This window comes from Cetorhinus maximus, chromosome 7 (genome assembly GCF_964194155.1).
Source record: "Cetorhinus maximus chromosome 7, sCetMax3.hap1.1, whole genome shotgun sequence".
Lineage (NCBI taxonomy): Eukaryota > Metazoa > Chordata > Chondrichthyes > Lamniformes > Cetorhinidae > Cetorhinus > Cetorhinus maximus.
This window is the reverse complement of record NC_135885.1, coordinates 67,213,754-67,357,932: the sequence shown is the minus strand read 5'-3', so window position 1 is coordinate 67,357,932 and position 144,179 is coordinate 67,213,754. Positions and strand designations below refer to the sequence as shown.

General features: G+C 43.3%; 1 protein-coding gene across 1 annotated transcript; it reads right to left on the bottom strand.

The window, feature by feature from the left end:
• Positions 1–40,472: 40,472 nt before the first annotated feature.
• LOC144682859 (ubiquitin carboxyl-terminal hydrolase 35-like) lies at positions 40,473–143,013 on the bottom strand. The gene is made up of 12 exons (XM_078545670.1): positions 142,772–143,013; positions 139,561–139,715; positions 127,235–127,924; positions 111,198–111,333; positions 102,619–102,748; positions 98,707–98,808; positions 90,534–90,692; positions 87,132–87,325; positions 77,270–77,363; positions 69,549–69,655; positions 59,264–60,521; positions 40,473–44,082 (listed from the first exon to the last, which is right to left on the bottom strand). The coding sequence occupies exons 3-12, from the start codon at positions 127,911–127,913 to the stop codon at positions 43,915–43,917; spliced, it is 3,027 nt and encodes a 1,008-aa protein (XP_078401796.1). The 5' UTR covers positions 127,914–127,924; positions 139,561–139,715; positions 142,772–143,013; the 3' UTR covers positions 40,473–43,914.
• Between the last annotated feature and the right edge of the window lie 1,166 nt (positions 143,014–144,179).

Below are 144,179 nucleotides of genomic sequence, written 5' to 3'. Positions count from 1 at the left end.
TGTAGTCTCCGCTGGAGGCACCTCCTCTGAGGAGGAACAGAGGGGGAGAAGGGAGAGGAGGCCAGGTGTCCCAGTGCAGCTTCCAGGGGAGGGGCCTGTGGGAGGAGAAGCAAAGGCACAAGTGGTGCAGGGCCAGCAGAAAGCCCAAGGCAGAAGGGGCCGCAGAAGATGCCACTATCCTGCTGCCAGGGTTTACAGGTGGTGATGTAGCAACCTCAATATGTCTGAGGTGCAATGCCGAAGGAGGCTCCGCCTCTCAAGGGATACAGTGACCTCCATTTGTCGGATGACTGGGCCTGAGATCAGCTCCAACTGTGCGGGTGGAAACCCCATGCCAATGGCTCTGAAGGTCACATTGACCCTCAACGTTTATGCCTCCAGCTCTTTCCAGGGGTCAGTGAGGGATCTGTGTGGAGTCTCCCAATCAGCTGTCCACAGTTGCATCAAGCTGGTGACAAAAGCTCTGTTCAGATGGGTGCTGACCTTTATTCTTTACCATACAGATGAGGCCAGCCAGGTTGAGTGAGCCAGAGGCTTTGCAGCGATTGCTGGGTTCCCCAACATCCAGGGTGCAATAGGCTGTACACATGTGGCCATCAAGGAGTCAGCAGGTGAGCCCGGTGCCTTTGTCAACAGGAAGGGCTTCCACTCCATGAACGTGCAGATAGTGTGTGATCACAGGATGCTGATTCTACAAGTCTGTGCAAGGTACCCCGGCAGCTCCCGTGATGCTTACATCCTGAGACACTCCCAGGTGCCGAGGCTCTCAGTGCACCAACCCGGCTAGATGGATGGCTGCTGGCTGACAAGGGCTATCCGTTGAAGGGGTGGCTCATGATGCTTCTCCGCCATCCAAGAACAGAGGTAGAGAAGCGTTACAATGTGAGTCATGCCTCCACAAGGGTAGTGGTAGAGAGGCACATTGGTCTTCTCAAGATGGGCTTCTGATGCCTGAACCATTCAGAGGCTGCATTACAATACCCCCAGAGCGGGTGTCACTGATAGCGGTAGCATGCCGCGCTCTCCACAATCTGGCACCGGCAAGGGGGGACCCACTGAAGGAAGAGGATGTTGACGCAACCACAGGCCACAGAGGATGGGTCCAGTAGTGAGTCCAAAGAGGAGCACGATGAGGAGAACACTAAGGGCATGGAGCCAGATCTAAGTAACCTCCAGGGAGGCAGGGACACCAGCGTCGCCCTGCTCCAATGCTCCTTCAGCTAGGCTACCGAAGATCAGCTTCAACCTCATGCCAGGGCTACTGCCTCCATCCCAGATGTCTGAAAAGACCCTTTCAATTGAACACAAAGAACACTCGGTGCCTGTGCAAGAAAGTTCAGAGCCACTTACATCCAGCATTACATACTGGCACACCATGCACCAACAAAATAAAAAGGTGAAGCATACTCAGGCCATGATGACAAAAACAAAATTTATCTCACCTTGACAATTCCAAACTATTTACACAAACTTCTCTGCTCTTCATTATCTATATAGTATAGATAAAGTAAACATAAATAAACATAAAATCAACTGTGACCTGTCTCTCTTGGGCTCATGGTGCCTTTAACTTACATTTTGGAGTTCTATGTCTTAGTGCCCCTGCCAGCCACCCCCCTGCCCCCACCCCCTTCGCTGGCACTGGCATTGGAGCTAGCCTGCTGACTCTGCTGTCTTGCTGGCCTTGACGACCTTGGCAGTCGTCCTCTGGCCAGTGGAGCCTGTGCTGGCCCTGCCTGGGAGGGAATGGCCAGAGCCACAACTGGCCTCTCCCCAGTCATCGCAGCCTCATCAGATGCAACGGTCATTGGCAGAGAGGTGCAGGAGCTGCTGCCATCATCCAGAGCGCCCTGAGAGGAGCCCGCAGGGACAACAAGCAGTACGTGCGCCAACATGAGGTCACTCTGAACCTCCCTGCTCACTATTGATGGACAGGCACCTAGCTGGGATACTGGGTGCCTCATCCATCTCCCACTCTGGCACTGACCACCTGAGGTCAGTGCTTGTGTGAGGGCTTGCAGGTCCGAGCGCAGCCCTAGGAACCCCTGATTCTATCCCTGGAGCTGCCTCTCAGTGAGAGTCACCACTCTCTCACTGGCACTGTGCTTGGCCATGAGGGTCAACACAGTGTTGATGCTCCACATGGACCCCTCCATAACGGAGACCATGGCACACAGACCCTCATGGATCTCCGCTAGATCCTCCCACACATCTCACTGGCCATCCAGTATCTGCCGCCAAATGGACGGCTCCAGAGGCTCTTCATCAGACTTCGACTGAGCATCATCCTAGTCCCCAGCAGCCCTCCAACTGCTGGCGCCCTGGGCACTCTCTGCCTCTGCCTTCACTTCAAGTGAGTATTAAGTGCCCTCACCAATGTGCACCGAGATATTAGCCGCTGATCTAATGCCCACTGAGGTGCTGGTATCTGTGCTGGTGCCTGCTTCAGAGAGCGGATGTGATGCAGGTGAACCATAAGCTCGGTGGACCTCCGGTGTCAGGGGTGGCCCTTTGGGGTCTGTAGAGCACACGCCTCTGGTGAACCTAAAAGGGAGAACTAGGACATGTCATTAATTAAAGTCATCACACGGTCACTGTGCATGCCAGGCACCCTGATGAGACCATGGAGATTGTTATGGCATAGCTGATGGTAAATGCTGAATTGTTCTTTTTCTTTTTCTGCTGCCTCTCGTACCATTTTCTTCATTTGCAACTGGATTTGAGACCATTCCAATGAACCACCCCTTGTAGAACTCGGTCTCTAAGGTATTCCTTCCACTTTCAGATTCTGTGCTTTATCTTCAATTATGTCTGATTTTGTCACCCCTGCAGGTAATCTTAATTGTAACTTATCTGCCAATTCCATTCACTTAGCTTTACTAACTTTTTGTAAACCAACCAAAGTTATAACTTCAACTCCCAGACAGGACTTAGCAATTGCCAAAGCCAAGTTGCAGTCTCACCACTACAAAAAAAAACTCACACCACTCCTGAATTCAAAGTGCTTCTTGTGCTCGTAACCTTAAGATTCACCAACTCCAAACCAATCAAGGAATTTATCCCGCAAAGAGCCCCAATTTTGTCATGACACAGCCAATGGTAAATGCTGAGTTGTTCAAATCCCAAAAGGACACTCGAAACAACTGCCACAACTTGTTTTGCAGTTTGTATAAATTTCGAGATGCGTGCCTTGAATTCAATAGTAATAAGGCCACCAAGTCTTATAAGGTTTTACAAAACTAGATTAAACATGTATTAATAAGAGAAATGATTTTAAATACATACATAGATCTACAAATTACTATTATGATAACTTCTAAATCCCCTAATCAATTTAACTCTCAGTTACTCAATATAAATTTGCCTAGGCTATTTTCTCATCTTCCTGAATTTCTGCCTGTATACTTCAGGAACCAACTCATATGCACTCAAAATAGCCTTTTTTACCACATCACAATTCACTGACATTTCTTCTGACATTGAAGCATAAACCTCGTGTGTTCTACCCACCAACCTGGATTGTAACAACAATGTCCAGTTTTCCTGTGGCCATTTCATTTGTTTAGCTATCTTCTCAAATGAAATAAAGAATGCTTCAATATCTCTTTCCTCAAACTTTGGAAGAGGTTGTACAAATTTAAACATCTCCCCACTGGCTTCTGATCTAGAAATAAGTCCTTCCTCAACTACAGGAGAACAACGAGGCACTCATCAGAAAAGCAGGGAGCTGAGTGCCCACTCGACCTGCTCTCCTGCCTGCCGTGTCCAGCTGCACTCAACTCCTTTGCAAATGCTGAAACACCCATCCTTCCATGGCAGCCTTCCAGGGCTCCCTGGGCTGGTTTAAACCGGCCACCGGGTCACCATTGAACCCAGCAGCCCACAAGCCCCCGGCCCCACTCGGCCCTTCCTGGCCTGTGCGGAACCACGTTTCATGCTGGGCGGGCCTTAACTGGCCCACAAGCGTGAAACCGCTGTCAGGGCCCGATTGCAGGCGGCGGACGGCTTCGTGGCCGCTCCCAGACCCACCCACTGTGCCCATCCAATGACCTCAAAATCCTGCCAACAGAGTTGGTGCTCACTAAATAGCCTTGCCATAAACCTTGGGGCTTTGGTACTTTCAATCCTGTGAAAATTAAAATATTTTACTACCTACAAGGGATAATTGCTTTTATTTAACTTGGCATCATTTACCAATGTAAGATATCTGTTGAATCTAACCATTTTAAAATAAGATTAGGTAAGAGCAGTACAGTAGATTTGCTTTCATCAAAGGCACCTGGATTTAAATCCAGCCCAGGCTGATCAGACGTGAAGGAGTTTTTACATTATTCTGCGGGCCTGTGAGCACAGCACTCAGACCCATGGCTTCTAAGAGCCTTGTTCTGTCACTTTTTTCTTCACTAGCATGTCACTGAGCCTGATTGGACCCTTTGGAGATTCCAAATGAAAAAGCATTACATCTTGACAGCTGATGGTCACTCTCAGAACCGAGGAAAGGGAAGTCCTTGATGTCATCTGAGATGCAGAGTTCACCTCCTCTATTCCAATATTGACTGTTTTTGTTCATTTAGTATTTAATGAGAGCCAATTTGTGATTTTGCACATAAATGAGGGAAAAGTCACACTGGCACAATAGGAAGTGTTCTTCTGAGGAAAGAGTATCCCTGTGATAGTCAGGTGAAATCTGGATCAGCTGTGGTACTCTCTGCCTCTGACGGGATTTTTTACTTCAACACACCTGACACACACACGAGGCATTTATTGGGAAATTGTGAACCCTCAACCTGTGACTTCACAACTATTTTATTCCTATTCAGTGAATCACAGGCTGAGGCTGCTGAACTATTCTTTCCTATTGTGGGCCAGCAGTGGTGAAATGGAAAATCCTAGCCAAAATGTCAAACTATCAGAGGAGAATGTCCACTTTGGGTGTAATATTGGAACAATTGTCTGCGAGTATGAATCAGAGTGTTAAGGACAGGAAGAAAGAAAATAATTGATTTGGTACAAACCTATAACAAGCATGGTTTCACAGTTCTGCTGCACCTTCTTATAATGGGATTCTACACATTCATTTAGCTCTGCCCAGTCGTCATTGGAAAGATAAATAGCAAATGTGGCGAGATTGTGATGTAGTGGTAATGTCACTGGGCTAATAATCCAGAGACCCAGGCTAATGCTCTGGGGATGTGCATTCAAATCCCACCATGGCAGCTGGTTAAGTTTAAATATTTTTTATTTAAAAAGCTGGAATATAAAGTTCATCTCAGTGATAGTGACTAGAAAACTAGCAACAATTGTTATTAAAAAAAAGACATCTGGTTCAGTAATGTCCTTTAGGGAAGGAAATCTGCCATCCTTACCTTGTCTGGCCTACATGTGACTCCAGATCCACAGCAATGTAGTTGATTGTTAACTGCCCTCTGAAATGGCCTAGCAAGACACTCAATTCAAGAGCAATTAAGTATGGGCAACAATTGCTGGCCTTGCCAGTGTCGCCCAGATCCCATGAAATAATTTTTTTAGATCCTTTAAGCTTCCCTAGGACCTGGAGATATAACATTAATGTAATTTCTGACAAATTTAGGCATTAAATCTGTAATCTTCACAAACTCGCACTCCATTAATGCAAGATTTTCTGCATTGTCTGATATGCCAATCTTTAAAAGGTTATCCTCCACATCACTTGATGGGTCAACACTGCCAGCAATTGGAACCCATCAACATCGTGGCATCATGATGTTGAAAGATCTTGAAAGAAAGTTGTCTTACAACATCTATTGCTATCAGTGTTGATGCTAACCTGATCCAGGGGATGTCTGGAAAGGTAAAAGATGCATGACAACAACTCGCCTAGGTTCTTTTGATAGCGCCATGCAAATCCGCAACCTCTGCCATCTAGAAGAGCAACAGCAGTCAGCGTTTGGGAACACCACCACCTGAAAATTCCTCTTCAAGTTGCACAGGATCCTGCTTTGGAGCATCATCACTGTATCAGAAATAAATTGGCAATTTTCAAAAAATATGAAATACATTTTAAAAGGTAGGTTTGTAGTGGAGTCCCCAGGGATCAATGTTGGGGCCCTCGGTCCTCCTGATATCTTTGAATGATCTAGGCCTTGGTGTACAGGGCACAATTTCAAAATTCGAGGACGATATGAAACTTGGAACTGTGAGGACGACATTGTAAAACATCAGAAAGACATAGACAGGTTGGTGGAATGGGTGGACAAAGGGCAGATGAAGTTAAATGCAGAGAAACATGAAATGATGCACTTTGGTACAAAGAACATGGAGAGACAATATAAAACAAAGGGAACAACTCTAATGGGAGCGCAGGAGCATGGGTGTATATGTGCATAAGTCATTGAAGGTGGCAGGTCAGGCTGAGAGACCAATTAATAACACGTACAGTATCCTAGGCTTTATTGATAGGGGCATAGAATACAAGAACAAGGAGGTTATGTTCAACTTGTATAAGACATTAGTTTGGTCTCAGCTGGAGTATTGCACCCAGTTCTGGGCACCTCATTTTAGGAAAAATGTGAAGGCATTGGAGAGAGTGCAGAAAAGATTCACAAAAATGGTTCCAGGGATCAGGAACTTCCGTTATGAAGATAGATTGGAGATGTTGAGACTGGTTTCCTTGGAAAAGAAAAGGCTGAGAGGAGATTTAACAGAGGTATTCAAAATCATGAGGGGCCAGGACAGAGTAGATAAGGAAAAACTGTCCCCACTTGTGAAAGGATTGAGAACAAAAGGGCACAAATTTGAAGTAATTGGCAACAGAAGCAAATGTTGCAAGGAAAAACTTTTTCACACAGCAAGTGGTTGGGGCCTGAAATGCACTGCCTGAGAATATGGTGAGTCAAGTTCAACAGAGGCATCCAAAGGGAATAAGACTGTTATCTGAAAAGGATGAACATGCAGGATTACAGGCAGAAGGTGGGGGAATGGCACCAAGTGAATTGCTTATTCGGAGAACCAAGAAGACACGATGGGCTAAATGACCTCCTTCGGCGCAGGAACAATTCTGTGATTCTGAATTGAATTTCTTTATACAACTCAAAATACAATGTATGTACTTCTTTTAAATCCTTACAATACAAAACTATTCCAAACTAATTGTATTTTAAAAATCATGTAAAGTTATGAACTGGATTTTTCTTTTTCTTGCTTTACCAAATTTAACTTTTCCATATAATTTATGATGTTTTACCACAAGCTATTTCAAGAAAATGTCCATTTAGTTTATGATTAGCAATTTAATCAAATGATATGGAGTTGTTTTTTTTTTTGCTCGATTTTTTTTCTGACACTTTGAAGGCATTTCTCTGGGCTCTTTGGGTTTTAATTCTGGCTGTAACTCTCCTAATTTTTTTTCCTTCAGTTCCAATCCTTCACCATTTGATGTAAAAGTTTGACATTAATTTAGAGTGTTCTTCTTCCTCCCGCCCACCATATAAATGTCCCCGCCTTGCCTCACCCCCTCTCGCAATCTGCTGTTTTCTGCTGTTCACTCCACGACACTGCCTCTATTTTTAGCACCGACTCCCACTGCTGGACCTTCGAAGGGATTCTCCACCAATCAGAGTGTTTCCGCTGCTGGTTGGGCAGGGGCATGAACATCAGCATGAGGAGAGGGAGTGCCTCATGTGCCAGGCAGGCAAAGCATGAGGGCTTTGAAAAAAAAGGTGCCAAAACCCAAATTAGTCACTCATGGGGAGGGAGGGAAGAAGGGAACATGAGGACTCAATGGGAAATTTGCATCTGGCTCAACCCACTACCCACTGTAGAGAAACCTACCTGGCCATCTACTCCACTGAACAATGATGCGCAACACCAGGTACCATATTTAAAATAAAATACCATATCATGGAGCATCTTTGTGCAATTATTCTAAATGTAATTATTGTGGAAATGTGCACTTTCAGTTCCATTTTACAGAGAACGACTGAGTAATGATCTACAAAAGACATAACAGAATTCCCCCATGGACCTAAAGAGCTAGCTGAAGGTTGAAATAAACATATCCAAAAAAGCAGTTAGAACTGAAAGTTTTTATTATTCTCCAGAATATGACACACACATGTAGATGGCCTTACAGGATGACTGCAAAAGCTCTAAACTTTAAGGTCCCAGCTTCAGACTGCACCACCGCAGCATGGCTGCTGTGTGTGCTAAGGGGCATTAGCAGGGGCACTGGCAGAGTGGCAGTGGTGGGAGCATGAGTGCTGTCCTCCTGAGTATAGCAGGTTCTTGTACAATGGAGCCACTTCCCCTAGGTGGCACAGGCACCTGGAGGACAGATGCTGGATTATTATAAGAGCCTGCATGTCCCTTTTAGCACTGGTACATCAGATGCTAGATGCTGCTTCACAGCTGGGTCCACATGTACTCTAATGGAGTTGTCCACCATTTCCACACTGGAAAGGATTGGCTAAAAGCTCATCGTGAAATCTGTGCCAAGTTGGTGCTGGACACCTCCATGATCCTTGACATTGACAACAGGTTCTGTGGGAGGCTTGCCAATGAAACAAGCATCTTTGTGTGCAGAGCCATCACTCTGACTCTTTACCTATTGGAGTCCTATGCAGCAGAGCTTGTCTGCAGCCTCACCTAGCAGGGTGCTGGGACACATGTCATCCTTTCCAAGTAACACATTCACAGTGAGAAGAATGAGAAATCATAGAATCATAGGACTGTACAGAAGGTCATTCACCCCACTGAGTCTGAAACAGTTCCTTCAAAGAGTAATTCAACTTTTTCCGTATATCCCTGTAATTTCTTTCTCCTTCGGGTATTTATCTAATTCCCTTTTGAAAGCTACTCTTATTACTGGGTATTTGAAATGGATGGTAGACCTGGAGGCTGTGCCCATAGATAGCAGATGATACGGCTTGTCACAGAGTCGTCATTTTCTGGAACAGACATCCTTAACGTGTTGAGTGTTGGGTCAGTATAGTCCCTTAAAAAGAACTTGAAGAGTTCCTGAGAAAACCTTGCCAATTACAGAGTTAGTAGTCAGTTTAGATTGTCATGTGACTCCACTGGAACCTCAGGAATAGGGGTGGAATTGCCGAGAGTTTTCTTGAAGTGGCCACCTTCCTTTGCTCATTCCAAGCGACAGTATTTCTACGTGGTGGAACAGCAGTGGGCGAGTTGATATTTTTTACTGGATGGGACAAGTTTAATGGGCTTTATGGTCTTTACATTCCTATTTTTTGTACGTTTATAATGTTCACCCAGTCGGTAGTTGATCCCAGCGACAATCCCTAGTTTGCAACCGCACCCCCCTCCCCCGTCAGTGAACTCATCTCTTCCTCCATCTGTTCGCTACTATGATGAATGCACAAATTATACCACACACAGTTAACTATCCTTCTACGTTTATGTCCAGATGTTAAACTTCTTGCATTTAAGCCACTGAAGTGAAACATTGGGCAGAAATTTTCACTGAGCGGGCAAGCACAAGGCTGACCCGCTCGAGAATAAAATAGTGCATAATGACGCTCAGCAGGCGCTCCGACGTCATCGCACTCACATGATATTTCAGTCAGCGGGCGCATGCAGGAGTTGGAGCTATGCTCGCCGCCAATTACAAGGCCAGTTAAGGCCATTAAAAGGTAATTAAAAACGGGCATGCGGCCAACATTTTGCAAAACCTCATCTAAGGGTGGGGTTAAAAGGGTCAGCAGCATTGCCAGTGTGAGTAGTGAGCAGTTTGGAAGATAGTTTGCTGCTGGTTGCTTATTGGTGCTTGGCAGCTTCATCTCTGTTCAGCTTCACTGTTAGCATTTCCAGGCTTCATTTCAGGACTTATTGGTGTCTCCAAGGCCCCCAGAGGATTAAGACAGTGTGGTCACTTCTAGGTATCAGACAGCCTTCTGTTACCCTGGTAATGGGGATTGTGGTCTCCGCTGGTGGCACCTCCTCTGAGGAGGAAGAGAGGGGCAGAAGGGAGAGAAGGCAGGTGTCCCAAAGCAGCTTCCAGTAGAGGGACTTGTGGGAGGAGAGGCAGAGGCACAGGGCCAGCAGGAAGTCCAAGGCGGAAGGGGCCGCAGAAGATGCCATTATCCTGCTGCCAGGGTTTACAGATGACAACGCAGCTACCTCAATATGTCTGAGGTGTAATGCTGTAGGAGGCTGTCTCTCAAGGGAGACAGTGACCTCCATTTGTCAGATGATCGGCCCTGAGATCAGTTCCTACTGTATGGGTGGACATCCTATGCCAGTGGCTCTGAAGGTCACAGTTGTCCTCAACTTCTATGCCTTCGGCTTTTTCCAGGTGTCAGTGGGGGATCTGTGTGGAGTCCCACAATCAGCTGTCCTCAATACGTCAAGTGGTACAGAAGCTCTGTTCAGGCGGGTACTAACCTTTATTCTTTACCGTACGGAAAGGGCCAGCTAGTCTGAGCGAGCCAGAGGCTTTGCAGTGATTGCTGGGTTCTTCTGTGTCCAGGGTGCCATCGACTGTACACCAGTTGATGTGGCCATCAAGGCACCAGCAGGTCAACCAAGTGCCTGTGTCAACAGGAAGGGATTCTACCCCATAAACGTGCAGATAGTGTGTGATCACTGGATGCATATTCTGCAAGTCTGTGCAAGGTGCCCTGGCATCTACCATGGTGCTTATATCCTGAGATGCTCCCAGATGCCAAGACTCTTCAGTGCTCCAGCCCCACTGGATGGGTGCTGCTGGATGACAAGGGCTATCCATTGAAAAGGTAGCTTATGACATCTCTCTGCCACCCAAGAACAGAGGCAGAGAAGCGTTACAATATGAGCCATGCCTCCACAAGGGCAGTGGTAGAGAGGATCATAAGTCTCCTCAAGATGCGCATCCGATGCCTGGACCATTCAGGGGGTGCACTACAATATCCCCAGGGTGGGTGTCACCGATAGTGGTTGCATGCTGCGTTTTCCACAATCTGGCACTGGCAAGAGTGGACCCACTGGAGGAAAAGGGTCTTGAAGCAGCTCCACAGGCTACAGATGATGAATCTAGTAGTGAGTCAGAAGAGGAGCACAGTGAGGAGAACATTGAGGGTGTGGAGGCAGACCTCGGTAGCCTTCAGGGAGGCAGGGACACCAGGGAAGCCTTGATCCAACGCTCCTTCAGCTCGGCTACCAAAGATCTGCTTCCACCTTATGCCAGGGCTGCCGTCTCCATCCCGGATGTCTGAAATGACTCATTTGTACCCAAAGTCTACTTAATGCCTGTGCAATAAAGTATCCGGCCACTCATGTCCAGCATTACATACTGGCGTGCCCTGCACCAGAGAGAAAAATGGTGAAGCATACTCAGACCATCAGAACCAAACAAATTTAATGTTATTTTCACGTTGAAGGCATAATGACAATGTTGACAATGATGACCACACCACCGGACATATAAACGAAACATAAATGAACAGAAAATCACCTGTGAACCACCCCTCTTGTGCTCATGGTGCCTTTACCTTATGTTTCTGAGTGCCTTGCCTTGGTACCACCCCCCACCCCCCGCCCGCTCCCCTCGCTGGCACCGGCAATGCAGACAGTCTGTTGACTCTACTGTCTTGTTGGTCTTGATGACCTTGGCGGTTGTTGTCTGGACAGTGCAGCCTGTGCTGGCCACGCCTGGGACGGAGCAGCCAGTGCCATGGCTGGCATCTCCTCAGTCATCACAGCCTCATCAGATGCGATGGTCACTGGCAGAGGGGCGGAGGAGCTGCTGCCGTCATCCAGAGCGTCCTTAGAGGGGCCTGCAGAGATGACAAGCACCTCGTGCGCCAACATGAGGTCGTTCTGGACCTCCCTGCTCACCATTGATAGACGGGCACCTAGCTGGGATACTAGGTGCCTCATCCATCTCCCACACTGAGATCAATGCCTATGTGAGGGCTTGCAGGTCCGAGCACAACCCCAGGAACCCCTGATTCTGTCCCTGGAGCTGCCTGTCCATGAGAGTCACCACTCTCTCAATGGAAGAGGCAGTGTGCTTGCCCATGATGGTCAACACAGTGCTCATGCTCCACATGGATTCCTCCACAAAGGGTATCACGACACGCAGACCCTCATGGATCTCCGCCAGATCCTCCCACACATCCCGCTGGACATCCAGCATCTGCTGCTTAATAGACGGCTCCAGAGGCACATCATCTGCCTTCCACTGAGCATCATCCTGGTCCCCAGCAGTCCTCCAACTGCCAGCGCCCTGGGCACTCTCTGCCTCCGCCTGCACCTCAAGCGCTTGTGAAGTGCCCTCACCAATGTGCACCAACATTCTTGCCGCCGATCTGATGCCCACCGAGGTGCTGGTATCTGCACTGGTGTGTACTTCAGAGAGCGGGTGTGACACTGGTGTAAAAGAAGCCTGGTGGTCCTCTGGCGTCAGGGGTGGCCCTTCAGGGCCCAGAGAACAAGTGCGCGCCTGGAAGTCTAAGGGAGAACAAGGACATGTCACTAGTTAAAGTCACACTCGCACTGTGCATGCCAGGCACCTTGGTGAGACAATGCAGATCTGCATCATGGTGCCTTGTCTTTCAATAATCAATGGGGACTCCAGGTTTGAGGCTCCCATCAATGAAAAGAATACACTAGGATGGTTGCACAATCTGAAACTCTCACCTCTGTGCACTGCACTCTTACCTTTGTCTGGCACCCCTGACTCTCCACGCCCAGTTGCACGTGGAGCATGGCAGCTCTCCAGGGCAAGAACGTCCTGCTCGAACTTGGTCAGCAGCAGCAGGTTGGCTGGGCTTCCACCTGTAGGGCAACCTCTCTGATTGGTTATGGCTCATCTTCTCCTGAAAGAACAGAGGAGCATTGATTAATCCACTCTCTACCTGCAGCACCATTGCAGCCTGGCCAACCCCAGCTGAGGAACACCTCACAGGGCACATCCGAGTTGTGGCCCTGAAGCCGCAAGGTACTCAGTCCAAGCAGCCAGGGTTCACCCCCTTGGCCAGCTCCAGCATCATTGACAGTTGGCACTCAGTCTCAAGCACCCCTGAGGTCCATGGGGGACGGCCACACCTTAGCACTTCTGCGCACTGTCCCATGCCAACATGGTATTCACCCTTCCTGAGCAAATAAAGTCATTGAACCTCTTCTGGCACTGCACCCATGTGCGTCACACCACGTCATGGCTGCTAACCAGCATTGCAACTTTCTCCCATACCCTCTTTGTGAGGCACGGTGGCCTCCTCCTCCCATCTCTGGGGACAAGGGTGTCCCTCCTGGCAGCCACCTCCTCCAGGAGGACTGCAAGGCACTAATCCGAAAAGCCAGTGGGCGGAATGCCCACCCAACCTGCCCTCCTGCCTGGCATCTCCAGCAGCACTCGACTCCATCACTTGAGTTTGCTAACACAGAACTATTTTTTGTCCGTGGCAGCCTTCCAGGGGCTGCCTGTGCTGTTTTTAAACCAGCCGTCGGGTCGCCATTGGACCCAGCGGCCAACAGGCCCCCGCCCCCGCTCGGCCCTTCCCGATCAGTGGGGAGCCACATTTCATGCTAGGCGGGCCTTAATTGGATTTGAACCTTTCTGTGTTCCTGAGTTCTCAGTGTCTTCTCTGCATAATTTCCAGGATTCAATAATCTATTTTTTCTTCACTTCCTGCCACCATGTTTCATGTATAAGGACAACAGTCTTCATCAGTGTCTATCTTTGTGTGTCGCTTTATTGAACAGCAGTAAGATGTCTGCCTCCAGAGGCAGCCTTATGGCATAGTCACATGACTAAGCCTGATGTGACAATCAGACTGGTTACATTTCAAAGCCCAAACACACTCTGAATGGTCTAGCAAGCCCCGCAGTTGTATCAAAACCCCTGCAAAAAAGTACAATAGTAATAATATTGGCAGGAACACTCGACATAGACCAAGGCATTGGATTTGGAAAACAACAAAAGCACGTCAATCCAGTTGACCCTACAAAGTCCTCCTCACAAATATGTGGGGACTTGTACCAAATTTGGGGGAGAGCTGTTCCATGGACTAGTCATGCAACAGCCTGATGTAGACATTACAGAATCTTGCCTATCATCCAGAAATCCTTCACCACCATCTGGGTATGTCTTGAGGGGGCAACATGGTGGTACACAGAAAGGAGACAATGATCCTGCAATACTTCAACATTGACTTCAGACTCCATAACATCTCATGGCATCAGGTCACACAAGGTCTTCATTTGCCTAAGCTCTGAAATTCCATCTAAAACTCTCTGTCTCTGCTTCTTTACCAACCTCAGCTGATGTAACAGTACTCCCCTATGTCACACATCACTTGGAAGAAGCACTGAGCAAGGAAACATAATGCAGTCTGGAGACAGGGACTTCAATGCCCACTAGTAGCACCACTACTGACTGAGCTGGCTGTAAATCCTGAAGGACACAGTTACCAGGCTGCAGGTGGCAGGCGATGAGAGAACCAACAAGAGGGAAAAACTTACTTGACCTCATCCCCACCAATCTATTTGTTGCAGATTTGTGACAGTATTGGTCGGAGGGACAATCATTCAGTTATTGTGGAGACAAAATCCCTTCTTAAATTCTGGGCATCCATGAGGTGCTGTGGGCCACTAGCAGCAGAATTTTATTTCACCACATCTCCAACTTCATCACCAGTCATATTCCTCTTTTTTTTATTCATTCACGGGATGTGCGCTTCGCTGGCTAGGCCAGCATTTATTGCTCATCCCTAATTTCCCTTGAGAAGGTGGTGGTGAACTGCCTTCTTGAACCGCTGCAGTCCATGTGATGTAGGTATACCCACAGTGCTGTTAGGGAGTTCCAGGATTTTAACTCAGTGACAATGAAGGAACAGTGATATATCCCCAAGTCAAGATGGTGTGTGACTTGGAGGGGAACTTCTAGGTGGTGGTGTTCCCATTTGTCACCTGCCCTTGTCCTTTTAGATGGTAGTGGTCATGGGTTTGGAAGGTGCTGTCAAAGGAGCATTGGTGAATGTCATTACCATTAAGTCAAGTGACCAATCCTGGTTCAATTATGTTAATGGAGGGCATGGCAGAATCAGCACCAGGTCTATCTGAATTAAAACATGTGTACCTGAAATGAAGGTGTCATCTTGATGAAGCAACAAAACGGGACCATATGCATGCTAAACAGTGGAAAGAGCATGGTTTGGATAGAGCTAAGCAATCCTGCAGCCAACAGTTAAATTCAAAAAAACAGGAGACAAATAGTGGCTAAAAAATGCTTTTAGTTGAGGAATGAACAGGAGTGGAACAGTTTGCAAAGTAGCTGACTGACATTCACTCAGGCAGTCACCACAGATTACTGCCAGGCTATCAGTCAGACACTGGCAAGATCCAGATTCCAGAATTCAGCTTAACTGTTTGGATCTAGTACCAGTGAATAACACACCATTGATCTATTTGGCTACAGCCCTTGTCACCTGAATACAAATTGTACAGTGTTGGGGAAAAAAGAAGTTTCCCAAATAGAAGGATCATCATCTTTACTCTTCAAATGACATGGGGCAGAATTTTCTGGATGGTGGGGTGGGGGGGGTGTGGAGCAGGAGCGGGCGCGGACAGGTCTGTGCCACCATTTTATGCGGGCAGGCCAATTAAGGCCCACCCAGCGTACATCACGACTCCTGTGCATAGCGGGAGTGGGCACCTAGCGGCCTAAATAAAGGAAGACCTGGCAGCCTTGTAAAGTGTAGGCCATCGGGGCAGGCCAGACCAGAGGGTAGGGCGGGGGTCCAGTGTGCCCCTAGTTTTTCCAATGACTGCCTTGCTGTCCTCTTTGAGGAGGTGGCAGCACGGCGGGAGGTGCTGGTTCCCCTGGACAGGAAGAGGAGGGGCCCCTCCACCACATGACGAAACGTGCCTGGGAGGAGGTAGCAGAGGTGGTGAGCTCCCGCGGCGTGGTGCGGTGCACCTGGATCCAGTGTCGCAAGGGCTTCAATTAATTGTTGCGCTCTGGAAGGGTGAGGACAATGTTGGCATTGGACACTCAACCCAGCAGGTAGGCTTACCCCCCCTGCTGCCCCCCACCCCCCCCGCCCCGCAAAGTCTGAGTGTAGTAACTGCATTGAATCATTGGTGGCATGTGTCCTTCGCTGGATGGGCCAGCAGATATTGCCAAGCCAAGGTCACCCTGAGAGGGTGGTGAAGAGATGGGTTCTGCGCCCGCAGCATGTGGTACACTGAGACCCACATGACTGTTTTAGGGGCAACCTGGAGGAGCTGCACCTAGGTGCAGTGCTGGAACTGCAGGACATGTCCAAGTCAGGGTGATTACATGCTGCAGAGCGTGTGAGGACTGGCACCTTTTAAGGCGCTCCGGATGAGGGTGGCAGCTCCTTCACCCCTCTCCCAGTGACTGTAGCATCAGATGAGGCTGGGGAGATGCCAGCTGTGGAACTGGGAGATCCCTCCCAGGCGGGGCCAGCACTGGCTCCATGGGCCAGAGGACAACCGCCAAGGTCATTGGGGCCAACAGGACGGCAGAGTCAACAGGCTGTCTCAGATGCCACTCCCAGCAAGACGTAGAACCTGGAAATATAAACATAAGGCACCTTAGGCACACCACAGGTTTATCACTGGTGCTTCTGTGTTGGCCTGAGATGAGATCTTTATGATTTGCTTTTGAATTTTGACCCTTGTCATTTTGTTTCATTAAGTTTCTTTGCTTGTGATATTAAATTCAGACATGTGACCATGGCTGAGGGTGCCTCTTTTCTTCTGCATGTGTAAGGTTTCCAAAAATGTGAGGAGTGTTTTGTGGGACATTCAGCTTTATTAACAAGGCCCTTAGTTACTGTTCCTAACCTGGAAGATTTGGCACTTAGGTGTTGCGTATGGAGCCTACAGCCCAGGCTTGTCCTGGAGGTCCATCTGTGGTGTGCTAGCGGAGTGTTCATTGGGTTAAAGCCTCCCGGGTGTCCCTGCCTCCCTGCAGTATGCCCAGGTCAGCGTTCACCCCCTCAGCATTTCCCTGTGCATGCTCATCCTCGGACTCACTGCTGGACTCATCATGTGCAGCTGCAGCCACTGTGTTGACGTTTTCATTGTTCACTGCGTCCCCCCCTTTTCCAGCGCAAGATTGTGGAGAGTGCAGCACACAGCCACTATCACCGAGACACGATCTGGGGGGTACTGGAGCGCGCCCCCTCACCCCGAGTGATCCAGGCATCGGAAGTGCATCTTGAGAAGATCGATGTTTCTCTCCACCGCCGCCCTTGTGGAGGCGTGGTTCCTATTGTAGCGCTGCTCAGCTTCTGTTTTTGGATGGCGGAGAGGCGTCATGAGCCACCTTCTGAGGGGATAGGCCTTGTCACCCAGCAGCCAACCATCCAGCCAGGCTGGAGCACTGAAGAGCCCCAGCACCTGGGAGTGTCTGAGGATGTAGGCATCGTGGGAGCTGCCTGGGTACCTTGCACAGACTTGTAGAATCAGCATCCTGTGATCACACACTATCTGCACATTCATGGAGTGGAAGACCTTCCTGTTGACGCAGGCACCCGGCTCACCCGCTGGCACCTTTGATGGCCACATGTGTACAGTCTATTGCACCCTGGATGCGGGGGAAGCCAGCAATTGCCACAAAACCTCTGACTTGCTGTGTCTGGCTTGCCTGGTCCCAACAGAAGTGGATGAAGGTCAGTGCATGCCTAAATAGAGCGTCTGTCACCTGCTTGACACAAGTGTGGACAGCTGATTGGGAGACACCCCAAAGATCACTCACCGAGCCATGGAAGGAGCCAGAGACATAGAAGTTGAGGGCAGCTCTGACCTTTAGAGCAACCGGCATGGGGTCTCCACCTACACAGTTAGCGGTGATCTCAGACCCAATCATCTGACTGTCTACCTTGAGAGATGGAGATTCCTTCAGCACTGCACCTCAGACATATTGAGGTAGCTGCTTTGCCATCTGTATACCCTGGCAGCAGGATAGTGGTGTCTTCTGCGGCCCCTTCCGCCTTGGTCTATCTCTTGGCCCTGCGCCCCTTGTGCCTGTGCCTGTCCTCCCAAAGGTGGTTCCCCTGGAGGCTGAATGTGCACTTCTGGCCTCCTCACCCTTCTAGCCCTCCCTTCCTCCTCAGAGGAGGTGCCTTCAGTAGAGAGTTCAGCTCCCATTTCCAGTCTATGGGAAAGCTTCCAGTAACGTGCAGGCCCAAAAAAGATTCCTCATTGTAGAGTGCTGACCTGAGGGTTAAGAGTAAAGACCAAACAGCTGGTATGTGTTTTGAAGTATTGCTGATCACACAGGCGAGTTTCAAAAACTTTGAAAAATCAATACTTGAGAGAGCACACTCGTGACCCCAGTGAGCCTTCTTCTCCCACCCATGGATGAGATTTATACAAATGTGTCCTACCCGCCTGCCTGTTGCGCCCGTGCGCCGACCCAAAGATTGCACAGGCGCTGAAAAATCAGCGTCGATTGGTGAGTCAAGGGCCTTAAGTGGCCGTTAATTAATGACGGGCGCGCAGTGGATAATCATCGCGCGCCCGCCCAACGAAATATCATGATGGTGCGCGGTGATGTCAGGACTGTCGCCCGATGTCACCGTGCGTCATTTTACGCACGGATGTGCGGGGCCCGCTCCCCCACGCCAACTGGAAAATTCTGCCCTTGGTGTTCTCCTGAGGCACTTGAGGTCAGACTGATAGTGTTCAACAGCATGGGTATCTGAGAAGCACTAATTGTGAGGCCAGTAAATGATTAACTACCTCCTGCTGCAATATTCTGTAGCATCTGGACTACCTCAGTGTGGATCGTCCACTGGTCAGGGTGGATTACAGAGAACCTGATTGTCCTGACTGTTGTATTTCCAATCCAACTAAATGTGGCACCAGGAATCTCATTTCATGATTCAAGAATTAGTGGGAAGGAAAGGGTGGAATGTTATCCTAAGGGACGTGCACACATTGTGGGGGTTGGTAGTGGGTTGGGAACTTTAACTCAGCCATGGCATTGGCATCTGGTTTCCACATTTGCCGGCTAAGAAGCACGCAGGTGGGATGATGCACTGAATCTGTCAAACTAAGGATTAATCAGGAGACTCAGGCTTTCATGACAGGTCGTTGCTGACATCTGCAGCATCTAGACAACATCTGACCCTAGTAGGGGTTGGAATGTTTGAACTGTATGTTGATTCCTGCGTCTTCAGCAACCACACGAATGGAGAGGAGAACTGCCAAAGGCTGCTCCCAGGATCCTAGACACTTAGCTGGAGAGTTTGCTACAGGATTTGAGGGACTGAAACAGAGGTGATATTTGATAAGAGGAATGGTAGAGGCCAGCTGATCAAAGCAAGCAGGCATGGGTGGAAGAGGCTGAAGCACTGGAGCAACATGAGAGTAGCCCCTCAAATGGATTGTATGGAAAGGAGGGAAGGCCAACATTTGTGGAGCGAGTGTGGAGTTTGGCACCTAAACAAGTTGTCACTGACCTTTCCTGCTGGTTTGAAATCCTTGAACACCTTGCAGCTATGTCTCCAGGTTTCTCACACTGAAAATTCTCTGATTTTATCCCTTACAACAGAAGAGATGTGCAGAACTCCAGGGAGAGGCAGAAAATTGTGGGCTGACCATACAGTGACGTTAACCTTGATGACTACTGGCAATGTGTGCCTACTGTGAAGTGGATGTTATTATTTTAATGTTTTGGGAATATGGTGGTATCTGTAAAGAAGGCTGAGTGTGTGTGTGGCCATGAATAATTAAACTGGGGCAAGGTTAGTGAAGACAGCTTGTCTGTGGGAACTGAGAGATGAAAGGTAAAGGTGTTAGATGCATGCATTTGTAATGAGAGGCTATGGTGAAATTAGATTTCAAGTAAATAGGTTGGGTATGAAATTTTCATTAGAAGATAAGTAAGGACTTGACTTTTCAGCTTTAAAAAATTTCAAAGGGGAGTTTAGAAGTGATAAGGGACTTATACAGCTTATAAAGGTTTCATAAGTAAACAACGGAAAGTTATTAAATTTTATTTGACCTGAAAGTGGAGGTAATAGGAAAACATGAAATATTTTTATATTTTGGAAAAGTTGAGTTCAAAGAGGTGCTTGGGACAATGGAATCTAAGGAGAAAGGGGGAATGGATATTTAAGGAAAGATATTAAGCTGAGTTGTGTGGCTGAGTGGGAGAGATGTCCTGAGACCAGCTTTGTGCTGAGAAAAGGTATGAAATTTGAAACAGCCATCTAGTGAGACCAAAAAGTCTTTGTTTTAAGAAAGCAGTCTGTTTCTGAACCTTTCTTTGGGATTTCCACAGCAGAGTGGAGGAGAGTGAGGAGCCATGTGGTATACTGTTAGGAGGAAATTAAAAATGCTAAAAGAGAATACAGTAAGAATTTACTGCAAAACCCCTAATATCTATAGGCAGACATGGCTGCTAAACATATTAAGAGTTGAAGATTACCAGATGAACATTGCACAGCATTGAGAGTCAGACTGGAGACAAAAGTATGACATAAATTAGGTTAAGAGTACTTCTCTCTCAGATAGGGAAGGGGGCAGATGGTTTTAGCTTAGATATGGGAAGATGAACAATGGACAAAGAGGGGGCTTTGATGAAACACAATCTTGAGTTGTAAAAACCAAGATCATTGTGTACATGTTTTAATTCTGATTGGATAATATAATTATGTATACATCATTTAGAATAATTGGTTAGCAAAATCACATGTTTATGTACTCAATGGGATAGAGTTAGTATGGAACTGGTGTGTCGGTTACTGATTGGATGTATTCAAATGTACTCAAATGTGTTATGATAAGAAAAAGTACAAAAGTAATGAAAAGTAATCAATCAGGGAGCTGGGTCTTAATTCTTAGGAATGATTGTGTCTCCCTTGCATATGCTTGAATAAAACCAGTTAAAAAGAAGCCTGAGTCTCTGTGGCCATTGCAGGATCGGAGAGTGTAACTTCTCTTCATATACCTTACTAAAGTTACAGCTGTTTTTGCCTTTGATAATATTACTGGATTTTTATGGTTAAAAATCTGTAAGGGAGCTGTTGCCAAGTAGTTTGCTTGCATGTTCTGACCAAGTAGGCTTTTTTGGTGATGTTTTGTAAAAGTGTTAACTGTGTAACTTTAATCTTGTGTGCTTAAGTTTTATTTTCTTCTTGTTAATAAATCTTTTAATTTTAAAACCCTAAAAATGTTACTGGAATTCTGTGCTTCTGGGGTCAGTAGTTTTCCCCTAATTTCCAAAATACAAAAAAAAAAGGTTATGATCAGCAAGACAAGTTTCCCTCTGGGATATGACTTTCTCAGCAAAAGACATCAGCTGTGGTGATAACACTACCTAGTGCACTGGCATGGAGGTCTTTATCCCAGAGGCTGCAGATGTCAGCAATGACCTGCCTTGAAAGACTGAGCCTCCTGATTAAGCTTAATTGCTTGAATCCGGTGCTCAGACATGTTGAAAGAGCTGACTATGCTTGTAGACCCTATTTTCAGGGTCTCTCCTCCACATAGCAGGATCTCTGTGCCCATCATTTTTGTGCTGTGGAGTGCCATATAGCTGAGAAGGCAGCTGCTGCTGCTGCTGGTGCTGCTCCTCTTGTTCCTCAACAGAGGTTCAAGATGGAGCTGCACTTAAGCTGCTCCCACGCTGTGGGGAAAACTGACAGTTGGGAAGTCCAGATCAAGGTGCCTGAAGTCCCAGACAGGGAAAATGACTTCCAAGGAGATAGAAATCACCTGACAAGCAGTGAAAGTACACTTTCACAAGAAGTGCTATGAGCATTCACTCTTCACAGGGCAGCAATTCTTAATGGAACAGAATGTAGTTCTTATTATTGGGATCAATCAGCACAATTTATTGCGGGAAAATCTCTGAAGGTATGACCACAGTTTCAAAGACTTTTTTTCTAGATGCTCTAACTCTGGAGAACATACTCACATGTTTTCCTCAACCTGAATGGCTTCCATTCACTGTTAGCTTTTACTTGTGCATTGTTAGCTTTTCCATGTGATCATGTCCCATAGAAGGGAACATGGACAATGGTCACCAATGGGATTCTTTGTCTCCTACCAATCATGTTAAGTACATTAGAACACATGTTCTAATATACTTAGCATGATTGGCAGGTTGTAAAACAAAGTATGTTTTGCTTAAACTGATTATGCAGGCTCCTGCCTCAAATATATCTTGTTTTTGAATCTATTGTGATGTCTGATCTCACTGTGATGCTCAGTGTGAGGGTGAGGCTTGCTCTGTGATGTCACAGTTCGACTCAACCAGCTAAGGGTCTCACCTTGGTGAAAGTGATGGGCAAACGCCCTTGGGTTTCATTTAGGTCACAATAACAAATTGAGTTAATTGTTAAAAAAAGGTTTCCATGTGGTTATAACCCAGTAAACATGACAGGTAGATAATGGTGGTGGGATTGTTTGCCTTCTCTGTTTCTCCTTTTCCTGATGAAGGATGGTTCCAATGTGCTTTGAAACATTGCTTGTGTTTTTTGGGTTTGGAGCACCACAGAGCTGGACATTCCAGATCATTGGTGGTGCTGGATACCAATGAACAGTTGGTGCCAGAGACAGGGGAGCCAAACAGTGCAGCTGGGAACCTTAGTTGGAGCTGAACCAAATTCTTGCTGGGTTATGTGCGTTGTTGCCGCTGAGACATTTCAACAAATCCTTGCTGAGAGAAAGGGGAGATAATCCAGCTCAATTAAGCTCTATTCTGTACTGCAGGTAGCGGGAGCTAAATGTCTACCTGGGATTGAGTGCACCTAGCAAACATTGATAAATTTTGCCCAATCTCTGGAATATCTCAAACAATGCCAATGATCATAACTGGTTGAATATAGTTACTGAACAGGTCATGAGCACTAAGCTCACAGAATGACAATGAGATGGTCAGTCAGGGTCTCCAAGGAGGGACCTGAGAGTGGGACTGATTAGCCATCAGAGAACAGGCTCCAGGCACCTGGCTATCTATGAGCAATGACATGGAAGATTTTTTTGTGGCAAAAAATACAACTTCCTACTGTGCATCAGTATTAACTGAGTTTGTAATGTCCTTCATAAATTACAAGATAACCATGTTGACACAAACGTTTCAATGCCCGCAGCCTTCCAATGAATCCACCAGTTGATGACGTTGCCATTGTTCACGCTGCTTTACAAAGTAAAATTTGTTCTGGTCTTCTAGCCAATCACATTCAACCCTAGAAAAATAAGCTGGGTAGTAAGTCTGTGCAGACCCTTTTCCTTCGTTTAAAGTAATTGTGCAACCTCCTGCCTCAAACTTACTCAGTTTGCAAACCTATTGTGATGTTTGATTTCACTGTGGAATGCATTGAGAGAGTGAGGTTTGCTCTGTAGTGTCATGGTTTGACCCCTCAGTTAAAGGGGTCTTGATCTTGAAATAGTGTTTGGCAAACAGCCTTGGACTTAATTTAGGGTACTGTGTATAGCAAAATTTGGAGATAATTATGGATCATGAAGGCCGTTTGGTCAAACATCATTCATTCATCCAGAAAGATTACAGTACCCCCTCAGACTCCTCATTGCTACATCTCATTGTTTCTCAGTACACATCTTCACTATCTGTTGGATATTGGTTATGGTGGTAATAGACAAGTATACTGTTTAGTAATCATGCTAATCTGTTTGAGTCTCACAAAAGTCAGTGCCATTTTCAGTTGCACATGAGCAGAACCACAAGTTTACAGCAATTGAATGAAGGTAATGAAAAGCTTTGTCTGTAAAAGACAAGATGCTGATATTCCCCATAATTGGGGTCATTTGATTACAATTATTGAAAGTTGCATGCTATTTATATAATTTCAAAATTATCAAATGTTCAGGGATCATAGATGTTCTTACTTCATGACGAATTAGCGCCAATTTCTGGGCAATAGAGGCCATTGCACCTCTCCTGCCAGTCTGCCATGCTGCATTGCTCCGGAAATGACCTGCCTACCAAGGCCATCTGTCATTACATGAGCCTTCCCAATAAGTTGTTCCTGCCCTGAGGAAATGGAGAGGTTACTTCACACCTACATAAGTAACTGTCATCATAAAGTTCTCTTTCTTCAGTGTAAACTTCTGTCTCTCTATTTCCCAAAACATATTTTCTACTTTCAGTTCTATGGTTGTTTCTTCATTTGCCAACCACAAAATCTTTCCAGTACAAACAATTTGGAATACACCAAGAAGATCAGTTTTATTCCATACAAAGTTTGTTCTTGGTTCAAAAATAGATGCTAAAAGTATTTAGATAATTCTTTCAAGGTGTTACATTAATCTGGCTTGAATGATTATTGTAGAGCTCACATTATGAACATGGAGCATCTCTTCCGCATCGAAAAAAGCCTCAATTATTCTAAACTGAAATACAATTTATGAGCTGAATTTACCTTTTACAATTCAGAATAAAATCTAATGATATTTTAAAATTCTCACAATACAAAATTATTCCAAGCTAATTTTCCTCTTTTAAAAATCAGGAATACCAATTATGAACTGGACTTTTCTTTCCTGATCAATTCACCAAATTTACATTTCCAATACAAATTATGAAGTTTTACTTTAAATTATTTCATCAATACACTCCTTTAATTTAAGACTAGCACTTTAATTCAGGGGTGAGCGGCCAAAAACAAAAAAGTCTGCAAATTAACAGCTGAAGGCAAATAGGTCTGTGCAATGGGTGAAGACCACACATTTTGTATTTTTATAAAAATAGATATCCCCATGGATATCTAAAACTTCTAGAAAAAAAACTGGACAAAGACATTAAAATGACTGAAGCCATGTCTGGCTGTGACTATCAAACAAAAGGAGCTTTCTGGCAGTATCAAAGAAGCTGACATCTCATTATCTCTGAAGAGACGCTAACAACCCTGTGGGCTGCAGAGACCAAATTCAAAGGGGATTATACAAAGGTCATCTACATTTCATAGGCCAGGCCTAGCCACTGGAGCTGAGTCGTCTGCTAGGACAAAGGACCCTGCAACCTCCTTTCAAATTCTTAATGGTTGGAACATTAACAACCTCTGGAACCCAAACAAAGGACTACACCCTTTGTCAAAGCCAAAGTAGGGGGGTGGGAATCATATGACATGACCCCCTAGCCTGAGAACCAATAATACTGTCTTGCTGGACTGCAAGGCAGTCTGCTATCTTCTATCTACTAAGCACAGCACAGAAAAAGTGCCCTGTACAGGTTTAAATGCCTGATCCTGATCTACACTGTTTCTATTGGGACTTCTGAACTTCTATACCATTGCCTAAAAGACTAATTCATCTCTGTGTGCCTATCTCATTGTGGAGGTCATCTCTACTGGAAAAATAAATTATCCAGCATGCGTTTTCAACCTGCCGACTTCTGTGAAGGAATACACCATTAGGCTTTGATTCTGGACTCACATGAAACAAAAGTTCTTTATTCTGTGGTCTTTGACCTGTAAATCTTCCATGCTCTATCCCCCTCTTTTATTCTAAGAGTGACAAGGAAGCTACATCACAACTCCCCTCTCACATTTGAGTGTGCAAATATACTAACCCTCTTAGTTTACCCTATCTCGAGTTTGCTGTGGGGTTATTAATAGAAATTGGATCACACCAAAACCGAGGGGCTGGGAAATATGCCACCGCTTGTAAAGGGGGAAATCAAAAATCAAGAATACCTTTCTGTTTATGAACAGGTAGTGAGAGGAGAAATCAGGGCTGTTTAAATTAAACCCTCTCTTGTCTGTAACAGTCAGAAAATATTTTATGTCAAGTAATCATGTAATCAAAGTACTTTTTATGATCTGAGGTTAAATGCAAATGCTTCTAGACCACTTCAAATTGATGGAATTATTAGACTTCAAGTGGGTAGAAACATTAGTTTTCCCTTTGTTTGCATTCTATAATTGTGAAGGCTGCAGGCCAAAGCATTTCTACCAAATCACCAAAGTGACTTTAGCATTTCAGCATTCAATGCAATTAGTGCACAGATGAAGTCCATACTAATAACAGAACATGATCTTGCTGGATTATGTACATGTGAAACAAAGTAAAGGACTACTTCAATGCTTCACAAATGATACCCACATCCCATGAATGAATATGTATATGAAAAAATCTTTTGGAAATTAACGTGAGCCCAGATGTCAGCAAAAACAAAACAGCAATAAAGCAGCATAGTAACATTCCAAATGTTATTATTAAAGTTTGTGTATTACAGATCAACATATGATAACACGTCACATAAATAGGAACATCCATGTTTCTAAAGTACTTTGTAAAAATGTTATTATTTTATGCACTCGTAGGTTTCAGCCAAGCTCGCCATATTTCCCAGTGACAGAAGACTCAGTGAAGCCCCTTTACCCCCACTCACACACATAAACCCTTCTTCCCGACTCCCTCCCCAACACACTCACTCAGTAGTCTCTTGTCAAAACCCCCCAACCAATCATTCCCTCAGTAGCCCCTCTTCCAAAGCCCCTTCTCCCTCACTCATCTCCTCGGTCTCCACTCGCCCCGACTAACTCAGCCCTTCCTCTTTTCCCACCCATCCAACTCACAAACCTTCCCTCCCTCTACACCCACTCAGCTTATCTCTCTCCCTCTCCATCCACACACATTCACTCAGCCCTTCCCACGGTCTCCACCCACCACCCCACTCACCTTCCCTCCCTCTGTGTCACACAGATTCACAACTCTTCCTTCTCTCCCTGCCCACCCGGACCCACTTATTCCCTTCTCCACCCTCCTCCTACCTGGATTTCTTCACCTTGCCCAGACTCGGCTCCTCGTTGCTACCCATTGATGGACAGCTGCAGCTCCTCCTTGGCCAGTGGCAGTTGGATCTGCATTGCTATGGAAGGGTGAGCTGCTGTCCTGGGGGATTGGAGCTCAGGACCCGGGGACTCAGACTCTGGTGGGCTAGGTGCACTGCCATCACTGGGTGCTCAGGACTGTCGGGGTCCTGAGTAGGCTGAGCCAGAGGGTGTGGAAAGCAGTGACTGCTGACAAGGGCAAGATGTGGCCTAGAGTCTCCATCACGGGGACAAGGCTGGAGCCGAGGGGCAGGCTGCAGCTGGGTCAGGACAAGTCGCTACATTAGGAATGGGGCATCAGATAGAGGCGGATTAAAGAGAGAGGGTCTGAGTGGTGGCTCCTCCCAGTCCAGGCAGAGATTGGAAAAAAAATTAAAAGTTGGAATTCCCTGATCCAAATTCTGGAATTCTACCAAAATGATGGAAATTTCTCAACTCTGTACATGTGGTGAGCAGTACTTGCTGAACAATCCTGAGTGCATTAATAACTACACTAACAACCAATTTAAGATAATCAGTTGAGCTCATACTGTAGCTCATTAACACTTGCTACATTCATATGCAGGGACCCGTTCCCTGCAAACAAAAGGAGCCTTGTTCAAGCATTGTGCCTTTTTGAACTAGCTGGAAGCTTGGGGGCGGGGGCCATCATTCCCCGTTGATTTCTCCATGGCAACACTTCGGCCTATCAGAATCAACTTCCAACTAATCAAGTCAAGGGTTGTGGGGGGCAGACAAGAAAGTGGAGTTGAGACCACATCCAGGTCAGCCATAATCTTATTGAATGATGGAGCAGGCTTGAAGGGCCAAATGGCCTATTCCTGATCCTAAGTCCTATGTTCCTAAAATCAGCATCCTTTTCTCCTGTAGTGAAAATGTTTCTGATCATTTGAAATATGGCATTCTTGCATTTGTCTTGACGAATGCAAGACAAAAGGTTTTGGCAACATGTTGTTCTTTTCCGCAATAGTAAAGTTCTGTGATAGCAAGTAGCAATTATCATAGAATGGTTACAGCATAGGAGGAGGCCATTTACCTATCATGACCATGCCAATTCTCTGCAAGAGCAAATTGTCTAGTCCCACACACCTGCCTTTTTCCCATAGCCCTGCAATTTTTCTCTCCCAAGATAATTATCCAATTTTCTTTTGAAGGCTTTGATTGAATCCATCTCCATGACAGACAGAGCATTATGGATTCTGGCCACTTTCTGCATAAAAAAAGTTTTTACTCATGTCATCATTTTTTCGGTGTCCTCTAGTCCTATTCTTCCTACCAAAATGAATCACTTCACACTTCTCATTAAATTTCACCTGCCATTTGTTCACCTATTTCACCAAACTTTGTCGTCTTTATCACTGTCCTCCTCACAGTTCATAATACTTCCCCTTCTGCAAATTTTGACCTAGGCCTAGATCATTAATACATATCAAGAAAAGCAGGGGTCCTAACACAAAGCCTGGGGAACCTCAATATACACCTTCCTCCAGTCCAAAAAATAACCATTCACCACTCCTCTGTTTCCTGTATCTCAGCCAATTTTGTATCCATGCTGCTACTGTCCCTTTTATTCCATCAGCTCCAACTTTGCTCACAAGTCTGTTATGTGGCACTTTATCAAATGCCTTTTGAATGTACATGTTCACCACATCAACAGCATTACCCTCATCAACCCTCTGTTGACTCAAGCTAGTTAAACATAATTTGACCTTAAGAAATATGTGCTGGTTTTCTTTAATTAATCCATATTTGTCTAAGTGGCTGTTAATTTTGTCTTAAGTTTCCCACCATTGATGTTTTTTTAACAAAGCTGTAACATTTGCAATTCTCCACTTCTCTGGCACCACCTTACATCCAAGGAGGTTTGGAAGAGTATTGCCGGTGGCTCCATAATTTCCACCCTTGTTTCCCTCATTCTTGGATGCATCTCATCCAGTCCTTTAAGTACAGCCAAGCTACCTAATGCTTCTTTATCAATTTTTAGCCCATCCAGTGTCTAATTACTTCCTCCTTCACTATGACTTTAGCAGCATTTTCTTCCTTGTCAAAGTCAGATGCAAAGTACACATTTAGTACCTCAATAATGCTCCTATTTTTATGTGTAAATGCCCTTTTTGGTCCCTAATCGGCCACACTCCTCCTTTAACCGCCCTTTTACTATGTATATGCCTATAGAATATTTTTGGATTCCCTTTTGTGTTAGCTCCCAGCTTCTTCTCATATTCTGTTCCTCATTTCTTTTTCCACTACCCCTCTGAAATGTCTATCATCAGCCTGGTTCTGAACTGTTTAATCCACTAGTTGGTGGCCTTTAGAATATACCTAGTAATGTATTAGTACATGTATTGTTTCTTAGTGCTAGAACATCCTTTCTCTTCTGCATTACAATGTTCTTCTTAATCAGTACTTCCACCTGAACTCCTTTCTTTCCTTTCCTATTTTTCCTTGAATTCCCTGTATCCAGGAATATTTAGTACTCAGCCCTGCCCTTTTTTGTGCCAGGTGTTCATTGTCACCACAACAACAAATTTCCACGGCACCAACCTTATTTACCAGACTCTGCACATTCACAGACATGCACAGTAAACCTAATTCACATTTTATTACATTCCCTCTTACTTTGACGTCACCCAATATAATAGTTTTCTACTCAAGTGCTATTTTTCTCTCCCAATTCTCTGCATCTTGTTTTGCCTTGCTAATATTACCACCTGTTATCCACACTCCTACCAAATTATTTTAACCTATCCCAATAGCATAAGCATAAAGGCAAAAAAGCCCCAAAAACATCAGCCTCTCTTTGCTAATTCTGCAATAATTGCACCATTTTTGTTCATTCTCCAATCCTCTCATCAACGTCATCAATAGAGGGTAAAGCTTGAGTTAAAGGATAAATCTGGCTCATTACAAAACTTAATGACAATAAGAGAGGCAAGGGAAGAAAGGGGAAAGGACAATGATTCAACTTCTTTTTCCTCCTGTAATGAGTTGAGTAGCATAAGGCAACACTAAACTAATTGCACCTGCTATATTTTTTTATTTGGGATGTGGGCATCACTGGCTAGGCCAGCATTTATTGCCCCTCCCTAACTGTCCTTGAGAAGGTGGTGGTGAGCTGCTGCAGTCCCTGTAGTGCAGGTACACCCACAGTGCTGTTAGAGAGTTCCAAGAGTTTGACACAGTGACAGTGAAGGAACAGTGATGTAGTTCCAAGTCAGGATGGTATGTGGCTTGGAAGGAAACTTGCAGACACTGGTGTACCCATGCATCTGCTGCCCTTGTGCTTCTAGGTGGTAGAGGTCACAGGTTTGGAAGGTGCTGTCAAAGGAGCCTTGGTGAGTTGCGATAGTGCATCTTGTAGATGGAAAACACTGCTCCCACTGGGCATTGGTGGTAGAGGGAGCACTAAATCAAGCAGGCTGCTTTGTCAGAGATGGTGTTGAGCTTCTTGAGTATTGTTGGAGTTGCACCCCTGACTTGTACCTTGTCGATGGTGCTCAGGCTTTTGGGAGTCAGGAGGTGAGTTCTTCTCCACAGAATTCCCAACCTCTGACCAGCTCTTGTAGCCACAGTATTTATATGGCTGGTCCAGTTCAGTTTCTGGTCAATAGTAACCCACCAGGACATTGATAGTGGGGTATTCAGCCATTGAATGTCATGGGAAGATGGTTGGATTCCCTCATGTTGAAAATGGTCATTGCTGGTACTTGTGCGGCAAAAATGTTACTTGTCAGCACAAGCCTGAATGTTGTCCAGATCTTGCTGCACATGGACAGGGATAACTTTCAGTATCTGAGGAGTCATGAATGGTACTGAACTGTGCAATCATCAGCAAATATCCCCACTTCTAACCTTATGATGGAAGGAAAGTCATTGATGAAGCAGATGAAGATGGTTGGACCTCTGAGGAATCCTGCAGTGATATCCTCGGACTGAGATGATTGCTCTCCAATAACCACAACCATCTTCCTTTGTGCTAGGTATGACTCCAATCAATGGAGTTTTCCCCTTATTCCTATTGGCTCCAGTTTTTCCGGGGCTCCTTGATGCCACACTGTCAAATGCTGCCTTGATGTCAAGGGCAGTCACTCCCACCTCATTTCTTGAGTTCAGATCTTTAGTCTATGTTTGGACCAAGGCTGTAATGAGGTCAGGAGGTGAGCAGACCTGGCAGAAACCAAACTGTCAGTGAGCAGGTTATTGCTCAGAGTCATTTGATAGCACTGTTGACGACACCTTCCATCACTGCTGATGATCGAGAGTAGACTGATAGGAAGCAGCTGGCCAGGTTGGATTTGTCCAGTTTTTCATGGATAGGACATGCCTGGGCAATCTTCCGCATTGCCAAGTGGATGCCAATTTTGTAGCTGTGCTGGGACAGCTCAGCTAGGGGAGTGGCTAATTCTGGAGCACAAGTCTTCAGAACTATTGGTGAAATGTTGTCAGGGCCCATAGCCTTTGCAGTATCTAGTGCCTTCAGCCATTTCTTGACATCACATGGAGTGAATCGAATTGGCCGAAGGCTAGCATCTGCGATGCTGGGGACCTCAGGAAGAGGCCGAGATGAATCATTCACTCAGCACTTTTGGCTGAAGGTGATTCAAAATCTTTTGCACTGATGCGCTGGGCTCCCTGATCATTGTGTATGGGCATATTTGTGGAGCCTCCTCCTCCAGTTAGTTGTTTATTTGTCCACCACCATTCATGACTGATGTGGCAGGACTGCAGAGTTTAGATCTGAACCTTTGGTTGCGAGATCGCTTAGCTCTGTCTTTCACATGCTGCTTCCGCTATTTGTCATGCAAGTAGTCCTGAGTAGTAGCTTCACTGGGTTGACACCTCATTTTTAGGTATGCCTGATGCTGCTCCTGCCATGCCCTTCTGCATTCTTTATTGAACCAAGGTTGATCCCTGGCTTGATGGTGTTAGAGTGGGCAAGGTGTTTGTCATTTATTAACAAAGATAAAAGTAGATGGCAGTAGCAGTTTTAGCCATGAAAAAACATCAGGAAGGAGCCTGTAAAGCAAAGGCTGCTGGGATACTTGACATATGTTAGCTTAGACAATGGACACAGCAAAAACTAGCCCAGATTAGCCTGAAGCAGGTGTGAATCCAGTGATTATAGATAGATAAGTGTCAGTCACTAGAATGCTAAGATATGCAGACAAGTTGGTCTACAACACTTAGTATTTATTGTGATAGATTGTGACAGCAATTACAGATAACGAGATGGAACGTTAAGATACACAGCAAAATGGGACAACTGATCTTTGCCCAATTGTGAAAGACTGTGAGCTTATGGGCAGAATTTTCCAGTTGGCATGCAGGGGCGGGCCCCGCACGCCGACACGTAAAATGGCGCATGGTGAACTTGAGCTGCGTCCTGATGTCACCACATGCCATCATGATATTTGGGAAAGCGGGCAAGCTATAAGTTTGGATGCGTGCCCGCCATCAATTAACGGGCCAGTGAAGGCCCTTGAGGCAGCAATTGGATACGATTTTTCGCAGACCTTGTGATCTTCAGGACGTGGCATGGGCGCAATGGGCAGGAGACATTTATATAAACCTCATCCACGGGCAGGATAAGAGGGGTGAATGGGGTTGTGAATGTGATCTTTCAGGTATTTAAGCGTGAAAGTTACTTATACTTGCCTGTGTGAGCAGGAATACTTCAAAACTCATACCAGCTGCTTGGACAGGAGTAAAAGCCTTTGTCAGGACTCTACAGTAAAGATCATTTTTGGGGCCTGCAGCTTTCAGGAAGCCTTCCCTTAGCCTGGGAATGGGAGTTGTGCTCTCGACTGGAGGAGGAAGGGAGGACCAGAAAGGGGAGGAGGCCAGGAGTGCACATTCAGCCTCCAGGGGAGCCACCTTTGGGAGGAAAGGCGCAGGGCCGAAGATGGAAGTGGCCACAGAAGATGCCAATATCCTGCCGTCAGGGTATACAGGCAGCGAAGCAGCTACCTCAATATGTCTGAGGTCCAGTGCCAATAAAGGCTCTGTCTCTCAAGGGAGACCATCACCTCCATCTGTCACATGATAGGCCCTGAAATCTCCACAAACTGTGTGGGTGGGCACCCCATGCCAGTGGCTCTAAAGGTCACAGCTGCCCTCAACTTCTTTGCTTCTGGCTCTTTCCAGGGGTCGGTGGGTGATCTCTGCAGAGTCTCCCAGTCAGCTGTCCACCTTTGTCAAGCAGGTGACAGACACTCTGTTCAGGCGTGCATTGACTTTCATCCACTGCCACTAGGATGAGGCCAGCCAGACAGAGCGAGCCAGAGGCTTCGTAGCGATTACTGGCTTCCCCGCGTCCAGGGTGCTATAAACTGCACACGTCACCATCAAGGTGAACCCGGTGCCTTCGTCAACAGGAAGGGCTTCCACTCCATGAACATGCAGATAGTTATGTGATCACAAGCTGCAGAATCTGCAAGTCTGTGCAAGGCACCCAGGCAGCTCCCATGACGCTTACATACTCAGACACTCCCAGATGCTGAGGCTCTTCAGTGCTCGAGCCCGGCTGGATGGATGGCTGCTGGGTGACAAGGGCTATCCCCTCAAAAAGTGGCTCATGATGCTTCTCCGCCATCCAAGAACAGAGGCTGAGCAGCGGTACTATAGGAGCTACGCCTCCACAAGGGCTGTGTTGGAGAGAACCATCGGTCTTCTCAAGATACGCTTCCGATGCCTGGACCGCTCAGGGGGCGCACTCCAATACCCCCCAGATCGTGTGCTGCTGATAGTGGTTGCATGCTGCACACTCCACAATCTGGCTCTGGAAAGGGGTGAACACAATGGACAAGGAAGACGTAGATGCAGTTGCTCCACATGCACACGGTAAGTCGAGCAATGAGACCGAGGAGGAGCATGCACAGGAGAACGCTGAGGGGTAGATGCTGACCTGGGCATACTCCAGAGAGGCAGGGACACCCAGGAGGCTTTAATCCAAAGAACCTTCAGCTAGCCCACCACAAATGAACCTTCAAACACACACCAGAGCTGCAGGCTCCACACTCAATACCTGAGTGGAAATCAGCCTGGATACTAACATTAACTAAGGCCCTTGTCAATAAAGCTCAATGTCGAACAACTCACTCGTAACATCATGGCTTCCCATACACATGCAGAAGTGAGGAATCCCCCTGAGGCATGACAACATGTCAAAATTTATTGAGGGAACAAATGTAACTTCATAAAGCAATAAAAGTGTTGGACATCACACCAAGTCTTCCAGAAACTACAATGGGCCAACATAAAAGCACCAGTGAGAAACCCATGGTGTGCTTAAGATGCCTTAAATGTACGCTTACGGGTGCTACATCTAGGTGCTGTTCCCTCACTGGCACTGGCATCTGAGACAGCCTGCTCACTGTGCTGTCCTGTTGGCCTCGATGGCCTTGGCAGACATCCTCTGGCCCGTAGAGCATTTGATGGCCCCGCCTTGGAGGGAGCAGCCAGCTCCACAGCAGGCTTCTCCCCAGTCGCTGCAGCCTCATTGGATGCCATGGTCACTGGCAGAGGGGTGGAGGAGCTGCCGCCCTCATCCGGAGTGCCCTGAGAGGAGCCCATATAGATGATAGGCAGCTGCTGCGCCGACGTGAGGTCGCTTCGGACCTCCCTGCTCACCGTAGATGGATGGGCACCGAGCTGGGATACTTGGTGCCCAAACCACCTCCCACACTGGCATTGACCAGCTGAGGCAAATGCCGCTATGAAGGCTTGCAGGTCCGAGCGCAACCCCAGGAGGTCCTGATTGGTCTGCTGGAGCAGCCTTTTCACGAGAGTCGCCACTCTCTCCATGGAGGAGGCATGGTACTCAGCCATGAGGCTCATTGCATCGGTGATGCTCCACGTGGTCTCCTCAAGCACAGGCACCATGCCACGCATAGCCTCATGTATCTCTGTCAGATCCTCCCGCATCACCTGCTACACTTCCAGTGTTCGCTGCCTCACGGAACACTCCAGAGGCACAACATCAGCCACCAACCGAGCATGTACCTGGCCCCAGCAGTCCTCCGACTACCGGCGCCCTGGGCACTCTCTGTCTCTGCCCACATCTCAAGTGAGCGTGAAGTGCCCTCACCGCAGAGCCCCGGGACACCAGCCGAATGTCTAATTCCCGAGTTGCTCGTATCTGCGCTGGTGCCTGCCTGGCTGAGAGGGTGTGACGCTGGTGAGTGGATTTGCTCTGGGGCGTCAGGGGTGAGAGGTGGGCCCTCTGCCTCCTCCTCCTGGCACTGCCAGGGTGATGCTGAAAGGAAGAAAAATGACATTTGATTAGCTGCAGTGCAGACAATGTCAACTTGCATGCTGCTCCTCCGGATCATTATGCGCTCATCCTTCCATAATCAATGGTCAACCCATGTTGCTAACTTCAATCGCTGAGCATTCAGCAGTACCATGGCTTCTGGGACACACATGGTGACCTGAGTGCTCGCCAAACATACCTCCCCATGGCACCCCAGCCTCACCACCTCCGGTGGACGTGGGGGGCTTGGTGCCTCTCCAGATCCATGGCCTGCTGCTCGTAAGCTGATAGGATGGCCAATTGGGACTGGCCTCCCTCAATCCGCATTCGTTCAGCGGCATTGTGCACAGTCTTCTCCTGAAAAGGACAGAAGAGCATTGATTAGTCCAGCCTTAACCTGAATTCCCATCACATCCCTGCCAACCCAGCCAGGGTGGCACATTGCAGGGCTCCAGTTCTTTGTCACCCCGCAGCTGCCACACACTCACCCAAAAAAGCCAGGGCTGGCCACCCACCCCATTGCCCAAATGTTGCCTCCTTCACAAGTGACACCAGAAGGTGTCACTTTGCTAAGCAAGGAGGCACAGGCATGTGGAGCGCAAAGACCAGCAGGTGGATTGGTGCCCCGCCAACCGGAAGCTCCCCTCCCAGCATGACTTTGTCATGTTTCGCAGTTCCAGTATTCTGCCTAGGTGCAGACCCTTGACTTTCAGCCCCATTCTATGCTCCGGATTTCAGTGTCACACATGCTGCGGATGCAGAACACATCCTAAGTCAACCCTCTCAGGGTGAACTGGACATGGGCAATATCTGCTGGCACACCCAGCGAGGGATACATGCCATGAAGGATTCAATGCCGTTACTGTACTCAGAGTTGCCGGGGTGGTGGGGGGAGCTGGGGGGGGGAGCGGGGGGTTGGGGGGGGCGGTGGCGGTGGCTGCATTAAGTGCCTGGAGGCAACATGGTACTCACCCTTTCCGAGTGCAGGAGATCGTTGAATCTTTTGCAGCACTGGACCCATGTGCGCTGCACCACATCATGGGAACTAACACTCTCAGCCACCTCCTACCACGCATGTTTGGTCAGGTGGGGAGGCCTCCGCCTTCCATCCATCGGAAGAAGGATCTCCCGCCGCACTGCCACCTCCTCCAGAAGGGCAGCTAGGCACTCGTCAGAAAAACGAGGGGCACGCTGCCCCGCTGGCCTACCCTCCGGCCTGGCCTGATGGTCTATCCTCCGGCCTGGCCTGGCCCGATGGTCTGCCCGCCAGACTTACTACAGGCACATTGCCCCTCTGATGTGCTCTTCTTCCAGCCACTGTGAGCAGCCTTGCAAAGGCTGCCAGGCCTTCAATTGTTTTTAAAAATTCATTCGCAGGATGTGGGCTTCACTGGCTGGGCCAGCATTTATTGCCCATCCCTAGTTGTCCTTGAGAAGGTGGTGGTGAGCTGTCTTCTTGAACCGCTGCAGTCCATGTGGTGTGGGTACACCCACAGTGCTGTTAGGAAGGGAGTTCAAGGATTTTGACCCAGCGACAGCGAAGGAACGGCGATATATTTTCAAGTCAGGATGGTGAGTGACTTGGAGGGGAACTTCCAGGTGGTGGTGTTCCCATCTATCTGCTGCCCTTATCCCTCTAGGTGGTAGTGGCCGTGGATTTGGAAGGTGCTGTCTAAGGAGCCTTGCTAAATTCCTGCAGTGCATCTTGTAGATGGTACACACTGCTGCTACTGTGCGTCGGTGGAGGAGGGAGTGAATGTTTGTGGATGTGATACCAATCAAGCGGACTGCTTTGTCCTGGACGGTGTCCAGCTTCTTCAGTGTTGTAGGAGCTGCACTTATCCAGGCAAGTGGGGAGTATTCCATCACATTCCTGACTTGTGCCTTGTAGATGGTGGATAGGCTTTGGGGAGTCAGGAGGCGAGTTACTAGTCACATGATTCCTAGCCTCTGACCTGTTCTTGTAGCCACAGTATTTATATGGCTAGTCCAGCACAGTTTCTGGCAAATGGTAGCCCCCAGGATGTTGATAGTGGGGGATTCAGTGATGGTAATGCCATTGAACATCAAGGGGCGATGGTTGGGTTCTCTCTTGTTGGAGATGGTCAATGCCTGACACTTGTGTGGCGCGAATGTTCCTTGCCATTTGTCAGCCCAAGCCTGGATATTGTCCAGGTCTTGCTACATTTGGATATGGACTGCTTCAGTATCTGAGTCGCCGTGAATGGTGCTGAACTTTGTGCAATCATCAGCGCACATCCCAACTTCTGACCTTATGATGCAAGGAAGGTCATTGATGAAGCAGCTAAAGATGGTTGGGCCTAGGATACTAGCCTGAGGAACTCCTGCAGTGATCTCCTGGAGCTGAGATGACTGACCTCCAATAACCACACCATCTTCCTTTGTGCTAGATATGACTCCACCCAACAGAGAGTTTTTCCCCTGATTCCCATTGACTCCAGTTTTGCTAGGGCTCCTTGATGCCACACTTGGTCAAATGCTGCCTTGATGTCAAGGGCAGTCACTCTCACCTCACTTCGGGAGTTCAGCTCTTTTGTCCATGTTTGAACCAAGGCTGTAACGAGGTCAGGAGCTGAGTGGCCCTGGCGGAACCCAAACTGGGCATCAGTGAGCAGATTATTGCTAAGCAAGTGCCGCTTGATAGCACTGTTGATGACCCCTTCCATCACGTCACTGATGATGGAGTAGACTGATGGGGTGGTAATTGGCTGGGTTGGATTTGTCCTGCAATTTGCGTACAGGACATACCTGGGCAATTTTCCACATAGCTGGGTAGTTGCCAGTCTTGTAGCTGTACTGGAACAGCTTAGCTAGGGGCACAGCAAGTTCTGGAGCACAAGTCCTCAGTACTATTGCCGAATGTTGTCAGGGACCATAGCCTTTGCAGTATTCAGTGCCTTCAGCCGTTTCTTGATATCACATGGAGTGAATCGAATTGGCTGAAGACTGGCATCTGTGATGCTGGGGACCTCTGGAGGAGGCCGAGATGGATCATCCACTTGGCACTTCTGGCTGAAGATTGTTGTGAATGCTTCAGCTGTATCTTTTGCACTGCTGTGCTGGGCTCCTCCATCATTGAGGGGAGATATTTGTGCAGCAACCTCCTCCAGTGAGTTGTTTAATTGTCCACTACCATTCACAACTGGATGTGGCAGGACTGCAGAGCTTAGATTTGATCCGTTGGTTGTGAGATCACTTCACTCTGTCTATCACTTGCTGCTTATGCTGTTTGGCACGCAAGCAGTCCTGTTTTATAGTTTCACCAGGTTGACACCTCATTTTTAGGTATGCCTGGTGCTGCTCTTGGCATTCCCTCCTGCACTCTTCATTGAGCCAGGGTTCATCCTCTGGCTTGATGGTAATGGTAAAGTGGGCGATATGTCAGACCATGAGGTTAGAGATTGTACTCGAACATGATTGTGCTGCTGCTGATGGCCCACAGTGCCTCATGGATGCCCAGTTTCAAGTTGCTAGATCTGTTCAAAATCTATCCCAAATATCACGGCGGTAGTGCCACACAACATAATGGAGGGTATCCTTAATGTGAAGGAGGAACTTTGTCTTCACAAGGACGATGCGGTGATTGTTCCTACCAATACTGTCATGGTCAGATGCATCTGCAAGGGTAGATTGGCGAGGATGAGGTGATGTAGGTTTTTCCCGTCTTGTTGGTTCCCTCACCACCTGCTGCAGACCCAATCTAGCAGCTATGTCATTTAGGACTCAGCCAGCTCAGTCAGTAGCGGTGCTACCGAGCCACTCCTCATGATGGACATTGAAGTCCCCCACCCAGAGAACATTCTGCACTCTTGCCACCCTCAGTGCTTCCTCCAAGTGCCGTTCAACATGGAGGAGCACTGTTTCATCAGCTGAGGGAGGGCGATACATGGTAATCAGCAGGAGGTTTCCTTGCCCACGTTTGACCTGATGCCATAAGATTTCATGAGGTCCAGATTCGATGTTGAGGGCTCCCAGGGCAACTCCCTCCTGACTGTATACCACTGTGCCGCCACCTCTGCTGGATCTGTCCTGCCAGTGGGACAGGACATACCCAGGGATGGTGATGGTGGAGTCTGGGACATTAACTGTAAGATATGATTGCGTGAGGATGACTATGCTAGGCTATATTGACTAGTCTGTGAGACAGCTCTCTCAATTTTGGCACTAGACCCCAAGATGTTAGTAAGGAGGGCTTTGCAGGGTCGTCAGGGCTGCGATTGCCGCTGTCGTTTCTGGTGCCTAGGCCGATGCCGGTTGATCCGTCCGGTTTCATTCCTTTTAGCCTTCATAGTGGTTTGATACAACTGAGTGGCTTGCTAGGCTATTTCAGAGGGCAGTTAAGAGTCAACCACATTGCTGTGGGTCTAGAGTCACATGTGGGCCAGACCAGGTAAGGAGGGAAGATTTCCTTCCCTAAAGGGATGTTAGTGAACCAGATGGGTTTTTACAACAATCAACAATGGTTTCATGATCACTATTACCAAGACTAACTTTTAATTCCAGGTTTATTAACTGAATTTAAATTGCACCAGCTGCCATGATGGGATTTGAAGCCGTGTCCCCAGCAGCATTAGCTTGTGTTTCCAAATTACTAGTTAGCGACATTACCACTATGCCACCTCCTCCCCTATTCTGCGAATAAAAACATCATTCATTTGCTTAGTTCTACGCTTAGTTTAGCCCCTACACATACCAAAGGACATAAAGAACCTGGAGAAGGTGCAGAGAACTACCAGATCAATATGCAGCCTTAATGTTTTTAGTTATAAGGATGGGCTTGAAGAGTTGGGGCTTTACTTTATCCACTTTGGAGAAAAGTAGACTTAGACGAACTTGACTGACTGAAATTTTAAAGTTAAAAGAATGCATTCAATCTAATTACAAAATCATTTGGGATAGTTAGGGGTTATTGGACTAGAAGGTATGCCAATAAAATGTTTGAGCAGAGGGTCTGAAGCAGATTATCCAAACAATTTGGATTCACTGCAATCTTTTACAAGGGAACGTGAGTTTTTCTCAAATTGGTCAGTCATTTTGTTTTGTCTCTCTCCCAGTAAATTGTATTGATATAGTTAAGGTATGGATCTGTAAGTGAACAGGGTTGCACCACAGCTGGATGGGATGGTGTTGCTGGGTCACGTGGTCTTTTCCTGTACATTGACATGAATATTCTAGCCAAAACAAAGATAATCTATTGAAAACAGAAGAAAACTGCATAAAACTCAGGCAACTCACTGCGCTCATTTAAAAAATTTTTATTCAATTCAGATAGAAAAATTAAATGATGCCATTAGATTATTTTTAAAAATGTAAATAGCTAAGAAATACAGTCTTTAGCCATTTCCATTATTGTGTCCATCTTCTCCCCACCATCCCAAAAGAATCTTTGCCTGATCTTGAAAATAGATTTCTTAATTTGAGAGACAGGAAAGCAGTACCAAAAGATGACGCATTGTACCAATATTTATTACAATAAATATTTATAGATCTCATTGTTTAGATATGATAATGATTAACGTTGTTGAAAAAAAATCACATTATCAGAATGATTTTAGTTTGAATTTTTTGGAAAGCATAACTAAAACTTCTCTATCTCAGTTGCATCTGTTTTGCATTTTGTTATGGCAAACTATATTTGCATATATAAACACAAGGGTTTTAAGGTTTTTTAATAGCATATTCTATCTTACATGTACAGTTTATATAATTCCATTAATGGATGCAAGGAATAAATATATTGCTGTTTACAAAACATCAGTGTATTCATCAAACTCAGCTACTTTTGCAACAGTTACTAGTTAATGAATTGAGGCCTTCATTACACATCAATATCCATTATCCTAGTTGATTAGAATAGTTGCATATAACAGTCTAGTTGTAAATGCAATCTATATTTTAAATTACAATAGAAAAACACAGGCTTACTTTAGTTTGCAGTTTTGAGGCAAAGTACAGAATTCTATGTAAATACAGAAACGTTAAGGATTAAGGCATTACATCATCATACTTCAAATCGGAAACTCTGACATTAGAGAAAGCATGTAAATTGTTCAGATACCAAATTTTCTATGTTCACTCTATATTCCTAGATAGCATCCTCCTTACGTCCAATAACTGACAACAAAAACATAAGTTACTCCACTAACTTGAATTACCTGTTTAGAGGTGTATAAAAAAAGCTCAAAATGACTCACCCATGTTTTTTTCTTACAGATATGGAAGGTACAGCAGAAATGAAGGACTAGATATGAGAATTCAGAGAGGAAAGAGTAGAAAGGTAGAAACACCTAATCTGTGTCCTATCACACTCTAGCATAAAATTAAGTATACTTTGCTGCCTAAGAATTTACCTACTGTTTTAACTAGAAGACTCTCTACAACTACTTACAAGGGAAATTCAATGGCACCATAAACTGACTTGTGATCACAGAAAATTCACTGCTGAAGTATTCAGTGATTAACTAATTATTACCCTTTTGAAAATGACTACAGGCAGAACAAAAAACCCTACAATTTTTGGTTAATGGGTGATAAAATTATGTATGCGGGTTACAGAAAGAATCCAGCATTACTACAAGTCTGTCAACACCTTCAAAAGTTAACATGAATTAATATCTTTGAGTAAATACTTTTGTTAGAAAAGCACCAATAATTTCACATGTTTGCGAAACAGTAACCAAAAACCTGTATCTGCTACCCCAATTTTACATTTCTGCACTATGCAGTTTAACATTAACACAATATTGACATGGACACAGTGTTCAAGAATTCAAAATTGCAACCTTCCTGGAATAATTTATTCGGAGAAGCCACATCTCCAGAGATCTTAAAATGTTAAATTTAATTGCAATACTTGGTATTACCTTTGTAGAGACTTAGGAAGTAAAATTCAACTTTAACAGGGTTACAAAACTGACACTAATAGATCAGCCATCCACTCTACACCATACCCAATCTGTTACCACCTGTTTTGTACCAAAGTTGAGTTTTACCCTGCCTTTGTACAACAAAGTCGTCCCACTAGTAAAACTGCTTCAACTAGGTCAGAACTACACCAGGTTTATATTTCACATGGGCCAGGCTTGTAGCCATTCTCAATGAGGTTGTCAATTTAAAACAGTTATATGCAGTTTTTCATGGCACAATTTTTAAAGCATTTTTTCTTTTTGCACAAAGCTTTCCCACATATATTGCATTTAGCAGCCATGCTGTTAACTGATAGGACTCTTTATTCGCATAAGTCTGGGCAAACTTGTAGTAAAGGTAAAAAGAATAGTGTATTAACTCATTTATAACGGGTTTTTTTACATATTTAAAAAGAATCCTAGATATACATCAGGCTGCAAAAGAAAAAAGCATCAAAATACATGTTGTAAAATTCTGCGATCAAGTCATTTTTGTTATTTGGGGATTTTGTAGGAAAGCAACTTACTCCCTTCTGCAATGTGTATATCCAAATGCATAATTCTTATTTTTTGTTCTTTTTTCTGTTGTGGAAATCATTTCTTCCCTTCTTTAATCTAGGCCTCTCCAGGAACAGGGAAATAGGGTGTTTAAAAAGGCAAGAATGCATAGATCCAACTATCCTGTATATGGCTGAAAGTCAGGTAAGGACAGAACTCCCATTTACATTCATGAGACTTTTGTGTGTTTATTGGTGATGATGCCACTACCTAATTCTAACCTCCCTCACCACCTCCATCCTCCTGATTATTTAATTTTCCTACTTGGCTACAAAAATGCCTCAGTTGGTAGTGACCGTTTTTGACAAGTGAAAAGATTTTTCAGAAGAGGCAACAAGGTGCAAAATTCAGCACTGGTATTGAAATACTTAATTATACATACTTTATTCCTAGAACTCCATAGATTTAGTAACTATGTACAGAAAAGGTTAGCAGTGCATGAAACTGAGTGTAGGATTAGTCAGGAGTAACTCCTCAAATAAAACTGTTCTACTGAAATAGCTTGGTTTTACTATGATGTTTAAATTTCTGGATTTAAATAATATTAATAATGCAACAAACTTTTCTATCTCAGATGCAAATGATGATATTTTAGGCAACTAATTGGACACCATCTGCCATGCGAAGGCACACTATACATCATGATATAAGGAGCAATGCTGACAATAGAGTACAGTATAGCCTTCTAATATTTCAATTAGAGTAATATTCTATGTTTCTAGGCGCTGACAATTTTGAATGCGTGCGCATGGATGTTGGGGGGCGGGGGGCGGTGTTGACAGTTGATTGTAGCCTGCCCAACATGTTGCAGTACACAAATGCATACCATGTACAGAATGGATGGTTCCCTACAAGTTTCTGATCCCAGCTGGACAGTCCAGCATTAACCCCACAATTTACTACCACTCCTGAGGAAGGGATAATTGTAGGCTAACTCATTCCTCAAAGTTCAAACTGCTGCAGTCATCTTAAAAGTCAGGGTGATGTAAGAGTCACAAAAAGAGAAAAACACTTATTTCAAAAGAACAGTAATAGAATGTCATAAACCTATAGTGACAATCATTGACATTCATAAATCAGTCATTTTATGCGTGCCTCCAAACAGCAGGTACTTAATAGTTATTGAAGAACAAGGAATATTGTATTTTGGAAGTGAAACCCAGCGCTAACCAAATTTGTTGCATTTTGTTTATATGCTATTACCTAAATACCTTTCAATTCTGCATTTTACTAAAGCAATTCCACAAAATTACCAAATGCTACTTCCTCAACAATCACAAAGCAGCAATCTATAATATTGTAGGCAAACATCTTGAGCATCTTGTCAAACAGATCTCTTTTGATCTCTGCAAAAGATTAAGTCATGCAGCCTTTACCATGTAAGTAGTACAACTGAGGTAGAGAATGAAGAGGCCCCGAATCATATTTAGAAAATCAAACGACCAAATGAACCCAAATCACTTCCTCCCCCAGCAGCTGGACCACAACTTCCAGAAGGACCACCGTTATCATCATCGTCAAAACGTCTCCACCATATCGGAGTTGTAGCAGGTGGTGTACTGTTAGATCTTTTTCGTGCTTCCTTTTCTTCTTCCTAGAAGCAAGTTACATCATTACCACACTCAGAATTGACATGTTTTCTTTAGACAAATTAAACTGTTTTCACACTCTCGGAAACTGTTTTCACACTCTCGGGTTAATTCAACTTTTGTTCGGATAAAATACATTCCTTCAATTACTCAATACAGCAATTTTCTATTCCCAGTAGATACTAGTACCATGTGATAATAACACTCAATGTCTAGTGTCAGGAACAGCCTATATCCCCATCACTTTTAGCTTGTCTCCTTGTTCTGTCAACTGCACCATCTGTCTTATTGAACTTGCAGATACCAATGGGAACTTGCAGTAAACAGTTACAATGCATTGGGTTAGTTTTCTATTGGTTTGATAAATCTACATTGAAAGATTTTTTCTTAATACATAAATAATTTACCTAGTTTAACTTGCATAGGATACTACAATTAAACAGGTAGTCACTGTATTCAGGCCAAGAAATATTCATCACTTCAATATGATTGTTAGAGTTAGAATACATGTTCTTGATTCTAGACGCACTACTAGGCAGAGCATTTTCTGGGAGCTGGAGTGGCCTGTGGCTGATTCACTTAACTCCAAAAGTTAATGGTCAACTACTGGAAAAGTAATTGCAGAGATGTTCCTGGGTTGATGAAAGTACAAACGAGAAACTATGGGGGAAAAAAAAGCAATGTGGCCTATTGAGCCCAAATGTTACAAAATCTACCTCAGCATAGCATCGTCTCTGGCAAAATTCTCTCTGAATCCAAACATTCAACCAAAGTTTCAAAATTTTCAATCATCACATTCTAACTGAATAATGTTATATAAAAAGCTTCTCTCATCCAAGCAGCATGGAACCCATTTGATCCATGAAGTACATAACCATCAGTCTATAAAAAAAGGGGACAAAATCAATGCAGAAGGAAGAAAAAAGTTTTCCAAAAACTATACAGAGCCTTGGTGAGACCACACCTGGAGCAGTGTGCGCAGTTTTGGTCTCCTTACCTAAGAAAGGGTATACTTGCCATTGAGGGAGTGCAGCGAAGGTTCACCAGACTGATTCCTGGGATGGCAGGATTGTTTTATGAGGAGAGATTGGGCCGACCAGGCCTGCATTCATTGGAGATTAGAAGAATGAGAGGGAATCTCATTGAAACATATAAAATTCTGACAGGACTGGATGCAGGGATGATGTTTCCTCTGGCTGGGGAGGTGGGGTCTAGAAAAAAGGGGTCACAATCAGGGTAGGCCACTTAGGACTGAGATGAGGAGAAACTTTTTCACTCAGAACATGGTGAACTTGTGGAATTCTCTATCACAGAGGGCTGTGGAGGCCAAGTCACTAAATATATTTAAGAAGGAAATAGATTTCTAGACTCTAAAGGCGTCAAGGGGTATGGTGAGAGGGCGGGAGTATGGCATTAAGATAGAGGATCAGGCATGATCATACTGAACGGTGGAGCAGGCTCGAAGGGCCAAATGACCTACTCCTGCTTTTCTATGTTTCTAAAGCAACTTCTGACATATGAAGTCAGTCATTTTAGTCACCATTTCTTAGGAAAACTTGTAAATAGCCATAGGTAATATTCCACTCTTCTCAAGCAGTGCTTATAGTTTAAAATAAAATTTATATTAAATGTGAACACAGAATAAAATATGGCATTCAGCCCATTTAGCTAGATTCTCCATTATCATGTACAATCTAAATCATTAAGTTGTTGCAACATATTTACTTTCATTTGGAAACTAAACCACTGCATGTACAATCTTCAACCTAGAAGCAGTTTTAAATCAGCATGTAAAGGTTATAGAGTGAATCTCAAATTATCAATTTCATAACTCTATTACTTAACCATATTTGATTGTACTTTGCAAACTGCATTTGAATTTAGTTAACTTGATAATCTGTAATTACATTTTTCTTTCAAAACCTTCCATCTTACTCTTAACCAAATATTTTCTAGAACCCAAGTTAATTACTTTTGTTCAAATTCCTGCATATCTGTAATGGGAAGTAGGGCAGGGGGGAGAAATCAAATCTCTAGTCTTAGTAGAAACTTCCGATTTTGAATGTGTCCATAGTTCTGTTTTCGCCACCAAAGTTAACGAACCTGCTTATCTCTACATAAACAAAACCTTACAATATTTTTAATGGTTGAGTTTTATCATTATTAGCCATGGTTCAGTTGCACACTTGCCTCTGAGTCACAAGATTCCGCAATAAAGTCCCACTCCAGGGCTTGAGCACAAACATCAAGGCCGTCACCCCAGTGCAGTTCTGAGGGTGTGTACATCTTTCAGACGAGACATTAAACAGAGGCCCCACCTGTCTGTTCATGTGGATGCAAAAGATCCCATGGTACTATTTCAAAGAAGAGCAGGGAATTACCCACTATCCCAGTGGCCTGTCCAATTTTTATCCCTCAATTAACATCACACAAGCAGATTATCAGGTTATTATCTCTCAATGCTGTTTGTGGGAGTTTGCGGTGTGCATAATTGGCTACCGTGTTTCCTGCATTTACAACAGTGATCACGCTCCAAAAAGTACTTAATTGCTTGTAAAGTGCTTTGAGATGTTCGGTGATCATAAAAAGCACTATATAAAAGGAAGTCTTATTTTCTTTATTGTTCCTCCAATTAAAAGTTAAATCCTTGTTCTTAATAGTTTCGTCACTGCATTCCACATGCTCCCACACTTAAAGTCTCTCTAAAGACGGGATGTCCCAAGTTTCAAATGTGCTCTTTATATCACAAAATAATTACAGGTGGGGGAAGGCTATTTGGTCCATCTTCATTTGTCCTTTTTCTCACCAAGCCAAAACCTCCACACACAACCATATATTATAGTCTTGAATCTGTGTCTCTCTCTCTCTAGATTCTCTCCAAATTGCCTATCGGCCCCACCATGCTCACTGCATCTGAGACCTCTCCTGCACTCTTGACCCCACAACCATCCAACTTCCCTTACTGACCCACGTGGTGAAAAAAAACACTGCAAAACTAATTAATAAATTAATTATCTAAGTCGAGATGGCTGGGCAGGTGATGTGCTATAGCTGTATGATGTGGGAGCTGGCAGATCCCATTGCGAGCTGCAGTGACCATATCTGCATAAAGTGTTGGTTGCTGGAGGAACTCCGGCTCAGAATTGATGAGCTGGAGTCCGAGCTCCGGACGCTGCGGCACATCAGGGAGGGGGAGAGTTACCTGGACGCTTTGCTTCAGGAGGCGGTCACTCCCGGTAGATTAAGCACCTCAAATTCAGTCAATGGTCAGGGTCAGCAGGGTGTGACTGCAAGTGAGGCAGGTAGAGGGATCCTGTGTTCAGGAACAGAGGAGCCTCAGCTCTTGACCTTGTCCAACAGGTACAAGGTACTTGCTCCCTGTGTGGATGAGGAACAGGGCTGTAGGGAGAATGAGCCAGCTGACCAAGGCACCGTGGCACAGGAGGCCATTCAAGAGGGGGGAAGCAAAAGACAAGTGGTAGCTGTAGGGGATTCTATAATTAGGGGAATTGATAGCATCCTTTGTAAGCAGGATCGAGAGTCCCGCATGGTATGTTGCCTGCCCGGTGCCAGAGTGAGGGGCATCTCTGACCGGCTTGAAAGGATATTGGAGAGGGAGGGGGAGGATCCAGTTGTTGTGGTCTATGTCGGGACAAATAACATAGGTAAGACTAGGAAAGAGGACCTGTTTGGGGATTATCAGGAACCAGGAACTAAATTAAAGAACAGGTCCTCAAGGGTTATAATCTCCGGATTACTACCCGAGCCACGTGCAAATTGGCATAGGGACATGAGAATAAGGGAAGTAAACACGTGGCTAAAGGAGTGGTGTGGGAAAGAGGGGTTCCATTTCGTGGGGCACTGGCATCAGTATTGGAACAGGAGGGATCTGTACCGTAGGGACGGTCTCCACCTGAACCTATCTGGGACCAATGTTCTAGCGAAAAGGGTAAATAGGGTGGTCAACAGGACTTTAAACTAGAAAGTGGGGTGGAAGGGAAGGGTAAAACTCCAAGAAGTATGACTAATGGGAAACAAAGCAGCAGGTTAGCATGTGGGGAGGGGGGGTGGATTCAACTTCATGGAAAATTATTAAAAAATTGAAAAGAAAGGAGAGCCCAGGAGAGGCTATTAAAGTCTCTAGAACACAAAATAGGACAGAGTGTTTGGAAAGGGCTAGAAATCTAACTTCAAGCACATCAGATAAAGGGACAACAATGAGAGGGGGGACAGGAAATACAGGACTGAAGGTGTTGTATCGGAATGCACGCAGTATAAGAAATAAGGTAAATGAGCTTGTGGCGCAGATTGAAATTGGCACGTATGATGTGGTGAGCATCACGGAGACATGGCTGCAAGGGGATCAGGACTGGGAGCTAAATATCCAAGGATATACATCCTATCGAAAAGACAGGCAGGTTGGCAGAGGGGGTGGGGTTGCTTTGTTAGTAAGAAATGAAATTAAATCGATAGCAAGAAACGACGTAGGGTCAGATGATGTAGAATCTGTGTGGGTAGAGTTGAGGAACCGCAAAGGTGAAAAAAACCTTAATGGGAGTTATGTACAGGCCTCCGAACAGTAGTCAGGATGTGGGGCACAAGATACACCAGGAGATAGAAAAGGCGTGTAAGAGAAGCAAGGTTACAGTGATCATGGGGGATTTCAATATGCAGGTAGACTGGCAAAATCAGGTTGGTAGTGGATCCCAAGAAAAGGAATTTGTGGAATGTCTACGAGATGGCTTATTGGAGCAGCTTGAGGTGGAGCCCACTAGGGAACAGACAATTCTAGATTTAGTGATGTGTAATGAGGCAGATTTGATAAGGGAGCTTAAGGTGAAGGAACCCTTAGGAGGAAGTGACCATAATATGATAGAATTTACCCTGCAATTTGAGAGGAAAAAGCTGGAATCAGGTGTAACAGTATTACAGTTGAATAAAGGCAATTACAGAGGCATGAGGGAGTTGCTGGCCAGAATTGACTGGGAGATGAGCCTAGCAGGAAAGACAGTGGAACAGCAATGGCAGGAGTTTCTGGGAGTAATTTGGGAGACACAGCAAAAATTCATCCCTAGGAAGAAGAAGCATACTAAAGGGAGGACGAGGCAACCATGGCTGACAAAGGAAGTCAGGGACAGCATAAAAGCTAAAGAGAAAGCATACAATGCGTCAAAGAGCAGTGGGAAGCCAGGGGATTGGGTAGCCTACAAAGATGAACAGAGGAAAACTAAAAAAAGAAATAAGGAGGGAGAAGATTAAATGTGAGGGTAAACTAGCCAGTAATATAAAAGAAGATTGAAAGAGTTTTTTTTAGATAATATAAAGGGTAAGAGAGAGGCAAAAGTGGACATTAGGCCACTGGAAAATGATGCTGGAGAAGTAGTAGTGGGGAACAAAGAAATGGCGGAGGAACTGAATAGGTACTTTGCGTCAGTCTTCACGGTGGAAGACACGAGTAATATCCCCAAAGATCAAGAGAGTCGGGGGGCAGAGGTGAATATGGTGGCCATTACCAAGGAGAAGGTGCTAGGAAAACTTAAAGGTCTGAAGGTGGATAAATCACCTGGACCAGATGGATTACACCCCAGAGTTCTGAAGGAGATAACTGAAGAGATAGCGGAGGCTTTAGTGGTGATCTTTCAGGAATCACTGGAGTCAGGGAGGGTCCCAGAGGACTGGAAAATCGCTAATGTAACCCCCCTGTTTAAGAAGGGAGTGAGGCAAAAGACGGGAAATTACAGACCGATTAGCCGGACGTCAGTCGTTGCTAAGATTTTAGAGTCCATTATTATGGATGAGATTTCAGAATACTTGGAAGTGCATGGTGAAATAGGGCAAAGTCAGCATGGTTTCATCAAGGGGAGGTCATGCCTGACAAATCTGTTAGAATTCTTTGAGGAGGTAACGTGCAGGTTAGACAAAGGAGAGCCAATGGATGTTATTTTCTTGGACTTCCAGAAGGCCTTTGACAAGGTGCCGCACAGGAGGCTGCTCAGTAAGATAAGAGCCCATGGTGTTAGAGGCAAGGCACTAGCATGGATAGAAGATTGGCTGTCTGGCAGGAGGCAGAGAGTGGGGATAAGGGGGTCCTTCTCAGGATGGCGACCGGTGACTAGTGGAGTTCCGCAGGGGTCAGTGTTGGAACCACAACTTTTCACTTTATACATTAACGATCTAGATGAAGGAACTGAGGGCATTCTGGCTAAGTTTGCAGATGATACAAAGATAGGTGGAGGGACAGGTAGTATTGAGGAGGCGGGGAGGCTGCAGAAGGATTTAGACAGGTTAGGAGAATGGGCAAAGAAGTAGCAGATGGAATACAACGTGGGGAAGTGTGAGGTCATGCACTTTGGTAGGAAGAATAGAGACATAGACTATTTTCTAAATGGGGAGAGAATTCAGAAATCTGGAGTGCAAAGGGACTTGGGAGTCCTAGTCCAGGATTCTCTTAACGTTAACTTGCAGGTTGAGTCAGTAGTTAGGAAGGCAAATGCAATGTTGGCATTTATTTCGAGAGGACTAGAATATAAAAGCAGAGATGTGCTGCTGAGGCTTTATAAGGCTCTGGTCAGACAACATTTCGAATATTGTGAGCAATTTTGGGCCCCGTATCTCAGGAAGGATGTGCCGGCCTCGGAGAGGGTCCAGAGGAGGTTCACGAGAATGATCCCAGTAATGAAAGGCTTAACATATGAGGAACGTTTGAGGACTCTGGGTCTATACTCGATGGAGTTTAGAAGGATGAGGGGGGATCTGATTGAAACTTACAGAGTACTGAAAGGCCCAGATAGAGTGGACATGGGGAAGATGTTTCCATTAGTAGGAGAGACTAGGACCCGAGGGCACAGCCTCAGAGTAAAGGGAAGACCTTTTAGAACAGAGATGAGGAGAAACTTCTGAAGCCAGAGAGTGGCGAATCTATGGAATTCATTGCCACAGAAGGCTGTGGAGGCCAGGTCATTGAGCGTATTTAAGACCGAGATAGATAGGTTCTTGATTGGTAAGGGATCAAAGGTTATGGGGAGAAGGAGGGAGAATGGGGTTGAGAAACTTATCAGCCATGATTGAATGGCGGAGCAGACTCGATGGGCCGAATGGCCTAGTTTCTGCTCCTATGTCTTATGGTCGCTGACATTATATAATGGGTGAAAATACAGCGGCCAGAATCTTCGGGTTGGCGAGCAGGGGCGGAGCCTGCTCGCCGGCACGTAAAATGACAGGTGGCGACGTTGGGCGTGTGTCCTGACGTCACCACGCGTCATTCAGGTCCTGAGTTTGGCGGGCGCACGCTGGAATTGGCTGTGTGCCCACCGGACTGTAAAGGGCCTTATTAAGGCCATTTAAATATCAATTAAATGGAGCTGCCCATCCAACCTTTAGGTTGGTGGGCAAGTGAAGAGCCCAGGCGGCCTTCACATTTATCATGAAACCTCATCCACGGGCGGGGTTAGGTTTCATGAAGGTTTTTAAAGTTTACTAAAAAATTTTAATAAAATACATTGACATGTCCCAGCTCATGTGGCACTGTCACATAAGGGTATATGTCTTAAATTTTTATTTTCTTTATTAAAATTTTCAAAAATCAAACTAATCTTCCTGAGGCAGCTCTGTGCCTCAGGGAGATTTCTGCACTCTTTGCAAAAGAGTGCAGGCCCTGACTCAGCCTGCTCCTTCGCCCGCACAGGGAGCGCACAGCGCTTCCGGGTGCGCGTCAAGCTGGACGGGCCTTAATTGGCCCGCCCACGTAAAATGGCAGCACGCAGCCAATCAAGGGTGGCGATCGGCTATGCGCCCATCTGCACCTGCCCAACCCCCCCGACGGGGAGAAAATTCTCCCCAGCAATTCTCTAAGCATCTGCAAAAAGAGAAACAGTTAACTTTTCATGTTAGTGACCTGTCTTCAGAACTACTGATGAAAGATCATCAAACTGGTTCCCTCTCCACAGATGCTGCCAGACTGGCTCAGTATTCCCAGCACTTGTTTTTATTTCAAGATCTGCAGTATCCAGCGTACTTTTCTTTTATGCCCTTTCGAAACCAATCATTTACCTCCTCAAAAACACATTCAACCCCTCACTTGTCACTAACTACTGGTGTTTCGCCAACCACCCTTTCCTTAGTAAAATTGTTGAATGTTATTATTGCCAGAGATTCATGCCTACATTTCCTGCTAAGTGTTTTTTGGGGTTTGTAGGTATGAAACCCTTTTACCTAAAGTATCAAAGTTTTGAATTCTTAATTTGTAATTATGGGATCTTCAGTTGTGCTTGACCTAACAAGGTACGAACAACCAGTATTTAAGAATCAAGCAGACTTTATTGTGGATTATATATATTTAACAAAAGCAGTGAAGACAGCGTAGAAGTTCCTTACCCCTTAAGGGCCTAGGAATCTTTGAGTGCTGCCAGAATAGGTAATGCCTTCTTTTCTGAAGTGATGGTATGTTGAACTATGTCACAGAAGAATTATACCACAGAAACAATGGCAAATTGTGCCAATGAAGGCTTCTGAGTTTTCAACTTTTATCCCTAATTCTGGCTGTTCCTTTTCGCTTATTAGGAAATAGTCGGAATTAACCCCTTTCAATAGCTACGGGTGAGGATCATTGCATGTCACCCTATCTTCATAACTAGAGTCATGTTGGCTGAGACAAATGTCCATCTCTTATCTCCTTAGGCACCAGAGGTGTTTACGTTCCATTGTGAACAAATGACATATCTTTGTAGATAAAGTGCAGTTGTACAAACGATATTACATCCTCATTAATAACAAATGATTGTAAGCAATTCATATCAACATTCTACCCTATTCCCACAGGTACTAGGTCAATTAAGAGTAATAATACCTATCATAATGTCAGGAAAGGAATGTATTTTTAAAATATAGGTGTTGTGTCCTGCAGATATGGTTCATAGAGTAAGGCAATAGCAAACCTATAGATAAAAGCAAAAAACTGCAGATGCTGGAAATCCAAAACAAAAACAAAAATACCTGGAAAAACTCAGCAGGTCTGGCAGCATCTGTGGAGAGGAGCACAGTTAACGTTTCGAGTCCGCATGACTCTTCAACAGAATGTCTGATTCAAAGGCATGATGTTTCATGTTTAAAGATAAGATGTCATACTAAGTTCAAGCTGCTGAGTTCAAACCCTTTGCTTATTTCTTTAAAGCTATCCAGAGAGGCCCTCAATTCAAGTAAGACAAATACAACTGTTTGAACCCAGACTTCTTGGCACCTTTGAAGTAATTAAGTTCATCAAGGACAGGTTCTTTCAAGTGGCTGCCTTCCTGTTCCCAGGCTGCCTTAGCTGTTAATGGTCCTCACTAGCAGAAATTCAAACTGAACTATTTAAAAAGGTGGTTGAGACAAAACTCAAATATTAATTCAAGCAATACAGAACCCGCAAGAGCTTAATATCATCAAAATCTTACACTGCAAATCCCTATTTGAATCTCTCCCACGGCACTAAGTTAGGAGAGGCAGTTAAGTTGTACAGTTGGAAGTAGGAAGCTGCCATTGGACAGACAGATGAAGTGAATGGCCGAAAACTATAGCAAACATAGGGCAAAATATTTTGCTCGACGTGCGGGCACGTGCCTGACACACCTGAGTGCAAAATGACGCGCGTTAACGCAAATGACGCATCCTGTCATCGTGCAGTCTCGCAATATTTTGTTCGGCGGGCGCGCACCAGAGTCGGGTGCACACCACCAATAATTAAAAGGCCATTAACAATCTAATTAAATTAAAATTTACACTGCCCGTCCAACCTAACAGTTGGACGAAAAGGCGAAAAGGCCAAGCAGCCTTTACATTTTTAGGAACCCTCATCCACAAGCAGGATGAGGTTTCCTAAAGCAAATAAACATTATATTAAAATTTTATTTTTCAATTAAAAGCAGAGTCACATGAGGGAACATGTTTTATTAAATTTTTATTCTCATTTTTTTATTTACACAATACTTCAATCTCCGAGGCAGCTCCGTGCATCAGAGATTGAAGCACTCTTTCTCCCGCATGCGCAAACTGCGCGCTAGGCCCTCTCCCGCCTCCCCGACAGGCTGCCGCTCACGATCCACGCTGGGCGGGCATTAATTGGCCTGCCCATGTGAAATTGTGGTGTGGAGCCAATCGCCGCCGCCTGCCCCCGACAAGCACCCCTGCCAAGTGCAAAATCCTGCCCATAGAGTTAGTCGCTTGGTGGTAGAAAACTTGATTATTGCTGAAAAAAAGAGACATGCTGTTGAAGCTTTTAGTCTTGCACTCATCAGGACAGTTGCAAGAATACCAAACTTCAAAGGAAGCAACAGTTTACACTGCATGAGAAAAGGGTGCTGCTTGGTTGGTAAATGGACTCAGATTGATCAAGGTGTTTCCATGGAGAGTGCACAAGGGAACTATTGTCTCCCATGCATCTGTTTAATTATTTTTAAAATGGCCTTTTAACCGGCAGAGGACAAGTCCCTGCGAATGAATACTTACACTTCTAGCAAGTGTAAGCGAGCCACATTGCTAGCCCGACTGCCAATCTTAAATTAGTTTAGTGTAATCCTTAGCACACTTTGGATTGTTCAGCAAGTCCTGCCTAATCGCAGAATCTTTGCCGTCTGCAAGCAAAAGGAACATGTCCAGGCATTGTGCCTTTTTTGAAGTAAACAACAGTATGGGGGACAATAGCCCCCTGGTGCATTCTTCATGGCAACGCCTTGAGCATAGTCAACTTGCCAACCATTCAGCACCCTTTTCTCATGCAGTAAAAATTGTTGCTCCCTTTGAAGTTTGGCATTATTGCATCTGTTCTGATGAGTGCAAAACGAAAAGCTTTGACAGAATGTTGCTTTTTTTCCAGCAATACTCAAACATAGAGTTCAATGTCAGGAAATGTGAGGTCATTTACTTCTGATCCAAAAATATAAATGTTTTTTTTCAATTTTTGAAATGGTCAAAAACTAATTACAGAGAAACAAAGAGGTCTGGGAGTCCAAGTACAGACAGAATTGAGCAATTTAACCTCTCGAACCGGTTATGTCATTCAATAAGATAATGGCTGATCTGTATCCAAACTCCATTCACCTGCCTTGGCTCCATATATCCCTTAATACTCTTGGTAAGCTAAAATCTATCAAACTCAGGTCTAAAATTAACAATTAAGCTAATATCTACTGCTTTTTGTGGGAGAAAGTTCCACACATCTACTACCAGTTCATGAAGACGACTTTCATAATTTCACTCATGAATGGCATAGTTCTGACTTTAAGGTTATGTCCACTTGTTCTAGGCACCCCCTACCAAAGAAAATAAATTCTCACTATCTACTCTATTAATTCATTTCAAAATTCAGAAAACCTCAACCAAATCACACCTTGGCCTTGTTAACGTTCCGAGTCCAGATGACTCTTCAGTTCTGAAGAAGTCATACCGACTCGAAACGCAAACTGTTTTTCTCTCTACAAATGCTGTTAGACCTGCTCAGTTTTTCCAGCATTTTCTGTTTTTTGTTTCAGATTTCCAGCATCTGCAGTATTTTGCTTTTATCACACCTTAACCTTCTTTAATTCAAGGAATACAAGCTTAGTTTATGTAATCTCTCCTCAATCTTAATGCTTGGGGCCCAATAACGTTTTGGTCAATCTGCCCTGCACACCTTCCAAGATCAATATATCCTTTCTGAAGTGCACTACCCAGAACTGTACACAGTACTCCATTTGTGGTCAAACCAAATCATGAAAAGCTAGTAGACAAAAGTAATCAAGAAAGCTAATAAACCTTATCTGACAGGGGCTGGAAAACAAAGGGGAGGAAATAATGCTTCAGTTATAAAGAGTGCTCAGATCCCACTGCATTCCTTTTTAGGAAAAGCAGCTCAGAAAGCATATAATGACCTTGCAGATTCACCAGAATTATACCAGGCCTTAGAGGGCTAATTATTAGAACATGTTGCATAAGCTTGGTTTGGATTCTCATGATTATAGCAGTTTGAGGATGTTAAAAGGATTCAATACAATAGATATAGGTAAACTATTTCTTCTGGTCAGGAAACGAAGAACAAGGGGATGTAATCTTAGACAAAAATAAAAATACTTGGAAAAACTCAGCAGATCTGACAGCATCTGCGGAGAGGAACACAGTTAACGTTTCGAGTCCGTATGACCCATCAACAGAGCTAAGGAAAAATAGAAAAGGGGTGAAATATAAGCTGGTTTAAGGGGGGTGGGACAGGTAGAGCTGGATAGAGGGCCACTGATAGGTGGAGATAGCCAAAAGATGTCATAGGCAAAAGGACAAAGAGGTGTTGAAGGTGGTGATATTATCTGAGGAATGTGCTAATAGGTGACATCAAGGGTAGAAAGCAGGACGAGCAAGGTACAGATAGCCCTAGTGGGGGTGGAGTGGGGGGAAGGGATTGAAACAGGCTAAAAGGTAGAGATAAAACAATGGATGGAAATACATTTAAAAATAACGGAAATAGGTGGGAAAAGAAAAATCTATATAAAAAAAGGGGGATCGGAAAGGGAGTGGGGATGGAGGAGCGAGTTCATGATCTAAAATTGTTGAACTCAATATTCAGTCCGGAAGGCTGTAAAGTGCCTAGTCGGAAGATGAGGTGCTGTTCCTCCAGTTTGCATTGAGCTTCACTGGAACAATGCAGCAGGCCAAGGATGGACATGTGGGCATGAGAGCAGGGTGGAGTGTTGAAATGGTAAGCGACAGGGAGGTCTGGGTCATGCTTGCAGACAGACCGAAGGTGTTCCGTAAAGCGGTCACCCAATCTGCGTTTGGTCTCTCCAATGTAGAGGAAACCGCATTGGGAGCGGCGAATGCGGTAGACTAAATTGAGGGAAGTGCAAGTGAAATGCTGCTTCACTTGAAAGGAGTGTTTGGGCCCTTGGACGGTGAGGAGAGGGGAAGTAAAGGGGCAGGCGTTGCACCTTCTGCGGTTGCATGGGAAGGTGCCGTGGGAGGGGGTTGAGGTGCAGGGGGTGATGGAGGAGTGGACCAGGGTGTCCCGGAGGGAACGATCCCTGCGGAATGCCACAAGGGGGTTGAAGGAAAGATGTGTTTGGTGGTAGCATCATGCTGGAGTTGGCGGAAATGGCAGAGGATGATCCTTTGAATGCGGAGGCTGGTGGGGTGGTAAGTGAGGACAAGGGGGACCCTATCATGGTTCTGGGAGGGAGAGGAAGGTGTGATGGCGGATGCGCAGGAGATGGGCCGGACACAGTTGAGGGCCCTGTCAATCACCGTGGGTGGAAAACCTCGGTTAAGGAAGGAGGAAGACATGTCAGAGGAACTGTTTTTGAAATTGGCATCATCAGAACAGATGCGACGGAGGCGAAGGAACTGAGAGAATGGGATGGAGTCCTTACAGGAAGCGGGGTGTGAGGAGCTGTAATCGAGGTAGCTGTAATCGAGGTAGCTGTGGGAGTCGGTAGGCTTGTAATGAATATTGGTGGACAGTCTATCACCAGAAATTGAGACAGAGAGGTCAAGGGAGGGAAGGGAAGTGTCAGAGATAGACCACGTGAAAATGATGGAGGGGTGGAAATTGGAAGCAAAATTAATAAATTTTTCCAGGTCCAGACGAGAGCATGAAGCAGCACCAATCTTAGAATTAGAGCTAGATCACTCAGGAGCAAAATCAAGAAGCACCTTTTCCACAAAGGGTAGTAGATACTTGCTTCAAAAGGCTGAGTGTGCTCAGACAATTGAAGTTTTCAAGACAGATTTTTGTTATGCAAGGTCATCAAGAATTATACAGCAAAGGCAGGAAAATAGGGTACAGATGCAGTTCAGCTATAATCTAATTGAATGACTCAAGAGGCTGAATGGCCTGCTCCTGCTTCTAATGTTCCTATCTCCCCCACATCACCAAAATGGATCAGATCAAAATCAATGACAATCTCAGATGCATTACCCCTTCCTCAACGTCTCTACAGCGGATTACATAGCTAGCCAAGGAATCCTCCTCCAGTGTCTCCTATGTTGTCCAGTTCTGCCAGAGAGCCGACACCAATGGTTTCTCTTTCCTGTACCATTACCATGACAGTATCATGAGGATCCATTCTTAGTACACATCCTCACCTACATGTAGTCACTTGGCAATAGTAACTGCAGATATATGATTAACTTCCATATGTGCATGGAAGATGCCCAGCTCCAAATCAAGTACGTTTCCCAATATGCCAACTGCCTCACTTGTCTAAATGGTTCTGATTATAATCTAAAATGAATTACAAATCCCTCCAGCTAAACACTGGGAAGACCAAAGCCATCCTTTCCTTCCCCATCTCCATCAAAAACTCCAATCTCTCCATGGGATTATCTCAAAGTGAAAGAAGCTGTTCACAAACTCAGCATCCTATTCAACCCCAGCCTGAGCTTTCATCCTCTCAGCAGTTTAGACTCACTGGTAGCATGCTCATCAGAGTCAGATGATTAGGGATTCAAGTCCCACCCCCAAGATTTGAACACAATCTACGCTGACACTTCATGGCATTACATAGAGAATGTGCTGCTGTATCAGAGATGCAATCTTTTGCATGAGAAGTCAAATCAAGGTCCCATCGTTTCTTTTTAAGTGCAATTAAACATCCTTTGGTACTATACAAAGAAAAGTAGAGGCACGCTTCTGATGTCTGAGCCAATACTTATCTCTCAGCACTAGATCACCCTGTCATTTATTTCATTTTTGTTTGTGGGGCCTTGCTGTATGCATATTTGCTGCTACGTTTCCCTAAATTAGCCAAGTGGCAGCACTTCAAAAATAAAAGGTCTGTACTGGCAGTGAAGCAATTTGTAAAGTCCCCAGGGTGCAGAATGTGCTTAATAAATGGAAGTTACTTAATTTCCTAAAATATACAATTTTGCATCAGAAAGATAAAGTTTAACTTATTCAAAAACTTATTCATAAGCAACAAGGAGCAGACTTCAAATACTATTCTGATACTATATAAAGAAAACATATGAATCCCTCCTGGATTTTAGGAGCTGTTCTAAAAAATAGATTTCTCCAGAAGTCAAAACTATAACTTACCTAGGCATTTTGGATAGTCCACTACAGCTTTTGTACCAATATTGACATGAATTCTTACCAAAGTAAACTTAATGCAAAATGTTAACTGGCATTCTATCCTTGTAATGCAGCAAGTTATTTGCATTTCTTAAGATTAGAGTAAATTCACATACCTGTAAATACTGAATATTATCCTTGGAGATTGCTTCCATCAGCTCTTTGCTTAATGCTGCTTCACCATGCAGTCTGACACTAGCCAAAATATGTTCACCATCTAAGCATGTATGTCTAGCTCCTCGCTGTCTGTAGAACAACACATAAGCAGTGTCTTTGGGAAAGTAATTTGTAACATTGCTGACAGATTCAAAAGATGAAAACGAAACTCTAGTATCATTGTATAAATACCACTGATCATTAGCTCTACTCTCAGCTTCCAAAGGGACTCTTGGGCCAATTCCATCATTAGTATCGATACATTCTCTGCCATAGCAATAGTAATGTCCACTTTCTGAAGATATCCCAGAGTGCACCACGACACAACAGAGGTCATAGGTAATTGACAAGTACGTGGCAGCCTCTGCAAAATGTTTCCAGTTTCTGAGTTGGCAAACCTGTTTTTCAGCATTAATTATCTGTTCATCCTTTTCTGCGGTAATCCTAATGGGCAGTTTGAGAACCAAAGGAACTGACACATTATCTAGAATTTTTTTTCGCCTCATAGTTATGAGATCAAAGGAGAACCTTAACAAGGTCAAAATGAGGTAATGCGGACCTCCCGTTAATTCCACCACTTTTTCCGCTTCCTGTAAAGAGGTGCATTTATCACAGTAATACCTGTTGTCACCAGACAGTATTTCTGGTGAAAGGAAATAGTTTATGAGGTCAGATACTGATCTAGAACTTGCTGAGTTACATGCTTTTTCCCCAGTGGCCATTGCAAAGTCATTCTTTGGCATGGAGCTAAATGAGTAGGAACTATCATCTCTCATTATTCTAGAGTACAAAGGATCTTCCTTCCTTTCTTTTGCATGAGAGCTCAATATTTCAAATGGTACGACTCGTACTGAAGGCTCTTTAGATTTTGTTTGCTTCTGTTTAATTGGAGATTTAGAAATCTTGTGTTGTGGTTTAATATGAGATGTCAGATTATCTGAACCAGTTATTTCCATTGAAATATTATAGTCATACGAACTGCCAGATCCTTGTAGAGCCTTACTGGGTGGTGGAAAAGCCAGGGACAGATCTGTGAAAGCTTCCTCTCGGAAAGAAACATTACGACAGCAACGACAATGGATCTTGGTCACCAGCTTTCCACCAAACATTCTTTCTATTAATGTTTTTCCTGGAACTTGGTCTTCTATATGACTTTCATTGCATGTGCATTTCAGTCGGTGGGAAATTCTTTTACCAGTTTTCTCTTCCTCATGTAGCCTTCAAAATAAAATGGAATAATTACAGCTATAAAGGGTGTAGAGGGTTTCATTACTTCAATGAATTCCCTGCTCAAGGGCCCACATCAATTTCTGGACACACACTATTACAATCTTAGACCAAAAAAGTACATAGAATCATAAAATAGCACAGCGGAAGGCCATGAGGCCTATCATGTCAGTGCTGGCTCTCTGCAAAAGTAACTCAGCTAGTCCCACACTGCCATCCTTTCCCCTAGTCCTGCAAAATTTTGTCTCCTGGGGTTCATATCTGATTTACTTTGAGCCTGCCTCCACCACACTCTCAAGCAGTGTATTCCAGGTCTTCACCACTTACTGCATTAAAAGGTTTTTCTTCACGTCACCGTTAGATCTTTTATCATTCATCTTACATTGGTGTCCTCTGGTTCCTGAACCTTCCGCCAAAGGGAACAGCTACTCTGATTGGGCCCTTCATGATTCTGAACACTTCCATCAAATCTCCACTTAACCATCACTTTTTTTTTAAGTAGAACCCCAACTTCTCCAATCTATCCACATAACTGAAGTCCCTCATCCCTGGAGAAAAAGAAAAGATTCTTGTAAATCTTTTCAGCACTTTCTAATGTTTTCATTTCCTTCCTAAAGTGCAATGCCCAGAATTGTGCATAATACTCCAGTTATGGCTGAACCAGTATGGTGTGGTAGAAATGGGTTCCAGTTCCGGTTTCTGGGGCACCAGCAATAGCACTGGGAAAGTGGGAGCTGTACTGTTGGGATAGTCTACACCTGAATCGTGCTGGGACCAGTGTTCTAATGAGCCACATAACTAAGGAAGTAGAAAGGATTTTAAACTAAAAATAGTGGGGGCAAGGGATCAAATTTGGGATGATGTGGTAAACCAAAGAGTAGAGACAAGGCAAGAGAGAAAGGTACTAATATGGGAAATGATAAACAGGCCAATAGCTCAAATAGAAATAAGTAAGTAAAATCTGATAGCCATTACAGAGGCATGGCTGCAGGATGATATAGATTGGGACCTGAATATTGAAGGGTACATTTAGGGAGGACAGGAAGCAAAGTAGAGGGGTAGCTCCATTAATTAACAATGGTATTAGCACAATAGAGAGAAATTACTTAAGTTCAGGAAACCAGGATGTAGAAGCGGTTTCGGTAGAGATGAGAAATGATAAAGACAAGTCACTCATAGGAGTGGTGTACAGGTCCCCTAACAGTACCCACATGGTAGGACGGAGTATAAGGGAAGAAATAGTGGGAGCTTGTCAGAAAGATATGGTAATAAGCATGGGAGATTTTAATTTACATATAGACTGGAAAAATCAGATGGGCAAAGATAGCCTAGATGGGGGGTTCATAGAATGTTTTCGGGATAGTTTATTAGAACAGCACACTCTAGAGCCAACCAGAGAGCAGACTATGCTAGATCTGGTATTGTGCAACAAGATCAATTAATTACCTCATAGTGAAGGCACCCCTAAATGGCTGCGATCATAACATGATTGAGTTTTACATTCAACTTGAGGGAGAGAAGAGTGGGTCCAAGACTATTATTTTAAACTTAAATGAGGGCAATTGTGAGGGTGTGAAAATGAACTGACAAATTAGGGATAGGTCAATAGAGATGCAGTGACAGGCATTTAAAGAGATTATTTCAGAACACACAGAACAAGTACATTCCAACTAGAAAGAAGAATTCCAGGAGGAGGACCAACTATTTGTGGTTAACAAAAAAAATTAAAGATAGTATCAAACTTAAAGAAAAAACATACAATTGCACAAGGAGGATGGCAGGTCAGAAAATTGGACAGAGTATATAAAAAACAAAGAATAATTAAAAGATTAATGAGGGAAAAATTAGAGTAGGAGAGAAAGCTAGCTAAAATATAAAGTCAGATAGTAAGAGTTTCTATAGATATTTTAAAAAGAAAGGAGTTAACAAAGTGAATGTTGGTCCTATAGAAAGTAAGTCTGGGGAATTAATAATGGAAAATAAGGAGATAGCAGATGAATTGAACAGGTATTTTGTATCTGTCTTCACTACAGAGGATATAAGTAACATCCCAGAAATAGTTGTAAATCAGAAAATTGAAGGCAGGGAGGAACTCGGGAAAATTAGAGTCTCCAGGGAAGTGGTGCTGAGTAAATTTTGAGCTGTGGGCTGACAAGTCCCCGGGTCCTGCTGGCCATCACCCTAGGGCTTTAAAAGAAGTGGCTAGTGAGGTAGTTGATGCATTGGTTTTAATTTTCCAAAATTCCCTAGATTCAGGGAAAGCGAGTGAGAGAGAGAGAATAGTTATGTCCCTTGAACTGACAGCAAAATACCTGTTCAATTCATCTGCTATCTACTTATTTTCCATTATTAATTCCCCTGATCCTGTCCATAGGACCACTCACCACCCACACAGGCCAGGCATGCTTATCATCTGGCGTGCCAGGCATCCTGCTTACACTTTCTCCATCTCTATTCATGCAGGACAAGCTGGCACATAAGGGGGAGAGGTCGCAGACCGGTGGCAGAATGCCCGAAATCAAGGTTCTCACGGACTTTGAAAACAGAGCCATCTAACTGACCGGTGAGGATCTGGACCGGTCCGGTCCTGTGCTGACTGAGGTTGGCGGTGCTCTACCAAGTGAAGGTCCAGCAATGAAACATCCATCAGACAACCGTGCTGTGAGTGATGTGTCCTGTTTCACAGGCCACTGCCATGCACTAATTATCTCTCCTTGCTTCCACATGTACATCTGCCAAACAGCCGACGGAGTCCATGGCCCAGGGCCTCTAATCAAACCCCAAAGAAACCTCTGGAGAGGAATCTGGAAGCACCCTCCCTGAAGTCCCGTCACAGCGCTCACCCACACCCTCCACCAGCACAGAGACACACACCTCGGTGGGACCTAGCTTTAGAATAGTCCCGGAGTCACAATCTGCTGAGCACATTGCACCGTCCAATCCACAGCAGGTGGAGGCAGCGACTTCCCAGGTTTCTAGCACTCGGAGGACTGCTGGAGGCCAGAACTTTGCTGAGTCAGAGTCAGAAGACGAGCCTCTGCACTGGGTCATGTCACAGTTGCTGGACCTGCAAAGACAGGCTCTGGAACATCAATCCGCTACACTCTTCAAATTGCAAGGCGCAATGGTGGAGTCCTTTTGCCTTCAGTCTGAGGTGATAGCACTGGCATGCCAACGCACCAAGGTCAACACTGGCAGAATGGCGGCTGCCACGGAGACCTTGGTCCAGGACATCGCTCCTGCACTGCTACGCGGACTGAACTCCATCATTGATGCCATAGTTGGCCTCCAACAGCGCGTACATGAGGGGGGTGCTGGGCAGATCGATCTCACTCCAGCTACACCTGCTCCACAAGGAGTCAGCCTGGGGCCCCCCGGGAACCCATAGGGAGGGGGATCAGCAGATGCAAACTCCAGGCCTATCCACCCAGGTGACTCAACGTCCGGCCCATCCGACTCCCCTCTTTTTGTGACCACAGCAACTCCAGCTCCACTGGCCGTGGAGGGTGCCACTGCCACACAGCAGGACCCTGAAAGCAGGCTGGGGCCCTCCAAGTCTCGGCCCTCCAGAGGATGCCCACCAAAGTCATCACAGACAGGGCGTCGCAGTCAGCAGGCTACCTCTACCTCCGCTGTGGATGCCCGGGGAACACCAATACGTAGCGACAGGGTTAGGAAAGTTACAGAGAATTAGTTACACAGCCTGGGCACAGGTGTTATTCACTTGTACGTACTGTTCACTATTGTTAATAAACTTCCAAGAATGTCTCCCTGCCTACGGCTCCTTCTTCTGATGAGCAGTATGTGTGTGCAGAAAGGCTTCACATCTGAGTGACAAGATAAAGGCAGGTGTGTCTCTGTGCAGCCTTCAGACCAAAGTAATGGTCCGGCCTCACACGCTCTTGAAACATTACTGAAGCCTGCACCTTGCTGCAGGCTGCTCATCATTGCTGCCAGAATGTAGTGGACAGGCATCACAGAACGTTCTCATTCTCTTGGTGTGTTCTCAGCATTTTTTAAAGGAGGGGCTGGCATTCTCATTCTCAGAGGCTATGTGAAGATTTATGAAGTGTCCTCAACTGCATGTCATCATCATCCTCCTGCAGCCGAGTGACTATTAGGGCCTCCACTGCGTCTCCATGACAGAAGCATTATCACAGTGGGTATTTGTACTGCCATAAGCCAGACTGGAGTCAGACATTCACAGATGCGAGGAACTATAGTGTCACCTCACTGCATGTTGTCATCATCATCCTCCACAAATCTAGCAGCTATGAGGGTTTCCTGAGTGCGCCTGCCTCATCTAGCCAGTGAGAGGGCCTCATCCCCACCATCGGCACCTCTGAGGACTTCCTCACACTGATCCCTATTGGCGGCGTCCTCATCAGAGATGTGCAGCTCCTCCATCTCCTCCTCAGCCAGCTCATCTCCCCGTTGGAGCGCCAGATTATAAAGGGCGCAGCAGACGACGACAATGCATGACACCCTCTGTGGACTGTATCGCAGGGCTCCACCAGACCGGTCCAGGTACTGAAACCTCATCTTCAGCATCCCAATGGTCTGCTCTACCAAGTTGCGAGTTGCAGCATGAGCCTCATTATACCATTGTTCTGTTGCAGTCTGAGGCTACCGCATGGGTGTCATCGACGACGGCCTCTACGGGTAGCCTTGGTCCCCAAAGAGCCATCCCTGCAGCTTCTGTGGGCCCTGGAAGACTCCAAGGATCTGTGACCCCACCACCTCCACCCCCACTCCACCCGACCGATTGGTGGCAGCTTTGCCCATTGGACTGCTGTGCTTTTGGCTCAGGTGCAGACATTCTCACGTGCACTGCAAGGCTGCACTGTTAGCTTGAACCATGGAGGAGACTGGTCCAAACCGGGATGCGAACGTTGCAAGGGATTGTGAGCCCCTCCAGCAGTGACTGCTCCATGGCCAGCTTTAGCGAGGAGATTGTACAATGTGTGCAGTCGTCCAACTGTTCTGCTCATGACTTTGCAGTCTGTGCAGGGGAGGGGGAGGGGGGGGGGCTGTGAAAATCTTTGGAGCACTTGGTGGCACTTTGATGCCTCTGCATTGCTTGCATCGGCGGATAAGCTAGAAGCCTGACTCCAATCAAATCAATGTGGCTGCACTTGAACTGTCTCAGTTTCAGAGGAAATGTCACCTTATACACGTTTCCCTAATGCGTGGCCACTTTCCTCGCCCACCCTAACCCCTTGAACCCCAAATGCTTGTGCGCTACATTCAATGCCTGGGCTGCCCATGCCCCTCCCCCCACCCCCAAAAGGTAACCTCAACAGCGGGGCTGCCCCCCAACACCCCGCCGCCACAAGTCACCTCAACAGCTGGGCTGCCCTTAACCAAAACCCCGCAATGCCCCTCAAGCTTGAAGTTCAACAGGTGACCCTGGCTGTGAGGACTGTGTACTCACCTCCAAGTTCCCCTCAAAGTGCAGGCCGTCAAGTGCACACTTTTTACGTGTTGTGAAACACATCGGCATGCTATCCCGCCGACGTGGATGGACGACAATTCCAGCAGGCAGGCCTGATAATTATATGCTGATGTATTACAATGAGGTTCCTAACGTCCGACAGCAGGAAACCCAGGCCGCCATCAGCGGGCTGAGCAGACAACAGCAAACCAGTTTCACACCATCGTAAAACTGATCGCTCCATATTGTCTACTCACTCCACCGATCATGCCTGACACCTGCAGACATGGAAAATTCCGGTCCTAGTTTTCCAGAACAGATCTGACATTTTGTGCGGGCTTTTTATCACAAAATATTTCTGGTGGCCTTTGGGGTGTGGTAGGGCGAGTTGCACTGCCGTTGTTGGCTCTGTTTCCCCGCTGGCCCCCACTCTTTTCTTACTGCGCATATCCAACAATTTCAGGTTTTCATTTTAGCCTTCTTGCTTCTGGAATCTTCCCTATGTTTTATTCCCCCCAAATGCTTCAGCTTTCTTTGTGTAGATTTTTCCCATGTCTTTTCAACATCTTCACTGTCTTCACAGTCTTTTGTTCTTTTAAGGTCTTCCCATTGTCTATTAAGCAACTGCAGGCAATTCAATCCATTAACATTCTGTGATTGGAATATTTCACTGAACTTGACTAAAATGCTTGATTTATTCCCGAAGGATTATACTCAAACTGTTAAATTGTCTTTTCTTCTTTGGAATCAAACTACTTTCAAGAATAGATTCTTTAGAAGTTGAAGTTGTATTTCCTGTCTATTGGCGATGGAAATTTGAGACCCTGGTCTGAATTGCTTCTTTCAGACTCCGCTGAAGATGCTCAGTGCAATTAGCTGTCCAGGTAAAAATTTCTTCCTCTTTCAGAGAAGCCAACCATCAAAAGACATTTCTCGAAGGACCAGTTAGTTAACATCAGAAAACTACTGGTGGTTTATTGTGTCACTGTTGAATCAAAGGGTATTTGGGATTACCTATACTTTCAAGTTGGCAAATACCACCCAGTCACCAAGACAAACCGCTCAGATTATCGGCATAAAAGTAACATCTTTGAATATTTCCATCCAAATGAAAACATCCAAGATGCAAGGATCCCTGGATGAGCACCAGTCTTTTCTTTTTGTGAGGAGAATGTACAAGGGAAACCCAGGGTTTTTCTGTGCAGTAATTATTCAATAAACTCTATCTATCAACAGTTTGTGCACCTCAACTCCACATATTCCTGCACCCAACACTGGCTTCTCTAGCAGGACATTTAACTCCCTGATCAAAACCTGTGACAAGATGAAAGGACAACCATATCTGGTCTCATTCAATCCAAGTTATCCAAGCTAGGTGGTAAACCTGCTTAGAATGGACTCTTTCAATCAGGTCAAATACGATGATAATGCTTTGATGGTCCTTTCTATGGTCGATAAGCAAAACTGATTTATTTCTTTAGCTAGTTCTCAGTCAAGAACAGGAGCTCCCTATTTTAATAACAAATAAACACCCAACTCGCTTCGCTCATCACACAAGAAATCTGAAACTTGATGACACTGATGTGCTTCATTTACAACTGTCTGCTTGAATTTTTAACTGTACTAGCTCACTGCACCTCTTACATTACTTATCTCAGAATTTCATTTTTTCCTCTCACCATCTCACTAACCTACCCACATTAACTAACACACACCCCAGCGGCCCCCACCACCCACACACCTGTAGCCACCACCACCACGCATGCGTGCACGGACCCCCACCACCACCACACACACACACACACACACACACACACACCCCCCCCACACCCAGGCACCCCCACCCACAGATGCCCCACATCAAATCCCCCCACACACAAGCCCACATACACTCCCTCACCACACATACGCACCCACACACACACCCCACCACCACACACACTCTCACGCGCCCACACACACACCCCCACCACACACACTCGCACGCCCAGGCCCCCCCCCCCACAAACACACACACACACACACACACACAAGCACACGTGCACCCCCCCACACCAGGTAACATCAGACATGTTTTCTGCCACACAGGCCAGTAGTACACTGCAGGTTTGTGTTTGTGGTGGTAGAAGCAATATCAGTTCCAGTTTGTCTTTATAGTGGGCTCTGAACCTATTTTAAGTTAACAGGGCACGACCTTATCTAGATCCTGTGGTATAATCAAGATGAAGCTAGTTTATATGATTAATTCAAAATGTTAGTCAATCTCTCACAGCTTTACAGGTAAGGAGTGAAGATGAACTATATTCCTTGGGTGAAGGTGGCTTACATGAACTGTAGGAGGAGAGGGAATAGAAGGAGAATAAGGGGGAAGAGAAAGGGAGCAGGTCGTGATGGTGGCAGGGAGGAGGAACAAAGATAGATGAGAGCAAATATTTTTCTTAGCAATTTTGACGGGCCAAAAGAATGGCACATGAACAGACCCGTGAGTAAGAAACAAATGAAAAAAAATAGAAATTTGAGGTAAAGTGGATGGTGGCAGACTGGGGCTATTAGATCTGGACAGCAGTAAAAGCCATAGAGATAATGATTTCAAAGTTAGAATGGCACAATGTACATGAAAGCTCAATGGCAACAGCTGAGATCCATTGTAAAGCAAGATGCTACAAAGAATTTGAGCAAGGACTGACTGATTATAAAATGCCATGGGGCTTTCCAAACAACTGTATTGATTCAGCCATTTTTTCCAGATAAGGGCCAAATTGGCAGTCAGGCCAAAGTGAACAACAGCAAGGAGGTGTGCAGGTGGACTTGGGCTGTGAATGGGGGAAGGATCTGTACTGCTTTAAAAGAGGAAATGGGAGAGGAGTACTGGAGTAAAGCTAAAAAATGCAAATTATATAAAATTACTTTGAAAAAGCTATAAAAAAGGTACAATTATTTTAAAATAAAACTTATTTTGAAGTTTGCTTATCTCTAAGGTGCATAACACAACAACCCAGAATACAAGAATAGGGCAATGGTGGGGGAAGGGAGAAGGTCAAAGATGCATCTGAGAGAACTGAGAGGAACAGGGTTAGGGCCATACTATGGTCTTGTACACATTCCTAACCAGAGTGGTAAGGTTTGCCTTAGGATGTTGAGGCCTTGGTTCTGGACCTGTCATGACTAGTATCGACATTTTGGGGGCCATTGCAATACCTACAGATTATATATTTAAAGAGGCCTAGAAAGAAGCTCAAAGCTAGGATTGCAGATGGGAAACTTTGAATAAGAAATTACAGGTGCTGGATGAATGACAGAGTGAATGAATGAGGTGCAAGGAGTTTTTTTAATATATGTATTTTAGTTAACAATTTAACTGAATAATAAAGTATCAAGCTGAAAACTGGGATTGGAATCAGCAGTGCGAACTACAGAGGAGCTTGCATTACGAGCAGAGGAGTCAAGCTCCTCTGCGCCACAACAGATAAGTCAATGACCAAATGGTTATCGTGGATCAACGAGTATAAATCAGATATATGCCAGGTGAAAAATTAAATAATAGAAACCCCCAATTAAAATTACATTGCAACTCTCCAACTAACCTGTCCAACAGATATTTTAAGTATTCTGAACAGTCCTGTTGGGCTCCTGGGTTAAACCACGGAGGCGATGAAGCTTTCAAAAAGCTACTGGGGGAGATGGCTGGTCTCTACAAATGTAAAATAGAAAAGTTAGAAATTCAAAAATTATCACTCCTCAAGAAAGCCACAGAATTCAAAAGTTATATGAGCTGCTTCGGATAGCCTTCCATCTTTCTTGAAGTTTAGACTCCACTTGGATAAGGGTGCATCTGATAGAAAGGAGAGAAGTTTTAAGAGCTGTTCCATGTTAAGGTCTGCAATAACTGTCCTGATGCAAATAATCCTACAAGGTGAAAAATAACTATACATCAAACAATTAAAAATTAAATAAAGAAATTATTAGAAATTGGAGAAAGAATATGGGAGAAAGAGGTAAAAGAGTAAGAACTAGATCTGTGGAGAATAAACTATGGTTACAGAATAAGGAAGACCATACTAAGAACAGGAAATCAAATTTTCTTCCTCTTCACCTACAAACCACATATATGTGGATCACAAAAGCATGGGGTGGTGAAGAGGTAGAATATTCACCATTTGATAGAAAAAAACTTGCATTGGGTTTCAACAAAACCAAGGCCAAAACTTCCACGATAGATCAACCTAAACTATAAGGTTTAATTATGCCATATGATTACTTTTTATAGATCTCTTATGCTCTTTCAATATGGTTTCATGTGAGGAACTACAGATCAGGTGCAACACGATTTGACTTTAGCGGTGGCCAACATTCAGTCAAATTGTAACATGCATTTAGCAAGGCATTGCTTAAAAATGATAACAATTTTAAATCATTTCTCAATTGCCAAGTATATAGGTGACACTGACATCATTAGGTAAATTTTCCCCTTTAAATTTAGAACCTTTGAACCAAATGAATTCTGGATGTAGAAGATATTCAACACAAAAGGCAGGAATTCCCCAGCTTGTCAAAGAGCAGCCAGTTCTATCTTAAGAAGCATGTTGTTAAAGAGTGATTCTGGGAAGCAGTGGGCTTTTATCTGAAACAAATCCAATCTATGATTGCAGAGGTCATAAGTCTGAGAACTTGCATTCCACAGCCAGTAGGAAAGATTAATACTGATTTTTACTGGCCTGCTGCTGAATTTTCATGTTTCGCAAAGCACCCTAAAGAAAAGGATCATCAGACATGAGATACAAGGAGCAATGAGTTGTTTGGAGGAGGAGTCAGTCCTTGGGAAAACAAATGAGGAAAATCATAAAGGCAAGGAGAGGCACAGACCTGGAGAGATCTGAAAATGGTCCCTTGTACCCTAAAGAAGTTGCAGTTTGTGGAGGATGGAACCAAGGAAGCCATCAGAAAAAAATCTAGGAAACTGAACACTGGATATGATAAAGTCGTGAACTGGAGTCTCAATAATGTTACAATCCCCATAGAGATCGGTAACCTTTAAAGAGAAATTTGAACTTTCATCCCACTCTTCACAGAATTGGGGTTCTTATCGCAAGCAGTTCACAAGTTGCTCCCAGCTTCCAATGCACTGTTTCCCAATTACTTTCCAAACTAGGTAACCCCTAATCTCAGAACTCACTCTTTATTGTGTGGGTTACAATGTAGACTTCTTCCTCTGGCTCTAAGCTAGGCAAATCTTCCAGCCTCCTTCAAAACCTCAGAACTCTGTCTTCAATCTAAGCATTGGTTCCCACCTGTGATTTGCATGGTGGACAAGAGTCAACATTTTCTCTGCTTAAGGTGCAAGCCTGGCCAGTTCTATCCCCTGCTCTCTACATCTCCCTAAACGCATACGTGACCAAACTGCAACTACTGTTTGTGATATTCCTGGGTTTATAGGGAAGCCTGTAACCTGATCTCAAGATGGCTTCCTCTACTCCCTTTCCCCATTGCAACAGGAAACATGTTAGCTTTGTATCTAAGGATTAATAAGTGATAGACAAAAATGAAGAGAAAGTGTGCTCACTGCTGTGCAGCTTTATGGTACGTTAGCAGATGTCCTTAGAACAGATACCATTTCATTATACAAACTGAATAAATCTGAGAAGAATACACACCCCTGCCTGACCCCTCTTAACAAATCTTTATTGGGAACGAACAGCAGCCATAAAAGTTGAGAATGATCTAAGCGATTTTGTGATCACTCTAAGATCATTGCCATCAAGGTCAAGAGGCTCTTAACATGCACATCAGTACTTCATGTTTCACCTTATCAAATGCCTTACTATAATCAATAAAACAGATAGGGTGATTACTTTTGTAAAACCCGTTCATGGCAGTAATGGTGCTACAAGCATAATTGGCACAAAAGGTTCATGAAAATCTAAAGGAGGAATTTTAACTCCCAACAACAACTGAGTTCAGAGTAGTTGGGGGTTGAAGTTTGGGTTTTTATTAAAGAGTGGGAACAGCTCTAATGCGCCCATTTCTGGGTTTAACAGAGACACATTTGGACACCAGAGAAAAACCTACTTGGAGTCAGGGATTTAATAATTGCAGGAAGGTAGGTGCTTATTGGCATAATGAACAATGTTAAGGGATGTTAATGAGGAGTTTGCAAATTGTGTTTATGTTCAACTTGGCTCAGAATTTCATTTGTATGGTGCAGGGCTCAAGAAGCTGGCCAGGGAAACAAGCGGGATGCACAGGTTTTTTTTTAATTCTTCTTTCACGTGATGAGTGTGGGGCTGCCAAGGCCAGCATTTGTTGCCCATACCTAATTGACCTCAGAAGATGATGATGATGAGCCACCTCTTGAACTGCTGTAGTTCATGCGTTGTAGCTGTTCGGGACTGACCTAGTGATAGTGAAGGAATGGTGATATAGTTCCAAATTAGGTGTGAGGGGCTCCCAACCATCTGTTGCCCTTGTCCTTCTAAATGATAGAGGTTGAAGGAGTCTTGGCAAGTTGCTGCGGTGCATCTTGTAGATTGTACAGACTGCTGCCACTGTGGTAAAGGAAGTAAATGTTTAAAGTGGTGGATGGGGTGACAATCAAGTGGGCTGCTTTGTCCTGGATGGTGTTGAGCTTCTTGAGTTCATTAGGGCCACACTCATCTAGGCAAGTAGACAGTAATCCATCACACTCCTAACTTGTGCCATCTAGACAGTCGACAGGATGATTCAGGTGGGTATTTAAACTTGCCATTGTCCCATCTGAATACAAGCTCACTTTATTGCAGCTGGTATCTCAGTTCCCTCTGGCAAATATATGTCAGAGCGTGCTTGCATGGATATAGCATTTTTCAACCTTAAGACTATCAAAGTTCAAGACAAATGGGGTGGCTATGAAGTGCATAGAAATTAAAAGTTAGATGGTGCTGAAATTAGTTTAAGGCCTGAGAAATGTTATGAAGAAGCACATTTAGCAAGATAGAGTGAGGACCAGCCAGGAGGCAGAGATCTTAAAGCACAGGATTTAACGCAATCAGTAAATATAGTCACTTTTCTTGACTAGCTTAGGCCATTTAACTACTTCCTAACTTGCATCCAAGACCTGACACAAAGCATCTGCTGCTTTCCTCTTCAGCTACCTCCAGCCACACCTTCTTGGTGAAAGCATGTTTCTTATTACAATTGCTGGAGAAAAGTATGTCCTTCCTGCTCCTGACTGCACCCAGCAATGGGACATTGAATCTATATGCTTTATGTTCGTCATCCATCCTAAACACCTCTAATTTCCATTTATGCACTCTCTTTATTCACAGCTGCAGTCACACAAAGCAGGTGTGCATCACACCTACTATACAGACTGGGGACGCAAAATTAATCTATATAATTGAGTTGAGAATTGCAGATTCCAATCCACTCATATGACTTCCCGATTTTGTCTAGCACCCAGAAGCCACCCTCATAATATTGGACCTAAATGTCAGGAGGATATTTTTAAAACTACATTAACAGATCAAAAATGTCCTCATAACTGTTCTTTCTTGGCAATAACCAAAGATGGCATTCACACTTAAAACAACCAGTTACTCAGAGTGCATTTCCCTTTATAATGCGATTTCTAATAGTTACAGGCTATAAAACAGCATATCCTGAGGATCAAATCCTGTTACTGCCCCAACAGCAATATCTGGTATTTTCAATGTGTACAACATTGTGAGCAGTAAGCTGACTTTTAAAAGAGAAAGCAGAAATAATGGTGGTCAATAAATTTCAACTGAGGCACTTTGCAGCCATTCCCTTTACTGATTTAGCAACTGACTATCTATGCACCCCATATTTGACTCAGTTTGTTCCTGGAATAAATGTCATTATTCATCTCCATAAGGAAAATACAAGGAGGATTTAGGCAAGGGGCAACACATGTTAATAGTCAGTGAACGTGCTCATGGGTTTAGAAAAAGATCTGAGTCTCTCAAAATCAATCCTGTGGTGTGAAACAAAGGATGCAAAACATGGAACCAGGAGGTATGCAGTATTCCACCAGATTCATAATTGAGTCAGGATTTAAAGAAAAAAGATAGCTACAGCCAAAATAGTATCATATGTACATTTAAAATGCAATCAACTTAAGTGGGGCCATAAACTGAAATCATAAATGTTCCTTTCTTATTTTTTTCTCAATGGGTTATTTCTGAAACGCAAGTCATGTCAGATAAAGGTGTCCAGTCCTCTTATCTTGCACTGCTCATAAAAGATTCATGTTCCTTGAAGTTACGCTTGAGAAGGCAAAAATGCACAATTGATAACCATCAACAGCTGGAAAGATCTTGCAAAACAAATGCTCTGAATATTGGCGATGGGTATATATGTAGACATTTGATTTTGTTAGAATACCACTTGGTACAAATAAAAACACGGAAGATTTTGGTATTGGAGTTTCACTGGTGAACAGAAAAACCCGAAAGTTCAAGGAAACAGAAGAAAATGGGAAAAAATAATCTCTGTTGTAGGAGAGTAACAACGAAATACACCCATCAATGAAAGCAAAACCGGGGAGTGCTTTATGCCTAAAGACACTACATGAAAGAGGAAAGGTCACAAGAGTCAAAGCTCCTTAAGCAACACGGTTTCTATGGTGATCCCAATTAGGGCCTATCCAAATATATGGTGAACACATGAGGAAGAAACATTTTGATCAGCAGTCATTTTAGATTAGGAAGCAGATCTAGGAAATTATGCAAATCAGAAAGTTGAATCAATTGCCTATTGTCTCAATAACAGCAGCGATTATATCCCAATTAATGCTTTGCCTTCTACAATAAATAAAATAATGGTCGTTTATAAACAATTACAATAATCTTATCAGGAGATTTAGATCTTCACACTCAAAATGCCAGGTCATCTTTAACCCTTTGAATATATCTATTATTCACTATAAAACCATATAACCAGACACTGTGTCCAATAATCACATTATAACCCAAGCTTCATTTCTTACAATGTTTATTTGCTTCTCTTCTGCAGACTTTCTGCCATTCCTATAGACAACTTGCACCTAGGTTTTTACTAGTCTTGCTCTGCTTCCGTTTTCCTTCCAGCTTTATGGAGATACATCTTGTATATACGTGGCAACGCCCCGGTGGCATAACTGCTGAGGGAGCATGGAGAGCAAGCTAGCAAACCATCTATAATGGCCTTCGTTTAGTATTTACTGCAGCACACTTGCAGAGCTATTATCTGTAATCATGTTTTGTCCAAAAGATTTTTTTGTTACTTCATTTGTTCAGTTCCCCATACAAATTCATCTTGGTCATCAAGTTTTAGAATATTAAGAGTACTATTAGTAAATAGTTTTCAAAGTATGAAGAACATACCCAAGATGTACCAAAATCTATTGCATATTAAAAACACTTCGTGATGCATCAGTCCCAGTATTACTCCTATAGGTGGCACCAAGAGCATGTCATGTGACAGTGACAGAGCCACCCAAGAAAAAATGGCAAACCACATAGTACAATTAATGGATAAAAAAAACTTCTATGACTATGAAGAAAGTGTTAATTAAAGATAGCATTCAAACCAGAATAAGCAAGGAAATCCCAACAACAGCAAGTTGGCACTCCCAACTTTATACAAAATCACAAAAAACACGAAGAATATGAAGACATCAAAGAAACGAACCTAAGAGCAAAATTAATAAATAATAATCACTACCCTTGGAAAACGCAAATGGAAATGGTCCAGGAGCCAGAGAAAGAACAGCAAAGTGCTGAAGACAGATTAGCTGCAATTCAGATGGAACAACTTTCTTCAGGTGAAAAAAAATGGTACGAGGTTTTCCCCTTTTCCCTCTTCCAAAGAATGCCACAGCTAGCAACCCACCTGCCTGTTCAAGGTGAAAACAGTTAATAAGCAAACATGTCCATCCCCCAACCCAGGCTGATATAGAGTCTGGGAAACTTGCAACCACTAATACAGTTCATGATTTGTTGCTCACCCCCAATATCACAACACTCAAAATCATAAAAACCTGGGACTAAAGTACCCAGCCCACTAAGGCAAACCTCCTTTGCCTCATTTTCACTCCTCCGTTCCTTCCTTTCTTCCCAGTTAACCCTGTATCTTTGCTTGATCTGAAAAGTGCCGTCGTTCCTGGATACCCAAATGCAATACAACATGAGGTCAACTGGTAAAATACAATACTTGATTTTGATTCACATGCTTATATGTGTCCTTCTAGTAAGAGAGGAACACAAAAAAGCTGCATGATGTTGAGAAATTAGCCTTTTTAAAGTCAGAATCTGGTTGCGATGGAGGGAACAATTTAAACTCCCTGGCTAATTTTCATTGAATCACCCTCCGAATAACGTATGCAGTTAGCAACTCCCTAAACAATGTACAACGAAAAAGAAAAATATACAGGCAGAGGGTCAAGTGCCAACAATTTGTACATAATTCCACTACGTATCCCTCGAGGGCAAATCCAAGACAGCCGAGATTAGGTGGTCCCTACAATAATGCTTAAAATTTGAACAATTCCTTTGTGAAACTTGTACAATACCATTTCATAAACTGAAAAAAATCTGTCCCACAAAATTCCCTCAAATAAACAAAAATGAGGAAGAATTTTCTCACAGCACCCAACTGATCCTTAAACTATTCCAGGATTTTCTTAACGTACATAAAAGACCATTCTTACAATGTTGCATGAAGAGCCTCACGACATCAATTCACATTTACTTTTCACTGCTTTGAACCTCTGATATCATGACTTATTTTGCAGTCATTTCCTGAATGTATATTTTCAATACATTTCATTCTTTTATGTACCTCTAACTAATACTGCTTCAGTTTCAGCAGTCCCATTTTCACCCAGCATAAGTGTCTAAGTATTTGGTGGAAGAAAAGGTTAGGCTATATACTAGATGGAATGTAAATCTAAATGCCCAATGGCAGTGTTAGCTATTGATTGTAAGGCATAAAATATCATTATGATGTCACAATTTGAGAGCGTATTCTAATGCATCTCAACCAAAGAAGAACATTACCAATCGTATGTCCATTTCTTTTCCCATTCCTCAGCTTCATCCTGAGGTATATTTTGTTCTCAATAAAATCAAAGTGTGCTCCCTCTCTGCACAACTTAAAACATTGTTGTTAAACAGTACGAACTATGAATCCCAGTTCCTATTAGAGTTCATAACATTCTGAATGCGCTATGTAGCACACAGTGCCTTTTTGATCAGGATACTACATAAACTATACAGTGTTGAACTTAAAGAACAGGAGGCTTTAAGTTTATGAAAAGTAAATTCCATACCTGACTATGCTCCAGAAAAGCAAACAGCCATTGAAGTTTCATCATTAATGATTGTGAATCACTCTCCTTCAGTAGCATTACAGCATGCCTGAAGCTAGAAAGGGGCACAAAAACTTTGTTTAAAAGGTCAATATGAGCATGCTGATGGGACAAGATATTGGTGTATGAGCCAGAACAGCAGAGTTCCTAAACTGTCTTATTTAGTGACTCTATATTTTTCAATAGAAATTAAAATGGAAATTAAAAATAGAATGAAAATTAACGTAAAACAGAGTCTCAGAAACAAGTAAAGCAAAATGACATCTCTAGAACTCAAAAGTTTAATTATTAGTTAGCCTGGGCCGAATTATTTTCTAGATCTGGCAAGCTGGATAACAATCCAGACATTCTTTGAACATTTACCTATTTTTTCAGCATTTATTTCTTTGCTGTTTTCTTGGTGTATTTATCTATTTAAGTCATTTCTGCAGCATCAATAATGGTGCTTCTTTTATTAACTGATTTGATTATGTTTTTGTTGACAAAACATTTTTTAAGAACTGGCAAGTTTTAGACAATTTACAAGAAAGTTGATGAGTGGACAGCCCTATACAAAATAGAGCAAGGGAAACATCGCAATATTGCAGGATACAGCTATATTATTGTCAAGAATTGTTGCACCTGGGGCAAAGTAATAGATTTAATTAAAAAAAAACCCTGTGCTGCACCAACATGCAGTATGGGTTCTTAGGCTTACGTGGGCTGGTTAGACAAGAGCCTGAAATTGATCTTTTCAATTGCAAAATGGCATCTGACATGGTAGCACCTAAACCGCAAAAATTAGTCAGGAGAATAGGCAACAGTTAACAATGTGAAATGTTAACATTATACAATCTGTTTTCTGGTTTCTCAAAAATATGCATTTAGGAAATGGTTGCCGAAATTTTCTCTTTCACAAGTGACACTTTTAAGTCTTCTATAGCTATTTAAAGACTTGAATTTACATAGTACAATAATCATATCTTTCTAAAAAATCTCAATTTTCTTTACACAATGCCTTAGTAGGGCACCCATTTTCATTTAAAAATCTCTGTGGAGGTCTTGGGACACAGTGGGTGGCGATCCTGCCACTGAGTCAGAAGTTCTGGGTTCAAGTCCCACCACAGGGCTTGATAGCCTTCATGGAATGGCCAGATAGGTTGATTATCAACGTCCAAATCCTTTCATACACACCAATGGCAGACAGTAAGAGCTGGAGAGATTCCTGGTAATCCATGTGATGAAAAAAAGGTTGGAGGCCCTACCATCACCATCCATAGCTCAAAACGACAACACGCATGTAAAGTGCATGTTGCCACAGCAATCAGACTCAGGGTAATCTGTAACACACCACCAGTGTCTACATAAACTGAACACGGTGTTCGGTTATCCATACATTTTGGCTGCCGCTCCAAACCCGAGTCCATTACCTTCAGCTCCCTTTTTCTCTTCCTCTCTAGATTTTTCTCTCCTTTTAATCAAGACATCCTTCTTTGCTCCCTGCAGTTACTCTGCACCCCCCTAAATCCCTACTCCAATCAATTACTCCTCTGCTTTCTGCTCTCCAACTGCTGTTCCAAGCTTGAATCCCACTTCAATAATCCCATAGCTACCTTCTGTGCCTCACCACATTGTCCAAAATGCTTGTAATGCCATCTGTTGCTACCTCTTTACTGAGATGTGTATCTCACCTTACCTTCTCACCCTGCTTGTCCCAACAACCACTATCTGCTTGGGCTACCAGCAAGTGAACAATTCCCACTCTTCATCACAGGCTGTTGTCATGAACAAAGTCCTTGTCACCTAGTGTTATTGTGGGTTATTACACTGACAGATACTTGGGTCATGTGTTCTTTGGTCATAAGTGAAGCTTCCCCACCTGTAGTAGATGCTTTCTACCACCTTTCCTGTGAAACTGGCACATTTACAGTATGGTTCTTATGATAGGTTGTCTCCTTGGTGCCTGCCAATGTCAGGAATGTCACTTAGCAGCTGCAGAGCACTACAGGAGGGGAAGGGGGATGCGCAGTGAACATCCAGCTGTGGTCCACATTGGTAGCAATGACTTAGGTAGAAAGAGGGATGTGGTCTTGCAGTCAGGGTTTAAAGAATTAGGAAGGAAACTAGCAAGTAGGACCTCAAAAGGTAGTAATCACTGGATTGCTCTCAGTACCATGTGCAAGTAAATATAGAGGATAGAGAAAATAAACCCATAGCTGAAGGGTTGGTGCAGGAGAGAGGGCTTTGGATTCCTCGGACATTCAGACCAGTTCTGGAAGAGGTGGGAGGAGAGTGGGTTGCACCTGAACAAAGCAGGGAGCAAATTTCCTTGCAGGGAGATTTGCTAGTGCTATTGGGGAGAGCTTTAACTAACGTGGCATGGAAACCAGTGGGTAATATTAGAGAGGAACACCAAGGTACAGAGAATTGGGAGAGACAGATAGCACTAGAGTAGGAAATGGAAAGGTGTTAGGTGAGGTTAGAGTAAGAGGGAATGTAATAAAATTTAAGTTAGGGTTACTGTGTATGTATGTGAATCCGCAGAATGTGGTAAATAAGGTTGGTGAGTTGCAAGTGTTGATAGCCATGTGGGAATATGTTGTTGTTACAATAATGGAGACCCAGCTCAAAGAAGGGCAACACTGGGTGTTAAATATTCTTGGGTACAATGTGTTCAGGAAATCTAGGAGGAAGGGTAGCAATATTGATTAAGAAGAACACTGCAGTGATTAAGGAGAAGATTGCAGTGCTGGAGAGAGGGGTCAACACAGAACCTATTTGGTTAAATCTAAGAAGCGACAGAGGTGTAGCTCGGTGTAGTCTATAGGCTACCAACTAGTGGAAAAAATGTAGAGGAACAAATTTACAAGGAAATTACACAGAGTACAAGAATTATATAGTACAATGAATAACTTTAATTACCTTTAGTTAAAGTGTAAAGTGCAAAGAGGGTGGGGTGGGGGGGAGAAAGATGATAGAGTGAGTTCAGGAAAATTAACTACATCCGTATGTTTCTAGGAAAGAGGCATTGCTGGACCTGGCTCTTGGCAATCAGCTGGGACAAGTGGATCAACTGTCACTACAGGGACATTGATCATTGCATCAAAAGAGTTAGGAGGGTTATAAAAAAAGACAAAGAACAATCCAGAGCAGGGATAATTAATAGGGAGAGGGCTAACTTCAATGGGGTGAGAACAAATCTGGCCCAGAAAATGATGAGTCAAAAATTGGCAAACTCCAAGTAAATAATGGTCTGCCTTTAAAAAGATGGTAAACAAATCCAGTGCTCTTGGATGATGCAAGAGATAGAATGCAAGATAAAGCAGAAAAAGGGTGCATGTGACAGACATCAGGTGGATAATACAATTGAGGATTGTGCTCAACGTATAGATCACGGCATACAAGTTGACCTGGCATAAGACGGTCCCATTTTTCTGGCCGCAAAAATGAATGTTTTTGCATTTACCAGCCATATAAGTCAATCCCCCTTTTCAACCACGACATGCTATACTTGCATTAGCAGTCAGCCTCAATTTGTTGTCCCACAAATGCACATTTTACTTACCTTGTAACTGGGCACAAGGGAACAGGTGATTTGGACTGTGTTGCAAAGAAAACACATGAAAATTTAAGACACACCCAGACAGGGCTGACTCTGCTTGGTGAACGACAAAGAGAAAATTAGTCTTCCAACAAAAAAGTATGAAGCTGGTTTCAAGCCAAAATTTGTAACATTTGCCAACTCGTCAAATAACTGCGCTGCAGTGAGGAAATTTGGGGTTAATGAAAAAGTGGTGGTGGGATGGAACAGGAAGGAACCTGCCCTGAAGAGGCTGCCCAAGACCAAATGATGCCACGAGAACAGGGACCAGGCACTACCCTGATCTTGAGAAGCACACATCAGAATGGGTCTTAAAAATTGTCAGAATATTTCATCATCACCAGACATGAAATGTGTATATACACACTTAAGTGGGCCAAATCAAACGCTGAATCCAGCAAAGATTTCAGAGCAGAGCAACAACTGGTTGGTGTAACCACTTTATTGGAACGGAAACGTCAAAGACCAGAAAATGTCAGAACACCAAGATTGCTCAGAGACTACCAAAAGATCTTGATGCCAAAATTACCCAGTTTCTAGCACTTCATTATCAGACAGCGGCAAAAACACAAGTGCCCATTATGCCTCATTGGCATGGATGAAATGTCCATGAATTTCGATATGCCCAGCAGCCAAAGTGTGGAATGGAAAGGTTCAAAAACAGTTCTGGTGAAATTCACAGGGCTTGAGAAGACAACATTCACAGTGATGCTAACCTACATGGCCAATGGAACAAGATCAAAGCCTATGGTAGCTTTCAAATGTAAAACTATGCCAAAAATCAAACTCCCTGCAGGAGTTTTAGTGCTTGTCTGTTACAACAGTTGGATTGATGGGGGATGGAGTGAAATTATGGATCGATAATGTGTGGAATAGGTGCCCCAATGACCTACGTAAAGAATGCAGCTTATTAGTGGAACATGTTCAGATCTGATATAACTGATGAGGTCAAGAAGTGCCTGTTAAAAAATAACACCCATGTTGCAGTTATGCCAGGGTTCTGATAACCATAATTCGGCCTTTATGTGTCTCAACAAGCCATTCAAGGATTATATTCAGTCTGAGTGGTGGAATAGGTGGAGGGTTGATTGAGAAAAAAATAAGACTGGAAATATGCACACTCCCCCACTTGAGGTTTTGTGTGGTTTTGTCATCGATTGTTGGATGTTTAGTGTGCACACTGTCACCAAATCATACAAAAATATGGAATATCCAATTCAATGGGTGGAGAGGAAGATGAATTGCTGTGGAGGGATGATTCTGAAACCAATGGCGCCATATCCGGGATCCTCACAATCATGCCATAGCTGAAGTGACTCAGAATGAATTTGATTAACTCTTTGCATCAGGCTCCAAAGACGATGAATTTGATTATTCTAAAATGCTCTCATTGGCACTAAAGGCACCTTTGTACAATTAATTTCAGTAAAGTATGCCACATTAATTTATATGAATTAATGTTGTTATGTTTTGTTCACATTTAAAAATGGCAACTCCACACACCTGCAGCTCAATTTAATACTTGGCATATAAGCCAACCCTCACTTTTGGGATGAATTTTGGAGGCTTCAAATGTCAATTTATACACCGACATCTACAGCAGGGAGGTGAAAAAACAAATAAGAGAAGCAAAGAGTAAGTAGAAGAGGAGGCTGCCAGCTAAAATAAAAGGGAATCAAAAGATTTTCTATAGGCATATACATAATAAAAGGGTAGTAAAAAGCATTGGGGCCAATTAGGGACCTAAAATGGGATTTATGCATGAAGGCAGAGGCATGGCTAAAGTGCTAAATGATTACTTTGCATTTATCTTTACCAAGGAAGATGCTGCCCAAGGTATGTTGAAACAGGAAGTAGTCGAGACACTTGATGGGTTACAAATTGATAGAGGTATCAGATAGGCTGGCGAATCACCAGGACTGAATGAGCTGCATCCAACGATACTGACAGAAGTAAGGGTGGAAATGGCTGAGACATTGCCCATAATCTTCCAATCTTCCTTAGATACAGAGGTGGTACCAAAGGATTGGAGAACTGCAAATGTTACATCCTTGTTCAAAAAAGGGTACAAGAATAAGCCCAGCAACTACAGGCCATTTGTAATTTCAGTGGTGGGGAAGCTATTAGAAACAATAATTCAGGACAGAATTAAGAATCAAATCGGGCAAATACAGGTTAATTACAGAAAGCCAGCATGGATATGTTAAGGGCAAATTGTGATTAGCTAGCTTGCTGGAATTTATGATGCAGTAATGAAGAGGATGGACAAGGGTAGTGTAGTTTATGTGGTGTGCCTGGACTTACAAAGGCATTTGATAAAGTGCCACACAACAGACTTGTGAGCAAAGTTAGAACTCATGGAATAAAAGGAACATGGCAACATGGATACAAAATTGGCTGAATGACTGGAAACAGTAGTAAACAGTTGGTTTTTGGACTGGAGGGTTTATAGTGGAGTTCCCCAGGTGTCAGTGTTAGGACCCTTGCTCTTCCTAATATATATTAATAGCCTAGAACTTAGTGTACAGGACACAATTTCAAAATTTGCAGATGGCACAAAACTTGCAAATGTTGTGAACTGCGAGGAGGATGGTGTTAAACTTCAAAAAGACAAACAGGTTGGTGGAATGGGCAGGCAAGGTGCAGATAAAATTTAACGCAGAAAAGTCTGATGTGATTCAATTCCATAGGAAGAACAGGGAGAGGCAATTTAAAATAATGGGTACAATTCTAAAAGGGGTGCAGGAACAGAGGGATCTTGGGGTATACGTACACAAATCATTGAAGGTTGAGAGCACAGCTAATAAATCATGGGATCCTGTGCTTTATAAATAGGTGCCTAGAGTACAAAAGCAAGGAAATTATGATAAAAACAGACCGTGCTAGAAATAAACAGCAGGTTAGGCAGAATCTGAAGAGCGAATGAGTTAACATTTCAGGTCTGTGACTTTTCATCAGGTGGAAACAAGAAATGTTCGACAGACTACAAAAAGGCAGACATAGCTAGGATTCTTGAAGGTACCCATTTGCGTTAGCAGTTCAGAGAAGATTCACCCAACACATTTCTGGGATGAAGGGCTTATCCTATGAAAGGTTGAGCATGATGGCCCAATACCCACTGGAGTTCAGAAGGATGAGAGGTGATCCTACTGAAACATACATGATCCTGGGGGAATTTGATAGGGCTGATACTGGGAAGATGTTTCCACTTGTGGGGGAGACGAGAACTGGGGGGCACAGTTCTCCCTTTTAAAACAGAGATGAGGTGAATTTTTTTTCTCAGAGGGTCATTAGTCTGTGGAATTCTCTTCCCCAGAAAGCTGTGGAGGTTGGGTCATTGAATATATTCAAGGCTGTGTTAGGTAGATTTTTGATAGCCAAGGGAGTCAAGGGTTTATGGGGGCAATTCAGAAAAGTAGAATTAAGACCACATCAGATCAGCCATGAGCTTAACAAATGGCACAGCAGGCTTGAAGGGCTGAAAGGACTTAGGAACATTGGCCTACTCCTGCCCCTATGTTCCATAGAAACACCTTTTACCTAGGAGAAATTGTTCAATGAGAGAACAAGTTCAGCCAAGTGGAGAGTGATGGTGGTTGTTGGAAACTGGTTGAGCCTCCTTTCAAGGAAGGATTTTTAAAAATAACTTCATTCATGGGATGTGGGCGTCACTGGCTAAACCAGCATTTATTGCCCATCCCTAATTGCCCTTGAGAAGGTGGTAGTGAGCTGCCTTCTTGAACCACTGCAGTCCATATGGCATAGGTACACCCATAGTGCTGTTAGGTTCGGTTGGGGGTAGGTGGGGGGAGTTCCAGGATTTTGACCCAGTGATAGTAAAGGATTAGTGATATACATTTCCAAGTCAGGATGGGTGAGTGGCTTGCAGGGGAACCCGCAGGTCGCGGTGTTCCCATGTGTCTGCTGCCCTTGCCCTTCGAGATGGTAGCGATCGCAGTGCTTTGGAAGGTGCTGTCTAAGGAGCCTTGGTGAATTCTTGAAGTGCATCTTGTAGATGGTACACACTGTTGCCACTGTGCATTGGTGGTGGAGAAAGTGAATGTTTGTGAACGGGTGCCAATCAAGTGGACTGCTTTGTTGGACATCCATGGTAAAGAGAAGATGGTTAGGGGCAAGAAATTGGAAGTTATGATAAACTTGTATAAAGCACTGGTTCAGCCTCAACTGGAGCATTAGATCCAGTTCTGCACAGCACACTTTAGGAAGGATATGAAGGCATGAGAGAGGGTGCAGAAAAGATTCACAAGAACGGTTCTAGGGATGAGGAACTTCAGTTATGTGGCGAGATTGGAAAAAAAACTGGGACCGTCCTCCTTGGAAGAGGGAAGATCGAGAGGCGATTTGATGGATGAGAATCAGAGGACATTGATTCAAGCTGATTGGCAAAAAAATCAACAGCGACATGAGGATGCACTTTAATTTTAAATAGCATTTGATTAGGATCTAAAGCGCAAAGCCCAAGAGAGTTGAATCATTATCTGAAGAGGGAAAAAATGCAGGGCCAGGGGAAAAAGGCAGGTAAGTGGTAAACTGTTCCTGCAGAGAGCCAGTACAGACACGACGAGCCAAATGGCTTCCTTCTGTGCTATAACCATTGATCACCAAAATCACACCTTGATCTCTCCCCCGGCACCTTCACATTCTTCAAACTCCTCCCCTTGGCCCACTGCTCTCCCCTTTCTTTTAAAACCTTAATTCTTATAGTCATCCAAGCCCCACCCAAAGATATCCTCCTGCCTCTTCTCCTTTATCCAATACGCTGAATGACATCTCATCCTGTGTTTTCAATTTCCATCTCAACTCACCTTGCCCTCTCTCCTGATTTCATCACCCTCCTTTAACCTCTCCCACCAAGAAATTCACACCATCCTAGTCTTAAAACTACAATATTTTCTCTCATCGCCCCTCATGTCCTCCCCAAGACCCACCTCCTGCTCTCTTAACCCCATTCCCAATAAACCGCTGACTATTTAACTTTCCTTTCTGGCTTCGATACTTGCTGACGTTGTAAATGATTATCTCTCTCTTTCAAAACCATCACCATAAATCCAATTCTCAAAACCCCACCCCAAATCTCCGTCCTTACAAACTATTTCCAATCTTCCCATCCTCTTGGAAATTTGTGCACATGTTGGCACCTCTCTAGTGCGTTCATCTTCCTTGCAACAATGTTTGAATCTCTCCAAACAGGATTCTACCCCTGCCACAACAGTGACGTCGCCCTACCAAAGTCACAAACGATTTGTAACTGATCATGATGTACAATCTTCCCTCCTACTCTGACCAGTTACCCCAGACCATTCTGCTCCAATGCCTCTTTTGTCCAGCTTTGTTCCGCTCTATCCAATCACTATCCAATCATAGCCAAAGTAATGTCTTCTCTTCTCACCCATTCTTTATGGAATGCCCCAAAATTGTTTTTGCCCATTCACTTCCTCACCAACATGCTACCCCTTGGCATCACCAAAGGTTCCACAAATACAATCATGACACATAGTTAAGCCATCCACTGCCTACATTTCAAACTACTGGTCAGTATCCAGTCTTGGATGCGCTAGTTGCTCCAGTTTAATATCAGAAAGACCAAAATCATAGTCTTCAGTCCCCACCACAAACTCTAGATCCTCACCACTTGTTCCTTCCCCCTCTGTGGTCACTGTTTCAGGATAAAGCAGACAACCCTTTGCAAGCTTAAAGTTCCATCATCCACTTCTAGCCTTGCCTAAGTCCAACTGAGTCCAAAAGTGCACAAAGAGACTTGCAGCTGTATTCAATCCAGACAAAAAAAAGCTCAGGTCCCAAAGCTAGTTGTAACTAAAGCTCACTCACCACCACTGGCGGCACACTTCATAGTGTTTTTCTGAACCATTTGGTAGAATGCCTAGCTGTAGTAGAAAAGGATCCAGAAAATGATCTGCCTCACTGAAAACATATATCCCTTTGATTAACAATAATTCTGCAACTGGATAGATTTGAAGTGTAGTTCATGTCCCAGATCATTTCACCTTCCAAGCTGAAGGTGTTGCAAGGCAATGAGTGGCTACTGAGGAATCTATTGAAGGACAGGAAGTTTAAAAAAACCCATATGGCCTAAGATTCAAATTTCTCATACAAATCCCATAATATGTGAAAGTTATATAGCAAAACAATATAAATGGTCATCAATAGAAACAACATTCACAGTTAGAGATTACTAGTACCTTAGATGCTTCAGATACCTACTCAGAAGCCATGAAAAGGGCCTGGATGACACTGTTCATGTAGCAGGTATTGCCTAGGTTGGCCAATCCTACCCTTCCTGTATCTGATTTGGTAGCAATCCTTGGACATAAAGAGGCTAATGCATTCTTCTGTGATGTCCAGGCATTTTGACTGAGCAGATGTTTTATTTTCTCCTCATTTGGAATCGGAAAATCCTAAAACATAAGCATAAATTTTATCTGATAACACTAAAAAAAAGGGTGCATAAGATTGTATCATAATTTTATCCAAGTCATTTTTTTGTACAGAATAGTATTTTACCTTCAGTGCAACTACATATTTTTTACACCTATCTGGTAATTGGGCAAAGCAAATCTCATTGAAACCATAAATAACGTTAGCTTACTCCAGAGACAGGGTCAAGCCTCCTTGTTTGAATTCACAAAAGGGGACTGATTTTTTTTTTTTTAAGGACAGTTTATTGTTTAGCTGAAATTTTGTCCAGTAATACAAGATGAGATAGAAGTAAAATTAGATGAATGCTAAGCATTTTTTACTTGCAATATTCAATACTGGAATTGAGGAGAAAAGGAAGAGGGCATGTATCTGAAAAGGTAAGAATGAAAAACGGGTAGAAAGCACATAAAAGAACAGAAAGACAACACATGCAGAAGAAAGTGACAGAGTCAAAACCACTGTATTAGCACAGTATTGCACACATACTGAACTGCCCTGTACTCAGCCTGGAGGGTTTTTTTCCAGCTGGCCGAACTGCCTTTATTTCTAAATAATTGATTGATATGCCTGACGGAGTACTATACTGTTGACTTACCCTGAACCCAGTTCTTCTACACATAGATACCCCATCCTGTGAGGGACACGGCTCTTGACTCCACCAACTGTTGGTAGGACTATTTGGGAAGATGGTGGCGGTTACGCTGTACTGTACTGTTCTCTGTGACCATTATGGAAGATCTAGCTCCAAGGCCCAATCAATATTTACTTCTTGAAAAAGGTGCCGCCAACGTAACAGCAGAATACCACAGCGTTCAGTGCTGGAGCTTCAACTATTTACAACCTATATTAATGACTTGGATGGTGGATTAAGTGCAATGTAGCCAAATTTGCTGACAATACAAAGGTAGGAAAGCAGGTTTTGAGGGAGGATACAAAGAGTCTGCAAAAAGACCTGGATAGGTTAAGTGAGTGGGCCAAAATTTGATAGAGTATAACGTGGGAAAATATGGTATTGTCCACTTTGCTGGGAAGAAAAACAGAACATTACTTAAATGGAAAGGGACTACACACTGCTGCTGTACAGAGGAATCCGAGTGCCCACAAATTGCAAAAAGTTAGCGTGCAGACACAAGTAATTAGGAAGGCAAATGGAATGGTGGCCTTTATTGCAAGGGGAATGGAATAAAGTAGGGAAATCTTGCTACCACTCTAGAGGGCATTGGTGAGACTGTACCTAAAGTGCTGTGTACAGTTTGTTCTCCTTACTTAAGTTGGGATATATGTTTGTTGGAAGCAGCTCGGAGAAGGTTCACTAGGTTGATTCTTGGGATGAAGAGGTTGTCTTATGAGGAAAGACTGAACAGGTGGGCCTGTACACATTGGAGTTTAGAAGAATGAGAGGTAACCTTATTGAAACATAGAAGATTCTGAGGGGTCCTGACAGAGTAGATACTGAGATGATGCCTCGCCTTGTGGGGAAATCTAGATCTAGCAGGCAGAGTTTAAAGATGGGTAGACCATTTAAGGTGAGGAGGAATTTCTCCTCCGAGGGTCATTAAGCCTTAGGAATTCTCTACCCCTGGGTCGGTGATTTTTTTTTTATTCATTCGTGAGGAAAAAAAGGCTGTGTTAGACAAATTTTTAATAGACAAGGGAGTCAAGGGTTATGGGGGGGGAGGTTCAAGCAGGAGAGTGAAGTTAAAGCCAAATCAGATCAGCTATGATCCTACTGAGTGGCAGAGCAGGCTTGAGGGGCCAAATGGCCTACACCTGCTCCTATTTCTTATGATCTTATGACATTCACCAATGTGTTAAAAGTCTGATGGAAGTCTGAAATATTAACTGTTTCTTGCTCTCCAGAAATGCTGCCTGACCCGACTTCCAGCATTGTGCTTTTTTTAAAAAAAAGTATTGTACTGGGCAATAATTTTTTAATTTATTTTTTCAGAGGATGTGGGCATCACTGGCTAGGCCAGTATTTATTGCCCATCCCTAACTGCCCTTGAGAAGAGTAGTAGTGAGCCACCATGAATTGCTGCAGTCCATGTGCTGTAGGTACACCCAAAGTGCTGTTAGGAAGGGAGTTCCAGAATTTTGACTCAATGACAGTGAGGATTGGAGATATAGTTCCAAGTCAGGATGTTGGGTGGCTTTGAGGGGAACTTGAAGGTGGTCATGTTCCCATGCATCTGCTACCCTTGTCCTTCTAGGTGGCAGAAGCCACCAGTTTGAAAAGTGCTGTCAAAGGTGAGTTGCTACAGTGCATCTTGTAGATGGTACATACCGCAGCCACTGTGCATCGGTGGTGGGAGGGAGTGAATGTTTAAGGTGGTGGATGGCGTGTCAATCAAATTGACTGCTTTGTGGTAGATGGTGTCAAGCTTCGAGTGTTGTCGGAGCTGCACTCAGCCAGGCAAATGGATAGTATTACAGTATAGTATATAGACAGTATAGATTGTGAACAGGCTTTGGGGAGGCAGGAGGTGAGTTACTCGTCACAGCCCAGCCTCTGACCTGTTCTTGCTGCCGCAGTATTTATATGACTGGTCCAGTTCAGTTTCTGGTCAACATTAACCTCTAGGATGTTGTTAGTGGGGGATTCAACAATGGTAATGCCTTTGAATGTCACAGGAAGATGGTTAGATTTTCTCTTGCCATCTTCTGCAGAGATCAGCTAGTTTTCCCTCTTCCCAAGAAGAGGAAATTGGATCTCCAAGAACTGTAAACTAATACCTCCTATTGGGTTAGACAACAAATGGAACTTCCCATAATTAATTAACTAATCCTAGTCCTTGGACTATCTAATATTGTGATGGTAGACCTTAGACAGAGGAATCTGATGGGCTATTCATCAAGGTACAGCTAGAAAGTATGGTATGTGCACAGGCATAATACTGGTTACTGTAGAGAAAACTTAAAGCCTTAAATAAATACACAACTAAAATATTTCATTGTATTAAATATTTTATTTAAATAGTACTTCTGATGAAAGGTCACAGATCAAAAACATTAAATCAGTTTCTCTCTCCACAGATGCTGCCAGACCTGCTGAGCATTTCCAAGATTTTCTAATATTTGTTTGATTTCCAGCACCTGTAGTATTTTGCTTTGTGTTGCAGTATGTTTACTTAATGTGCTTAAAGTACCCACTTTACAATGCTATTCAACAACAGAATCTCCATTTACCTTTAGTGCCTCTATGACAGGTTCGTATAGGTCAGGAAAGCCTGAAAATCGGAAGATCATGCAGTGCACCAATTCAGACAACTGTTGAAGACAGCTTGTGCCAGAGTTAGATTCCTCTTTAGACAGTGACACGACTAATTTGGGAATATCAGAGACAAGCTGTGGAGCAATAGGATATGAATTACTGTAAGAAAGACTAAGCCATAAATAAATAAATACACAGCCACAATAATCATTAAGTATTTTCATAACTTAATTTAGCACTCCATTTGGTTCTACAACTCATTTCCGTAAGAACTATGACATTTACAAAATGCCTATACTCATGATACAACTCAGCTCCAACTAAGAGCTTTCATAATTCCAGCTGATAAATAAATTGCACTAATAAATAAAAATGAAATGATGTGGCCAAATTTTATGAAAGCACTCTCCTGCATTTTAACAGAAAATTATAAGCACACTTCCCAAAATTTTCCATCCATTAAAATTAACAGTTGCAGATTTATGGCAAGTGTACTTACGATTTCTAAATATGCAAAGCAAGGTGAATGAATAGTTGTGGGGCCACATCTAGAATCTGCTAATATCAGCTTCCAGACAGGCAAGACTCAGCTTGCAATCATAAAATTAACCCATATGTGTTAGCTTGACAAGCAGTGCTTGCAGAGAGTATTTGAAGTACACAGCTTTGATGAGCCCAGACCGAATACACAAAATGTTCGAGAGTGTCTATGATACCACTTTGTCAGCTTAGGACTTGAAGGCAGGGGAGGACATATGGCAGGACTCAAGCAAGGTCTTTTTACTCACAAAACAGAGCCTATATAAACAGCACAGTACAGAAAACTGACTATAGTTTACATAAAAAGAGCCTCCACAAATTCAGTAAATAGAACTCATGACCAAAACTCCAGCTACATCTCCTGATAAAAACAGGGTAATTTTTCCAGTAAAATGCAGTGATTGGAGACAAGTTACCCAATTCTAGTTGATTATTTCTTCAGCAAAGTGTAGTGAGCAGAAGCTGGTTACATACAAATTACTTGCATAAAAATTAAACCTAGTTACTTACAACAGTGCAATCTTGCAGAGTGATAGATGGGGAACTACCCAATCAGTTCAAATCTGGTCAGGAATAGTGGTATCACTGTATATTGCCAAAATGTTCCTGCTTTCCCAGGGTAAGCCCTACATTTATATGTTCTTTTCTAGTTAAAGCAAGGCAGTTGAAACTGATCTTCTTGGTGAGTTGGCAAACGTGGTGTCCATTAAGGGCCAACCTATAGCTGCTCACGGAGGAACAATCCAAGCCACACTTACCACCCAGTTATACATTTTCTTAAAACTTGCAAACATGTTGAACAACTCCAATAAGTCAAATTTTGCGGTGGAAAAAAGGGGGAAGGGAATGTTGATAATTCTGAACATCAGAGCGTTGTTGGAGCTGCACCCTATAGCTGCATGCCACTGTGGTTCAGGGGTGGAAGTGGTACTGTCAAAGGAGCCTTGATGAGTTTCTGCAGCACATCTTGTAGAAGGTACACACTGCTGCCACTATGCTTCAGGGGTGGGAGTGAATAAATGTTTTCAAGTGGGCTACTTTGTCCTGGATGGTGTTGAGCTTCTTGAATTTTGTTGGAGCTGCACTCATCCAGGCATGTGGAGAATATTCCATCACACTCCTGACTTGTGCCTTGTCGGTGGACAGGCTTTGGCGAGTTACTCATTGCAGACTTCCCAGTCTTTAGCCTGTTTTGGCAGCCACAGTATTTACATGGCTCGTCCAGTTCAGTTTCTGGTTAATGGTAATCCCCCAGGATGTTGATGGGGGAATTCAGCAATGGTAATGCCACTGAACAGAGGACATAGGAGCAGGAGTATCCATTTCAGCCCTTCAAGCCTACTCTGCTATTTAATAAGATATGGCTGAAGTGGTTGTGGTCTCAACTCCAGTTTGCTATCTGCCTGCCATGACCCTCGACTCCCTTGGCTATCAAACATCTGTCTAACTCTGCCTTGAATAAATTCAAAGACCCATCCTCCACTGCTTTCTGGGGAAGAGAATTCCACATACTAACCACAAAAAAAATTCTTTACATCGTCGTTTTAAGCAGTAGACTTCTTATTCTGAAACTGTGTCCCCTGACTCTAGTCTCCCCAACAAGTGGAAACTCCCTCCCAGTACCCACCCTATCAAGTCCCCTCAGAATCTTATATATTTCAATAAGATCACCTCTCATTCTTCTAAACTCCAATTGGATGTAGGCCCAATCTGTTCAACCTTTCTCCATAAGGTAAGCCCCTCATCCCAGTGATGAGTCGAGTAAACCCTCTAATTGCTTCTAATGCAATTATATATTTTTTTCAATTAAGGAGACCAAAACTGTACAGTGTCCCAGATGCGGTCTCATCAATGCCCTGATCAACTGCAGTTAACTTCCGTACCTTTATATTCCATTCCGCTTGCAATAAATGCTATACCCCTATGTTCTAACTTTGAGATTGTCATAGAGACATAGAGGTCTACAGCACAGAAAAGGGCCCTTCGGCCCATCGAGTCTGCACCAGTCAAACAAGTACCTAATTATTCTAATCCAATTTTCCAGCACTAGGCCCATAGCCTTCTATACCATGGCATTGCACGTGCACATCCAAATGCTTCTTAAATGTTATGAGGGTTTCTGCCTCTACCACGCTTTAAGGCAGAGAGTCCCAGGTTCCCACCCTCTGGGTGAAAAAAATTCTTCCTCACATCCCTCTAAACCTCCTGCCCCTTACCTTAAATCTATGCCCTCTCGTTATTGATCTCTCCACCAAGGGGAAAAGTTCCTTCCTGTCTACCCTATCTATGCCCCTCAATTTTATACACCTCAATCATGTCCCCTCTCAATCTCCTCTGCTCCAGGGAAAATAACCCCAGTCTATCCAATCTCTCCTCATAACTAAAACTCTCCAACCCAGGCAACACCCTGGTAAATCTCCTCTGCACTCTCTCTAGTGCAATCACATCCTTCCTATACTGCGGATTCCAGAACTGCATGCAATACTCTAGCTGTGGCCTAACCAGCGTTTTATACAGTTCCAGCATAACTTCCTTGCTCTTATATTCTATGCCTCGGCTAATAAAGGCAAGTACCCCATATGCCTTAACCACCTCATCTACCTGTCCCACCATCTTAAGGGCTGGTGGACATGCACACCAAGGTCCCTCTGATCCTCGGTACTTCCCAGGGTCCTACCATTCATCGCGTATTCCTATGCCTTGTTTGTCCTGCCCAAGTGCATCACTTCACACTTATCCAGATTACATTCCATTTGCCACTGATCAGCCCACCTATATACTCCAGTAATCTAAGGCTAACCTCCTCAATATTTACTACCCCACCAATTTTCGTATCATCCGCAAACTTACTGATCAATCCTCCTACATTCAAGTCTAAATCGTTTATATATGCCACAAACAGCAAGGGACCCAACACCGATCCCTACGGAACCCCACTGGACACAGACATCCAGTCAAAAAAACACCCCTCGACCATCACTCTCTGCTTCCTGCCACTCAGCCAATTCTGGATCCAATTTGCCAAATTGCCTTGGATCCCATGGGCTCTTACCTTCATTATCTGGCTCTCATGCGGGACCTAATCAAAAGCCTTGCTGAAGTCCAAGTAGACTACGTCAAATGCATTGCCCTCATCAACACACGTGGTCACCTCTTCAAAAAATTCAATCAAATTGGTCAGACATGACCTCCCCTTAACAAAACCACACTGACTGTCCTTAATTAATCCCTGCCTCTCCAAGTGCAGATTTAATTCTGACCCTCAGAATTGCTTTCAATACTTTGCCCACCACTGAGGTTAGACTGACTGGCCTGTAGTTCCCTGGTTTATCCCTTCCTCCCTTTTTGAATAACAGTACCACATTGGCTGTCCTTAAGTCCTGTGGCCAGAGAGGTATTGAAAATTATTGCCAGCGCCCCTATCTCCTCCCTTGCCTCATTCAACAGCCTGGAATACATTTCATCCAGGCCTGGAGATTTATCTACTTTTAAGCCTGCCAGACCACTTAGAACCTCCTCCCTTTCTATGCTAATTTCTTTAATTATATCACAGTCCTTCTACCTGATTTCCATACCCATGTCGCCCCTCTCACTTGTGAACACTGACACAAAGTATTCATTTAGAACCCTACCTACGTCTTCCAGCTCCACACACAAATTACCACTATGGTCCTTAGTGGACCCTACTCTTTCCCTAGTTATCCTCTTACTCTTAGTGTACTTCCAAAATAACTTTGCATTTTCCTTTATTTCACCTGCCAATGTTTTGTCATGCCCACTTTTTGCTCTCCTAATTTCCTTTTTAAGTTCCCCCCTACACAATCTATACTCCTTCAGGACTTCCGCTGTTTTGGGCCCTCAGTATCTGCCATAAGCCTCCCTTTTTCTCTTTATCCAATCCTGTACATCCCTCGACATCCAGGGTTCCCTGGATTTGGTCCCACCCTTTCGTCTTTACTGGAATATGTTGGCCCTGTGCTCTTCCTATTTCCTTCTCAAATGAGTCCCACTGCTCCAATGCAGATTTACCTAAAAGTAGCTGCTCCCAGCCCACTCTGGCCAAATCATATCTGATCTTATTAAAATCGGCCTTCCCCCAGTTCAGAACTCTGATTTCTGGCCCATCCTTGTCCTTTTCCATAACAACCTTGAATCTAACGGAGTTATGACCACTATCTGCAAAATGCTCCCCACTGATACCTCTACCACTTGCCCGGCTTCATTCCCTAAAATTAAGTCCTGGACCGCCCCCTCTTTTGTAGGACCTTCTATGTACTGGCTTAAAAAACTCTCCCGAATACATTTTAAGAATTCCGCTCCTTCTAAACCTATCACACTATGACTAACTCAGTTAATGTTGGGGAGTTGAAATCCCCCACTATTACTACACTATTATTTTTACACTTTTCTGAAATTTGCCTGCATATCTGCTCTTTTATTTCTCTCTGACTGTTTGGGGGCCTATAGTACACTCCTAGTAACATGATTGCTCCTTTTTTGTTTTTCAGTTCTACCCATATGGCTTCATTTGAAGAGCCTTCTAAGATGTCATCCCTCCTTACTGCTGTAATTGATTCCTTGATCAATATTGCGATACCCCCTCCTCTTTCTCGCCTGAAGACCCTATATACTGGAATATTGAGCCAATCCTGCCCCTCTCTCAACCATGTCTCTGTGACAGCAATGACATCATACTTCCATGTGTTACTTTGTGCCCTCAACTCATCTGTCTTATTCGTCAGACTCCTTGCATTAAAATAAGTACCATCCAACCTTTCCAAACTCCCTTGTGCCTTAACTGGCCTCTAATTTCTATGCCTTCCAGATTCACTTGCTCTCTTCTAATTTTCGCTGTGCATCTCCCCCTGCTGAACCTCCTCTCAGGATCCCGCCCCCCTGCCTAGTTTAACCCTCCCTAACAGCGCTAGCAAACCTCCCCGCGAGGATATTGGTCCCATTCTGGTTCAGATGCAACCTGTCCACCTTGTACAGGTCCCACTCACCCCAGAAACAGTCCCAATGTTCCAGAAATCTAAAGCCCTCCCTCCTGCACCATCTCTCCAGCTACGTATTCATCTGGACTAACCTCCTATTTCTATACTCACTAGCGCGTGACACCGGAAGTAATCCAGAGATTACTACCTTTGAGGTCCTGTTTTTTAATCTGTTCCCTAGCTCCCTAAATTCTGCTTGCAGGACCTCATCTCTCTTTCTACCTATGTCGCTGGTACCAATATGTACCACGATCTCTGTCTGTTTGCCCTCCCTCTTTAGAATGCCCTGCAGCCATGCAGTGACATCCCTGACCCTGGCACCAGGGAGGCTACATACCATCCTGGAGCCTTGCTGCATATAGACATGGATTGCTTCAGTATCTGAGGAGTTGCGAATGGTGCAATCAGCAAACAGCCCCACATCTGGCCTTACAATGGAAGGAAGCTAATTGATGAAGCTGGCTGGGCCTAAGACATTGCCCTGAGGAACTCCTACATGTCCTGGGATTGAGATGATTGACATCCAACCACCACAACCATCTTCCTTTGTACTAGGTATGACTCCAACCGGCAAGTTTTCCCCCTGAATCCCATTGACTTCAGTTTTCCTAGAGCTGCCTTGTTTTCAAGGGCAGTCACTCTCACCTCAACTTGTTAAATAAATACTCATCCCCGAATCACTTGGAAGTTATTGTTGAAGGACCATCAACCCTTGGTTGTAGCAGTAACCACATAAGAAACTCACTTTCACCATTCAACTCTAGCCCTAGGAAATGTTCATGTGTTATAGAGAATAATTTGCTCATCCAGGTTCTGATTCTATGATGCGACTCCTTTCCCTCTATCTCCTTTTGCATGGCATAACTCTATTCAGCATTTCACTACATAGGGAACCATAACTGGAAATTCACATCCTATCACTCTGTAGCAGCAAAACATGAAGTTTTAGTAAAATTAGGCGCCTGGAGTTTCCACCAGGTTACGCTGCATATTTTCATCGCAACTCACCCAAAAATCAGCCAAACAGTACAAAAGATCATGGAATTTAAATATGAATTACTTCTAGCACAGATCTAGTTTGTGGTCTTTTGCACTCGCTTAAAAAACATCACTCTAGGAGCAGACCCTACCCAGCAAACTGGCCATGCCCACAGATTAATTTGATCAACACTGGGAGTTTTCAACTATTTGTGTCTGCTTGTGAGAAGGTTCTAAAAATTAAACTTATTGGCAAAAGGACATTTTCAAAGTCACATTAAAAAAAATGTTGTAAATGTTTTTGATTCACTAAGAAAATGACTTCTGTACACCAATATAACGAGCAAATGGATCTTTAGTTCTGTTACTTTTTAAAAGCCACATGGAGTGGATTAGGCTCTAATTAAAATGCTTATATATTTTGTGATAAACCCATTTTCACCAAACTATACCATGTTGCCACTCAAATATTTTGAGCACGTTTTAAAAAGCAATTTTTAAAAAAAAGTACACTCCAATATATTACCCAATTGCACTTGTCCATGGCAGATTTTAAGTTTCATGATATGCAAATCTGCTTGAGCGAAAATCTAAGAGTAAACACACATCCTCAATCTATCTAACACAGATGCACAGTGGCAGCAGTGTGCACCATCTACAAGATACACTACAGCAACTTGTCAAGCCCCCTTCAATAGCACCTTCCAAACCCACGACCTCTACCACCTAGAAGGACAAGGGCAGCAGATGCATGGGAACACCACCACCACATGCAACTTCCCCTCCAAGCCACACACCACCCTCACTTGGAACTATTTTGCCGCTCCTTCACTGTTGCTGGTCAAAATCCTGGAACTCCCTTCCTATCAGCACCATCTGTATGCCTACACCACATGGACTGCAGGGGTTCAAGGAAGCAGCTCACCACCACTTTCTCAAGGGCAATTAGGGATTGGCAACAAAAACTGTCCCAGCCAGCAACACCCACATCCCATGAAAGGATAAAAAAAAAATCTCTTACTGCCCCTAAAGTGGAAATTCTAGCCTGGGGTTACTGCTTATTTTAAAGATCTCTCTCTTATCAGACATATTTTGGTCATTGTTAAGCAATTTAACACTTCCATTGAATTTACTGAAGACTATTCTATGTCACTGTCATAGCAAAATAAAAATTTACCCAGTGAAAATATAATTCACCCTTGCACTGAACTGCTCAGAACAGTCTTTGCAACATACTTAAGAACTTGTTTCTATCTACTGTCCTGTTTCTTCATAATTTTTCAGCTCTGTGAAGCTGAATGGAGAGGTAGGTGAAACTAAATCTGCACCTTCAGATCAAAACTATTCAAAAGTTTAGGCCTACAACAACTGGTGATCAAAGAAAACTGCTTTAAGTATTCTACTCGGGCCTTCTTTCAAATGGTGTCCAGAAATAATTTTGAATTGCTATAAATCTATACTTTTGTTCCTGCAAATAATCCAGTTTTAGTGCCAAGTTTATAGCTGTCAAAGTGGTTTTGTTAATGTTTATACAATGTTAAAATCACAATCATGCTGAATCAAAGGTTCAAGTAAACAGTACAAAACTACTTTCATGCTGCACACTCCCCCCTCCCCAGACAAGACTAATACTTACCACATGGAAAGCTTCTGGTGAATGTTGAAAACTAAGCAACATGTATTTCAATACATCAAGGGCTCCTGCTCTTACAATTGGATAAAATAACCTTGAGAACACCTGAAAGATATGAAGTTAATGACTGGTTCAAAGAAGGGCAAAAGAACTTGCATAGATGAGGCACAGGAGGTCCCAAAGTGCTTCACAGCCAAGGAAGTATTTTTGAAGTGTTGTCCCTATTGTAATATAGGGAAACATGGGAGCCAACTTGCACACAGGAAACACTCTGTAGTATATTTATCAATTTTTTTTCCCAGAAAATGTAAATGTTGTGTATTATCATTCTGGAATTTAATTCATTACTAGTCTTTGGAAATCATTGTTTCAGTGAAATACATGGCAAACATTACAGCTAACAAAAAGGCACACCAACATAATTTCATCCTTGAATTGATAAGCAACCCAGTTACTGTTAAAGACAGTCATGTGTTATGGATTTGTACCCAACAGGATCTGGACCCAGACTCATTTAATTTTGAAGCCAGTCATTTGATCCTGGTTCTACATGAAGGATTATTTCACTGTTCCATCTAATATTTCCAAATACATATTCTATACAAAATATACTTCTTCTTAGGCAGTCCCAGGGAATTAAGGATGACTTGCTTCCACTCCAATTCAATAGCTCCTGAAATGGCTAATAAGTCCAATGCACAATCTGCAGACTGACATTTGGGGCAGATGGCACATGAAGGGTTGGATAGATAGATTGTTTGGAGGTTTGCACTCTCCCTCCAATGCCAAGACTTTGCCTCTGCACGTTGCTAAAGTCTATTGATGTGTTTGATGCCTTCCTAATGAGCCTTCTCCATTCTGGTTGGTCACAAGACTATGAAGTCAGTGGGCATGTTTGATCTCTTCAGGGATGCTTTGAGGGCATCCCTAATGTGTTTCCACTGTCCTCCTGGGCGACTCCTGCCATGATAGAGTTCAGAGTAGAGCAGTTGCTCAGGAGTCTGGTGTCAGGCATACCAGCAACATATACCGCAGAGCAGAGTTGGTTTGAGTGATTAGCACCTCAACGCTGGGCAGGTTAGCTTGGGAGAGGATGCTGCTGTTAGACCTCCTTTCTTGTCAACTATGTTGGAGGATCTTGTGAAGAAACCATTGGTGGTAATTCTTCAGTGCTTTGAGATGCCTGCTGTATACTCACCTAAGTAATGAAAGCATATGGATATAGGGGGCACTGATGTCCAGTAAACCATGACCTTAGTCTCCAGTTTGAGATCCTGGTCCTCAAATACATTTTTCTTCAGTCGACCGAAGACTGAGCTGGCACACCAGACACAATAATGCATTTTGTCACCTATGTCTGCTTTCGTCGAAATGAGACTCCCAAGATACAGAAAATGGCCCATGTTTTCCAGGATCAACAGGGGGAGGTGTTTTGCTGTGGAAGCTGGTTGAAAGAGCACTTTAGTTTTCTGGGTGTTTAGTGAAAGGCCCATTTTGCAAGGACCTTCCTCAACTGCCTCTTCTCAGTGGCTAAGGAACTCCTTCTAGAGTTGCAATGTGGTTTTCACCCATTGAAAGGTACCACAGACATTCTTCACTGCATGGAAAATTTAAGAAAAGTGCAAGGAACAGCACCAACCACTGTACGTTTTTTCGATCTCACTAAAGCCATCAATGGCTGCTAAATTTGCTGATGACACAAAGACAAGCAGGAAAGTAAGTTGTGAGGAGGACATAAGGAGACTACAAAGGGATATTGATAGATAGGTTAAGTGAATGGGAAAAGATCTGGCAAATGGAGTATAACATGGCAAAATGTGAAATTGTCCATTTTAGCAGGAAGAATAAAAAAGCATATTATCTAAATGGCGAGAGATTGCAGAGCTCCGAGATGCAGAGGGATCCGGGTGTCCTAGTGCGTGAATTGCAAAAGGTTACTATGCAGGTACAGTAAGTAATTAGGAAAGCTAATAGAATGTTAAGGTTTATTGCGAAGGGAATTGAATACAAAAGTAGGGAGGTTATGCTCGAGTTATACAGGGCATTGGCAAGACTACATTGGGGGTACTTTGTACAGTATTGGTCTCCTTATTTAAGAAAAGATGTAAAAGTGTTGGAAGCAGTTTAGAGAAGCTTTACTAGACTGATACCTGGAATAGCAAGGTGGTGGTTTGGGTGGGGGGGGGGGGCCGTGTCTTATGAGGAAAGGTTGGAAAGTCTAAGTTTGAAAGATCCTGAGAGGTCTTGACAGGGTGGATGTGGAAAGGATGTTTCCTTTTGTAGGAGAATCCAGAATTGGGGTCTCTGTTTAAAAATAATGGGATGCCCATTTAAGGCAGAGATGAGTAGAAATTCTCTCTCAGCAGGTAGTGAGTCTTTGGAACACTTCCTCAAAAGGCAGTGGAAGCGGAGTCTTTGAATATTTTTAAGGCAGAGCTAGATAGATTCTTGATAAGCAAGGGGTGACAGGCTATCTGGGATAGGCAGGAATGTGGAGTTGAGGTTACAATTAGATCAGTCGTGATCTTATTGAATGGTGGAGCAGGCTTGAGGGGCCAAGTGGCCTATTCCTGCTCCTAATTTGTATGTTCAACTCTGTCAACCACAAAGACTTAAGAGTATCCTCCTCAAATTTGGCTGTCCTCAGAAATTTGTCTCCATCCTCCACAGTGACAAGCATGCCATGATCCTCACCAACAGAACAAACTGTATCTCAGTGAAAACTAGAGTCAAACAAAACTGTCATAGTACCATCCCTCTTCTCCATTTTCCTCATTGCAATATTACATCTCATCTCCAGCAAATTACTCACAAGCATGGAGATAATCTACAGAACAGATGAGAAAATGCTCAACTTTCACTGCCTTCAATCCAAAACCAATCTAACCTCACTCAGAGCTTCAGTATGCAGATGACGTTTATGTGTGCACTCACTCAGAAACTGAGATCCAGGTCACTGTCAACTCATTTTGCGAAGCACACGAGAAAATATACTGCAACCAAAGATGCATAGTTGAAAATTAATATTTTGGAACTCAAAAACCACAAATTCAAATATTAGAAATAAAGTGGGTAGACTGAAACATTTCCATGAGTGTTCAAGTTATATATTTTGTTCTGCTCATCACCATGTCTAAATAATTCACAACAGAAAAACTTTAACCACAACCAGAGAAAAGCTCTTTTAGCCTGCTCTAATATGCCTTTACTGTAATATTAGAAAAAGATCAACTACAGCACCACTGTAATTCCTTCCCCACATGAATTCCTACAGCAGCCATCCTAGCAACCTCTAAGCAAAATTGGCAATTAGGTACTGAATCATGAGCTGTGAGTGTACTCAATAGGAGTACAGTCAGGCTACTCAAAACCATTTCATGAAAAAACCTTACATCCTGCATTATCAGAAGAGTTTTATTCCATTTGTCTCCATAAAATTTTAATCAAGATCCTGGGAAGAGAAAAAAATAGCAAACAGCAAATATTTTGAAATATTCCAAGATGCAAGAAGGCAATTATTAACTAGGCAGACTACTAATCAACTTTCAAGTAAGTGGGATTAACTACCCAGCTTGAATGTTTCATAACTTATTTCTCAGCTTTTCCATCACATTTGATCCTTTGTGGCCTGTTACAACTGGTGCCTCCTAGTTCCATTCAATGTTCAAAGGTCTGGCAAATGCTGCATTGCAATCTACATGTCATGCGCATTGCTGTTTGTCAAATAAAAAGTGCAACTTCAAAACATTGAAGTTGTAACAAAGACCATTGATCTACAATACTGTATCAACATTTCTTCATATTATGGCATTTTAAACTCCATCTAAAATTGATTTTTCTGAATAACCTGTTTTACTTTCTTTTAGTCGTTTACCTCAAATAATTTCAGAATTACTCCAATGAGGTGAAACTGACCTGTTCAATTTTTGAAAGTGTGACTTCGATCAAAATGCTGAACTTTTTCACAGCAGCCAAGCCTTTCAGTAAGCCAATAATCCACTTGTCTATGTTTCTGGCTAATGGCCATGAAAGCCAATCAACCATACTGCAATTTAAAAAAGTGAGGAATTGCTATCAGGTTAAAAATGACAAACATCTGAAAACAGGATTGTCTCTCAAAAAATCCATCTTTATAATCTAAAGTAGCGTTACATAAAAAGATATTTTTAAACATCCTTTTCACTTACGCCTAGGAAATAGTGCACACTAAAAGCAAAAAGGTGAAATAAACCCATTTATAAATAATTTAATGTACACTTGGAAAGTCTATCATTGTGAAAAAAATACAATTAGATGTCTACAGTAAGCGTCATGATGAAGCAACAGTCCATAGTAACCCAAGGATAGACGGGAGTTAATGTTGAATGGTCTATTTTAAAGTAAAAGAAAGTTGTGACCTTTCTGAATAACACTGCTGCAATTAATATCAAGGCTAATACTACAAATTGAGAATAGCAGAAAATGAAGTAATCAGGAATTAAAGATGTTTAGGGGACAGTAAACTTTAATTTTAAAAACCTCAACATTGCATGGGGAAGGGAAAATTGAGAGGGGTAAAGAATTCTACTTTTGAGGTCCTTGTAAAGAATGCAGCTACAATTATGGGACAGTGCAATAAGTCTTTAATTTAACAGAGATGTAGGAAGGATGAAGAACATTTGAAGGCCAGAAAGAACAAGAGGGGAAAACACAGATACAGTGGCCATTGTACGAATAAAAGAGGTAACACTGTTAAAGAGAGGGGTAATAGTGTTAGCAAGAAAAAATTGAGGGGGGATGATGCTCTATCACCGGTAGAGAGTGGAGTTGAGAACAAACTAAATAGCTGCAATTATAGCTTTGATGGGAGGTTTATATAATGGTAACCTCTGAACTATATCATTTCAGACCTTGTCAAGGACTCTAGAGCAAACAAGCACAAATGAAAATGTTTATCAGCACAATTCTAAAGCTGTCTACCACAGGAAACATTACCAGTGAATTGCCATGCTGAGAACCATACTGACAGTCATGAATTAGGCCAGAACATTTAACATTCAATAACTTTAATAAGAGTTATTTACAAAGCATCAATGGAATCAGGTGTTAAGCATGAATGGTAAGAGATCATTTTTTGGAATAGAGTGAAAACCGGAAAATTTATTGCATGAAGGACACTCAAATTGAAGGTTTGATTCTTTCAATGGAGTGATTCAGGATTTAGCATGAACACGTTTAAGGCATTGCTACTGTGGGAGAAAAAAAGTAGGATTTGTCAATAGGGCAAGATGAAATAAAAGGTGATGAGGTTCAATGCAGCATGAACCAATCTAGTTCACCGATATCATTTAGAGATGGAAATCTTCCACCTTTTCAGTTCTGGCCTATATGCATCCCCAGCTTAAGCGCTACCTCTGAAATGGCCTAACAAGCCACTCAGTTGTACCAAACGTCTACAGAAAAGACAAGAATAAAACTAGACAGAGGACCTGCCATAGACTTAGCACCAGAAACAACCACAGCATACCCTGCCCAGTGGACTCTGCAAAGTCATCCTTAAGATAGCTCATGCTAAAATTGGGAGCTGTCCAACCGACTGATCAAGTAACACCAACCAAATCATACCTTATGCTTGGTGAACACCCTCGACTCCATTACCATTCTGCGTTATTTTGTGTCCCATCCCTCCTTCAATACCTCACAAACAGGGCGTTCGTTATACACAAGCATAAGCGGGCTGTTTAACCGCATTACAGCAGACCTTGGACCTATCATAAAGGAAAATGGTTATGGTTGTTGGAGGCCAATCATCCCAGCCCCAGGACATTGCTGTAGGAGTTCCTCAGGGTAGGGTCATAGGTCCAACCATCTTCAGCTGCTTCAACGACCTTCCATCCATCATAAGAGAAGTGGGCATGTTCAGTGCCATTCACAACCCCTCAAATGCTAAAGCAGCCTGTGTCCACATGCAGCAAGGCCTAGACAACATTAAGGCTTGGACTTATAAATGACAAGTAACATTCATGCCACACAAATGCCAGGCAACTACCATCTCCAACAAATTGCTTCTGTCTACCATCTACAAGGCACAAGTCAGCAGTGTGATGGAACACTCTACACTTGCCTGGATGAGTGCAGCTCCAACAACACTCAAGAAGCTCGACACCATTCAGGACAAAGCAGTCCTCTTGATCAGCACCCCATCCACCGTCTGAAACATGAACTGCCTCCACAACCAGCACAGGTTGGCAGCAGTGTGTGCCATATACAAGATGCACTGCAGTGACTCACCAAGCCTCTTTCAATAGCACCTTCCAAACTGGTGACCTCTACCATCTAAAAGACAAGGGCAGCGGATGCGGAACTATATCGGCATTCTTTCAATGTCAATGGGTCAAAAACCTGTAATTTCCTAACAGCACTGTGGATGTTCCTGCACCAGATAGATTGCAGCAGTTCAAGAAGGTGGCTCATCACCATCTTCTAAAGAGCAATTAGGGCTGGTCAACAAATGTTGGCCTTGTCAGTGATGCTCGCGCCCGATGGAAGGATAATGAAGTATATTAAAACTTCATAGACCTGTTGAGCTGAACGGTCTGTTTCTGAGCTGCAAAACACTATGTAATTGGTATTTATTGAAAGATTTGTGCCAAGAGAAACTAAAGAAAGATGTGAGTTCAGGGCTAGGGCACAAGGGAATTTTAAAGGAAGTTTGGCCTAGTGAGCTAGTGGAAAGAGGGACATGGCAGAGGAAACTAATCAGATGGTCGCTATATTAGCGACAGAGAAGCCCATAAGCTCCTCACACTTGTGCTGGAAGCAAAATGGAGGAGACAATGGAGAGAGCTTTAAGTGGACAGTTTGCAATAGAGGAAAGAGTCAGGGATTACCTTTGCATTCCAGGATGTTGCATTATTAGTTTGTTATTAATCATAGCAGATTGTATATAGATGTTATTTTAATAATGTCAACAAATCTCTGTACCCAACTTAGCTTTAGATGCCTCGGGTAAGTATGAATTAAGTGGTACCTCAGTCAGTATTGTAGTGTGATCAGTGACAACCTTTGACCTGAAAGCAATAACAGTAAGGAAAATTTGTAATTACTTTAAATTATTTTGGGGATCTGTAATTGTTTCTAAAAATGATTGAAAAGGACTTTGAATGGTTTGCATCAATTGTAAATGAATCACTTGTAATTTTTTTGGATAATAAAAAATACTAGTCCAGGTGACCTAGTGACCCTTGACCTACAGCAGTACAAACAGGAAGCAAGTTATGATCCAGAAGCTGTGTGGCTAGACACATGGGAGAGCTGAAGGGGAAGACGACTAGCACATAGATAGAGACACAAACAGAGAAACACAGAATTTGTATGAGAAGCCAGCAAAGCTCTCTACAAAAAGGGTCAGTTTTCTGTTTGACAGTAAAAAGAAAAATAAGATTACAGAAACTCTTGGGGAAGGTAATGTATGGCAAGCTAAAAGGGACTGAATTGTAAAAGCAATGCTGATAGCTCAGGCAAGTGAAAGAGCTGAGAGCTTATATCAGAGGACCAGATAGTAAACCAGGTATTGTTCATTGGTTGGTTGAAAAGGAACTATGGAAAGGTACGCCATCAGGACTGACGTGAACCAAGTGAGAGGGGATTCGTAAGCATGAGCCTTGTTGGAGTTAACTGTATCCGGGGACCTCAGGTGGAATATGGCTGCCAGTAAACACAGTTTGAGGGCCAAATCAATTGAGCGGGAAAATGAGATATCTTATATACTGGAGGCAGAGTTAGAGAACTTTGGAACTGCACATGGTGTCACGTGTGCGGGGAGTGATACAGGTCCTTGTGGATGCGCAAGACGTATCTTTGTTTTATTGACCAATAGTGAAATCGTCCTTGAGTGAAGTACCATTTATCTGTTAATTCATGTTTAATTAACACTAATCAGAACCAACGTAAAAGTTACAAAGTGAAATTTTGTTGGTAATTTCTTCATTTGGGAGGTCATTCAGTAAATTTGGTCATTTTGACTTACTATTTCTCTTTGAGGATCAAATAGATCTTACTGTTTATAGAGTTTCTTTGGTCATTAATTCAGCTCTTGGATTGGGTTACATGGAGCACTTTTAATCAGCTTAATTTAAGCATCATCCATGAAGGCTTAAATACCAACAATAAATATATAACAAATTATATGGAGGAGGAAAGGAAACAGATTTATTCTATAAGTACAGATTGATTATTGGAAATTTGATGCAATTCTTCCTACATATCATGTGTTCAGCATTAATGTTTCCTACAACTGGGAGTGAGAGACTGAGTGAGGAGGTGCACAAATTGGGTGACATAGGACTTAAAGTTCAGAACCAGAGAACAGATGATCCAATGAACCTGGTAGAAATAAACCTCGCTCAGAATAATATTTAAATAGAATGAAGGAATGAACAGTATTTCTTCACCAAGCTCAGAGATTAGAATCTTAAAAAAAAGCCAAAAATGTCAGCTCCTTTTTTAGGAAAGTAACAACTGTACAATTGGGAAAGAAGGGTAGTACAGGAAGATTCACAAAGATTTTTAAAATTCAAATATAAACTCCAGTCCTACATTTCCAAATATTGAATAACTAAATACTGGGGCTGACGTCCATTCTGTTAGCACTTTTTTTTTATTCGTTCATGGGATGTGAGCTTTGCTGGCAGAGCCTGCATTAATTGCACATCCCTAGGTGCCCTTGAGAAGGTGGTGGTGAGCTGCCTTCTTGAAGCGCTGCAGTCCACATGGTGTTGGTACACCCACAGTGCTGTTAGGAAGGGAGTTCCAGGATTTTGACTCAGCAACAGTGATGGAACAACAATACATTTCCAAGTCAGAATGGTGAGTGACTTGGAGGGGACTTCCAAGTTGGTGGTACTCCATCTATCTGCTGCCCTTGTCCTTTTAGATGGTAGCGGTCATGAGTTTGGAAGGTGCTGTCAAAGGAGCCTTGGGGAATTCCTGCAGTGCATCTTGTAGATGGTACACACTGCTATTAGTGCACATTGGTGGTGGAGGGAGTGAATGTTTGTGGATGTGGGCTTCTTTGTCTGGGACAATGTCAAGCTTCTGAGTGTTGTGGGAGCTGCGCTCATCCAGGCAAGTGGATGAGTCCATCACACTCCTGACTTGTGCCTTGTAGATGACGGACAGGCTTTGGGGAGTCAGGACGTGAGTTACTCATCGCATGATTCTTAGCCTCTGACCTGTTCTTGGAGCTACAGTATTTATATGGATAGTCCAGTTCAGTTTCTGGTCAAGGGTAACCCCCGGATGTTCATGGTGGGGGATTCAGTGATGGTAATGCCATTGAATATCAGGGGGTGATGATTGGGTTCTCTCTTGTTGGAGATGGTCATTGCCCGACACTTGTATGGGGCAAATGTTACTTGCCACTTGTCAGCCCAAGCTTGGATAATGTCCAGGTCTTGCTGCATTTGGACATGGATTGCCTCAGTATATGAGGAGTCACGAATGGTGCTGAACATTGTGCATTCATCAGAAACATCCTCACTTCTGACTTTATGATGGAAGGAAGGTCATTGATGAAGCAGCTGAAGATGTTCAGCCAAGGATACTACCCCTAAGGAACTCCTGCAGTGATGTCCTGGAGCTGAGATGTCTGACCTCCAATAACCACACCATCTTCCTTTGTGCTAGGTATGACTCCAACCAGCAGAGAGCTTTCTCCCCAATTCCCATTGACTTCAGTTTTGCTTGGGGTCCTTGATGCCACACTTGGTCAAATGCTGCCTTCATGCCAAGGGCAGTCACTTTCATCTCACCTCAGGAGTTCAACTCCTTTGTCCATGTCTGAAGCAATGAGGTCAGGAGTGGAGTGATCCTGGCGGAACCCAAAATTGGCATCAATGAGCAGGTATTGCTAAGCAAGTGCTGCTTGGTAGCACTGTTAATGACCCCTTCCATTACTTTACTGATGATCGAGAGTAGACTGATGGGGCAGTATTGGCTGGGTTGGATTTGTCATGCTTTGTGTACAGGACATACCTGGGCAATTTTCCACATAGCCAGGTAGATGCCAGTGTTGCAGCTGTACCAGAACAGCTTGGCCACAGGTGCGGCACGTTCTGGAGCACAGGTCTTCAGTACTATTGCCGAAATATTGTCAGGGTCCATAGCCTTTGCAATATCCAGTGCCTTCAACCGTTTCTCGATATTACGTGAAGTGAATCAAATTTGCTGAAGATTGGCATCTGTGATGCCGAGGACCTCCGGAGGAGGTGGAGAAGGATCATCCACTCAGCACTTCTGGCTGAAGATTGTAGCAAATGCTTCAGCCTTATCGTTTGTGCTGATTTGCTGGGCTCCCCCATCATTGTGGATGGGGATATTTGTGGAGCCTCCTCCTCCAGTGAGTTGTTTAATTGTCCACCACCATTCACGACTGGATGTGGCAGGACTGCAGATTAAATCTGATCCATTGGTTGTGGGATTGCTTAGCTCTGTCTATCACTTGCTGCTTATGCTGTTTGGTATGCAAGTAGTCCTGTGTTGTAGCTTCACTAGGTTGACATCTCATTTTTAGGTATGCCTGGTGCTGCTCCTGGCATGCCCTCCTGCACTCTTCATTGACCCAGGGTTGAACACCTGGCTTGATGGTAACGGTAGAGTTGGGGATATGCCGGGCCATGAGGTTACAGATTGTGTTTGAGTACAATTCTGCTGCTGCTGATGGTCCACAACACCTCACCAATGCCAAGTCTGGAGTTGCTAGATCTGTTCGAAATCTATCCCATTTAGCACAGTGGTAGTGCCACACAACACGATGGTGAGTATCCTCAACGTGAAGGCAGGACTTCGTCTCCAAAACGTCTGTGCGGTGGTCACTCCTACCGATACTGTCATGGTCAGATGCATCTGCAGCAGGCAGGTTGGTGAGGATGAGGTCAAGTATATTTTTCCCTCTTGTTGGTTCCCTCACCACCTGTCGCAGACCCAGTCTAGCAGCTATGTAATTTAGGACACAGACAGCTCGGTCAGCAGTGGTGCTACCAAGCCATTCCTCGTGATGGACATTGAAGCCAACAGTACATTCTGCGTCCTTGCCACCCTCAGTGCTTCCTCCAAGTGGTGTTCAACATGGAGGAGCACTGATTCATTAGCTGAGGGAGGGTGGTATGTGTTAATATGGCAATCATCTTGTTAAACTCTTTCGAGTTATCAACAGTCACAACAGGTGATGGGCATTACTTATGCCATCTAAATAGAATAAAAAGGTACAGCTGGAATACTTTGGGTGGAAGCTACCAGGAAGTTAGTAGTACTGAGGAGTTGTCTTGGAAATAAACCAGCTTTAACCAAGAGACCAGCCTGGATTAATTCTTCCACCACAACCTCTTATTGTGATTAACAGTATGTGGTAATCAGCATGTTTGACCTGATGCCATGAGACTTCATGAGGTCTGGAGTCGATGTTGAGGACAACTCCCTCCCGACTGTATACAACTCTGCTGCCACCTCAGCTGAGTTGGTCCTGCTGGTGGTGGTTACTGCTAAAATAGGATTCCATGAGAATGACAAGATCTGTTGCTCTCCTGATTTTGGTACTAGCCCCCAGATGTTACTAAGGAGGACTATGATGGGTCAACAGGAGCTGAGATTGCCATCGTCGTTTCCGGTACCTTGGTCAATGCCGGGTGGTCCATCCGGTTTCATTCCTTTTTTTGTGACTTTGGAGTGGTTTGATACAACTGAGTGGCTTGCTAGGCCATCTCGGAGGGCATTTAAGAGTCAACCACATTGCTGCGGTCTGGAGTCACATGGCAAGGATGACAGATTTCCTTCCCTAAAAGATATTAGTGAACCAGATGGGTTTTTACAACAACAGAGAATGGTTTCATGGTCATCATTAGACTGAATTTCAGATTTTTTTTCTTGAATTCAAATTCCACCATCTGCCATGGTGGGATTAGAACCTGGGTCTCTGGATTACTTGTCTCGTGACAATACCGCTACACGAATTATAGCTGTACAATTGCTGCTTTTCATAAAGTAAAACACTTTTAATCATTTAGCCTCTCACTGCGAGTTCCCAGCTGAAAGGACAGACCAGCAATTTGATCCCAATAATGAATAAACCAAGAGATTCACAAGTTGCCCCAGTAACTCATTTCATCACCTACATTCCCCATCTCCTTTCTCCCCAGATTCCTCATTTCCACATTTCTTATTCTACTTCATTCTTCAATTTCTATTCAACATCCTGGCCACGGGACAAGTACTATTCTTCCAGGCCTCGCTGGGATAGCTCCTTTCCAAGTGTGTGGCAATGTGTCTGTTGTGCGTAAATAGTAAAGAAAAAGATTGCTCTTTGTTCAGTATTTCTTCTTGTGGGGTGGTGGGAGCTATGAACTTATGGGAGCAGTCCTGTATCCTGCCAGTCGAGGTTCAACATTTGATGCTGCAACATAATTTTCTTTCTCTTCATTGTTTTTAAATTCATCTGAACTATCCAAAAAAAACCTTACTTGGTCAAAGCAGTCATCAGCTCTTTATCTGTAATGGAATCATCATTGGTCAAGTTTCGAATAACCCCATCCATGAGTTCCAAGGGAACATACTGGACAACAGTGGCCAATGCATTTGATGGCCCCTCAGATCCTTCTGTAAAAGATTCACAAATAAAAGTTCTTTCAAAAAGTGGTTCTAATAAAGCTCTAACTATGACTCCAATTAAGGAGTGTTTAATGAAAACTCTATCTGTTTACTTTAAGGGTTTGCAATTGTCATCCATTATAAAGCATATATTTTGCTAAAGCACAGTTCAGGAGACTCCTCTGAATTGCTTTAAGACATGACACCATAAAACATTCAAATCTTCAAACCTGTATTGCGCATCCACATTTAGTCTGGTTTACACCTTAGTCCATGCTGTGACAGTCAAAACTACAGGCACTCATACGATTCTCAGGACAGAATTATTACAGACGAAACTGAGAAGGTGGTTACCAATGAAATATAATTTTTGCCCCCATCATACTGAAAGGCGTAGGGGGAAAGCAAAATAAATGTTCAGTTCTAAGTTTGGGTTATATGGTTGAGCACACGTTATTTATATAAATATAAAATAGGACATACATACATTTCTCTACCCACACCTAAAAAGGGATATATATATATAAAAATTCTTAACACTGTGTACATCCAAATGTTTCCAATTGTTCATAAAATGGCCCCACTTTTTCAAAGCACTTTAAATCTCAGCTATCCCATATCATACCAATGCAGCAGCTCTAATTTTCTTACAATAATTCTCTTCCCAATTAACTAAGTGCAGGATCTACTTACCTAGATGACATTAACTTGAGCTAGATTTGTTTTCTAGCTAATTACATGTCTGGATGTCATTAGAACAAATGTTTTGCAATGCTAGGTTATTGCAATAGAATAAACTTCTTTATATACAGACTTACAAAACCTAACAAATTACTAGCTGGTATTAGCTTCAGGATTTATCATCAGTCTCAAGAAGGGTAAAGTGCAGCGCTTCCACAAGTTGTCCATTATCCTAACACCTGCAATAAGTTCTATTTTCACCCACCTGAATTTTTAGGAGGTATATTTGGTACAGTAATGAAATCCATGCAATCTGTCCTACTAATTAGGCATATTTTGCACTCCACAACTCCAGACTAATTTGAAGAATTCTTTGGGGGTCTTAGCAGTAATATGAAATAAAGTTACCGAAGTATCTATAATGTTCCCACGGTTATGGTATTCCCCTAAACATTTCTCTAATCAATACTTAATTTTTTAAAACATTTTTAAAATCCCAGTCAAATCTATAACAGAGATGCAAAATTAGTTATACCATAATCAGCAATACAAGACTGATTATCTTTCAATGTACTGTTCCAGAAGAATTTTAACAGGCAGTCAAAACATCCTGAGTTAGGAGTCACGCTGCTGACAGTCAAAATTCCTTTCAAGGATCATCATGAGCCAGAACTAATCAACCTGATGTCAAAAAGATGCAAGGATTTTTGAACTAACTACAATGGCTGAAGGGATGATCAGATATCATCTGGTTTGTTTTCACTGATGCAAGTCCAATGGAATAACAAATGCCCTTTCCATTGTCTATTACTATTATGGACCAACAACCATGTCTATTGAAAAGCTAAACAGTCGCAGTTTGTTTTACTTCTGCTAATTACATGTCCTATTATTGTTCATGTGTAGTTCAGGATCTCAGATCATCAGATTGACTTCCTTATCATAAACAGCTCCTGATTTTGAAAGCTCCTGCTGCAGTCTAAACACTAGGCAGGAACTTGAATTTAAAAAATTACCAATATTGCAAATTTATTTAAACAATTCATTGTATTACTTGAATATAATACCTACTTCACATATACTGAAATATTCAAGGGCCTCAAATAAACAGGAATATTATTTAACTGTTAACTTACAAAACTAGACTGAAGTGCAAATAACTGTCCTTTCCTCACCAAAACCTCATTCTCAAGTTACATAAGCCACAAAATATTTTTGTTCTACCTTCCATAGTAGATTTTCATAACACCTGCTGATATTTGCATTACTGGATAGTTTGTGCTTTACCGACAAGTTGTAAGTTTTGAGATTTTTTTTGTCAAGTCTCCACAAACTCATTTATGTATCGCCAAATATAAAGTCCGACACGAACTGGTGCAATTGGGCAGCATTTTAGAATGTAATTTCTTAAATTTTGTTGAAAACACTCCTTGATATATTTAACAGGGGCAATATGATGCAGTTTGATTAACTACAGCTTAAAATGGGTTTTTCACAAAAAAAGCATTTGCCCCATTCATCACCTGACTGTAACTAGATTTGAAATAACTGAAAATGACCATAAAATTATTCAGAAACATTTGTTTGTTATACTGGTATATGGTAGTCAGTTTTAGCAAATTAAAATACTATATTCAAAAACTTTGAAATACATGCCCATTAGTATCTCGGCACCCAAAAGGATGAGTTAAATTTTAGGATTTTCCATGAAGGCCCGCAAATAGGCAAAATTAGCAGAAATGACCACTGATGATTAATTTGATCTAGGGCATGGTTAGTTTGTGGTCAGGTCCGGCTTCTAGCACGAAAGGTTGCTCAAAACTTAATTTGCACTGAACATAATTTGCATTTGAAATTCCATAGTCTTTTGCATTGGTTTGGTCAATTTTGGACAAATTGCACTAAAAAGCACAACCTAGCAGAAACTTCAGGCCAATCCCCCTCTTTTATCTCTTATCCCCTTAAACGTAGTTAATTATGTAAGGCGTGAGTCTCCAATGACCAGCAGCTTTAACAGGTGCATGGTCTTTCCTGACTGACAGACTCCTGCTGCAATGCCCAAACTGAATGTCAAATCACCTCCAATATTTCCTTCTAGCCAACAACAAACTTTAGTCACTCTCTGTAACATAGCAAACCTCATCTTAAATAACATAATTAAGTCAAAGTTCTGCTTTTAGGCCTTAAACTATATACACAATGTTTTATTTAAATTAAGTAAATGGAATATCAAAAATATTTGAACCAATCACAAATTTTTCAAAATACGGATATTCAATATTTCAGAAATGTAGCGCAGCATTTGATGTTGGACAACAAACTTAAATGGATATCGAGTCCTGATCATAAATTGCAATATATATTTCAAACAGAGGCCAATTTCTTATGATGAAAAACACACCAGAGATAACCATCTAACTCAACCACCTTTGCAGCATGTAGGAAAGCAATGGTCACACCATATGGTCTAGTCCAACATTGCCTACATCATCTGAACAAGGCAGGGGCATCAACGTGCCAAAACAATGGGAAAAAAAGGTTAACAAGAAACCATCTCTACCATATAAATAGGCAAATTCTTTTCAGCTGCTAATTATGTAAAGCATTACATTTTTCAAAAAAATACAAATTTGTCACCATGTCCATCCTTGATCAACTTGATCACATGACCAAGTCCTCATCAACAAACTTTGACTTCCAAAAAAGCAAGCACAAATTAGCCTTGGCAGTTTGCCAAAATAAAGCTAGTTATTTCTGGTCAGCCATTCAACTCCAGGAATTTTACATCTGAGTGTGAATGTGGAGGGGGTGGCAATAAAGGGGAAATAAGAGAATGTCAAGGTTTTTGGCTTGCTGCACTGGCAAGTTTGAATGGGTGGTCACTTCTACTGACCTCAAAAATGTTGTTCAGGGTTAACTAACTTCCACAATATAAAAGCAAAATATTGCAGATGCTGGAAATCTGAAATAAAAACAAAAAATACTGGAAAACTTTGCAGGTCGGGCAGCATCTCTGGAGAGATGAACAGAGTTAACTTTTCAAGTCCGTATGACTCTTCTTCAGAGCTAACTAACTTCTATGTTTATTGGCAGATTCCTGCTGCAGTTTCAGTGGACACTGGCCAGAAATTGAGAGGGGGTGGAAATTGATGCTTGAAGGCACAGTGTACTATCTTGTAAGCATAACAGTTACAACATCCAAACAAAACCAATCACGAAAGTCACCAGACAAGCAGGTAAAGATTATCTGAATTGCATGGAGGACGAGTTGGAGGCTTTACTGGAAAAAAAAGTCAGAAAAAAAAAAGACAGATTTTGTTTGGAGAAAATGGCAAGTGGACAAAACCCTCAATACATATAACCCTAACCATCCAACATCCAACCATCATGGAGCATATTGGTGAGAGGCAGGAGGGCCTGTTGTAGGAGGTCAATCACTGCATTACCAATTAACTATGCTCACCATCAGAAAGTTCCATTAGCTAAGAAGGCCTAATCTGAATTATGAGAGAAATTAGCAAGTAAATTCTTATAATCCTTGTGCCCATGCAATTCTTGAATTGAAGTTTAGTTTTAATGCCACATAGGCATGTAGTTAAAATATTTAATGGAGGAGCTTTCCTTTCATTATGGGGTCCTTCAAAGTGATTCTGTATCACATTATTTTTCACATTTTTGGCAGTTGGGCTACATTAATCACCTTTTCTGGCATCTCTTCTTAATATTGCTGATAGCTATACCCCTTGTCACTGCAAAATAAAGGTGCATTCAGCACACCACAACTAATGTGGACAGCCTGAAGAGAAGTACTGAAAAACTCCTTCTAACCACTTCAGGTTTGTGAAGTATCATTTCAGAGTCCCTAATGTTCTCAATTAAGACTTTATTTGAAGAATAGGTTTTGCTAGATCTCTGCTGAAGGTCAACTACAACAGAAGAGAGATTCCCTGGTTCTCTACTGACCTGCCAGATGTGCAGTCAGGACCCTTAAAGATGCGGTTGTGAATATCTAGTTCATAATTCATGTTTTAGAATATAACTTTTTGTTTTAGAGATTAAAAGTTTTAACTGTAGAAGAATGAGGGCATCTGATTGAAAAACTTATTAACAACCCTGAAGTAAATGCAATTCAAGCTGGAGTTAATTGCATTTAAAAGTCATCTTACGTTTATCTTCAAGGTCAGAGTTAGAAGTGTAAATACTGAATAATGGATGACCAATTTCTGGACCTCTCAGTAGAGCCAAGGTGTCTAGTGTCATCTCCATAGAAGCTAAAATCTAGCAATAATGGGAAAGAGGGCAGTAAAATTCCATTAAAGGCATAAATTATTTAGATGGATTACAAAATCAAAAAAGGTAAATAATTTGTTTCTGCATTTCTGTTTGAGACCATCCCAAAGCATGCCACATGGTCATAGCAATGGGCTGTAGTGGTAGAAGGTTGTTCTGCTTAATTTAGCTCAGTGTTTGCTCAGAAAGCAGGCAGTTGCAGTTTTGCTTTGGTGTAGACTGCATCTCACTGGATTGAGAGCACCAACAGATGATTGTTAGTCAGGCCTGCACTAATTTTACCATTCACTGGGCGGAATGCGGGTGGGGCTCAAGCTAAATTTGGATTTTGTGGCAGAAAAAGAAACTGGAAGATTTACCTAGTTTGCAGCTAGAGGAAGAAATCTACAGTGGTTCTCTCAGAACTCGGTGGCAGAAAGCAGTCAGCAGAGTTAGCTTGGAAGTGGTGAGAAGGCAGTTAAGTGTCTGCCAGCGATCAGAACAAGCAGCAGAGGCATCCACGGTCATGAGGTATTAAATAAAAGTTGGGAGGGTTGTTTAGACAAAAGGCTAATGGAAGAATCCCCATGAAATATTACCTCGGAGAATAGATGGAATACCAAAGAGAATTAAAGTGAATTCCAGAGGGCTGTGGCATTCCTTGTGGGCTGGTCTCCAAAGAAGATTGTTGTAATGAATAATGTGTAATGTATAATGTATCTGGGTGAGAGTAAAAAGTAGAACTGAGTTGATAACACTATAGTTTATAACTACTTATGCTAAATTAATAACGCTTGCTTTGCTTAATTATTTATATATACAATAAAGTTTGTTTCTGTATAAAAACATGAAACCTTGTGGTGTAGTTCTGTCAGTGTTCAGATTTTTCTTTAAAGGTTAACGGTCTCCAACTGGATTATAACACTGTTAGCACATTCAACTGCTTTTAAAAGCAGTTTAAGGAGTCATGGAAGCTGCCATAGTAACAGGTAGTGAGATGCATAATTTAGTGCTGGTGGTCATATAAACATACAAATTAAGAGGAGTGCTGCTTTGGGCTGCATTAGAGCACTTTAGTTGGAGTTTGGTGAGAGAGTTACTTTTAAGGGTTAATTTCTATCTAAAGTCTAATCTTTTAGATTAGCAACTAAAAGTTTCTCTTTGGGTTGGAAGGTGGTGAATTTTTGTTCAGCTTTAAAACATGGGTTATAAAGGCTCTGCTTGCAGCTGCAGCTAGTAAATTGTTTAAGCCAGTTAACTAGGTTTTCAGAAGCTAGATTCAGACAGCATAAAAGCAAGCCATCTACAGTGCTGTTTTTGTCTGCACTGAGTGCTGCTTTGGGCTGCATTATAATGCTTCAGTTGGAGTTTGAGGGAAGGATGTGATCCTTTCATTTTCTACCTTTCCTCAGTAAGAAGAGCAATGGCCTTGGTAATAGGACCTAGTAAGTATTTCTTCTATCCTTAATATACTCTAAACCAGAGGAAGTAAAAGTAAAGGGAGTAATTTAAGGGTAAGACATGGCAGGGCAGCTCAGCTAAGTGGAATGTTTCCCCTGTGCGATGTGGGAAGTCAGTGACACTTCCAGGCTCCAGGGAAACCATGTGTGCAGGAAGGTATCTCCAGCTGCAGCTATTCGAAATCTGTGTTTTGGAGCTGAAGCTGCGCCTGGAGTCACTGTGATGCATCCGGAAGGATAAGATATTCATGGATAGCATGTACAGTGAGGTGGTCACACTGCAGGTAAAGAGTGCACAGGCAGAAAGAGAATGGGTAACTGCCAGACAGAGTAAAAGCACTAGGCAGATAATGCAGGAGTCCCCTGGGTCCATCTCCCCCTCTTGGATACTGCTGGGGGAGGTGGTTTCTCAGGGGAATGCAGCAAGAGCCAAGTCCATGGCACCACAAGTGGCTCAACTGCATGGGGTTGGGGGAAGAGAGAGCGGGGGAGAAGAGAGAGCGGGGGAGAAGAGAGAGCGGGGGAGAAGAGAGAGCGGGGGAGAAGAGAGAGCGGGGGAGAAGAGAGAGCGGGGGAGAAGAGAGAGCGGGGGAGAAGAGAGAGCGGGGGAGAAGAGAGAGCGGGGGAGAAGAGAGAGCGGGGGAGAAGAGAGAGCGGGGGAGAAGAGAGAGCGGGGGAGAAGAGAGAGCGGGGGAGAAGAGAGAGCGGGGGAGAAGAGAGAGCGGGGGAGAAGAGAGAGCGGGGGAGAAGAGAGAGCGGGGGAGAAGAGAGAGCGGGGGAGAAGAGAGAGCGGGGGAGAAGAGAGAGCGGGGGAGAAGAGAGAGCGGGGGAGAAGAGAGAGCGGGGGAGAAGAGAGAGCGGGGGAGAAGAGAGAGCGGGGGAGAAGAGAGAGCGGGGGAGAAGAGAGAGCGGGGGAGAAGAGAGAGCGGGGGAGAAGAGAGAGCGGGGGAGAAGAGAGAGCGGGGGAGAAGAGAGAGCGGGGGAGAAGAGAGAGCGGGGGAGAAGAGAGAGCGGGGGAGAAGAGAGAGCGGGGGAGAAGAGAGAGCGGGGGAGAAGAGAGAGCGGGGGAGAAGAGAGAGCGGGGGAGAAGAGAGAGCGGGGGAGAAGAGAGAGCGGGGGAGAAGAGAGAGCGGGGGAGAAGAGAGAGCGGGGGAGAAGAGAGAGCGGGGGAGAAGAGAGAGCGGGGGAGAAGAGAGAGCGGGGGAGAAGAGAGAGCGGGGGAGAAGAGAGAGCGGGGGAGAAGAGAGAGCGGGGGAGAAGAGAGAGCGGGGGAGAAGAGAGAGCGGGGGAGAAGAGAGAGAGCGGGGGAGAAGAGAGAGAGAAAGAGGAGGAGAGAGAGAAGGGAGAAAAGAGAAGTGGGAGGGCAATAGTGATAGGGGATTCTATTGTAAGGGAAACAGATGGATATTTCTGCAGCCACAGGCTTGATACCAGGATGATATGTTGTCTCCCTGGTGCCAGGGTCAAGGTGAGCGGCTGCAGGACATCCTGAAGGCTAAGGGTGAACAGCCAGAGGTTGTGGTCCATATCGGTACCAATGACATAGGTAAAAAGAGGGATGAGGTCCTGAAAGCAAAATATAGGGAGATAGGAAATAAATTAAGAGGACCTCAAAAGGCAGTAATCTCAGGATTACCCCCAGTGCCACATGCTAGCGAGATCAGGAATAGGGGAATAGACCAGATGAATGCATGGCTGAAGAGATGGTGTACGAGGAACAGATTTAGACTCCTGAGGCATTGGGACCAATTCTAGGGAAGATGGGGCCTGTACAAGCAGGACGGGTTGCACCCCAGCAGGACCGGGACCAATATCCTCGCAGGGACATTCGCTGGTACTGTGGGGGAGGGTTTAAACTAGAATGGCAGGGGGTGGGAACCTGAGCGGGGAGACACGAGAGGGAAACAAAGGTAGAAATGAAAGGCAGAAAAGCAGAAAGCAAAAGCAGAAGGAGGAAACAAGGGCTGAAAGTAAATAGAGCCATAGTACAAAAATAAGGCACAAAAATGTTAAAAAGACAAGTCTAAAGGCACTGTATCTGAATGCATGGAGCATTTGCAATAAAGGTAGACAAACTAACATCGCAAATCAATGTAAACAGGTATGATATGATTGTCATTATGGAGATATGGCTGCAGCGTGACCAAGGATGGGATCTGAATATCCAAGGGTACTCAATATTTAGGACAGACAGGCAAAAAGGAAAAGGAGCTGGCATGGCATTGTTAGTCAAGGATGAAATCAGTGCGATAGTGGAGAGAGAATATTGGCTCAGAAAATCTAGTTGTAGAATCAGTCTGGGTGGAGTTAAGAAGCAACAAGGGGCGGAAAACATTAATGGAAGTTGTCTATAGGCCTCCAAACAGTAGTGATAAGGTAGGGGATGAAATTAAATAGGAAATTAGAGATGCATGTAACAAGGGTGCTACAGTAATCATGGCTGACTTTAATCTACATACAGACTGAGCAAACCAAATTAGCAATAGTACTGTGGCAGATGAATTCCTGGAGTGTGTATGAGCTGGTTTTTTTAGACCAGTATGTCCAGGAACCAACTAGGGAACTGGTTATTGTAGATTTGATATTGTGCAATAAGAAGGGTTTAATTAATAATCTTGTGCGGGGTCCTTTAGGGAACAGTGACCATAACATGATAGAATCCTTCATTAGGATGGAAAGTGAAGTAGTCTGATCTGAAACTGGGGTCCTAAATCTTAACAAAGGATAATACGAATGTATGAGGCATCAATTGGTTAAGATAGATTGGGGAACTTCATTAAAAGGCATGACGGTGGATAGGCAATGGCTAATATTTAAGGAATGAATGTATTCATTGCAACAGTTACACATTCCTTTCTGGTGCAAAAAACACACAACAGGAAATGCAGCCCAACTATGGCTAACAAAAGAAATTAAGGGTAGTAATAGATCCAATGAGGAGTCATCTAAGTTGCTAGAAAAAGATGCAAACCAGAGGATTAGGAGCAGATTAGAATTCAGCAAAGGCGGACCAAGAGATTGATTAAGAGGGGAACAATAGAGTTTGAGACTAAACTTGCAAGGAACATAAAAGCAGACTGTAAAATCTTCTAAGTATGTAAAAAGAAAAAGATTAGTGAAGGCAAATGTCTCCAGTCTGAAACTAGAAAATTTAAAATAGAGAACAAGGAAGTAGCAGAGCAATTAAACAACTACTTTAGCTCTGTCTTCACAGAGGAAGACACAAATAACTTCCCAGAAATATTAGAGAATCAAGGGTCTAGTGAGAAGGAGGAATGGAAGGAAATTAGTATTACTAAAAAAAGTACTGGAGAAAGTAATAAGACTGAAAGCCGATAAGTCCCCAGGGCCTGATAATATACATCCCAGGGTACTAAAGGAGGCAGCTATGGAAATAGTGGATACGTTGGTGGTCGTCTTCCAAAGTTCTGTAGATTCTGGAACAGCCCCAGCAGATTAGAGGATGGAAAATGCAACCCCACTATTTAAAAAAGGGAGGGAAAGAACAGGGAATTACAGACCAGTTAGTCTAACATCAGTAGTAGGGAAAATGCTAGAGTATTATAAAGGATGTGATAACAGGACACTTAGAAAATATCAATGGGATTAGACAAAGTCAACATGGATTTATGGAAGGAAATCTACTGGACAAACCTACTGGAGTTTTTTTTGAGGACTTAACTAGCAGAATAGATAAGAGAGAACCAGTGAATGTGGTGCATTTACATTTCAGAAAGCTTTTGATAAGAGGTTAGTGTGTAAAATTAAAGCATATGGGATTGGAGGTAATATATTGACATGGATTGAGAATTGGTTAGCAGACAGAAAACAGACTGGTAGGAATAAATGGGTCTTTTTCGGAGTGGCAGGCAGTGACTAGTGGGTACCACAGGGATCAGTGCTTGGGCCCCAGCTATTCACAATATATATCAATGATTTGGATGAGGAAACCAAATGTAATATTTCCAAGTTTGCTGACAACACGAAACGTGGCAGCAATGTGAGCGATGAAGAGGGTGTTAAGAGGTTTCGAGGCAATTTGGATAGGTTGAGCGAGTGGGCAGATACTTGGCAGATGCAGTATAATGTGGATAAGTGTGAAGTTTCCGCTTCAGTAGGAAAAACAGAATGGCAGAGTATTATTTAAATGGTGATAGATTGGTGTCACCAACATTTCCCAATCACTGAAAGCAAACATGTAAGTGCAGCAAGCTGTTAAGGCAACAAATGGTATGCTGGCCTTCATTGTGAGAAGACTTGAGTACAGGAGCAAGAAAGACTTACTGCAACTGTACAGGGCCTTGGTGAGACCACACCTGGAGTAGTGTGTGCAGTTTCAGTTTCCTTATCAAAGAAAGGATATACTTGCCTTAGAGGGAGTGTAGCAAAGGTTTACCAGACTGATTCCTGCTGGCAGGATTGTCACATGAGGAGAGATTGTGCTGACTAGGCCTGTATTCACTGGAATTTAGAAGAATGAGGAGATCTCATTGAAACATATAAAATTCTGACAAGGATGGACAGATGGATGCAGGGATGGTGTTTCCTCTGGCTGCAGGTCTAGAATAAGGGGCACAGTCTCAGAATATGGGATAGACCATTTAGGACTGAGATGAGGAGAAATTTCTTCACTCCGAGTGGTGAACCTTTGGAATTTGCTACCACAGAAGGCTGTAGAGGCCAAATGACCAAATATATTTAAGAAGGAGAAAGATAGATTTCTAGACTCTAAAGGCGTCAAGAGGTATGCATAGAGAGCGGGCATATGGCGTTGAGAGGGGTGGGGGGGAATCAGGCACGATCATATTGAATGGTGGAGCAGGTTCGAAGGGCTGCATGTTCTACTCCTGCTCCTATTTTCTATGTTTCTGTACCATTCAGCCCCTCAAGCCTGCTCCGCCATTCAATAAGATCATAACTGGTCTGATTATAACCTCAACTCCACATTCCCACCTAACCCCAATAACCTTCCATAGGGACAAGAGGAGACTTGCATGTGAAGGCAAGAGAAGTAGCGGAGGCATTAAATGAGTACTTTGCATCTGTCTTTACAAAGGAAGAGGACGCTAGCCAGGCCGAGGTGAGAGAGGGAGTAACTGGTACACTCAAGGAATTTACAATTAGGAAGGTGTTATCAGAAAGGCTATCTTTACTTAAAATTGATAAGTTACCAGAACCGGATGAGATGCATCCAAGGGAGATGAAAGTGGAAATTTCAGAGGCACTGGTGATAATCTTCCAGTCTTACTTGGACAGAGGGGTGGTGCCAGAGGATTGGAGAATTGCAAATGTTACGTCCTTGTTCAAAAAAGGGGTGCAAGGATAATGCTGGCAACCACAGATCAGTCAGTTTGACTTCAGTGGTAGGGAAACTTCTGGAAACTATATTTCGGGACAAAATCAATAGTCACTTAGATAGGTGCAGGATAATTATGGAAAGCTTGCATGGATTAATTAAGGGAAAATCATGTTTAACTAATTTGCTGGAGTTTTTTGAGGAGGCAGAGAAAGTTGATAAGGGCAATGCTGTTGATGTCGTGCATATAGATTTTCAAAAGGCATTTAATACAGTGCCACAGAATAGACTTGAATGCAAAATTCTAGCTCATGGAATAAAAAGGGAAAGTAGGCACTTGGATAAGAAATTGGCTGAGTGACAGGAAACAGAGTTGTGAAAAATGGTTGACTTTCAGTTAGGAGGAAGGTTTGTAGTGGAGTTCCCCAGGGGTCAGTGTTGGGACCCTTGCTCTTCTTGATATACATTAATGACCTAGATTGTGGTGTGCAGGGCATGATTTCAAAATTTGCGGATGATATGGACAGACCAAAGGTGTCCCGCAAAGCAGTCACCCAGTCTGCGTTTGGTCTCTCCTATGTAGAGGAGGCCGCATTGGGAGCAGCGACTGCAGTAGACCAAATTGAAGGAGGTGGAAGTTAAGTGCTGCTTCGCCTGAAGAGATCAAATGCAGACTGGGTGACCGCTTTGCAGAACGCTTCGGTCTGTCCACAAGCATGACCAAGGCCTTCCTGTTGCTTGACATTTGAACACACCATCCTGCTCTCATGCTCACATGGCCATCCTTGGCCTGCTGCAATGTTCCAATGAAGCCCAACGCAAACTGGAGGAACAGCACCGCATCTTCTGATTAGGCACTTTACAGCCTTCCGGACTTAATATCGAGTTCAACAACTTCAGACCGTGAACTCTCTCCTATATCTTCACCCCTTTTTCCAAAATTCATTTTTATTTTTCATTTATTGTGTTTTATCTCCTTTTTTATCCCCCATTTTCGATCCTTTTCCCCCACCACACCCCCACAAGGGCCATCTATTATTTGTTTATGTTGTTCTTTTCAGAGTGCTTATCCTTATTCTGCTATTATCACATTCTGCTTTTTTACCTCTAACTTTCAGCACCCTTTTTTAGCCCTTCCCACTACCATTAACATTGCCTTTGTCCTTTTGTTCATGACATCTTTGTCTACCTCTCCTTTGCTCCCACCTACCGTTGGCCTTCTTTCTAGCTTCACCTGCTGCACCCCCTTTAAACAGTATTCATTTCATCATATTTCTACTCCTTAGCTCCAAAGGAGGGTCATATGGACTCGAAACATCAACTCTGCTTCACTCTCCTCAGATGCGGATTAAACTGTGTAACATTCCCAGGGTAACTATTCAGTTAAGTCCCATGTATCTGGCCAAGTCTCTGCTCAGGGTCAGAGGCATCACAGAGGGTTTCAGGCAGCAAACTCAGCCTATCACAAATCAAAACTTTCTTAGCATTTTTCAGGGTATGTCTATGCATCAGGTCTTCTGTGTCCTAACACACATCTTCCAATTTACATCATCTCATACTTTTTAAACTTACACTATTCATGCGTTTGCTAAAGTTGTGAATAATAATCAAGACATGGACAACCATGGAGCTTGATTTCCTGATAGCAAACAGGGCACCAGCAGGCAAGAAATGTCACACCTACATGCTACATGATTGATATATGTCATCAACATGTCATCATCACCCCTCTAGTGCCACGAGGCCCTGTGGATAAATTCAAAATGCAGTATTCATGCCCAATATGCCATTCTGAGTCAAACTGTACGATCCAGGCAAAGACCATAACAGAGTAATTGAGGTTGTGTGGGGTTAGCAAAATTCTTACCGCCCCATACTAACTGACTAGAAGTGGCCATTTGAATATTTCAACTGGATGCTGTGGAATATTCACTATTCAAACAAAAGGTAAGGTTTTCAGCGTCCAAGCGAAAAAACAACTATTCACTGAAGTGTCACAGATAAAACGTTCTTGAAAAGGAGTGATGGTAGTGTTGAAAACTGAAAAATTATCCACCCACAGCATCATGTACAGCCAGATTTGATTAGGTGTGTTATTGTCCATGATAAATGGAGTTGTGCAATCTAATCTAGATTTATAACTTTTTATCATTTATGAAGTTATCAACAACTCGCATTTATATAGCACCTTTAATGTACATCCTAAAGCACTTAACAGGAGCATAAATCAGACAAAATTAACATGAGTCAAAGAAAACATGAGGACAAATGACTACCAACTTGATCAAGAGATAGGTTTTAAAGAGAGTTTGAGTCTTAAAGAGAATAAGAGGAGGGTTTTGGAAGGAAAATTCAGAATTTAGGGCCTAGATGGCTGAAAGCACAGCAAGTGGGGATTAAACAAAAGATGCAGGAAGACAAAATCTTGCAGGGCTGGAGGATGGTAGAGAGATAGGGGGAATCATAGCCACAGAGGGATTTGAACAGGAGGATGATCATTAAATTGAGATATTGGTGGACCAGAAGCCAATGTAGGTCAGTAAACACAGGGATGATGAGTGAATGGAACATGGCGCAAGTTAGGAAATAGACTGCAGAATTTTGGATGAGCTTATGTTGTGGAGGTTGTTAAATGCAGGTCAGCAGGACAGTACCGTCACTGCGTCAAAATCCTAAAACCCCTCTGAACAGCACTTGAGTATCTATACCATATCGACTGTAGTGGCTCAAGAAGGCAGCTCACCAGCAACTTCTCAACAGTAGTTAGGGATGGGCAATAAATGCTAACCTTGCCAGCAATGCTCCATCCCATGAAAAAAAATTATAACTGCTCAATTCTGGAAGTAACAAAAGTGTTTACGAAGGGCCCTGTAGCAAATAAGCCGAGACAAAGATGGGCGATATTAGATAGGGGGGAGGAGGTACTCAGAGCATGAGGTCAGAAGCTCAAATCAGGATAAAGCAGTTTTGTTCAGTACAAGTCAGTGCAAGGTAGGGGGATGGAATTGGTGGTTAGGTAACAGCTGTGGCAAGGGTCATAGATAATTACTTCATCTTCGAAATGGTGGACAGCTGAGAATAAATCCTTGGAGGACTTAAGGTGATGGTACAAGACAGAAGTGATTGCAGGAGATTCTTTGGCTACAGCAGGAACCACAAGGACAGTCCCACTCAGCTGGACAAAGGAAAAGCATTGGAGAAGGTAGATGTGGTCAACCATGTCAAAGGCAACAGTTAAGGATTTTTATCATATTAATGAAAGCATACTTGGCTTTTCTATCACAAAGTTAAACGTCCTATAATCTAGTCCAACAACATACTTACTTGCAACCATTCAATTTTATTTTTCTCATCAACATCCAAGCAAAATGGTCCATTTAATAGATACTACATGCAGTTGTATAGTGAATTCACCAATTAGAACGCCTGAAAAATGTTTCAATTAATTTCACATTTTTTTCTAAACATAAAAGTGGAGCCCAAAGTTATGACCAGTCCTCTCTCCCAATATTATGTCTTTCATATCTGTTCTCCTTGGCAATGCACAGATATGCATGGCAGAGGCATAGGCATAGGCAACGCACTAATAGACATGGTAAAAATATACAGGAAAAAATATACTGTAAAAGAGCAAAGTAGTAACAAGAGGCCCTATATAGTGATTGCCCATTTCAATGGAGCTGTTTCAGAGCAAAAACACCAAAGGTTGGGTTGTAATCCTACTTGCTAGAACAAAGAGTGACTCAAAGGTTCAGTGGCACAATGAAATACCTTGCAATAGTCTTGAAGAGCTTCTCTCCTATAGAGGAGCTCACTACCACCTTCTCAAGGGCAATTAGGGGTGGGCAATAAATGCTGGCCCAGCCAGCAATGGTCCACATCCCATAAATGAATAAAACAAAATTGATCCAATCCCAGGTCCCAGTAATCAATAACAATGACTTATACAACGTGATCCAGGCACTCCTACTTTAAAACCACTAAAATTGTTTGCATATCTTAGCACATTAACACCAAAGTTCTTACACAAAACTGTTGTAAACCCAAAGAACAATTTCCAAGCTCTTATGTGTCACCCTATGCTGGATTTGCAGAAGCACTGGCCAACACTCTGAAAGTAGGTTTGCTCACAAGAATGCTGGAAGGGAGGCATAAAATAAATATTCAATAACCATTCAAGATTAAAAAACACACTTTTCCTTACCTGATGAAATAATAGTGAACAGCTCCCGCAAGGATGGAATAATGGCTGCAGTTCGAGTCCGCCAAATCCTCTGTAACAAACCGCTTACTTTATTTACTTGGTCCAGGAATTCCACTATTTCGTCTTCCTCTTCTGATCCAAATTGGAACTGCCCTATGCTTCTAACAAGTTGCTGGCAGAATACCACTTGAAACTTTCCACTGGGAATACACCGAGGAAATTCAACAAGAAGCTTACTAATGCTGGCACACAGTTTTGATCCAGGTTTCTCGCACACTATTCGGAGAAGCTCAATTTGAAGGACATGAAATACTTCATCAGCAGAAGGATTGTCTTGAATATACTTCAATCCTAGATGGATATACTCTAAAATACCAACACTCCTTATGCTCAGTGTTCCATAACCATCTTGCACCAGTTTCAAGATAAACTTTGCATTAAAAAAACTCTCAAACTCTGCAGTGTGATTCTGGGCAAAGGCCTCTAGAACCTCTTTGCCCACATCTTTTTTGAAATTTGTATCACCCAACAGAATAAGCTTTGTAGACAACTCAAACATAGCCCAACACTGCTGACTGTCGAGAGGTTTCTTCGCTGCCTCTAAAATATGTCTCACAAGGCTATGCTTTACCGAAGTTGGATGTTGGGACAACATCACGGCTTCTAATATCTTGTCCATGTCTCCAGAACCTTAAAAAAAAAGTATGCATTAATTCTAATTTTACTCTTCACTATAACTCCACAAATGTATTTTTTTTAAAAATCACACATGCCATTAACTATATAGGATATCCACACACATTGAATATTGGCAATGAGGTCTTCAAATCTACAAACAATGATAACAGTGGTGTGCAACGGTATTGTGTAGGATGTCACATATTTGATGCAGGCTCTATATTGCCTTAACCAATCTAGGTCAGGAGGGCAAGATTATGAGGCACTACAACTGAACTCAGCATTTCTGTTTTGTGGAGCAAAGTGCAAATTGGCCACTATTCCCGCTGGATTGCTATTCAGTAAGCCGTCAGCTACATATATGCATGCCTATCAGGTAAGACAGGGTCCAACTCAACTAAATGATGGGCTGGGTGGGTGGGGGAAAAAAAAAAGAGGGTGGTGGCAGACTGCTGCCCCCCTCCCCCCACCCCAGGAGCAAAAGCCTGCATGCTGGTCCGCCTCGCAGCTGGCTTAAAAAGGGCCAAAAGGGATTTCCACCCCTCAATGGGGGCTCAATCAATTGGCCGGCAGCTCCGTCAGTGCCAAGAGCTGCCGGGACTGCAAAAGGAGACGGCAGCATGTATCCCCAAAGCCAATAAATCTGTGGACTTGGACAGGGAGGGATTGGGCAGGTCAGGGATAGGGACGTGGGAGGGGGGTGCATGGATTTAAGGCTGCAGGCAGTTAGGAAGAAAAGGGGAGGGGATTCCATCTTAGGAATAAACTTGCCAGCCGTTTTATGGCGTGAGCAACATATTATCAGTATCAACTGGCTTGGTAGCAAGCCTAATTGGCCCTTGATTATCTGCTTAAGTATGGCGAGTGGGCTGTCAATTTCAGCACTCACTCAGTCCCCGTATTATGAAGGTTAGCTTGGGGGTGCGTGGGAAGGTGCTGGGATGGGCACCCTCCCTATTTTACGTGCTCCCCTTCCAGAAACACTCAGCGGGGGCCTGTAAAATACGGCCCTATGTTTCTGCCAGCCACATCTCAAGATGCCACATCTGCAAAATATTGGGACATCGGGAACCACGCAAAGTTCAAGTAACTACTAACAGGAAGTACATTAAATTAAATTTCATTCCAACTACTTCAAGTTATGCGTTCTCATTCAAGGTGATATCTGGATATCTGATGGAAACTACTCAATAAACAAAAACCCCTGTACAGTTGGTTCTTGAATGCTTAGGACTAAACACCATTTGAGTCGAGTGCAGTATAAACTAAAGTATCACTTTCAGATAGGAAAAAAATCTTGAACACCATTTTGACCACGTTTCATCAGTAAGTATGAATTCTCTTTTCCCCCTTCCTTGTATCTAGAGGTAAACAAATTTATACATTATCTTTAAAGAGGAGAGTGACGTTTTGAAAAGGATTCAAAGGAAAACGAGGATATGTGTGACTCAAAATTGAGAGGAGAGAGGAAAATAACCTGTAAAATGCTAAGAGGCATCACTGAGGCAACAGCAAGCAAGCTATTTTACTTGAAATGTGAGCATAGACCTTAAAGTTTAAGAAGTCTGAAGGGAGACTACAGTCCGTCAAAAAATCTTTCCAATATAGTTGTGGATACATGGAACAAGCTGCAGAAAAATAAGAGCATTGGGGACAAGTATCCTGTTAGAAAAGGGACAGGCAGGCTCCTCAATTAACCACATGTAGAAAAAAACTGAAATATTATGTAGCCTGCAGACCAAACTGCAGCACTGAAGCCTCTCTGGCAGCTCTTGGCAAGATTCAAATTAGTTCTTCTTTCCTTGTTGCATTCTCACTCACAAGCCATCTTTATCCTGCCATCCCAAGGTTCTCAATTTTGACAAATTTCATTAAATCTGATGTATGAAGAGGGAAGCAAAAGCATGCTAAGAGAAACAGCCAGACAAAAACAAACTTTTATTTGTATAGTGCTTTACATGATGTCCAGACATCCCAAAGCGTTACCAGACATTGAAGTACTTGAGTTCTGATGAAAGGTCATCAACTTGAAACTTTAACTGGTTTTCTCACCACATCAACTCCCTAACCTGTTAAGTATTTCAAGCATTTTCTGGGTTTTTTTCAGATTTCCAGCACACACAGTATTTTACTTTTGAATTGGGTTCACTGTTATCATGCAGGGAAATGCAGCAGCCAATTTCTGGTCAGCAAGGGACTTCAAACTACAATTAAAAAAAAGACCAGGTCAACTATTTTTGGTGGTGCTAGTCGAAAAATAAAGGCTAGCAAGGACTTTGGGAGAAACTCCTCTTCTTTTGAAAAGCACCACAGGATCTTTTACATCCCCCTAAGGGCTCAGCTGGGGTTATCAGTCTAACATCTCATCCAAAAGATGGCACCTCTGAAAATGCAGCATCCTTTCAGTACTCATTGTTTCACTAAAATAGAATGCCGTCAGTAGGAGCTTGATGTGTGAAAACTGACTGCTGCATTTTCATATATTACAACACTTCAAAAGTATTTATTCAGAAGTGAAGCACTTCAGGACATCCAAAGCATTTAATAAATTAAGTTCTTTATCTTATAAATAAAGTCAAAATTGCATGTGCAAGAAAGAGCAACGTGCATTGGGTTGCTCAACTAGGTCCATAATCACCACCAATTTAAACTCAGCAGTGGAGGTTTTCACATGAGCTTTGAACACACAAGCTCTACTCGACCACTACTTGTCTCCACTCGTGATCTATTAGATGGGCAGATTTTTCTTTTAATTCTTTCAAGGGATGTGGACATCGCTGGCTTGGCCAGTATTTTTATTGCCCATCCCTAATTGTCCTCGAGAAGGTGGTGGTGAGCCACATTCTTGCACCACTGCAGTCAATATGGTGCAAGTATGCTCAGAGTGCTGTTAGGAAGGGAACTCCAGGATTTTGACCCAGTGCCAGTGAAGGAATGGCGATAGAGCTCCAAGTCCATGTCCAAATGCAACAAGACCTGGGCAACATCCAGGCTGGACAATGAACACTCATGTCAGGCAATGACCATCTCCAACAAGATAGAATCTAACCATCATCCCCTGACATTCAATGACATTACCATCGCTGAACCCCCACTATCAACATCCTGGGGGTTACCATTGACCAGAAACTGAATGGACTAGCCATATAAATACTGTGACTATAAGAGCAGATCAGGGGCTAGGAATCCTGCAGTGAGTTAACTCATCTCCTGACCACCCAAAGCCTGTCCACCATCTACAAGGCACAAGTCAGGAGTGTGATAGAATACCCTCCCCTTGCCTGGATGAGTGCAACTCCAAAAAAACTCAAGAAGCTTGACACCATCCAGGACAAAGCAGCCCTTTTGATTGGCACCCCATCCACAAACGTTCACTCCCTCCACCACCAACGCACAGTGGCAGCAGTGTGTACCATCTACAAGATGCACTGCAGAAACTCACCAAAGCTCCTTAGACAGCACCTTTCAAACCCACGACCAGTACCATCTCGAAGGATAGGGGCAGCAGATACATGGGAACATCACCACCTGCAAGTTCCCCTCCAAGCCACACACCACCCTGACTTGTAAATATATCACCGTTCCATCATTGTCGCTGGGTCAAAATCCTGGAACTCCCTCCCTAACAGCACTGTGGGTGCTGTTAGCAGTGATTCAGGATGGCAGCTCACCACTACCTTCTGAAGGGCAATTAGGGATGGGCAATAAATTTCTGGCCTAGCCAGTGAAGCCCACATCCCTTGAACAAATAGAAAAGTCATTATGGTGTAGCTTGAAGGGGAACTTGCAGGTAGTGATGTTTCCATGCACCTGCTGCCCTTGTCCTTCTATATGGTAGAGATCACAGTTTTAGAAGGTGCTGTCAAAAGGAGTTTAGGTGAGTTGCCCATCTTGCAGATGCTATACACCACTGCCATTGTGTGTCAGAGATGGAAGGAGTGTTCAAGGTGTTAGATTTTTTAAGAATTCTTTCAATAGATGTAGGTGCCCATAGCAAGGCCAGCATTTATTGCCATCCCTAATTGCCCTCCAATTGAGTGGCTTGTGTCACGAAATTATAAGTTTCATAATATTATTATGGTTTATTGTAACGTAGGTTTATGGCTGAGAGTGTAGATGGTTCTGTCCATGGGATTTAATTAAATTATAGTCAGATAGGCTGCAAGCTTGAAATTATCAAAAGAAGTTAGGGGTAAAAGGTACTTGAAATGCTAATGAGTAAACATGGATAAGATCTTAGCATGTAGGGTGTGAAGGAAATTTGACGTTTTAGATAAGTGAAGAAGTTGTTTGAGTTTCAAAGGGGTGGTTAGATGTTTACAGCTAACAAGGTAAATAGGGCAAGGTTATTATTTTTATTTTTCCCAAAAGGTACTGACCATATTGGCAATATGAAATGTTTTTATATTATGGAAAAAGTCCAAAGATATAGAACAAAGGAATTTACAAATTAAAGAGAGAAACATATATAAAAGAGGAATGAAAGGCTATGTTGAGGGGCCATATAAGAACTAAAAGGAGTGTGTAAAACAGCCTTGGGGAAGCCTCCAGCCATGTTTGCAGAGGTTTACTGTGTCCAGTAACTAAAGTTGGAGAAAAGCCTTTGGAATTCCACTGTCAAGTGAGTGGGTGCTGTGTTAAGCTTGCTGGCTTGCTATTTAAATTTAAAATTTATCTTGGACGGTTGCCTTAAGGGGGGGGGGGGGGGGGGGGGGGGGGGCGTAGTTGGGAGTCAGTCTAATTAGGAGTTTGGAAATTTATTATAATATTACAGTAACTGTAATCTTATGTATGTGCTTGAAATATTTTATTTTGTTAAATGTTTTAATTTAGTTTTTAAAATCTCTAAAGGTATTATTGGACTTATTATTACTGAATTTAGTGCCCAAATCTTCTTGTAATAAATACAAATTGTAAAATCATTGTAAAAGCGTGGCCAAGTTTCCCTTGTGCATTTGGTCCACCTGGCACACATCACCTACCACATCATAACTGCCCTCTTAAATGGCCTGGCAAGTGTTAAGAGTCAACCACATTGAACAACATTAACAAAGAACAACAAGGAAAAGTACAGCACAGGAAACGCCTTCGGCCCTCCAAGCCTGCGCCGATCATATTGCCCGTCAACTAAAACATTTTGCACTTCCGGGGTCCGTATCCCTCTATTCCCATCCTATTCATGTATTTGTCAAGCTGCCTCTTAAACACCACTATCGTACCTGCTTCCACCACCTCCTCTGGCAGCGAATTCCAGAAACTCACTGCCCTCTGCGTAAAAACTTGCCCCGCACATCTCCTCTCTAGTTTTCTCTGGGCGTGGAGTCACATGGAGCCCAAATCAGGTAAGGACAGCAGATTTTCTTTTTTACAGGACAAGATAAAATCCAGGTGGCTTTTTATGACAATTGGCGATAGTTTCAAGGCCACTGTTACTGAAATCAACTTTCAATTCCAGATTTATTTTATTAATTGAACTTATTAATTAATTGAATTTAAATTCCATCAGCTGGCATGGTGGGATTTGAACCCATGGTCCCAGAGCATAAGTCTGGGCCTCTGGATTACTAGTACAGTGACATTACCAAGACACCGCCATCTCTTCAGGATGGATGAAGATGCTAATCAAGTAGGGTGCTTTGTCCTAGATGCTGTCAAGCTTCTTGAGTGTTGTTGGAGCTACAGTCACCCAAGCAAGTGGAGAGTATTCTATCATACTCCTGACTTCTGCTTTGTAGATGGTGGAAAAGCTCTGGGGAGTCAGTTGTTGAATTACTCACTGCAGAATTCCTGGTCTCTGACCTGCTCTTGTAGCCACAGTATTTATATGGCTAGGCCAGTTTAGTGTCTGGTCAATGGTAACCCCAGGATATTGATGGTGGAGAATTCAGCAATAGCAATGCCATTGTATTTCAAGGGAAAATGGTTAAGTTTTCTCTTGTTGGAGATGGTCATTGCCTGGCACTTGTGTGGTGCAAATGTTACTTGCCACTTATTCGCCCATATTCCAGATCTTGCTGGATATGGACATGGACTGCTGCAGTATCTTAGGAATTGGGAATGGTGTTGATCATTGTGCAATCATCAGCAAACATCCCCGCTTCAGATTTTATGATAAGGGGAAGGTCATTGATGAAGCAGCTGAAGATGGTTAGGCTTAGGACACTACCCTGAGGAACTCCTGCAGCGATGTCCTGGGACTGAGATGATTGACCTCCAACAACCACAGCCATCTTTCTTTGTGCTAGGTATGACTCCAACCAGTGTAGTGTTTTCCCGGTTCCAATTTTGCTTCGATTCCTTGATGCCACACTTGATCATATACTGCATTGACGTCAAGAGCAGTCATTCTCAGCTCACCTCACCTCTTGAGTAGAGTTATTTTGTCCATGTTTGGACGAAGGGTGTAATGAGATTAGGAGCTAAGTGGCCCTGGCAGGACCCAAACTTAGTATCAGTGAGCAGATAATCGCTGAATACGTGCCACTTGATAGCACTGTCGACAATACCTTCCATCACTAATGATCAAGAGTAAAAAGATGGCCAATAATTGGCCCGGTTGGATTTGTCCTGCTTTTGTGGACAGGGCATACCTGGGCAATTTTCCACATTGCTAGGTAGATTCAAGTGTTGTGGCTGTAATGGAACAGCTTGGCTAGGGGCGCAGCTAGGTCTGGAGGACAAATCTTCAGGACCGTTGCCAGAATGTTGTCAGGCCGCATGGCTTTTGCACAGCTCTCAGCCATTTCTTAATATCACGTGGAGTGAACTGAATTGGCCGAAGCCTGCACCTGTGATGCTGGGGACCTCAGGAGACTGAGGTCATAGTCATAGAGGTCTACAGCACTGAAAAAGGCCCTTCGGCCCATCGAGTCTGCGCCAGTCAAATAAGTACCTAACTATTCTAATCCCATTTTCCAGCACTAGGCCCACAGCCTTGTATGCCATGGCATCACGAGTACACATCCAAATACTACTTAAACGTTATGAGGGTTTCTGCCTCTACCACCCTTTCAGGCAATGAATCCCAGATTCCCACCACCCTCTGGGTGAAAGAATTCTTCCTCACATCCCCTCTAAACCTCCTGCCCCTTATCTTAAATCTATGCCCCCTGGTTATTGATCCCACCACCAAGGGGAAAAGTTCCTTCCTGTCCACCCGAACTATGCTCCTCAATTTTATACACCTCAATCATGTCCCCCCTCAATCTCCTCTGCTCCAAGGAAAATAACCCCTTGTCATAACTAAAACTCTTCAGCCCAGGCAACATCCTGGTAAATCTCCTCTGCACTCTCTGTAGTGCAATCACGTCCTTCCTATAATGCGGATTCCAGAACTGCATGCAATACTCTAGCTGTGGCCTAACCAGCATTTTATACAGTTCCAGCATAACCTCCCTGCTCTTGCCTTTATTAGACAAGGCATAGAATGTAAGTATCCCATGTGCCTTCTTATGCCTGGATCATCCACTCTGCATTTCTGACTGTAGGCAGTTGCAAATGTTTTGCCTTGTCTTTTGCACTGATGCGCTGGGCTCCCCCATCATTGGGGATGGGGCTATTTGTGGAGCCTCCTCCTGCAGTGAGTTGTTGAATTGTCCATCATCATTCAAGACTGGATGTGGCAGGACTGTACAGTTTAGATCTGATCCATTGGTGTGGGATCGCAGCTCTGTCTATCACATGTTGCTTAAGCTGTTTGACATGCAAGTAGTCATGTTGTAGCTTCACACCTCATTTTTAGGTATGCCTAGTGCCGTTCCTGGCATACCCTGAACCAGGGTTGATCCCCTGGTTTGATGGTAATGGTAGAGTGAGGGATATGTCGGGCCATGAGGTTACAGATTGTGGTTGAATACAATTCTGCTGCTGCTGATGGCCCACAGTGCTTTATGGATGCCCAGTCTTCAGTTGCTAGATCTGTTTGAAATCTATCCTATTTAACATGGAAGTAGTGCCACACAACATGAAGATGTGAAGATGAACTTGGTCTCCATAAGGACTGTGTGGTGGTGACTCCTACCAACACTGTCGTGGACAGATGCATCAGTGACAGGTAGGTTGATGAGGATGAGATCAAGTAGGTTTTCCCATCATCTGCCACAGTTATGTCCTTTAGGACTCAGCCAGCTCAGTCAGCAATGGTGTGAACGAGCCACTCTTGGTGAAGGGCATTGAAGACCCCACCCTGAGCGCATTTTGTGCTCATGCCACCCACAGCGCTTCCTCCAAGTGATGTTCAACATGGATGAGTACTGACTCATCAGCTGAGTGGGAGCACTAAGTAATAATCAGCAGGAGGTTTCCTTGGCCACATTTGACCTGATGCCGTGAGACTCCATGGGGTCTGGAGTCAATGTTGAGGACTCCCAGAGCAAATCCCTCCCAACTGTATACCACTGTGGTGCCATCGCTGGTGGGTCTGTCCTGCTGGTGGGACAGGACATGTCCAGATATGGTGATATCTGGGACATTATCTGTAAGGTATGATTAAGTGAGTATGGCTATGTCAGGCTGTTGCTTGACTAGTCTGTGGTAAAGCTCTCCCAATTTTGGCACAAGACCTCAGATGTTAGTAAGGAGGACCTTGCAGGGTTGACAGGGCTGGATTTGCCGTTGACATTTTCGATGCCTAGGTCAATGCTAAATGGTCAGTCAGTGGACAATACATCATTACACACTGGCAGTAATGTGTGCCATTTACAAGATGCACTACAGCAACTTGTCAATCCTCATTCAACAGCACCTTCCAAAGCCACAACCTCTGCTACCTAGAAGGAAAGAGGCAGCAGATGCATGGCAACAGCACCCTGCAAGTTCCCCTCCAAGCCACACACCATCCTAACTTGGAACTTATCGCTGTTCTGTTGCTGGATCAAAATCCTGGAACTCCTTCCTTAACAACACTGTGGTGTACCAACACCACATGGATTACAGCAGTTCAAGAAGGCAGTCACCATCACTTTCTCAAAGGCAATTAGAGAGAGGCAAAAAATTCTGGCCTAGCAAGCAACACTCACATCCCCTAAAAGAATTAAAAATGAGGATATTGGAATTGCCATTTGCTGATGAATGTGCCCTCATATTACACTGAGCATGACCTTCAAAAGATCATGGATTATTTTTTAAGAAGCGGTTGATGGCTGTTGGCTAACTTAAGAATGATAGAGACCACCAAATTCAGACTATGCCCCACTTACTATAACTACCAATGACACAACTCTGAAGGCCGTTGATAACTTCACCTAGCTCGGAAACAATCTTCAGAAACGTCTGTATTGACAGCAAGGTGGCAAATAGAATTGCTAGAGCAAGCTCAGCATTTGCCCATTTATGCAAGAGACTTGAGGAAACTTACAAAATTTGCTTACCAAGCTGTGGTCATATCTACCCTCTTACATGCCAGTGAGACATGGACTACCTACTCCAGATATATTAAGTAGTTGGGCAGGTTCCACAAGATGCATTCAGAACATCAAGGGTATCAAATAGGAGCACTAAGTGCCCAACACTGAGGTGTTCTGATCAAAGAGCAGAAATGTCTGTAACTGAAGAACTCATCAACTGCGCCCAGCTCAGATAGAGTGGATATGTAGTACTTATGACTGATGATAAAATCCCTAAGGCGGTCTTGTATTCAAGGTTCAAGGTGAACTTCAGGAAATGTGGCATGTTCACAATAGATTGGCAGAAAAATGCACAAGAAAGAACTACCTTTGGAGCAGTCCCAAGTGGTGGTGTTGTTTCCTTTGAACAGCAAAAAATACAGGCTGCAAAGGACAAAAGGAAATCTGGAAAAACCAGGTAGTCACAACAGAAAAAAAGAATTCATCCATGCCCACACTATGGAAAGTCATGCGGGTCTGCAATCAGGTTCCACAGCCGCGTTATAGAGTCATCTGTTGTGCATTGTGTGCGCAAGAAATGGCCATCTTCAATAAGGAAGGGAAACCAACAATGACGAAAATAAAAAACATATCAACTGTCCCAATGCCCATGAGATGTTGCCCAAGCACTCTGCTCTGAACCAGTGGTAAATTGAAATCCATTGGTACAAACAGAGAAGAGAAAAAAAAACAGAAGTAATTTGTAAAAAAAGGCATGGTCAAATCAGAAAATTTTTCAGTAGCTTATGAATAAAATAAAATGACCATTTTCAATAAATAATACAACTGTGATTAAATTTTAACACTTCAATGGCCAAAATTATTCGTTATTACATGTTATTATGGTGTAAAGTAGCATGATTTCAAACGCCATTTTAAGGTCAACCATTTTCGGAAATTCAAACAACACCTGATACAATACCTTCTTGCAACTGAAGCCGACTTCAATTCATGATTGAAATCAACGGCCTAGGTTGTCATTGACTGACCCTAGAAATAACATATGGGTTATTTTGTCTATGTAAAATTAACACCACCAGGGAATGACTTAACAGGGCACTTATTTGTGGTGTGCTGTTGAAAGAAAAGGTCAGGGAAATAAAAGGTCTTGTTTTGAAACAAACAAAAGTTGTTAATTGTGTGTGTCTCTGTGTCTGTCTGTGTGTGTACACACGCATTCAAGAGAGAATCCTTGGAATGAAATCAGTCATAATAATTGGTCAGACATCAAATCAGAAGGGAAAATGGGGTTTTACTTTGTGAAACTTTACACAGAAAAGACTGTTGTTGACACCCAACCACATCTAGGGGTGTTTGGAGAAACCTGGAAAGGATTCTGACTGGACATTGAAACAAGTTATCCAAGCCAAGAAAGTATTAAGGAGGAAAAATGCAAAACGCAAGAAGCCTAGTCAGATGTAGACAAATGTTTATGCTTACACTTAAATACCAAAGAACAGGAGCATAGAGGTTCAAACAGCTATGCTTGCTTAGTACAGTAATATACAAGGATAAAACTACATGGAAGATAAATAGATGACAAAAAACAAATACTCAGCTCCAAATGGATCCACCTTTCAGGTGACCCATAAGTGCATAGGGGTGACCAAAAAAAAAAATCCAACACCAAAAGAGGAGTCTGAATAAAATCTAGAAATAGTGTGAAAGCTAGTAATCATCAGCACCGTGCTAAACACAACCATTTCCCCCCCTTCTCCCATGGTTGTCAAGGATGCGCCTGTCAAGGAGGCCTGGAATATTGTTCTACACTGGCAAGTGCACATGGACAAAATCGTTATCCCAAGCTGGTAACAAGTCAGTCAATCACAGCATATATGCAGCCCAGCTGATGTGATAGAATGTAATAGTCTAACTGCGTCAGTTAATAATACTGGAGTATAATTTCTGGATTGTTCTTAAAAAGCTAGCACAGGTACAATAGACAGAATGGCTCCTTGTGTTATGAGCTTGTATGGTTCTATTCCTTAATGTTTAATCTTATGGTGGTTGTAACTCTATTGCTGTAGTTGTATTAACAAAGTGAAGTTAAGTTTTAAAATGTTTTTAGTTCATCTATGCATGTCCAATGTCATTTTAGATGGCTCGAGCAACAGCGTGTTTGCCAATTTACTTGTTTATGTGCAGCATACCCACTAAGATTGGTTGGCTTGTATGACTGTTCGAATGCTTTGAACTGGTTAACACAAGAGTGCAAATCTTTAGATATTTAAAACGCTTGACCTAGATATAAATTATCAATCCTACCTTCAGGTGTAGACTTGAAGGAAAAGGGTTGAAGATTCACCTGACACTCTGAACTATCTGTCTTACACTTCAATCACCCCATCGTTCCCCAAGCAGCAAACAATCAATTCTACACATGCTGCAAATGGGAAATCCCAAGTTGAGACCAGGCACATCTGTAAATATATAAATGTTAAAAGAAAATCAAATTGCAAGTCAACATTGGTCAACATCTTACACTTATTGGGTCCAGTTCAACAGCATTACGACAAAGGGAGCCTCACTGTTCATTTAACCAGCAATAGATCAAGAACAGCAACTTGCATTATATATCCATTTGGCACAATGAGTGTCACAAAGTGCTTCAAAGAGCAAAAATGACAAAGCTTCAGAGTACAGAAACATGCTCAGGGAGAAACTGTGGAGGTTCCTGCATAGATGGGTTTTGAAGAGTTTCTGTCGATGGGGAAAGATGTATCAATGCAAAAGACATAGGAAGTGTGTTCCAGTGAACACAGCTGAGGCTGTAATGGGAAAAAGGTGCACAGGGGAGCAAGGTCAACAGTTCAAGTTTTCAGCTGGGCGCAGCATTCTTGATTAAGATATTGGCCCAAATCTTTCGTTCAGGATCAGAACCCTTATTTCTGACCCTGATCAGACAAAAAGAAATTCATTCCTTCCTTCAATTTTTCAGGGCAGTCTTCCAATGGAGAATCCTGCACAACTCAGTCTATGCAAGCCTCAGAGGGAGCAGCAGAATTCATGCAGATACCAGACACCCTTTTTACAACATTAGCTACCGTATTCTGGTAAGTAGTTAAACGTCCCAAAGCTTCTTTGGAAAGCTACAGAGAGAAGGTAAGTAGGTAAGAGAGTAGGGTAAGGATGGTGAGTTCTGAATTCGGTGGGGGGGGTGGGAATTAGGGGTTCAAGGCTGAAGTCGGGTGGTGGGGTTAGTTAGATGGGGTCGGGGGGAAGTCGGAGGGCAGCCAGGTGGTGGGGGCCAGTCAGGTCAAGTGGGGTCGGGGGAAGTCGGAGGGCAGCCAGGTGGCAGGGGCCAGTCAGGGAAGGAGTTGGAGTCGGGGGCGGGGGGGGAAGTCAGGTATTGGGGTAGTCAGGTGAGGTCGTGGGGGAGTCAGATGGGGCAAGGGAGGGGAGTAGTGGGGGTGATCCGAGTGTGTGTTTCGGTTCTGTAGTTATCCAAGTGTTAGACTAGATTTTAATTGGTGTGACATTTCCTGGGTAACTATTCTGGTAATTAAGTTAGAACTGTCCAAGGTTCCCAACACTAACTCAGAGTTGGAGACTATTTCGGAGGATCCTGGGGAGCTAGGGAATTGCCCATCAAAGTTCAAACTTCCCGGACAATTTCTGCTAAGTCACTACATTGTGGGCTCCACACCTTTGGACGGGGATGGGGATGGTACATCTGATCTCCAACGATCTGGAGACTGAAAGATCTGGGCCATTCTTTTTAAATAAATGCGATGAGATTAGTGGAAATCAGCAAGTACAAGAGTGGTGGGTGAGGGAGTCTTAGTAATAGCAATCCTAAGCAGAGAAGCTTTTACAATGAACACAGACCTTGGCCATGTCATGAATGAGATATTATCTGCAGGACAAGAAGCTGATGGCAATTCAACAACATAACTCAACATGAAACAGTGCTTGCCTGTTTGACATGCTCGAAGAATGAGCACAACTAATGTCACAATTCTAAACATAATAACCTATAAAATTATGGCATTAACTAGCTGTACTCATTGTTTTCTGAAATATGCTACTTCAAGATCAAAAACATGCAGACTGTGCACGAAAATGCTAGAGACTAGTTCATAAGCAGTGCAAGATTTAGGAAAGGAATATCAATTGGAAAGTTATAAGTACATTTAATGAGCTGTGACCCACAATGACAGAATTTGAAAGCATTCATGCATTTAAAAATGTATTAAAGTTATCTTGATCTTAGACCTCTAGAAAAGGTTAACAAAATAGGATTTTAAAACGATAGTTGGTTTAATTGCAGGTTTCACCCTACCGTTCAGTACTGAGGGGAGAACTGAATACAAAAGTAGGAGGTTATGCTTCAGTTGTACAGGACACTAGTGAGACGACATTTGGAGTATTGTATACAATATTGGTCACCTTATTTAAGGAAGGATGTAAATGTGTTGGAAGCAGTTCAGCGAAGGTTTACCAGACTAATACCTGGAATGGGTGGGTTGCCTTGTGAGGAAATGTTGAACAGGCTAGGCTTGTATCCACTGGAGTTTAGAAGAGAATGAGGCGACTTGATTGAAACATGTAAGATCCTGAGGGGTCTTGACAGGGTGGATGTGGAGAGGATGTTTCCTCTTGTGGAAGAATCTAGAACTAGGGGTCACTGTTTAAAAATAAGGGGCTGCCTATTTAAAACAGAGATGAGGCAAAAAGATTTTCACTCAGAGGGTCGTGAGTCTTCGGAACTCTCTTCCTGAAAAGGTGGTGGAAGCAGAGTCTTTGAATATTTTTAAGGTAGAGGTAGATAGATTCTTGATAAGCAAGGGGTTGACAGGTTATCCGCAGTAGGAGGCTTGAGGGGCTGAATGGTCTACTCCTGCTCCTTGTTCATATGTTCATCATTTGCTTAATTTTAAGTTAATTTGAAGACAAAGAAACTACTCTTTGAAGTAGAAGGGCTAGATATGACTTATATTTGTAAGAAATTCTAATAAAATATTAAGTGACATATTACATTATCCAGCAAGTGTCATTATACGTTAACACCATTTGGGGAGCTGCAATAACTGTGCAGAACTAACTAAAGGTAACGCCACAATTAAAGATATGAAAAGAAATGTAAAATGAAGGGGGGGGGGGGGGAGATAATCCTTCAGTGGAGATTTGGGAGGTTGCTCCAAGAAGCTTGATGCTACCTTAGAAGTAAAATATGTCAACAATTAAAATAAACAGGCATGGTACTAATTTACGAAACTCATAGTCTAAAATCTGCCGGACATTCTTCTGGTGTAGCCCTCAGCTGCTTGGCGATCTCACTGAACTTCAATGAGGCCATCTTCACATCGCCAGGAGGCTCTCAACGCAGTATGGCACCGCCCCTGGCAGCGATGTTCCTGCTCCTCACTCCTGGGCAGATGGTGCTAATCTAAAGCGCTGAGGATCCTCACAGCTGCCGACCCATTAACTTGGGAACAGAGCTAATGTTAGTTAACCCCAGCTCCGTAATACAGACCTCGATCTAACCTTCAAACATGCGTTCAACAGATAGGGAGTGTTGGAGCAACTGGAAAATCAGAAACCTTTAAAATACGCCAATGCGTGAAGCCAGGTCCCGCGGTCAGCAGCTATCAGGGGTTCCTCGTCAGTCGGGCACTGGGGTCACTATACCCGCAATAGGAGCTGATATTGTCCGCAGTGGCCGCGGAACTGCTGCGACATCACCAACTCAGGCTCAGACCCAACAGCACAAGTAGCAGCGCGAGCGCCGAGCCACATCCAGAACGTTCCGCTCAGCGGCAGCCAATCAGAAAGAGAAAACTGATAAACAGGGCCCGCCTACAAATATCCCGTCAGCCAATCGAAAGCTCAAGGCAGGAGACGAGGAGTCCGCCCACAAACATATCAATAACCAATCAGCGAGGAGGCAACCAAAACCCGCATTGTCCACACCCGCTGCGTATAACTAAGAATGGGAGGACCACTTGTTTGACAGATTGTACTTATTTATTCAGTTTCATTCGTTCATGCTAGTGTTGATATTCCACATAAGCCTCATCTTACTCTGTCCCCGGTGCCCTTATTCGCTTCTCAACTCATGCACTGATCAAACAGTCCCTTAAATGTGTCAATGTGGCTGCGATTTCCACATTTTCGCCACTCTGTGCAAAACAATTCTTTCTTGTGATTTTTTTTCTTACAGCTGCTAGCCTATTAGCCCGTAAGGGACCTGAAGCCAGTGAGTGGAGCATTTGCCTAGGCCACCTATAATGAGTGATGTTGGTTAAAGCTCAATTAATAGCCTCTAACTCATGTTAAAACGCACTTCCAAGCTAATGAACCTCAACACATTTGCTGATGAAATCTTCACCTGTGCTTTCCTTACCACTAGGCATCAATATTCCATACACTACTTGTTGGACTGCAGATCTTGGCTGAACCTTGACTTGATCTTCCCAGTCTGGCAGCTGCAAGAGAAATGCTGTGAACAAAGGAGACCACTTCAACGATCTCACCAAAACATTCAACCATGTGAGCAGAGGCAGCTAAGCTGCTGGAGAAAATTGGCTGCTAGCTGAAGCTATTCAATGTGATCTCCTCTTTCCATGATAACATGAAGTGTAAAGTCAGCTATGATGGGGCAACATTGGAACCTTTTGAAATCCGCACTGGGATCAAACAGGGTTGTGTTCTGGCACCAGCACACTGGCATATTCTTCTCTTTGCTGCTGTCATATCCCTTCAGGTCATCTACAGAAGTTATCTTATTTACATACCAGAACTAACATAAAGCTGTTCAGCCTTGCTCCATGAGATCCAAGACAAAGGTGTGCCAAGTCCTCATCAGAGAGTTGCTCTATATTGACAATGCCACACTAACATTCCATACCAAGGAACACCGGCAAATGGACAGACTTTCTTAA

Bases quoted from the DNA above. Each gene is read 5' to 3' on its own strand.
- LOC144682859 (XM_078545670.1), bottom strand. From the start codon at position 127,913: ATGGACAAGATATTAGAAGCCGTGATGTTGTCCCAACATCCAACTTCG. The intron at 87,326-90,533 runs GTAAATGGAGAT...CTTATGTTTTAG, and splicing joins CTGTCATAGAGGCACTAAAG to GATTTTCCGATTCCAAATGA. The intron at 69,656-77,269 runs GTATGGAATTTA...TTACATTTGTAG, and splicing joins CTTTTCTGGAGCATAGTCAG to AGACCAGCCATCTCCCCCAG.